We start from the raw sequence: 103199 nt of genomic DNA, 5'->3' as shown, positions 1-103199 counted from the left end.
GCCAGGCTGTTTCTCAATCTCACAGTGATCCATTTGCCTCTGCCTTCCAAATGCTTGGATTAAAGGCATGAGCCATTATACCCTGCTCCAGAGGTATTCCTTACATGACAACTGACTAGCTTCATAACACCAGGTTAGAAATAGCTGTGATTTTACAAGATGAGAAGATTTCACATAAATTTAAAAGAAAGCCAATGTTTTGTTCACGTAAATTATCTTGAATTATAACTTAAAAATATTTAGCAAGTATTATCAGGCCTTCATTTGTATTCTTGCCCTGGTCCTGCAAACACTAGGATGGAGATAAAGGACAGAACCTCCAGACAAAAGCAAGCTGGACACTGTTATGCCGGGAAGTTTGTGAACCCCAAAAGTCCACCAAGGAGCCTTTTCGATATTAGGGTCTCTATTACAAACTCAGGCTTGGGCCCTCTCCTCCAACTCAACCCCGACACAGCAGGACAGGAAGGGAAGGCAGAGAAGCCTTGAACTCTCATCTGGACAAGGCTTTACAAGAAATGGAAGTAAGAGAGGGGGTGTCCATCCTGGAAAGTATCTAACTGAAGGTCTATTGTAAGCCGACTGTAGTCAGTCACAAAGGGTCTGAAAGTGCATCTGAAACAATCAGGCTAGTCTTTGTTTTACTGTTGCTAGGAAGTAGCTACAGAGTAACTCTGGCCAAGGACAAGCCATGGGTTCTTTCCTGGTACGTGGGTGCAACCTGGGTTCTTCTGTAGGTCAAGTTCTCAAAGTTCTCAGGCTTTTTTTTTCTTTCTTTAAGATAGAGGCTGGTCCCAAGATGGAGTAGGTTTGGACTCTCAATACTTTTTTTTTTTTTTTTTTTTTTTTTTGGTTTTTTCGAGACAGGCTTTCTCTGTAGTCCTGGCTGTCCTGGAACTCACTTTGTAGACCAGGCTGGCCTCGAACTCAGAAATCCGCCTGCCTCTGCCTCCCGAGTGCTGGGATTAAAGGCGTGCGCCACCACGCCCGGCTTCAATACTTTAAAGAAAACAATCCAAACCAGAATAGAACAGTCAGCAAACTTTATTTCAAGACTAAGATAGAATATAAACAGAAACAGACCACCACCAAACCTTTGCTGCAGGTCTCTGTGTTAGCATAGGCTAAGCAACTGTGATAGTAGTTCCAAAATGAAATGTCTTAAACACAATTTATTTAACAACCCAGGACTGGTGTTGAGGTTAGGTGCCTAATATTCTCTTGAGTTTAGGGACAAAGGAATAAACACCTAAAGAGTGAGGATATTGTATCTGTCAGGGTTCTCTAAAGGAATAGAACTGATATAATTCACACACACACACACACATTTTCTGGGATGCTTTAAAAACTGCAAATACTGGGCTGGAAAGATGGCTCAGAGATTCAGAGCACTGGCTGCTGTTCCAGAGATCCTGAGTTCAATCCCCAACAACCACATGGCTTGCAGCCATCTGTAATGAGATCTGGGACTCGTGTGTGTGTGTGTGTGTGTGTGTGTGTGTGTGTGTGTCTGTGTGTGTACATATGATTAGAATGGCTTACAGGCTTTGGCCCAGTTAACCCAATAGTGGCTGTCTCCTGAGAGCAAGTTCAAGAATCCAATAGTTCAGTCCACAAGGCTGGAAGGCTCAGCTGGTCTTCAGCGTAATTGGAATCCAGAAGAAGTAGGCTCTAATATCAATGAGGAAATCCTCAGGATCAGACTATAGAAACTGGCCAGTGAGAACGAGGGTGAGCAGGCAGAAAGCAAAGATTTCTTTCTTCTATGCTCTTTATATAAGGTGCATGAGAGATTTTTCTTGGTTGGATCATTTGAGGTAGGAAGACCAGATATGGACTGGCCTTCCTACCTCAAATGATCCAACCAAGAAAAATCCCTCACAGATGTTCCCTGTGATGTAGTCACATTGGCAATTAAGAACAGCCATCACAACTATCAAGGACTTTGGCAAAATTAAAAAATTCTGTTTCAGAGGAGACCATCAAGGTTGAGACACAAGACACAAGCAGGATGAGAGAAACTTTTCTACAAGTCTTACATCTGGTAAAGGACTTGTGTCAAGAACACATAACACGGACTGGTGAGATGGCTCAGTGGGTAAGAGCACCCGACTGCTCTTCCGAAGGTCCAGAGTTCAAATCCCAGCAACCACATGGTGGCTCACAACCATCCGTAATGAGATCTGATGCCCTCTTCTGGTGTGTCTGAAGACAGCTACAGTATACTTACGTATAATAATAAATAAATAAATCTTTAAAAAAAAAGAACACATAACACAACACTCTTGCAATGGAATAGGAAAAGATATCGGAACCACAAAGAGCAAAGGACGAGCATCCATGTCTTCAATAACGAAGTAATTGTTTGAGGGATGTTAGAAGATGCCCAACATCATTAGCCTTTAGGAAATACACATCAAATTCACTTCAAACCTATTAGGTTGACTACAATAAAAAAAAAAATTTTAAGTCAACAGTGAGTGTGGGAAAGCATGTAGAGAAGTTGGAGCCCGGCTGGCGAGATGGCTCAGCAGGTAAGAGCACTGACTGCTCTTCCTAAGATCCTGAGTTCAAATCCCAGCAACCACATGGTGACTCACAACCACCGGTAATGAGATCTGACACCCTCTTCTGGTGTGTCTGAAGTCAACTACAGTGTACTTACTTATAATAATAAATAAATTCTTGGGCTAGAGCAGTCAGGGACTGAGCAAGCAGAGTTGATGGGAGTGAGCGGGGTTGACTGCAGCGAGCAGAGGTCCTAAAAATTCAATTCCCAACAATCACACGAAGGATCACAACCATCTGTACAGCTACAGTGTACATAAAATTAAAAATAAGTAAATTTTTTTTTTTTTAAAAAGAAAAGTTGGAGAGGCAGGCAGATTTTTGAGTTTGAGGCCAGCCTGGTCTACTAAGTGAGTTCCAGGACAGCCAGGGCTATACAGAGAAACCCTGTCTCAAACAAAACAAAACAAAAAAGAAAAGAAAAGAAAAGTTGTTTGGGGGATATTTTTAGATATCAATGAGAGTAGAAAAGATGGATGTCACCTCCAGAGAGCTGGAATCAGGACAGCTCCTGACAGGCTCTGATGCTGAGTCTTGTTTGTATTTTAATTATATATTCCAAAGCCCCAAGGTGGGGTGAGCCAGCAAGATTTTACACAGAAGCCTGTGTGGCCATCAGCAGGTTGTTAAGGGCAATCAATGACTCATTGTTTCAGATAGCAATTGAAGTCATGCTTGCCAAATAGGCAGGACAAGCAGTGCTTTAAGTCACTAAATAAGTCAATAAGTCCGTACCGAACAATTGGTCTTTCCTGCCTTACTCAGTGATGGGAGTACAAATTGGTGTGGCCACTTGGCCTTTGTGAGGTGCGTGTACATGTTCCTGGAGACTGAACTCTGGCCTTACACTACCTTGTCATGGCCTGCCCTTGTCTCGAAAGTTAAAGCAGCAAACCAACGCCCAGGTGCATACGCAAGAGAAATGAAAACATGGCTCCATAGGAGCTCCTAGGTAGACAGCAGCAATAATCACAAGGACCGAAAAAATAGAAACACCCTAAATGCCCATCAGTCATTCTATATTTGTATAACAGACACTGTCTTAGTTAGGGTTTTACTGCTGTGAACAGACACCATGACCAAGGCAACTCTTATAAGGACAACATTTAATTGGAGCTGGCTTACAGGTTCAGAGGTTCAGTCCATCATCATCAAAGTGGGAGCATGGTAGTGTCCAGGCAGATATGGTGTAGGAGGAGCTGAGAGTTCTACATCTTCACCTGAAGGCTGCTAGCAAAATACTGACTTCCAGGCTGCTAGGGTGAGGGTTGCCCATGCCCACAGTGACATACCTACTCCAACAAGGTCACACCTCCTAATAGTGCCACTCTCTGGGCCAAGCATATAAAAACCATTGCAGATGCCTAAGTTTTGTTTTTGATTTTTAAAGATTTATTTAATGTATGTGAGTATACAGTTGCTCTCTTCAGACACACCAGAAGAGGGCATCGAATCCCTTTACAGATGGTTGTGAGCCACCATGTAGGTGCTGGGAATTGAACTCAGGACCTCTGGAAGAGCAGTTAGTGATTTTTAACTGCTGAGCCATCTCTCCAGTCCCCTGCCTTAGATTTTTTTTTTTTTTTTAAGATGGGGTTTTCTATATAACTCATGCTGGCCTGGAATCTGCCCAAGCTTTGCCTCACAAATGCTGTTATTAAAGGCAAGCAGAACCACACCTGGCTACTTAGGTATTAACATATTCAAATAGATACCACTGACTGTGTTAGAATGTGCGGTGGAGACTGAAGGTGTAGCTCAGTGGTAACCTTCTTGCCTAGCATGCAGAAAGCCTTGAAGCCCACCGTAAATACGGCATATACATGATGAAAAGGTGAAGTTATGACACACACTGTATGTGGAAAACCTTGAGAGCGTGCCTCATCCTCTCTAACTCTTTATATGAACCAGCCAGAATAGGGTGATGAGAGGGTTTTGGACTCGGTTGTGGTGATGGCTGTACAACTCTGCCAATATGCTGAAAGCCGCTGGTTTGCTCTCGTTATGTGGGCGAAGTGCATGAAAATTCCATATTGATATGGCTATTAAAAAAAAAAAAAACAAAAACGAGCCGGGCGTTGGTGGCGCATGCCTTTAATCCCAGCACTCGGGAGGCAGAGGCAGGCGGATTTCTGAGTTCGAGGCCAGCCTGGTCTACAAAGTGAGTTCCAGGACAGCCAGGGCTATACAAAGAAACCCTGTCTCGAAAAAAACCAAAAACCAACCAACCAAACAAACAAACAAAAAAAACTGAACAAGCCCAGTTTGGTTTAGTCACCTGGAAGATATTGTCTGTGGTGTCGGACACAGCCCTCCTGCCTTTGGACAAGCATGCCATGGTATTTGCATACTCTCCAGTCATCTGTTTAATGAGCATATGATGACCCCAGCTGCAGGGCAGCCTTTGATTCAGACTGGTGCACTATATGTAGGGGACAAGAAGCACTATTGTCTGTTTGGGGCCAGCCCTGACCCACTGACAGGGTGGCCAAGAGGAGATAAGGAGCTGGCGAGGGAGGAGTGAGTCAGGTGTAGTGGTCAGGGGAATCTTGCAGCTCTGACTCACTAGGAACCACATTGCTGCTTTATTTATACACGTTTCACAGAACAAAGACAGACTAATGATCATCCAAGAGCACAGATTAGATTCGTTTTCTCTGATTTTTTTTTTTTTTCACTACACGTTCAGGGTTACAAGTTCAGTCACAATTAGAAAGTACGCATAGAACAGATTTTATTTTTATTATTAGCCCTAAACTTCAGTTCAAATAATCTACAGAATGTCTCCACTAAAGCAAGCACATTTAATATTTGCAGCCTGCTTTTAGGATGGCAGCACTTGCAGGTTGGTTTGTTTGCTTGGTTGTATTTTTTTTAGATTTATTTATTTATCATGTATACTGTGTTCTGCTTGCACGTATGCCTGCAGGCCGGAAGGACACCAGATCTCTCATTACAGATGGTTGTGAACCACCATATGGTTGCTGGGAATAGAACTCAGGACCTCTGGAAGAGCAGCCAGTGCTCCTAACCTCTGAGCCATCTCTCTAGCCTAATATTTGCAGTTTTTAAAGCATCTCAGACAAACAGAAAACATCTGAAACAGCCTTTTTATGAACAGCAAATACAAACAGCTAACTCCTTTTGTGAACCATTTCACCATCTACACTCGAAAGTAGGAAAAGGTTATTTTAGTCAATCTATCTTATTTACTGACTTCTATTCCTCCTGGGTATACTCTGTACAGCCCCCTTTCTTTAAACTACATTTTCAGAGAGCTCTAAGGATAGCATAAAAAGAAGCAAGGATCTGTTACTAATTCCCTTGGTCAGAATTGTCAGCTATCTCTGTTTACCCTGTGCCAATCATACTGTTTGAATTTGCTTAGCTGCGGATACCCCAAGAAGATTCCTGGAATCATGGCCTCATTACAAATGCCTAGCTTTTGCTTATCTGAGTGTCTTAGTCAGGGTTTCTATTCCTGCACAAAACATTGTGACCAAGAAGCGAGTTGGGGAGGAAAGGGTTTATTCAGCTTACACTTCCACATTGCTGTTCATCACCAAAGTAAGTCAGGACTGGAACTCACACAGGGTGGGAACTTGGAGGCAGGAGTGCATGCAGAAGTCATGGAGGGTGCTGCTTACTGGCTTGCTTATCTTGGCTTGCTTCTCTTGGCTTGCTCAGCTTGCTTCCTTATAGAACCCAAGACTACCAGCCCAGGGATGGCACCACCCACAATGGGCTGGGCCCTCCACCCTTGATCACTGATTGAGAAAATGTCTTACAGCTGGATCCCATGGAGGCGTTTCCTCAAGGGAGGTTCCTTTCTCTGTGATAACTCCAGTTGTGTCGAGTTGACTCACAAACCCAGCCAGTACACTGAGCTTATCAGAATCTTCAAGGCATAAGGAAGACTTTCAAATAGTGGCTAAAGCTAGTTCCATAAAATCAGAAAAAGACATAAAACGAGTCACAATGCAGAAAGTCTCCAAGAACACAACACACAGAAACCAAAACCTAAAACTGGGAGACAGAATGACAGCAAGCTCAGCATTCCACTCAGCGTTGCTGGAACTGTGTCAAGCAGCTGTGCTAGCTTTATGACTTTTGCTATTTCCAGGGGATGTGGCTTGTTTAAACTGTCCCTGCCCTGTACTGCTAGAGGCCCAAGGTGTTACTACCAGTCGCTTTGTTAAAAGTTTCAACTTCAACTTTCCTGTATCCCACAGAAATTAAAATAGGAATTGGTAAATGAACTGTGTACTCACAGTTTGACCGCAGACTCTGCCTTTCCTCTAGCAGGGTCACAATGGTACAGGAAAGGCCAGGCATGGTGGGGTGCATGGCAACCCCATTAGGGCAATGCAGAAAAAGGGATCAGGAGTTCAAAATCAGTCTGGCCTTCATAGCAAGTTTCAGGCCAGCCTGGGATAACGGAGATCCCCATTTTTCATAATTGCGATCCCTCCCAAACATAAAACCAATTATGTAGAAAAGATTAAAGAGAAGCTAGAAAATATACACATTAACTGAGACGGTAACTTATCCAGTCTGTAGGGGAAGGGTACTTGGGTCCCAGGCTGTCCTCTATTAACAGAATTTTAAAGGATCTTTTATTTACCTTGTAACATTTTCATACATATAAATGAGATCTCTTGATGATATTTATTTTTAACTCTCTTTCCCACTCCCCCAATCACCTTCAACATATCCTCTCCCTCTTCATGGCTCCTCCTCCTTTTTGTAATTCACTGAATCTAATTAGTGATGCTTGTTAGGATGTTGATAGATCTTGGCTTGATACTGTGTAGGTCATCATTGCTACAGAATGTTCATCAGTACTATGGCCACCTCATGGCCAGAAGTCAGCATCTCATAACACTCATCTTGATCTTCTGGTTGTTACATTTTTAAAAAACTTTAAAAATATTTATTAGCTTTTAGTTTATGTGTGTACATCATGTATGCATGGTTGCCCATAGAGGCTGGAAGGGGGATTCCTGGAGCTAGAGTGAAGGTGCTTGTGAGCCACCTGATATGAGTGCTCAGCTGGGAACTGAACTCCAGTCCTCTGGAAGAGCATCGTGGGATCTCTCCACTCCATGGATCTTACACTCTTTCCCTTCCCTCTCCTTGATGTTCCCTGAGCGTTGAGGGTGGGGGTGGGGAGGCTGAGACAGATGCTTCATTTAATGTTGTACACTCACGGGTCACTTATTCTCAGCTCGCGGACTAGTTGTGAGTCTCTGCACTAAGTGCTGCTCACTGCAGAAGAAGCACCTGTGGCCAAGGTTGAGAGAAGCATGAATCTGTGGGCAAACCCCAACATTTAAAAGGCAGTCTGATAACATGATCAGTTAGCAAAACAGCAGAAGGTCCCTGACAGTCCTGTAGCACGTGGGAATTGACACAGAGCAATGCCACTGATAACTTTTCTCCTACAGCAGCCTGCATAGCAGCTTTTGACACTATGCAAACTAGCCAGCGGGAGGGAAGTTTTCATGTCAGTTCCAACTTGATTTTCTATGTCTTGTGAAACCAACTTGTTAGAAGTTTTAAAACTGTGTAGAAGAAAATGGTGAGTATTAAAGACTGGCATTTTTAATGAACCAGACCAGGTAGCTCTTTGTCTCCAGATTAGTTTCCTCAATGTAGGGTGGGATGCTTTTGGTATCTTTGCTTGGGAGGGCAGCTTCAACTCCCAACTCCCAAGATCCAGTTAAGCACACTAACTTAGAAAGTGAACAAGAGTGATGTTTTGTAGCTGAGGGGAGGGCATGTGCCTCCTGCCCTTACCATATATCCTCTTCAGATGCGGATTTATGCCCAGTTCCCATCTATGTCAGAGCCATCACCCCCTCCCCATAGCATACAACCAGTGAGTTTTATTTCTCTATACCACAGATAGTAGCTCTGAATGAATGAGGGGATCAAGTACGTTGGTCAAGGACATTTTTGCCCCTCAGCCTGCTGAGTGGTTGGCCAAAACAGTGTTCTTAGCTTACAAGATCCCTGTCTTTGTGCTTTGGGTCAGCATGGGTACAGGGCAGAACTTATCTTCTAAGCGGGTTGTTTCACTGTGTGCCGACAGGCCAGTGGAAAGGAGACTAGAGCTATGGCACACTCTCTGCTCTGATAAGAACCAGGAAGGACGCTTCTGGAAGACTATGCATCTCTATGGGGTTCTAAGCTCACACTGCCTCTTGGTAGCTACAGCCACACCCCTCTTAAGTAGACTATGGGCGGGTCCAAACAGGAGGAGAGCTGCTCAGAGCACTTGGAGCTTGAGCGCTTCTGGGAGCCGCAAGCCTATGTGGACGACGCAGTGAAGGCCAAGGGATATCCATCTCCTCTCCTTCAGTACAGTTCCGAATGTTCACCAAGGCTGTCCGGACCTTGCCTTCCTTCCGTCTTGGCCCTTCCTCTGCTCCCCATAGGCCCCGCCCCTCCTCCCACCTCCAGTCTCACGCACACTCACTCGCTCCTTTCTACACAACCCCGCCTTCTTCCCCGCCTCTGGCCCCGCCCCGCCCGCCTCTGCTAAGGCGCCTAAGGCCAGGTCTCTGGAGGACCCTGAGCTAGCCATGGCGTTCCCTGGCCCGCGGGTGCTGGTGGTGGGCAGCGGCATCGCGGGGCTGGGCGCTGCGCAGAAGCTCTGCAGCCACCGGGCTGCTCCACACCTGCGGGTTCTGGAGGCCACCGCCGGCGCCGGGGGCCGCATCCGTTCGGAACGCTGCTTCGGTAACCGCTCCTTGGTCGACCCCAGACCCCATCCGGTTCCTACTGAGCCAAGAAGCCTTCCTTTTTTGGCTCCCGGAGTAAAGGAACACACCCCCGTTCACTGAGCCTGGAAAGTCAACTGCCTAAAGTTAGGAGAGTACTCTCTAGGGAAGGCAACCTAGGGTCCCGCAGTTGCTTTGCTCAGCTTTGGGGTTCCTCGGGTTTCCCCTTAAGTGAAGGAAGCCTGTACAGGCTGTCTCGCCCCTCCCCATGAGTTCCCGAAATCTGGTCTGACCAAGCCATGCCTTTAGGAACCACTTGACCCTGAGGGACAGGACCCTTGGTCCTGGTATACAAGGGGACCATGTGACTCTCAAGGTGTTCCTAGAGTATGCTTGCGAAAGGGTGGGGCTGCTTTTTCTGGGGAGAGGGCCTCCAGGTAGCATTTCCTGTGCCCTCCTAGGTGGTGTAGTGGAGTTGGGTGCACACTGGATTCATGGGCCCTCCCAGGACAATCCTGTCTTCCGGCTGGCTGCGGAATTCGGGCTCCTGGGGGAGAAAGAATTATCGGAAGAGAACCAGCTTGTGGATACAGGAGGGCACGTGGCCCTGCCCTCCATGATCTGGTCCAGCTCTGGAACAAGTGTGAGCCTGGAGCTGATGACAGAGATGGCCCGTCTGTTCTATGGACTGATAGAGCGGACCCGAGAATTCCTGAATGAATCTGAAACCCCAATGGCCAGTGTTGGAGAGTTCCTGAAGAAGGAGATAAGTCAGCAGGTGGCTAGCTGGACCGAGGATGACGAGGACACCAGAAAGCGCAAGCTGGCTATCCTGAATACCTTCTTCAACATAGAGTGTTGTGTGAGCGGCACCCACAGCATGGACCTGGTGGCTCTTGCACCGTTCGGGGAGTATACAGTGCTGCCTGGGCTGGATTGCATCTTGGCTGGGTATGGGCCATAGCCCTGCCAGCTCTGTCCCTACTGTCCAGGCAGAGGCACTAGACTGGAGAAAGGAGGGAAAAGGGGAGAGAGGAGGAGGCTTGGAGTGGGCAGGTGAGGGCACTGCCCTCCCCATTCAGAGGGATTGGTTTCTCTTTCTCCTAGTTGTGTTTAAGCAAAGAATGGTCTAGGGAATTGAGGAGGAAGTATCTTGTATGCTCATTTCTTCTGATGTCCTAGGGTAGCTCCTGTGCCAGGTGTTACTCAAGGGTCTTCAAGTGCAGAGAAGCCAGGCAGGCTCCTTCCCTATGGCAGGCAGGCTTGTGCTTGCTTCTAGGAACAAAGACATTGATTGGGCGGGGCTGGTCTCCTATACCTCCCACCCACACCCCTAACATCAGGCCCAAGGCTTCTGTCTAGGAGATAGGATTTGTGATGCAGGAAGTGTGCAAACCTGGGGCTGGTGTGGTGGTGGGGAGCTCCGGTTCTCATGGGAACCAGTCAGTGTTGTGTTCACTGACTTATGGGACCCTCATTAGTCGGGAGGCAGATGTTAATGGTTCTGTGTTTTAAGGGGTTGCCTCTCTTTCTGGCTCTGAGCGATGCTCCTCTGGATGCTGGTGGCATCTTGGGTGGCTTATTTCTGCCAGTTCCCCTTCCAGGGCCTGCTTCACGGACACATCAACTTCTGTCTCTCCTAGTGGCTACCAAGGACTTACCGACCGAATACTGGCTTCCTTGCCCAAGGATACGATCGTTTTTGACAAGCCGGTGAAGACCATTCACTGGAATGGGTCCTTCCAGGAAGCTGCTTTTCCAGGGGAAACCTTCCCCGTATTGGTGGAGTGTGAAGATGGTGCCCGCCTGCCTGCACATCATGTCATTGTCACAGTGCCATTAGGTAGAACTCACTTATCCTGATTAAGCTGCCTGTCTATATCCCTATCCCAGGCATCACAGGCCTCTGGTTCTTCTCCTTCTTTGGCTCTGGATATTTACTGAGCTGCTGAGTTCATGTTTTCATGCTAAGGATCATCTCCAGGTGAATGAAAGTACTCCACCATAATTTGTGGCAGTTGTAGCTGTCCTGCCTCAGCTGGAGTCACCGTGCTGCCTTGCCTGGCTGATACTGTCTTGTATAGAGAAGCCATTATTAATAAATGCTGGTGGGAACTCGGTAGTTCTTACTTCCCTGTTTCACATGGTGTTGCATGAAAATTTCAAAGTGCTTATGTGGCTACATTTTCGTAGATTGCAGGAGTGGCTTGTTCTTGAAGATCTAGATAGAATGACTTTTCTTCCCATGCCCTGTGTATGCGGGAACTGTCTCTGTCATGTGCCTGGGTATGGCCCTGCAGGCTTCCTGTTGTACTGATTTTCTTCCTTCCTTTTTTAAACTTTAATTTGTCTTTTGAGACAGAGTCTCACTATGTAGGCCTGAATGGCTTGGAACTCACTGTGTAAACCAAGCTTGTGTCAAACTCAGAGATCCACCTGTTTATGCCTCCTAAGTGCTGGGATTCAAGGCCTTCTTGCTTTCGTACTGGCTTCAAGCAAATGTTCTCTCCTCTGGGTTGTCTTTGTTGTTTGTCTGACTGTGGGCTGTTTTTCTTTTTTCTTTTTTTTCCCTACTTAGACTTATCTAAGTGTATTCAGTGGCAGAGTGTTTGCATGGATGAAGCCCTGGGTTCAATTTCTAGTAAAGAGCAAGACAAGCTTCCTGGTGAAATCTGTGTGGTGGCTACCACAGACTGCCCCTGAGTAGTGTGACTGGCAGTTAGAGATAGAAAGTCAGGAGTGAGCTGTTCCTCAGAGTCCTACTTAACTGTCCCTCTGTGACCAGGGAGTCTGTAGTTTCCCTCCAATATGGTAGCAGTCAACCTTGAGTCCTGATTGCCAGGTCCAGCCTTTGGAATTTGTCTCCAGGTACCCAAATGAATGTATGGGATGTTTAGAAGCACTTTTCTCTATACAATCAGGACAGATTACTGTTGATGTAGATTCTAGTTAAAACTGAATTTATTTATTTACTTATTTCTTCTTCTTCTTCTTCTTCCTCCTCCTCCTCCTCCTCTTCCTCCTCTTCCTCCTCTTCCTCCTCTTCCTCTTCCTTTTATCATGTAGCTCCTGCTGTCCTGGACTCATTATGTAGACCAGGCTGGCTTTGAACTCAGAGAACCATGCCTGTCACTGCCTCCTGTGTGTTGAGATTAAAGACATGCATCACAAGACCTGTCTTAAACTACATCCTGTTCTGAATTGCAGGTTTTCTTAAAGAACATCAAGATACCTTTTTTGAGCCACCACTGCCTGCCAAAAAAGCAGAAGCCATCAAAAAACTAGGCTTTGGTACCAACAACAAAATCTTCTTGGAGTTTGAGGAGCCCTTCTGGGAGCCCGACTGCCAGTTCATCCAGGTGGTGTGGGAAGATACATCACCCTTACAGGACACAGCCCTCTCACTCCAAGACACCTGGTTCAAGAAACTCATTGGATTTTTGGTCCAGCCTCCTTTTGAGTATGTATGCATCCAGGAGCTCTAGGGAAGCACCTGCTGGCTCACTAGTGTAGTCTGTTGGAGGACTCAGCTGTGTATAGTTCATTGCCGGGTATTTCTGAGTGTTTGATTGGAGGAGGGGCATGTGCTCCTGAAGTGTTGGTTTCAGATATCCTGGCTCCCTGAGAGACAAATGGAGGCCCAGAATGTACTTTTGGACTCCAGGGATGTGTGTGTGTGTGTGTGTGTGTGGTATTAAAACTTGGTATTTGAAGTATGGATCTGTCTATACCTGTAGAAATAGTACGTAGATGGGAGCTAAAGCGCCTCCTACATAATGGAAGTAGAGACCCTCAGTTGGCCAGGCATAGTGATCCACTCCTAATAGTAGGTAAGCTGAGGCAGGAAGAACATGTGTTTGAATATGTCAGACTCTATCTAAAATGGACAGACAGACCTACAGATGAAGGTCTCAACTAGTGGCTCAGCCATCCTATAAAGGAGTGTACTTTTTCTAGGTACTAATTCTAGGTATTATGTGTCCCCAGGCATAGCCTAGGACAAGGACTGATGTCTGATAATATCAGAACACACTGAACTGTTGTCATGTGCAGGAAGGGAGTCCACATTCCACTTAGAGATCTGGCAAGAAAGGGCCCTGTTCTTAGCCTAAAAAGACTAGGATGGGTGGCAGCAGGAGCCCACAGCTGCAGAGCAGCCTTCCACCCGGGAGGAAAGGAGAGAGGGAGTTATTTCCACAGGAGCTCAACTGACTTTCAAGATGCAAACAGACCATGCTGCAATTGTCTGTTCTTCAATAGGAACTTAGACTCTGGGTCCCAGTAGCGTTGAAAAACTACATTTTTTGAAAAATTACATCAATTTTATTCTCTTTTCTGTAACTACCTCTCTTTTTCCTCCTCCTTTTTCTTCTTCACAAGGTGTGTTATGTGGCTGCTTTCTCTGTATGTGTGTCTGAGAGCCACATGCCTGCAGAGCTTCAGAAGCGGAGAGCAGGTGTCGGATCCTTTGGAACTCCAGGTCGGGAGGTCTGTTAGCTGCCACGTGGGTGCTGGAAACTGAACCCTGGTCCTCTGGAAGGGAAGTCAGTATTTCTTTACCACGAGCTTTCTCTTCTGCTCCATTATTTTCTTTTCCTAATCCTGTATCTGTGTGGATAAAGATCAATATAAATGAGTGCAGAAGTAGCTAAGACTCCCGTGTATTCTCCTTAGCCAATTATCAATGAGAGTCATGGGCAAGCAAAACCCTGCCACCTTTTAAATTCAGTTTGAGAAAATATGCTTGTCTCTTCCCGTCTTTGTGTATGCATGTGTGTATGTGTGTGTGCTTACTAACTGTGTGGGAGGTCAGAGAAGGGTCTCAGGGATCTTCCTCTATCACTCTGCACCCTAATTTTTGAGGCAGGGTTTCTCACTGAACCAGTAGCTCATTCACTGACTTTCACCTCTCTGTAATTGGGGTCATTCAGAAATGTTGGTTCATGCGGTAATGTCAAAAGTTAAATTTATCAATATCACCTCTGATGTCAGAAAACTCTGTCAGTATCGTGAAGCTGTTACACTGATGGCAACAGATACAATTTTGCTGAAATTCTGCTTTTTGCTCGAGAGCGTAAATTTCATTGTTATTAATACATACTATGCACTTTTTTTTCCTGAGAAAATATCTGCTCAGTACCATGGTTGCCTAGGTGTCCTTGTAGGTAAGGAAGGTGTGTGTGAAGGAAGCAGCTCCAGACTCGAAGACAGCACACCAAAAACCTTTATACCTCTTCCCGTTTCTTCACAGACATGGAAAAATGCACTCGATGGCCAAAATTTAATAAAATCAATAACTTTTTTTTTTTTTAAAGATTTTATGTATGTGAGCACACTGTAACTATCTTCAGACACACCAGAAGAGGACATCAGATCCTATTACAGATGGTTGTGAGCCACCACATGGGTGCTGGGAATTGAACTCAGGACCTCTGGAAGAGCAGTCAATGCTCTTAACCACTGAACCATCTCTCCAGCTCCCCAAATCAGTAACTTTACTATTTCATTAAGGATCTTATCAAGTGAAATCAGCATCCCCGCTGCCCCCCGTGTGCATGGTGGTGAAGAACAGGAAGCCTACTGGTCTGGCTTGTTGGCACCTCCACCCTCTGAGGGACAGTTTCCTGCTCTGCTCTTGCACATTTGGTACTAGTGACAGGGTGGAAACGGCACAGGCTGCTTTAGGGTTGTGAAAATAGCCGGATACTTCGAGAGCTAAGACGCTAGGAGAGCTCTGGGGGCCTGTGGCGGCCCTGGCATAGTGTTTGTGTGGCCAGCAGACCGATTTCCCATCTTATGCTTATATAGGTCTTCACATGTGCTCTGTGGGTTTATTGCTGGGCTGGAGTCGGAGTTTATGGAGACTCTGTCAGATGAAGAAGTGCTTCTGTCTCTAACCCAAGTACTCCGGAGAGTGACAGGTACTCCACTATTTATATGTATATATATATATATATATATGTATATATATATATATATATGTGTGTGTGTATGTATATATATGTATATATATTTTTTCCGTATTCCTCATTTTTTATTTTATTTTTATATACTATTTGTTTATTTTATATATACAAGTACTTATCTGCATGTACACCTCCATGCCAGAAAAGGGCATCTATCATATTATAGATGTTTGTGAGCCACCATGTGGTCGCTGGGAATTGAACTCAGGACCTCTGGAAGAGCAGTCTGTGCTCTTAACCGCTGAGCCATCTCTCCAGCCCCCAGCTATATATCTTATTGGCCAATCTCTAAAAAGGAAGTAAACTTGTAGCAGAGAAGAAGGAATTCCTCTTTGCACATCTCCAAGACAACTTTCTTCCTGGGCACTGGGCAAGCCATGGTTTGCAAATACTTTGTAATTTTATTTTCTAAAATCTTTCTGCCCAAAATAAATGCAGTTGTCGTCCCTAGTCAGGTGCCTTCAGGAGAGGAAACTTACAGGAGGCATCTCACGGTGGCATCTCACGGTGTTGCTTGTTGGCACCAGCTGTCCCTGTGTAGTGCTGGAGAGCAGCTAAGACAGGATGCCTCTTAGGAAAACAAGCACTGGCTTGTTACCATATCTCTGTGTTTCAGGAAACCCACAGTTGCCAGCAGCCAAGAGCATGCGAAGGTCTCAGTGGCACAGTGCCCCATACACCCGGGGTTCCTACAGCTATGTGGCTGTGGGCAGCACTGGCGATGACCTAGATCTGATGGCTCAGCCCCTCCCTGAAGATGGAACTGGCACCCAGGTATAGTGGCCTGTCTTGGTGTGGGGCACCGGGGATCCTGCTGCTCATTAAGGCCTAAAGGTGATGTGGTGTGAGTGATGGGTGGGGCTGGGATCTCACAGACACAGAGCCAGTTTCTTTTGAAAATAGGAGTAACTTCAAGTTGACTGTGCTGGCGTCGCTCACAGTCTCAGCACTCGGGAGGCTGAGGCAGGATGACTGTTTAAGAGTCCACAGACAGCCCGGTCTATTGAACAAGTTGGGGGGGGGGGCAACCAAGGCTAATAAGACTATGTCTCAACAAATTCGGACCCAAACTAAGCACTTAAAATGTGTTATGCCTATCAGAATTACATGGCTTGGCTTAAGGAATTGTATGGTGCTGACTACAGAAATAAAATGAAACAAAAGTAGCCGGCAGGAAGGCCCAAGTTCTCCCAGACTATGTTTCCAGCGGTTCCCTTTTTTTTCTTTTTCTTTTTCTTTTTTTTTTGCATTGGGGCTGCCCTGAGCGAGCACATCAGGCAAGCATGCTACCACCTGATTCTAGTATCAAAAGTCTAGGTGGGCCAGGGGGCTCATGCATCTGTAATCCCAGCTAAAAAGATCACTACAGATTTTAGGCTAGCCTGGTTTATGAAATGAGAGCCAGTCCTGCCAGAACCACATACTGAGACCAGTTTCAAAATGATTTAGTTCTGGAGACCATCAGCTGTAGAGAAGCGGGTAGAGCAGTGGGTGCTGTCCCCTTCCTCTGCCCACTACCTCTACCCTCTACCACAGTGGGCAGAACCCACCCACTCTCCCTTAACTTGCTGAGTAGTTATCCCTGTAGATTGTTCAGTGCGTATCTCCAAGACAGCCACTCAGTATTACCCGGTATTCACTGTTCCGTTGGCCAGGTGGCTCACGGTCCCTGTTAGCTTGCTTTTTGTCTCACCACTTTTAGTTGTAGGCAGGGACTTCCATCTGTGATGTATTAGGTTTAGCTGCAGTCTCCCATGGTAGTTTAGTAACTCTTCTGATTGTGGTTCAGGGACCACCTGGGTGTTTCTTAGTATTCACACCTGCCTGGCACGGGCAGCGATAGCTTCTGCCCATTTGTAGATGCCCATGGATGGGCAGGGGCTCTGTTGTCTGTGTGTATCTCCACAGCTGTCCCACTTGCATCCCTGTTCTAACTGGGCCTTTTCCTGCAGTTCCAGGTACTCTTTGCTGGGGAAGCCACACATCGGACATTTTATTCTACCACACATGGGGCCCTCCTGTCTGGATGGAGAGAAGCTGATCGCCTCATTAGTCTGTGGGACTCACAGGTGGAGCAGTCACGGCCCAGGCTGTGAGTGCCTGCTGCTCTGTTCCACCACTCGGGCTGACCAAGCTCTCAGTTTGGTTTGAGGTTTGGGGATCTTACTAGTAGCTTTAATTTTGGGAAAGTGGTTTTGTTTCTCTTATCTGTTGGAGTCTGGCTTGGTCTGATCATGGATGCCCCATTAAGTGTTGTACACATAAAGCAGTTAACATTGCCCGTGTGTAGAGTACTTCTCATTTTTTAAAAAAGATTTATTTATGTATTATGTGTTAAGTACACTGTAGCTGTCTTCAGACACTCCAGAAGACGGTGTCAGATCTTGTTATGGATGGTTGTGAACCACCATGTGGTTGTTGGGATTTGAACTCAGGACCTTTGGAAGAGCAGTCAGTGCTTTTAACCACTGAGCCATCTCTGCAGCCCTAGAGTACTTCTCATAGTGCATCCAGTTCTCAACCTGTCCCACCCAGTCCAGGTCCTGTCTCTGCCCCTTCTATCCCTAGTCCATGGCTTTTCCTCTCTGGGTTCTTTGGGCCTTAGGGCCCATGGGTGCCCTTTGTCCTGTTATTGGAGGCATTCCCAGGGTTCCCACAGCTGTTGTCCAGGACTATGGCTAATGAATCTTCCTTTGATCATTAAGGGATCGGTGTCAGGTGCCCTAGACTGGTAGGCTAAACTGTCCTGTAGAACTGAGAAGACTGTGTGAGGCAAGGAGATGACACATCCTATCCTGACCTGGCTTGGGGACTTGGGAGAAGGTGAAGAATAAAAAGGCTTAAAGACTATTGGGGGGGGGGGTAGGTTGGCCAAACACAGGGAGGGTGTGGTGAATGAGAGAATATGGAGTAAGGGTGCTGGGGAGCCAGGTGTGTGTGGTAGGTGTGAGGAGTGTGCTAGGTAGGTCAGGCTCTTGGATATTTTTGTAGTCTGGTCTCATTGTCGTCACAGCAGCTACAGAGGACAGGTCTGTTGCTCCTGGTTACAGAGGAGACAGGACATTTAGACTATTAACTTCCTCATGTTGTAGCTGTCACAGGGCTTACACATCTCCTCTGGAGATGGTTGAGGCTGGAGAGGTTGGTACAGCCAGCCTATCTAGTGAGATATTGTCTCAAAAGGGTGGAGCTCCAGAGGGAGCTCAAGGAGTTTGCAGAGTTTGTCCCAGCTTGTCTCATCCTTGCACAGCATGGTACTGTCACAAGCCCCAGGTTTGGCATGGCTGAGGGCAAGCCCTCCTGCTTGTATTTGTTATGTTTACACTTTTGAAACAGCTCTAGGCTTGCTTCTGTACAGTCCAGTCCAGCTCTCTGCTTGGCTACTCATGCTTCAGGTCTTTAAGGCTTGCCCTAGCCCCATCCCAGCAGTTTGTCATGAAGCATGTTATATCATAAGGACACTTCCTGCTTTAATGTCACCAGGCTGCCCTTGCAACACCATGGAAGAAAGCCAGTACAGGTTTTTACTGTAGTCTGCAGCTTGAGGACTGAGAAAGCACAGATCTTTCAAGGGCAAAAGTCTCTGCTGTTGACACTCAGGGACACATTTCAGTTTTCAGAGGAGTGACTTTGCGGGACGGGGGACAGGTTTGCCAGGAGGATCTGAGCTGCTAGGGATGGGTTGGGGCTCTTCCATGATGGAGAATCGGCTTGACAGACCTAGGACTTTAAACTTACAATCTGGGCACATCCCCTCACTGGACTCCCCCATTTTCCTTTTGAGACAACATCTCACTCTGACCCAGGCTGGCTTTGAAATTTCTATTCTGCCTCAGTCTCACAAGGGCTGGGCTTATAGTATGTGCCTGTCTGGAGGCCTGGGGGTGATAGTGGTACTGGGTATCAAACCCAAGGCTTCCTGCATTCAAGGCAACCATTATAACATTGAGTTACATGTCAGCCCTTTTTATTTGAGATAGTGTCTCTCTTAGGGTAGTTTCTAATGCCTGGCTTCTCCTGGCCTCTATCATCCTTAGCTGCTATCACAGGCCTGTTCCACCAGGAGCGGCTGGATTTGCATTTAGTCTTACAACTATGAAGCCCACTTCACTCTCATTGTATTAATGGGAATGTAGTCGGTACTTATAACAGTTATGTTTAAATGTCACACTTGAAAATGGAGGCATTACAGGTGTGTGTGTGTGTGTGTGTGTGTGTGTGTGTGTGTAAAACACTTGAAAGTTCTGAGGCAGGTCCGGGAACTGATAGGGGACAACTCAATTTCCTTACATTGATTTATATGAGTATACGAGGGAGAAAGATGACTTTACTTTTTAGACTGCCTCGTGAAGCTCAGGCTGACCTTGAGTTCCTGACCCTCTTGCCTCAAATCTCTCATATGCTAGGATTACTGGTGTGTGCTGTCACACCTGCCTGAGTTTTGGTAGCGTAGGCTACAAAGTGAGATATTGTCTCAAAAGGAAGAAAAATGTGCTTAGATTTTAAGTTTAAATTTCTAGGCCAATTTCCCACCATGGAGAAGCCACATCTTCACTGCCAGCGGCCCAAATTCTTCTGGCTTCCCTATGAAACCCTAGAATCTTGGGCATGCTAGGCCAGGACAGCTCCATGCTATATATCCTCAAACCTGAAAGATTTGGAATATAGTGAAAAATCTCCAGATTGGGAATGGAGAGATGGCTTGGAGGTTAAGAATGATTGCTGCTATTGCACAGGACTGACGTTCAGTTCTCAGCACCCAGTCAAGCAACTCAAAAGCCCCTGTAATTCCAGGTCCAGAGGATCCACTGGCTTCTGGGTGTATCCGCTAACACATGGCATACACAGACACTTCAGATAAAAATATAAATAAATTGAGTCTTTTTGTTGTTGTTTTTCTCTGTCTTACCATGTAGCACTGGCTCTGGAATCCACCAGGCTGGTCTCAAACACACTGCGAGCCACTTGCTGGCCTCTGCCTCTGGTGCTGGGGCTAAAAAGTGTGCGCAACCACAACATAAGAGCAAATATGTATTATATATATATATATCAATAACGTCTTTCCAAAAGAAGAAAAAGGAAACTATCTTTAAATCCCTGAAAAGAACCTCGCATAAGCTCAGGGATCCTGAGAATGGAGCACTACCCGGCCAACCCCGTGCCCCTGCTTGTCGCTGAGTGCTGGAGTCAGGCGCATGCGCAGTCGCGCACGGAACCCAGGCGCGCCGGAACCCTGTGAGCAGATCCAGGCCCTGGCGGAGGCGGTCCGACTGCGAACTCTTCCGACACCAGGGACATGAGGCTGTGGCCGCAGGCATGGGGTGCCGTCCAGGGCGCTTGGCGCGAGTGCTTCCCTCTGCAAGGTCACGATGTAGCACGCTGGTTCCCCGGCCACATGGCCAAGGGTGAGGCCAGCGTGGGTTGCAGGCGGCACGGGCGCCGGTCCTGGCGGTCCCTTGGTTCGCCTTCCTGGCATCGGGTTGGAGAGCTGTTTTGTGCTTGATACTTTTGAGACGCACTGAGTGGTCCCTTGAAGTCACATGCAAGCTGATGTCTGAGTTTATAGGTCACAACTTGGCCCCAGGCAGCCGTAGACGTAGTGCGGCCCTAGGCTGCTGGTTGCTGTGGTCTTGACTGCCGCAGCCATGCGAGGTTATAGTTTGTGGCAGAAAGGCGCTGGGAGTGTGAGTGGACAGGTGGCAGTTGCGGTGCGGAGCCTCAGTGTTCTGTGCGGTGAGGGTATTAAGTCCGCACAGTATCAGGAACTTCCTGATCAAGACCATCTTGTGTGAAATGTTCCTCCCAGAACCATCCGGGGCACCGTGGAGGCTCAGAATGCTGCCTCCTTTATCCCTGTGTGCACTGATGGTTCTCAGATGTATTCCCCTAGGAGAACTTAAATTTGCCCCCTTTGGCTGTTTCCTTAGTGCCCCTCTATTTTCTAGGACTAAAGAAGATGCAGAGCAGTCTGAAGTCGGTGGATTGTGTTATCGAGGTTCATGACGCCCGGATATCCTTTTACACTGTAGAGGGGAGCACCTCTGCTTGACTGTAAAGGCAGCAGCAGGATGCTTTCCTGGTTCCTCTCCATCTCCTTCAGACAGTTTAGTCTGTTCTGCCTCTGGTCCATCATTATGTCTACAGCTGCGACAGCTTCTTTTGTAATTACTGGGACATAAAACAGTGTTTTTCAATTCTCATTACACATTAGAGTTCCCTGGAGGCTTTTACATCAATAGCTAGGGCCCTTTTAGATCAGAATCTCCCGCGTGGGGTCTAGGCTGGTGTTTTTATTTTTAGGCTCCCATCTGATAATCTTTTTTTTTTTTTTTTTCCCCCGAGACAGGGTTTCTCTGTATAGCCCTGTCTGTCCTGGAACTCACTCTGTAGACCAGGCTGACCTCGAACTCAGAAATCCGCCTGCCTCTGCCTCCCAAATGCTGGGATTAAAGGCGTGCGCCACTACGCCCTGCTCATCTGATATCTTATTTGTCTCAGCCTCTTGTTTACTTTGATATTTTTAGGGGTAAATTACGAAACCCGAGATGAAATGATCCTACTAACCTGTCCTTTCCTCTTGTCCTTAATTGAATAATTGGCAAGTTACAATTATGTCTACTGGCATGTGCTTCTCAGACTGTTTTGTTGCATTTAAGCTGTGTTTGGTTTCTGTTGGCATGTTAGTTCTTCATCCTGCTTACTTAGCCTTAGAAGAGCGTGGGGCTGCCAGACCACCAGGCCCCTGGAACAGCAGCTGGTGGTGGGTGTGGGGACCTGCTGCCACTGGTGGGAGTCTCTGGAAATAGTCATGGAGAATAGGAACTATTTCAGCCTTCAGAGAACTTCAGGAACTTTAGCAATAATACATCTGGTGTATTTGTTTTAGGCTATACATGTCTACTCATCTAATATCACCTGCTGCCAGATGTGACCACCACCACCACCACCACCACCAACAACAACCACCATTGACATAGGGTCCAACACTGTAGTCTTGACTGGCCTGAAGCTCACTATGTAGACCAGGATGACCTGGAACTCACATAGATCTGTGTGCAAGGAGTAAAGTTGTGTCCACCATTCCTCCCAATATTTGATTATTTAAAAAGTAAAACATTGTTATTTTTCAGCATGTATGATGAGAGAACTGTCCTCCTTCAGTCTCTGGAACACTTAACTGAATCTAGGATGTGGCAGAAGGTCTGTGCTAGGTAGCTGTAGCATTTTAGGAGAGGAGCCTGGAGACTTGGGCTTGGGAATGGATTGGTCAGCTGTGAAAGAGGGACTATCTAGATGGAGGTAGCAGCTTAACTGGGTGCCAGATGGGACAGGCAGAGGCCTTAGGACCCTTGTACTAGATCCTACTTGGAGGGCTGAAGGGGCAGAAGCCCCATTCTGCCTATGTCACACGGTGCAGTCCCACATCAGTCTGGGATAGCTGAGGATAGCTGTGGGCAGCAGCATCTCCAGTGAGGATGGGTGGTGCTTGAGGTTATCTGGGTAGGAATTCACAGGAGTCACTTGTTTCTTAAATGTTCGGGCCATTTCACTTTCAATTTAAATTCCTTGGGATCCAAACAGTGGCTTCTCTTTGAACTTTGGTTTTATTCTTTCCACCATCTGCTTGGGAAGTTAGGTGACAGTCTCTTCCCTGAATCACACCCTTCACAAACTGCAACATGAGGAGGGTTGGCCTCCCAAGTCTGGGGGCAGGAAGATGGGTTGCATGGTTGCACTTGCTCTGAGATGGGCTTCTTCTTTCTTTGTAGCTCCTGGTGGACTAACCACTGGTAAAGCTCTGTAGGGATTATGCCTTAACACCATCAGCACATCCCATTTTCAGGTCGAAACCCTCTGTTCCAAGAGCTGCTTGGTCTGAAGCCGCATCTGCTTGTGCTCAACAAAATGGACTTGGCAGATCTTACAGAGCAGCAGGTGAGCTCCTTCTCACAGATGCCAGCAGCAGAATGACAGAGCCACAGACACAGAGGAGTTCTGTTATGCCCCTGGGTAGGCTGCAACTTAAAACAACTTCTGGCTTTGATGGAGACGTCTGGCCTGGCTTTTTAGCAACAGCTGATTCCCTCAGTATGAAAGTATCACCCAAATGCCCAAGATGGGCACACCTCCTGTGGGAAGTGGGTTGGTGTGCTGTGGGAACTCTGGGGACTACTACAGCCACTTTGTAGCCTCAGCCTTTCTGATGGATGCTCTGCCCACCATGTCCCATGTAGGCACATGTGACCACTGAAGCAAAGGGGGCTGATTACCTTTTACTTAGCTCTAACTAATTGGGAGATTCACAAGGCTAATGTATGTAGCCCTGGTCACCGATGGTGTAGCCCGGAGTTCATTTGTGGTAGCTGCAGTGTCCCTAGTTGACTATGTACCCAGCCTGATCTGAGGTTTTCTGCTACTAGTTGCTTTCTGCACACTTGTGTTCCAGAAACTGGAAGGGCTGGGTATGGGACTGGGATGTGAAAAGCCCAAAGTAACCCAACAGTGTCTAGCACAGTGGTTCTCAACTTCCCAATGCTGTGACCCTTTAATACAGTTTTGTTGATATTTCATAACTGTAATTTTGCTACTGTTATGAGTTGTGAATATCTGTGTTTTGTGACCATCTTAGGCAGCACCTGGGAAAGGGTCGTTCGAACCTCAAAGGGGTCGAGATTCACAGGTTGAGAACCAATGCTCTAAATTCAGGCAGAATTGGGTCACAGGGCAGTGTATTTTCTACACGGCCTGCAAGTAAAAAGTGACAGCAGGAAATGGTATTTGAAGTCTTGACTTTACTTTTTATCACTGTGCTGTCAAATTCTTTGGAAAGGGGGATGACAGGGCCTTGAATTCAAGCCAGATTTTAGAAAGTTGTTAGCTTGTTAGAGACACAGAAATTTTTCCTTTACTGGAGAGCTGCAGCTCTTAGGAAAAGGTCAGGAAGCTCTCCAGGGCGGTTGCCAGGGCAACACCTTCCTCCAGGCTTAGATCGACAGCTCCGCTTGTCTGTCGCCCGAGCATCTCGGTGTTGCATCGTCTGTTTGTTTGTTTGCTTTTATCGTTAAGTGCCTTCCCCTGGTTTTTATTAGTTGAGATTCGAGCTGGTCAGGGATTGCTTCATTGTGTCAAAGCACGACTTTACAGACTGGTGTACACTGCCCTCTACTGGGCAGGCAAAGAAGGTGAGAGGAGTACCAGGCTTTTGAAGGCCCTTAGACTCCACCCCCACGGTCTGTACTAGAGGGACGTTTGAGTACATTTTCTCGGAGAACGGAGATCAGTCTCTGTCATGGCTAGTACCGATTCTATTTCCCTCCGAGATTGATTTATTTATTTATTTATTTATTTATTTATTTATTTATTTAGTGTATGAGTGTTTTCCATGTTTATATGTATGTATGTAGGTGCAATATACATGTGTGCCGGGTGCTCGCAGGGGCCAGAAGAGGGTGTTGGATCCCCTGGAACTGGAATTGTGATTTGTATGAGTGCTGGGAACCAAACTTGCAAGAACATGAAAGTGCTCTTAACCTTTCAGCCCCCGACCCTCCCCCACCAGACAAGTATCTTAATTGTATTATATGTGACAAATAACACAAAATATATAAAACTGACAGCATTAATGAATTACTATTTGCTTATTTAAGCATTTAATATGCTTTGTGGTTAGTAATGACCAAACACAATCATGACTTTCAACGCATATTGATAGATGTGAATATAAACTATGTATACTGATTATACTGAATATGCCAGCTCTAATGTTCTCTTGGCACTACTTATTTTCTATAACCAGATTGAGCTCAATACCATCTCAGTCTACAGTAAAGTCCCATGCTGGATGTCATGGTACATGCTTTTTTTTTTTTTTTTTTTTTGCTAAAACGTGGGCAGAGGCAGGCAGATCTCTATGAGATCCAGGACAGCTTGGTCTACATAGTGAATTCCAGGCCAGCCAAGGCTACATAGTGAAAGCCTGTTTCAGTTTCCCCTCCTCTTCCCAAGGGAGTCTTATATGATAGAGCACATGAAAGTGATGGATTCCTCAGAGAAGCCAGCACCTGTGAGCTTGGTGCTGAAGAGGCTGAAGTGACCTGGTTCAGTCCACTTTATCCCCAGAAGCACTGAGGTCCCCATGAGCAGGCCATGCCCCCTGGTGTTCACCCTGGCAGATCCTGAGGCACACATACAGCACAGCTAGGTCTGCCCTAGGGCTCTTCCCTCCTGCTCTGCTCTCTCCTCAGAGCCCTTTCCTCAGCCCTTTCCTTTTGCTTGCTGGCATCCACTTCTTGTTGCTGGGCTCCTAGAGTTTGAGCTCATGCAGAGCAGATGCAGAGCACCTGCAGTGCCCTTTCAAGCTTAGAGCCTTACTTAACTTTTTATCTGTTTTTGAGACAGGGTCTCACTCTGTAAGACTTGCTGGCCTGGAACATGTGTCGGGACAGGGGTGACGTCAACTCATAGAGATCCACCTGTGTCTGCCTTCTGAGTGCTGGGATTAAAGGCAGGTGCCACCTGGCCAATCAGATTACTTTTTAAAAAACATGCTTTTTTTTTTTTTACATTTAGTATTCATTTACTTGTGCGTGCGTGTGTGTGCGCGTGCGTGTGTGTGTGTGTGTGTGTGTGTGTGTGTGTGTGTGTGCCATGAGGTCAGAGGACAACTTGGAGGTGTCAGTTCTTTCCTTCTACTCTCTAGGCCTGGGCATTGAACTCAGGTTGTCAGGCTTAGCATCAAGCGCCTTTACCAGCCATCTCACTGGCCCCAAGCTCAGAACCTCGAGTTTTATATACCACACCATATGTGTATGTGTGTGTAAATAATATATATATGTATATATATATATATATATACACATGTGTATATATATATGTGTATATGTTTGAATGTTTACTTGCTGTTGCTTGTTAATCTTTGTTTTTATTTTTTTGTAAATGGGTTTTTTGCCTGCTTCTGTGTTTATGCACCACACTTATGCAGTGCCTGTGGAGGCCAGAAGAAGGCATTGAATGCCCTGGGACTGGAGTTATAGATTATTGTTAGCTGCCAGGAGGGTACTGGGAATCAAACTGGCCCTCTGGAAGAGTAGCCGGTGCTTTTAACTGCTGAGCCATCTCTCCTGCCCTGATCTCCTGACACCCCCCCCAACTCTCTCTCACACACACACATTTTAATTTTTAATTTATTTTAGACAGGGTCTTTCTGTGTAGTACTGGGATTAAAGGCATATACCACCACATCTGACTGTCATACCATTCATATTTAATTTAGTATTTAAATTTAATTTAGTATTTAAAATAGAAATGTATCTTTCAGAAAATTGTCCAGCGCTTAGAAGAAAAAGGCCTGAACAACGTTCTTTTCACGAACTGTGTGAAAGATGAAAACGTCAAGCAGGTAAGCCTCTGTGCATGTTAGTTGCTAAACAGTCGGGATGAGATCCTGGAATTGGCTTCAGCTGCCCAGGGATGCAGGATCTGCGGGGCAGGATGCTGCCTGTTTCCTCTGTGTGTGCTCACAGTCTGAGTGAGTGTTGAGGGAATCTGCTGGGGTTCTAAGTAATGAGAGCCTCTTGCAGAACCCGGTAGCTTATTTTCCCATTTGCTTTGATGGATCCCCATGAGTTGATGTGTGGAATGTCTGGTAGGTAGTTATAGTTGCTGTAGAAGAGCCCTCCTGAGGTAGCCACACTCCTGTGTTGTGTGTGTGTGTTGGGTTGGGAGTGGGTGGATGGATTCCAATTAGCTGACTGTTGGACAGTTGGATACCCATGATCGGGATGAGTAATGAGGTGTGTGTGAGGTCTCTACCCTCCTAAGCGAGGGGTCAGTATAAGGACAGGCTCTCTGACCCTGTTATTTTTTAAGTGGGTTGATGAGGGATGTATGACCAAAAGATGTGGCCTGTTTGTTGCAGATTGTCCCAAAAGTCATGGAACTGATCAGGTGCAGCTACCGCTACCATCGAGCCGAGGTTGGTTGGGTGCAGAGCTGGGGGTGGGTATGTGGAGTTACCCAGTCCCTTCCTACCTGCCGTTCTGAGCCTTCTTTAATACAGAAGACTGGGCTGTGTCCCAGCCAGGACCCAGCCTTTGTTTTTACTGTTCTTTAGTGGGAAATGCTGGTCTTCGTGTTGATGTCCCTTTCCCCTGGGCTGTGGTTTTATAACCTGGGTTGGATAAAGTTGAAACTCCTCTGCTTCCACAGAACCCAGAATACTGCATCATGGTGGTCGGCGTCCCCAATGTAGGCAAATCCTCCCTCATCAACTCCCTGAGGCGGCAGCACCTCAGGACAGGTAGGCAATCTCTGCTGTGCTGACTTCCACTCCTAGAGAGCACTGTGGAAGAGTGAGGTCAGCCCTATGTTGCTTTGTGGCGTTCCTTCCATATCTCATGGCCTGCTCTGTTTGCTAAAAGGACAGTTTATGGTCTGATGGTGAACAGCCCTTGGCTACACAGTGTGCACTTATGTGCTTTCACATGCTCTTGGTAGTGTATGTATTTTAGACTTTGGGATACATTTATATTGCCTTCATTTTTTTTGTACTAATAGTATAGTCTTTATTAAATTTTTTCTTTTTTCTTTCTTTTTTTTTTTTTTTTTTTTTTTTTAACAAAGCCAGATATGGTAGCACATGCCTTTAACCCAGCTCTTGGGAGGCAGAGACAGAGAGGCAGAGAGGCAGAGACCCTGTCTGCAAAATACAATACAAGGCTACAACAACAAAGCCCATTTATAGTGTAAAGGCCAAGAGCTCTAAATCATGTTGTAGCACTTTAGAAAGGAGCTGTTGGGGAATTAATTGCAGAGCTGTCATGGTCATTTAATTTTTAAGCGTCATTTCCTTTAAGTGCTCGTCTTCTCTGTTTAGAGGCATTAAGTGTGTTTATAGGGTTGTGTCAGCATCCCTACTATCCCCATTTTAAACCACCTGAGACCGGAGCTCTAAGCACAGCATCCTGTTCTCTGCCCCAGTACCTGGCAGCCCTGTTCTATCTCAGTCCAACTGTGTCAATAGAGTGCGGGGCTGGCTTGTCTCAGTAGAATGTTCTGGGTTTGGTTATGTTGGGATTTTATCAGCAGTTCCTTCCTCCTTAGGTCCAAGTTATTCTGCTGTCTACTCTGTCCTTATCCCTCTGGTCATCTATGATGGACACTTTTATCCTTTTATTTCTGTGGTGGTTTGACAGTGAATAGTTAGCTTCCTAGGGGTACACAGGCTAGGTCCACGCCAGGCAACCACAGTGTTGGATCAAGGATGGTGCTGGCCTGCCTGTGTGGGTAGTGCTGTAGAGTAGGGGAGTCCAGGAGAGGCTTTGAGGTGGAGGAGTAGCTCTGGTATGACCTTGGCATTAGGGTGGGAAGTGAGCTGCACTGGGAAGTGAGCTCTGGGCATTTGCCAGTCCTTGGCCACTGTGCCTAGCTCTTGAAAACCCTTGCCATGTGTTCTTTGAGACTGAGGAAGGAACAAATTATAATTTGACAAACTTACGAGGTCTGGGTTTCCAATCTGCTCGTGGGATATGTTAGTGAAATACCTTTCATTCCTTGTTCCATTGCTGTATGCACAGATTTGATGGACATTTTGTGTCTTTTCAGGAAAAGCTGCCAGAGTGGGAGGTGAGCCAGGAATCACAAGAGCTGTGACATCCAGAATCCAGGTGGGGTCCCTGGTAGCTGAGGCCAGAGTTCTGTCCAGAGCTTTTCAGGCTCTGCTGAGTCTGGCTCCAGTGAGCACAGCGTTGGCTGTGCTCTGACTGCCATCCTTTCCCTCCCTTCATGTTCCCACCAGTGCTGCTGCCCCTGTGGAAATCCATCAGAAAGGCAGCCTTCTTCCCAGAGCCACACTTATGCATTCCCTTTTATTCTCATGGACCTTGGACTTGTAGTTCTTCAAATTAAGCAGAAATTATACCCTATGGGGATTCTATACCTCAGTGCAAAAGCCAACCTATGTGGTGGGTTTATCCGGAAGCCTGCCTCAGAGTCTCAGGCAATGATTTGGCTGTTGGGCACAGGCTGCCTGACTTGACCCACCTTCTGCTGCACAGGTATGTGAGCGTCCACTGATGTTCTTGCTGGATACTCCTGGGGTGCTGGCTCCTCGGATTGAAAGTGTGGAGACAGGCCTGAAGCTGGCCCTGTGTGGTAAGCCTCTGCCCCACTGCTGACCTTGACTTTCCCCTCGGTAGAAGGACTTGTTACTCCCTCTACCCTTCCTGATACCAGATGCTTTGCACAGTTTTGAAAGGGCGACTAGCTCCCAGCACGCATTTGCTGGCTGCCATTCTGCCCTGCAGTAGGGATAGACAGAGAGGCCGTGCTGAACAACCAAGCCACATGCCGTAGAGGAAGAGGCAACACTGTGAGCTGACCTGCTGCGAGCCTCCTTGGCTTGAGGCCTTCTGCCTTCAACTGGGAGGCATTCAGGCTTGGTGGGGCATAGATGCCTACTGTACCATGGGCTTCCATTAGCTGCGTGTCTTGCAGGAACTGTGTTGGACCACCTTGTTGGGGAAGAGACCATGGCCGATTATCTCCTTTACACCCTCAACAGGCATGGGCTCTTTGGGTGAGTGGCAGTGTCTATGGGGGGGGGGGCTGTAGCTCCCTGCTTGCTCATGCTGTCTAGGTATGGTTTTAGAAATATGTCATTAAGGTATTATATAATTTATATATTATTACAAGTGTGTGATTTGATAAGTTTTGATATGTGACCACATCATATTGTCACCCAAGGCAGCAGACATTCTGCTGGGTGTGGTGGTCCATGTCCCAGATCCTAGTACGTGTGATACTGAGAGAGGGGGATCATAAGCCTGAGACTGGCTGGGCTGCAAATGTAGCACAGCCCTTGTTCACTTTGTCGCTTCCCTAAGCCCCTGTGGGTGAGTGGAGAAGATGAGAATTCTGTCAGTGACGTTGTACAGGATACCTCCCCACCCCCAACTTCCCCTCCTGGGCAGCACCGGTGTCCCGAGCCTCCCAGGCTCTGCATTCCTTTTGATGGCTCAGCTAGTTGTCTATCACCCAGACATCTATCTGCACTTGGTTTATCTGTTCACCCTGGCGGACGTGGGGTGTGTGTAGTCTTTGGCTGCTATAAACCAAGCTTCTGGAGACGTTCGTGTGGGTTTCTCCTTGTCTTGGGTAGAATGCAGGAGAAGGTCGGAGCCACTGGGTAATGGTGAGCTTTAGCTTCCTACAGGATGCTGAGCTGTTCTCCAGAGCATTGACCCGTGCCATGCACTGCTTAGCAGAGAACAGGGCTCCACACTCTCCCGCATCCTCTTTACACTTGTGGCTCATCTTTTATACTTTTGGGTTTAATTATTTTATTTAATGTTTATGAAGTTTGCTTGCCTGCCTGCATGTTTTTACAGCATATGCATGCAGCGCCTGTAGAGGAGGGCATCACATGTCCTAGACCTGGCATTATAGACCGTTGTGAGCAGTCATGGGGATGCTGAGAGTCTTACCCAGGCAAGAGCCTCCAAGCCATGTCTCAGCCCTGGCCAGTCTTAACTTTAGCCTCACAGTCTGCAGGGTTTGGTGCATATTCCTACTAGTGTGATGCTGGGCATCTTTTCCTGTATCCATGGGGCCATCAATGTATCTTCTCTGGGAAAATGTCTGTTAAATATTTTTCTCATTTAAAAATTTTAAGGCTGGGCGGTGGTGGCGCACGCCTTTAATCCCAGCACTCGGGAGGCAGAGGCAGGCGGATTTCTGAGTTCGAGGCCAGTCTGCTCTACAAAGTGAGTTCCAGGACAGCCAGGGCTATACAGAGAAACCCTGTCTCAAAAAAAAAAAAAAAAAAACCCAAAAATTTTTATTTTGGGGCTGGAGTGATGACTCAGCAGTTAAGAGCATGGACTGCTCTTCCAGAGGTTCTGAGTTCAATTCCCAGTAACCACATGGTGGCTCACAAGTATCTGTAATGGGATCTGATGCCCGCTTCTAGCGTGTCTGCAGAGAGTGACACTGTATTCAGATACATTAAATAAATACATCTTTTTTAAAAAGTGAAATAAAAATTTTATTTTATGTGTATGGGTATTTTACCTGCTGTCCATGGAGGCCAGAAAAGGGTGTCCAGTCCCCTGAAACTGGTATTATAGCCATCATGTGGGCACTGGGAATTGAACCCAATTTCTCTGGAAGCACAGTAAGTACTCTTAACCATTGAGCCATCTCTCCAGACCACCATCCCTTTTTGTTTTTGTTTTTTGAGACAGGGTCTCTCCACATGGCCCAGGCTGTTCACAAAGATCTGTCTGCCTCTGCCTCCTGCATTTGAGATTAAAGGCATGCACCACCATATTCGGCCTCCTCTCTGTCTCTCTGTCTCTGTCTCTGTCTCTTGATGCTGGGGATTGAACCTGGGACAGAAGATAGTAAGTATATGTTCCATTGCTGAGCTGCCTCTCAACCCATTTTCTTATCTTTAAGTTGCACCGTGAGGGATAAGGTCTATACAAAGTTTTTCAGGAGTCTAGGCCTTGCCTTTTCTTCTGTTAACACTATATTCTTAGGTTTGGAAGTCTGACTTAGTAAGAATATACTTCATAATGGCGCTGCTTCATACCTAGAACGATGCCTAGCCTGAGGCCATAGAGGTTTGTTTTCTTCCTGGAGAGTGGCAGCTTAGGCGTCACGTTTAGGTGTATGACCGCCTCTGCCATGTATGAACACATGCATAGTGTATGGCGCAACTATGAAGTTCTTAGTTTTGCACATGGATGACTGGCTATCCAGAAAATTTTGTTGAAGACTTTTCCTCACTAAATTGTCCTTCTGCCTTTGTTGGGAATCTATTTTGTCTGTCAGTCTGTCTGTGGACACTTCTGTCCTGTACTGTCTTGGTAGGGATTGGTCACTTTTGACTGGATGTCAGGCATTTGAATTTTACACTGATAGGTGATTAAGTCCTTATGTTTCTGTAAGAATCTGTGAGCCTTGTTCTAGAGCATTAAATTGCCTGGAAGCAATCTGGTCCTCCCAGGAACCCAGGCTCTGGCTCATCTGAGGTGTGGGTGAGTGTGACTCCTTCTCAGGCTCGGAGCCTCACAAGTCTGACCTGAGCTGTGGGCTTCCAGGTATGTGCAGCACTACGCCCTGGCCAACGCCTGTGACCAAATAGAGTGGGTGCTGAAGAATGTGGCTATCAAGCTGAGGAAGACGCGGAAAGTGAAGGTTCTCACAGGCACAGGTGAGTGAGGCTGCACGGTATGGCATGAGGCCCTTACTCTGTCTTCTGTTGGGGACAGGAGTGAGACACAGAAGGAAACTTGTGGACAGGACACTATGGAAATTTCTAGGGTGGAAGGACCTTGTAGTTTAGGCTTCGGAGGGTGATCCTAGCTCTGGACAGTGCTGGGTGAGTATGATGCTTGTGGTCTTTCTGAACATGTCCTGGTCCCTAGATTTCAGGTGGTGGCCCTAGTGGTCTCTCAGAGCCGGGCTGTCTTAGGGGCCCCTTTCTCATCAGATCCTCTGTCCTCAGGTAATGTCAATGTTATCCAGCCTGATTATGCCATGGCAGCCCGAGACTTCCTCCGGACCTTCCGCAGTGGGCTGTTGGGCCAGGTGATGCTGGACCGTGACATTATACCTGCTTGCTGATGACACTAACCCCTGGACTGGCTGGCTGGAGTATGGTCTCCTGCATAGTCCATGTGACTGCAGCTGGAGTGTGGAATGCTTAGGACTGTTCCTCCAGTTCAGAAGCTGTCTGTGCTGGTACCTGAGACTCAGGCCCCAGCTCCAAAGGGCGCTATGTTCTCTTGTCTATCAGAGCCTGGTCAGTCCTGGTTACTACCATGAGACCCCAGGAGTGCTGTGTATGTGGCTTGGTCAGGAGGTTTTCTCCATCTCAAGTAAGAGATGAATGCTATCTCAGAGGAGTCTAAGTTATAATCTGTAATTTAAAATAAAATGGGTTAAAAGGCCCACTTTAAAAAAAAATCTCTCTCTGGCTTCTCTTATTTTACTTTATTTATTTTTGGTCATTTTCAGACAAAGTTTCATCATGTGGCTTGCGTTGGTCATAAACACATTCCTTCTGCCTGAGCCTCTTGAGTGCTGGAATTATACAGGTGTGTGCCATGACAACCGATTAAAAGACTTATTTTCTGATGGTGTTTTCATTGTGCACTTAGTATGGTGAGCCCATAAGTTAAATCTCCTTCTATCAATGAATGCTGAGGATTGCTAGATTAGGGAGCTGGGGTTCCTAAGTCAGATTCTCAAGTGTCTCAAAGTCCTGCAATGAGGGAAAAGCCTGTTACCAGCAGAGGGCTTTATTTTACAATGAACTCTTCACTAATAAAGTGCACAGACACGGACAGGAGGTTTGCAGCAATGAAGTTCAGGAATGTCATCTCCCCTTGTACTTCAGGGCCTGTACCTCAGGAGGCCTTCTGCTGTAGCTCAACTTTGTACAGGCCAGAGGACCACTTTGTACAGGAGGTTTGCAGCAGTGAAGTCCAGGAATGTCATCTCCCCTTGCACTTCAGGGCCTGTACCTCAGGAGGCCTGCTGTAGCTCAACTTTGTACAGGCCAAGAGGATCACTGGAAGGGGCTCACAGTCTAGCCATTGAAACCATGGTGGCTGCAGGGGCAGTGCAGAGGGCATGTACCAGCATGGTTGACCTCCAAATACCTGTAGGCACCTAGAAGATGTTGCTGCCAGCAGCTTGCTGTTTAAAAAGAAAAGGCAAGGGGTTGGTCGATACAGATAGGAAGTGCTGTTGGGCCAGGGGGCTATCCCTGCTCAGGAGTTCTAGTCTCTTCTGTTCAGTATTGACCTGAGCTTTCCATAGTTGCTTAAACCAGTGCTTGAATGCTCAGCAGGCTCTCTGCTTCTTGTGGATGGCTGATAGCAGGGGTAGCCTTCCACTGTTGCCTCTTGCTGTGGCTGCAGTATAAGTCTCTTCTGAGATTCTCCCTCAGCATCTATAGTTCCTGCTAGTGGAGAAGGTATTTAAAGATGTGTGGCTGTGCCAGATGCTAAACACGCTGGAGAAGTCAGATTGGTGAATGTAAAATAATCATTGAAAGGTGATGTGTTCATAATGCCACAATACCCAGAACTAACACATGGTACTCTGTGGTACACAAAGGTCTGGTCCACATAGTTCATCCTCATGGGTGTTGGACAAATTGAAGGGGCTCTGGTGGTTCTCCCTATACCAGACTTGATGCATCAGCACCTGCCTTTGAGGACCCTAGTGAGCTTGGCCCTTAGCTTGCTGGTCTTGGTGGTTTTGAGCTTGGTCTATTAGGGACATAGGAACATCTGGGCTGACTGTGCCTATGAGCACCGGCAGTGAGAATAGAAGTTGCATCCTGCAACCTGTTGGTCAAGAAAATGCTTGGCTAGGGCCCTGCCAATAGCTTTGAAACCTCTACACTAGCCAGAGGTGTGCTGAGCTAGCATATAGCGACTGAGTCCCAAGACCCAACACTCCATGTGGCATAAGATGTGCTCGTGGGCCCCTGGGACAGCGAGAAGCCAGTCTGCTTAAAGGCCGATTCTTGTGAGGGTTATAGCGAACCTCTCTGAGGCCACTCAGCACACCAGCTCTGTCCTCAGGATGTCTGTGGATGGTCAGAGAGCTAGTAGCATTCACCCACGCGCACAACCTGCTGAGGCTGGTTCTTCTGTGCCTGCTAGCTTTGTTCTGGCACAGTGGGCCTGGAGAACTGCTGCCCCTTCCACTGTTCAGTTTGCCAGCTGTCAGTCGTGCCATGCTCTGTCTCACCTCTCCACCCCGCCCCCGTCCAACCGTTTCCAAGGGAGGGGTCTCCCAACATGAAATGCTGCTATCTACTGGAACTGTGGGAATCTTGCAGTTTGGGTTATATACAAAGAAGCCCCCAGCAGGATTGGTATTATATCCAAGTGACCCTCACTCATGACCCTTAAGTTCAAACAGAATGGAATGTTTTTGAAAGTGTATTCAAAACCCCTACCCTCAGTGGATTTTAGGACCAAGTGGCTTCAAGTGGAAAACCCTTCGGACACAAGGTCTCTTAGGCAGTCTGCTGGGAAGAAACATGCTACTTGGCTTTGGTAGCTTTGGTTGTAGGAGGACCACAGTGGGCGTCCTGGCATGGTTATTTTCCTGCTCTGGATGTTTTCTGAGCTATGACATCATTGGGACCTGCTCTGGGCAGGTGGTTAGCACCTGACATTTCTCACACTGCAGTCCAAGTGAATGCTCTCTTCATCAAATATAAGTCCAGAGGGAAGTGGGTTACTCCCTCTGCTTCCATGGGAGGCTCAAGGTCTTTGGGGGCTTTAGTGGCAGAATCAGACGGACCCACCCAAGGATGGCCTCTTCTTGGTGGTCAGCATTGTTCATGTCCTCGTGTCAGGGTGGGCAAGCAGACAGGCATGCCTGCTTGGGCAGCTCTGGAGAGTCAAGGGCAGCCTGCCTCTCTGGTAGTAGAGCTGTTAGTTCCTGCCAGAGTGGAAGACTGGGAAACTGGGATGGGCAAGAGAGTAAACTACATCCACAAATTGCAAGAGGCTTTGTGGGCCCAGAATGGCCAGACTCTTCTCTGGGCTGGGGAATCATAGTTAGCAAAATGAAGTTACCCCCTGGGCAGGAGGCCATTAGGGTGGGCCCTAGGGGCCTTAAGACAGACTAGGAGCTAGACCTGGGATGGAGCTTAGCCTGGTCTAAGGCCGAAGCAGTTCTAGGGCACCAAGGGTGCCGCCCAGAAGCAGACAAATACGTGGGCTGTGCACGGACCCTGAGCCGGAAGTCCAGGCCCAGTAGCTGTAGACTCCTCGGTCGGTCCCGTTGCCTCCCATTGCCCCATTCTCATCGTCCTCCAGGCCTAGCTCTCCAGGCCCCGAGGTCCTCCTCCAGCCAGAGCCGGTGGCAAGGCCCGCAGCCACACCCGCTGCAGCCCCTGCTGCTGCCCCTGCAGCCGCCACGCGCAGAGAGGAGCCGTAGCGGGGCGCCGGCCTTACGCGTACTCTTGATGTCCCGCGTGCACCTCCGCGCGCCCCCCGGGCACTGCCTCGAGCGCCTCCGCGGCCGCCCTTGGCCGAACAGCTGTCACAGAGGAAGGCGGCGGCCAGCAGCAGAGCCCAGCACGTGGCAGCAGTCCAGTTCATCCTATTGGGCAGAATCTGCGAGAAGAGGGTGGAAGGGGCTTCAGCTTCTGTGCAGGGGTGGAGCGTGGTTTAGGACCAGGGCAAGAGGGTATCAGGGCCTGGGAATAGGCTCATCTGGACCTGGGGACACCTACTTCAGCCTCTGGTTTTGTGATAATCCGATAGAGGGCTCCCAGCATCTTGGAGGACAGTGGGCTCAGGGTTGGGAAGGGGTTCTTTAAACTCCAGCACCAGGACTTTGTTTTTGGGTTCCTGCTGTATAACCAGGTGGAGATGGGGTGGTGGGGAAAGGGTTTAGCCACAGGGCGGCCGTTTTACTATTGTGGTAGGGTGGAGATGGGTCCCAGAATGGGGTTTGCAGAGCTCCAGCAGTGGGGCTCAGGCCTTGGGGTGGGGGTGGGGGGCACAAATTCCCCGCTCTGCACACGAGTCTCTGGAAGGGGATGGATTAGTGGATTAGGATTCTAGTTTGGAATGGAGAGCCTTCAATACACCCAGATTATGGTTAGAATGGACAGCCTTGTGACTTTTGCTCTGGCATCTGGATCTCCTGATGCCTTAAGAGATAGAGTCTTTCAGCCAGTGGCTGCGGCTGAACGCACTGGGTGAGGGTGAGGGTGGGGGGGGGGGTCAGAATCCAGATCAGCGATTCCTTGCAACGCAAACAACTAGCAATGGGTGAACCGCCCAGCAGGCCCAGACCCTAGGTAATTACGTCCTCTTCCCCGCTCCAGCTCCACCCTTTTTGGGTTTGCCCAGGCCAGTAGCCTGGACAGGTAAACCGATCAGGATGGGTTCTGGCTGGCTGTGGACCAACCATCTCGGTGGCGGCGGCTCCATCCTCCTCAGGTCCTCTCTCCCCTCCCCCCTCCCTCCCAGCATCACTGGGTTCATCCACCTCCCCTACTTACTGGTCACAAGCCTAGGTCGGATGAGCGATTTAGGGGCCGTGACCGGCCAAGCGGAAAGGTGCGGCAGCGAGGACCCTTTTCCTTAGGCAGAGCTCACGACTGGATTTTGCTGAAGCCTCCGCCTGAAGATTAGGGGCGGGCAGCCGCGGAGGCTCAGCCCCGGGAGACGTGAAGGGAGGAGATACTGAAAGCTCAGAAAAGCACAGCCACAGCCCTTCTCGTTGCCCGGCCCCCAACCTCGCTGCATTGCATACAGCATCCTCTCATCCCATCCCCCCACATCTTCCCACCCCCGCCACAGCCCTGCCCAATCTCTCTTTCCCCTATGTCCACTAGTCCCAGCCCCCAGGATAGACAGTGTGTTTTTGTTCCAGTAGGTCCAGCGTTTTTGTTCATGGCCTCTTCCTCTCCGTTCTCCCTACCTGCCCACCGCATCAATTCTTACGGTTCTTATGAATTATCTACCTCCTCTCCCATTCTTCTGATGGAACCACAGCTCCACTTACTCCTCTTGGCCAGCCATAAGGACCACTGGACTGACTTTCTAGGCACGTAGTGTAGGGCTTCCAACATCCTGCCAGATGGCTCTCCTGGAAGTTTGATGTACAGCCATGAGGATCCCAATAGCACTAGACCTTTGTTGATCTGACCTTCCTGAACCTTTTGAAAATAGGCCCCTGGAGACCCAGCCCCCCTTTATTTCCAAGCTGACTGGTTGCAGTGCCTCCATGCTTTTGTAGGGTAAGTTAACCTCAGCTCCAGACAGCCACAACGTTTTTCATCTGTGCCAGACTTGCTTTCCAAGGCCCAAGATTACAGTTGGAGTGGTCGGGGAGCTTCCCTGTCCTGGCTGAGGCTTGGTATGGAGCCTCATGGGTTGGGGCAAGACCTGGAGAGGAAGGGGGTGGTTACTGTATGGAGCTCTTCTCATTGAAGCCACTGTGCTTTTGAGCTTTCTTTTATTGTGAAGTTGAAAGCACCTTCCTCCCCAGCCAAAGGCTGGTGGATGCCCCCATTTAGTTTAGGCAGGGAGAGCTCCCAGGTGCTCCTTCACTTCCCTGCTTCATGTTAAAATGTGAAGGGCAAACATGGTGTCTTAGACATTCAAGGCCCACTGCAAAACACAAACATAAGGCAAAGGTATAAAAACCTAACCCAAGAGGTTTGAGAACCCAGAGGGAAACTTAAAATAGTAACAAGGTAGAAAAACCTAACCCAAGAGATTTGAGAATCCAGAGGGAAACTTACAACAGTAACACACACACGCACACGCACACACTCACACACACATATACACATTCACACATACACTCTCACACACACTCACACACACACACTCACACATATACTCATACACACACACATACACACTCACATACACACACTCATACACACACACACACACACACACACACACACACTCAGAATGAACAGAGCAGAGCAGACACTATGTTTATAACTAAAAAGAATACAAACAACTAGAAAGGTGTTTTCTGATCAAAACATTTTTGTTCCTGGAAAAAGGAAGAGATGCATTGAGTTACAAAGCCAAGGCCATATCCTGCAAGAGCCAAAGACTGTGAAGGGAAAGGAGATCAATCCAGGCGTTCTAACACCCGAGGGCTGTTCCAAAGAGAGCAGAGGATCAAACACAGTAGAAAACACAAAGGCAGGGTCATTTTCCACTGGGCCAGGCTGCAAGGAGCCCATGGAGGCAAGAATAGCATTTTAGAACTTGATATTTTAATAGACACAGAAGCTCTTAAAATATTAGCAAAAAAATGCCATTGGGGCATTAGGAAGTGTTATTGCAGAGTCAAAATATGCCAACACATGCTCCTGCTTGATGGACTAAGGAAGAAAAATAGCCATAATTGTCTCAGAAGAAGGAGACAAAACATTTGACCCCCCCAACCCCATTCATAGTGATGGGGGGGGGTGCTAGAAAACTAACCTTGGAAGTGAATTATTTACTTGAGATAGTAGTTAGAAACACTTACTACTCAATCATGAGGACCAAAGTTTAGCCCTCAGGATCCACATCAGGCAGCTCACAATCTCCTGTAACTAGCGCTGAGGGATCTAACACCCTTTTCTGGCCTCTATGGGCATTTGTACACATATGTACACATATACACTTGCATGTACACACACACACACACACACACACACACACACACACACACACACACACACCTTAAAGAAAGGGGAAGGGGAATGTCCTGATTTCTTTTTTTAAAAGAGGACAAGGTTCTCATCCTTTCAGGGGTCAGTCATATGGAGAGCAATGAAAGATGCTGACCTCTGCTGACCAGCTCTTCTGAGGCCACCTGGGCTCATCATCCGGTAAGAGTGGAAGTTGTGTGGGCTGGGTGCTGTATGTCTTAACTGTGGGACCTTGGTTGTGCTTGCTTACTAACTAGAGCTTCTGTCAGCTGCCCTGCATCCCAGGATAGGGCAGACTACAAACTCTGCACCAGATGGCCCTAGTTTCCTGCATTTTCAGATGCCTGGCTGTGGGGTGGGGAAGCCCCATGGGGATACAGCCTTCTGAACATGTCCCACTCTTCAAGGCCTCCAGTTTCCCACAACTCAGCTCCCTATCTGATGACATAAAGTGCCCCTATTCCTCTGGGTGCTCTTTAGTAGCTTCCCTGATTGACAGCTCCAACCCAGAAGCCACTGCCATTTCTCTCTTTAACTTAAAGTAACTCCCCATCTTGTGGGACTCTGCTTGTGATTCAGCTTTTCCTCTGGAGCTAGACCAGCCCTTCAGAGTGGCACTCTATGTCCAAGCCAACCTTTTTTGGAGTTCTTGGAGATGGGATAATAATGCCAAGGACTTTTGACTGTTAAAGTGGCAGACTCAGTCCCACCCCAGATGGCTTCTCACCACTGCATCATGTTGTATATGCTGTTCAGACCCAGCAGTCCCTAATTTGAGTTAGACTGCAGTTCTGCTCAGCACTGATCAGTGTTAATCGTTTTTGGACTCTCTCTCTCTCTCTCTCTCTCTCTCTCTCTCTCTCTCTCTCTCTCTCCACCCTCCCTACTTGTGCTTCTGGGAGTATTCCCTGTTAGGTTATTTATTCCATGCTGGTGAAAGGATCCAATTTAAACTAGATTAAATTGTATTAAAGGCGGGTTTATTGGGAAACTGCTCTTGGGCAAGTTTACTAGCCCTGGCAATTGAGACCAGAGGAGACACCATGGGGAAGGGTGGTTGGGGGGGGGGAAGAGAAAGAGAAAGGGTATGGTTATAGAGAGGAGAGAGGAGAGAGGAGAGAGGAAAGAGAAGAGAGGAGAGGGGAGAGAAAGGAGAGGGGAGAAGGGAGAGGGGAGAGAAAGGAGAGGAGAGAAGGGAGAGGGGAGAGAAAGGAGAGGGGAGAAGGGATAGGGGAGATGGAAGGAAAGGGGAGAGGGGAGAGGGAAGGAGAGGGGAGAGGGGAGAGAGGAGAGAGGGGAGAGGGGGGAGAGGAAAAGAGAGGGGAGAAGGGATAGGGGAGAGGGAAGGAGAGGGGAGAGGGAAGGAGAGGGGAGAGGGAAGGAGAGGGGAGAGGGAAGGAGAGGGGAGAGGGGAGAGAGGAGAGAGGGGAGAGGGGGGAGAGGAAAAGAGAGGGGAGAAGGGATAGGGGAGAGGGAAGGAGAGGGGAGAGGGAAGGAGAGGGGAGAGGGGAGAGAGGAGAGAGGGGAGAGAGGAGAGAGAGGAGAGAGGGGAGAGAGGAGAGAGGGGAGAGAGGAGAGGAAAAGAGAAGGGAGAAGGGGAAAGGGAGAGAGGGGAGAGAGGGGAGAGAGGGAAGAGGGGAGAGAGGAGAGAGGGGAAAGGAGAGGGGAGGGAGAGGGGAAAGGAGAGGGGAAAGGAGAGGGGAGGGAGAGGGGAGAGGAGAGAGAGGGGAGAGGGGAAAGGAGAGGGGAGGGAGAGGGGAAAGGAGAGGGGAAAGGAGAGGGGAGGGAGAGGGGAAAGGAGAGGGGAAAGGAGAGGGGAGGGAGAGGGGAGAGAGAGGGGAGAGGGGAAAGGAGAGGGGAGAGGGGAGAGGGGAAAGGAGAGGGGAGGGAGAGGGGAGAGGAGAGAGAGGGGAGAGGGGAAAGGAGAGGGGAGGGAGAGGGGAAAGGAGAGGGGAAAGGAGAGGGGAGGGAGAGGGGAGAGGGGAGAGGGGAAAGGAGAGGGGAGGGAGAGGGGAAAGGAGAGGGGAGGGAGAGGGGAGAGGGGAGTGAGGGGAGAGGGGAAAGGGGAGAGAGGGGAGAGGAGAGGAGAGGGAGAGGAGAGGGGAGGAGAGGAGAGAAGAAAAAGGGGAGGAGAGAGAGAGAAGAAAGAAAGAAAAAATAATATCATATATATAATATGTCTGGATTATATAGGAAGGAGCCTCTAGGGTAAGGGCAGCCAGCTCCTGGGCTGGAAAGTTCAAGGTTGGGGGCAGGGTATGCCAGTCAGGGACTGAGGGATGCTGGGAGAACCTGGAGGCGAGGTCTGCTTTGGTGTGTAAAATATGCACCTCAGTCCCTTGTTCTGGGTCTGAAACCAAGCATTCCCCATGTGGAGGTGGTCTTTCTCTATGCTTTGGTGCCTAAAGTATTTATTCTTAGAAACTCCAGTGCATGCCTGCCAACCTCTCCTGAGGGTGTCTGTTTTTCAGCTGTCCTGTCCTGTTCTTAGAGGTGCCAGCTATTGGTGCTGTTGGTCCATCTTCTCTGGACACTGCTAAGAACTTCATGCATCTTTGACTCACATGTTCCTGGGAGGTTCCATTTCCTGCATGGAACTCATTGTGTAGATCAGGCTAGCCCTGAGTTTATAGAGATCCACTTGCTGCTGCCTCTCAAGTGCTGGGATTAAAGGTGTGTGGCACCACGCCCAGTTTGTCCTATGGATTTTAATGCCTCAAGAGTAAGATCTGTTCTGTATTCATCAGCCCTTCCCAGGATGTCTTTAGAGGCACTTGGTAGAAGCTGAGTTGTTCCCATTTGTATGCATCCTAATCCCAAACACCTCAGAAGGTGGCTGTATTCCATAACAGCATCCTCATTTAAGGAAGTGACAGGGTCATTAGAACCATGCTCCAAGGAGATGATGTGACAGATTGTACAGAGAGAAGAACTGACATGTGAGAGTATGGTATCCTTAAGGCAAGAAAGGGGACCTTGAAGGACCCCACCTGCCAAATTAAAATGAAATATTAATTTCTGTTGTTTAAGTGACCTCGTTCATGGCATTTTAAAATGGTACTATCAAGCTATTAAAGAATCCAAGAGATTCCGAAGATGACAAGAAAAGGCCTAGAATACCCAAGAAAACTTTCAGAAAGCCAAGGAAGATCTTAAGGCTCAGGCTGGAACAGTGGCTCAGTAGCCAAGAGCATCTGCTGCCCTTGCAGAGGACCCTGCTTCAGTTTCCAGCACCCATGTGGCCAGGTGGCTCCCAACCATTGATAACTCCAGTTCTAGGCACCCTCTTTTGGCTTTTGTGGGCACCAAGCACTCACATGGATATACATATATACAGGCAAAATCCACACACACATACAAGTAAATAAATCTTAAAGATATTAGGGAACTGCAAATGGCAGTAGAAAGGACATAGTCCCGTCTGGGTAAGGGACAGATAGGAGACCCAACACATGACTCACAGACTCCTTGCCCACTACACTTCTTTATCTGCATCTCCTATGATTCTTTTATGCTTTGTGTGCACATGTGTGTGCAAGTGTGTGTGTGAGCATGCGTGCATGCGTGCATGTGTGTGTGAGTGTGTGGAGGTCAGATGCAAACCTCCGGTGTTCTTTGGGAGTCATAGTTTTGTTTTTGAGACAGAGTCTTTCACTGTAGTAGGCTGGGCTGGCTGGTTAGTGAGTCTCCGGCACGTGGCTGTCTCTACCTCCCCAGCACTGAGATTACAGGCGTGTATTACCATGCTTGACTTTTTTTTTAAATGTGGGCTTTGGGGATTAAATTTATGTTTGCAAGGCAAGTACCTTCCTAACTAAGCAGCCTAACCAGTCCCGTTGTGGTTCTAGTAATTAAGCTGGCACATGTAAACATATGTTCCCCGGGGTTTAGCTCCTTTAGCACATTAGCAGAACCTAAGTAACGGGTCATGGAAAGCCTCACTTGTAGTTGTTTCATGAGAAATACAGATAATACAGATAAATACATGAGAACTCCCAGGACTTGGAGCTGGCCTCTGAATTAGGCAGGGCTGTCAGGCATTCAGCTAAGACATGTAAGAATGGAGCTAACTCCAAGCAGTCAGTGTCAGAGTTTAACTGAGTTAGAAGACCCCACCTTGTATTAGCTGCAGAACTGCTTGATTGGTGAATGGGGACACTGCCCTACACATTTGGTCACAAGTGCATTCTGTGATGATCGGCAATTATGAGAAAGAGTTTTTTCTTTTTATTTACTTTCTTTCTTTTTTTTTTTTTTTACCTAGAAAAGGAACAAAATTGTAGAATGAACAAAATAAAACGAAATACACCCCTCACCCCCAAAATCCAGACATAGTTGGAGAGAGACTTGGGAACCTGGAAGACTGGGTGAAAAAGTCCAGAAAAGGGAGTCTCTAGTTCAGAATGTGAGGCAACAGGGGCTGTAGTGAGAAGGTCTGACACACACGTCGTTCTGGAGCAAGCAAAGAGGAGACTGAGGCAGATGCAGAATCTGAGAAAGCCATGGCTGATATATTTCACAAATTGATGACAGTGTGAGCCACGAGTTCTGGAAGCATTGCAGACACCAAAGGCAGCAGATACAAAGAGAAACACACGGAAGACAGTTACAAACCAGGTAGGAAAAGCTCAAAGCTTACCGAAGAGGAGGACACACAGGTTACCTACAAAGTATAAACATGGTTGACTGCCGAGTTCTTAACAGAGCTTCTGGTGTGGCAGAAGTGTGGTGTGTGCAGTCTCTGCCTGGACCACAGTCAGGAGCAGAGAGACCGTGGTTGTGGGATGGTTTTGGGCTCTGTGTATTTGAATGCTGACGTCTGTACCCAGAGACCTGGGTGCAGTCCGGAGTTTTGGTATTGTTATCACTATGAAACATTTCCTGACTCAGCCTTTTGTCAGCCATTATTCTCCATCATCTTCTGATTGGTCAGTAAAGAGGCGATTAGCCTATAGCTAGGCAGGGGAGAAAAAGTCAGGACTTGTGAGCCCAGAGAAAGCCACAGAAAGGGTCTCAGTGAGTAGCCATCAGGGCACAGATGAAGAAGGAGGCCAGGGTAAAACCTAGATGGCCAAGATGGCCATCTGTCTGGGAAGTGGCTGGGAAGTAGCCTAAGGGCAGCAGAGTCAGGTTAGAATAGATCAGAATCTGCCCAGCTATCGTGCCTGAAGCTCATCAATAAATATAAAGTCTCTGTGTCATTATTCAGGAACAAGGGAGGGTGTAAAAAAAAGCCCTATACTTTTACAGTCAGTAGATCAAAAAACAGCACAGGAACAAAGTATGCATCACACAGACACCGAAAGGAAGATGACATGGCTGTATTAAACCAAAACAGAACCCAAGATTTCAGTGTTGAGGCAGACACACCAGTGCCAGAGATGGAGGGTACTTCTTAATGATTAAATTTATGAGTTATTATGTTTATGAGTTATGGTTACATTTATGAGTAACAAGACAATCCTAAATGTGCATGCACCTTGATGGAACTTCACAAGTACAAGGTAAAACATTAAAACACAGGCTGTAAAAACAACACAAAATATTTGCTTCCAAAGACACAAGTGAAACTCACCATTCTAGGTGACTGCCACGAAGAAAAGGACAACCACAAAACCAAGAAAGAACTTGGCCTGGGTAACAGTGACAGCCACCAGGAAGGGAAATGCTTGCACTACTGGTTTCTGCCCTGATACCTCACAAAAGAAAGCAAAAGCAGGCGTGTGCATGTCCCTTACTCGTCGGATCCACCCGGTTTCACAGGAGAGGATGTTATAAGTCATCCTTGCTTTTGTGAGAAGGGGGCATGCTCAGTGGTGCTGCCTGGACTTGCTGGCATCCTTCCACCTGGCTCAAGAGTCCTTGATCTCTCCTCTGAGCTGACTGTCTTAGGGTCTAAGCTCACAAGATGAGATGTCATGGGAAGAAGGCCGACCCCAGAGTCTCAGAAGTGAGGTTTGCAAGACTGGTCAGGAAAAGGGCATAAAGTGCCTATTCTCAGAGCTGAGGGAAGTGGGGGTAGACAGGAAGCTGCCTGGGGATTCAGCTTCAGTAGAGACTGAAAATTTCAGGACAAAGGGCCTGCCTGGACTGCTAACAAAAGCAACTATCCCTGGGGTGGGACTGAGTTTTCTGGTAGAATCTAGAGTCTCTAAGTCTTGGTCACTTCTTCTTGTTTGATACTGGCTAATAGTCACATGTGCCTTTGGGTATTCTAACTTGTGGGGAAAGGAGGGACTTGTCTGCATGGAAGAGGAAGAAGAAGAGCACAGCCTCTGTTGGCTGGTGGAGCATCTCTGTGAGCTGAGCAGAGGGACCCACAGTTCCAGCAACTGGCATTCAGGGGAACCTGAGGGGCTGCAGGAACTTGGTAAATGCCTCTCTGATGTCACGGTTCCGCAGGCAGTAGATTATAGGGTTCAGCAGGGGGGTCACTACCGAGTAAATCACAGATACCAGCTTGTTGAGGTCGAAGGAGCTTATGGCATGAGGCCGGGCATACATGAAAGTGGTGGTGGTGTAGAAGATCAAGACCACCACCAAGTGAGAGGCACAGGTGGAGAAGGCCTTCCTGCGGCCTGCCCCTCCTGGAATCCTCAGGACAGTGGCTATGATGTGGACATAGGAGACTGAGGTCACTATCAGAGAGGTTGCAAGTACTGCTAGAGCTGCCACAAAGTCCAGCATTTCAATGGCAGTGGTGTCTGTGCAGGATAGTTGCAACAGAGGTGAGATATCACAGAAGAAGTGGTTGAGGGCATTGGGGCCACAGAACCTGAGGCGAGAGATGAGAGCTGTGGACACAAAGGAGGCCAAGAAGCCCCCAAGCCAGGCACTAAGAGCTAGATGCAGGCACAGCTTTGAATCCATGATGGCTGGGTAGTGCAGTGGACGGCAGATGGCCAGGTACCGGTCACAGGCCATGGTGGACAGTAAGAAACACTCAGAGGAGCCCAGCGAAAGAAAGAGGAACAGCTGGGTGAGGCACCCTGAGAAGGAAATGGTTTTTGCCCCTGCTAGGAGGCCAGCAAGCAGCTTGGGCACTGTGACTGTGGTGTAGAGGGTCTCGAGCACAGACAGATTGGCCAGGAAGAAGTACATGGGTATGTGTAGCTGCCGGCTAGCGCTGATGGTGCCCACAATGACCAAGTTCTCTAGGACAGTCACCACATAGATGATGAGGAATAACCCAAATAGCAGCCCTTGTAGATGGCACAGCTCTGGGAAACCCAGAAGAATGAACTCTGTCACTAAAGTGTTGTTGCTGCGGTTGCTCATTGCCCTTTCTAGCTGGAGAGGCCACTTCTGAGCACCCTGGAACAAGTGCCCTCAAGTGTCCCGTGTGATGGGCCCAGGTCACTGTTTTATTGGTCAGATCTGTTGGAGGCCCTGTTGGAGTCTCAAAGGCAAGTGCTGCCACACCGTCCCAGGACCAAGGGACGTTTCTCTGCTGGGGCTCCCAGGGCGGGTCAGCCTTGTTTGCAGGGATGGGTCAGAGAGAATTTTCACTGTGCACCTTCAGGATCTGCTACAATTCTCACTCTTCATTTCCATCTTGAAACTCACTTCCACATCTACCAAGGGCTGACACCTGAGCAATGGGGTCTCTGAACATCATTCTGAGCAGGACCACCCCCTCTTATTACACATTTGTGAATATGTGTAACCCTCCTTGACCCAATACACAGGCATATGCTTTCCAGCTGCACACACATTCATACCAGATTTGTGCATACACACACATACATACATGTACACACATGTTCATACCACATGGCATGCTCACATACAGTTCCAGAAAAAACTTGCTTGGCCTCATGTGCTGCTCAGAGCCCATAGAGCCTGGCTGTTGTCTGCTATCCTGTCTGAAGACTCAGGTACCTTGGTGAGTCCATGCTTTTTCCTGTGACCAAGGGATCCCTCATGCCCCAGGAGGGTCAGAGTAAAAGGCCATGCTTCACTAGTCACAAGGCCACCAAATGGAGGAGAGAACAGAGCAGAGGGTTGCAGGGGGGAGATGACTCACTCTATAACGGTGTCTCCTTTGCTTTCTCCTCTTCCTTTCTCTTCTCCCTGAGACAGTGTCTGTAGCCAAGATGGACAACAAACTCAGTATCTTCCGGCATCCGACTCCCGAGTCAGTATTCAGGGCTTCAGGTATGTGATTTCATCTGACTTCACCTCCACATTTGATGTCCTAACATGGCCCAGATACTGGTGAGCCAGAATTCACTCCCTCCCCCCCCCCCCCGTGTTTCCCAAGGAGCAAACTTACTGTTGGAGATTGAGTGGAAAGTGTTGTCACCAATTCTCAAGTGAAATATGCAGTTTGGGAATTTCCCGTAGAGACGTCTTTGTCGCTAGGTGTCTGAGGGCAGACGGGAAGATCCGGAACAGAGCAGTAGACTTCATGGTTTCCCTGGCCCATTATGGAAGGGGCGCAGCCCCAGTCCCTTGATCACATCTAGCACCAGGCTCTCTGTTCCTGGACAGGACATGGCGATTGCTGGATGAGTGTAGTTTTCACAAACTGAGCAGCTCTCGCCTGAGTTGGTTCTTATTTCCTGGGTCGGGCAGTTGGTTCTTCTGGTATGGTGAATTCACTAATAGCAGGCAATGGCCCCTGGTGGGTGCACTGGAGCCTGTGGTCATGCTGATCTAATCTCCACTGCTCAGGGTCCTTGGTAATTCCAGCTGGTGGTTTGAGCTGAGTCGGGGAGGAGCCTGAGGGCTGTCACCACGGAAAGGGAGTGGGTCACCAAAACAAGAAGGGGTCCCACTTGCAAGCTGAGGGTGGAAGCCTTTCAGCCTGATCCCCTGCATGCTGGACTCAGAGTACCGGAGTACCATGAAAGGGAGGCAGCCTAGCACAGGATGGATGCTACCCCTGCCTCGGGGCTGGGACCTTCAGTTCCCAGGTCTGTCGAGGCTTGTGGCATCAGATGAGGGTCCCTGGAAGGTATTGCTTTCCCTGAACCCTTTGTTTCAAGTTCTCAGCAAGCCAGGCAGCATCCCTGCAACATCTCCACCTGTCTCTAGCTGCAGGTCTTGGGGGAAGGTGCTCCGTATCTCTCAGGGCCTGCTGCTCTGGGCCTCCGTTATCCTTATGGGCTCCTTAGTGGCCTAGCTCTCCCCAGGCCTGAGGACCGGAATTGTTCTCAGGACAATTTGTGGAGTTCTGTGGAGGTTCCTGCAGGCCCAAGGGGAGTTGTGCTCAGCTGGGAAGTCTCCTGTCTTCTCCTCAGCCCCAGGCTTCCTCGAGGGTCCTCGGTTCCAGAGCTGGCTGAGAACCAAGAAGCTTTTTCGTCAGACCTCAGAGCCCCTTCCATTTTTCCCCTCAGGACTGACATCTGTCCACGCATTCACTTTATGAAGGGACAGGAAGAGCAATCAACACAAGAGAAGAAAAGTGCAAAACGACCCCATCTCCCTACCTGAGTCCCCTTCCTCTCAGGGGACGCTCACTGGTTACCATGACTGACCTGTCCCCCCACATGGCTGGGTTTTGTGTGCGCTTGAAGGATATGGCAGAGGGTGTTACTTAGTCTTGTCTGTCACTTCTTGCTTTTTGTTACCAAGATCCCCGCTCTCTTTCTGGGCCACTCCCTCCAGTTGACCTTGTGTGCTGTCCCAGGTGTGACCATAGCACACTCACTTGGGCTGTTTCCAGCCTTTGACTGTTGAGGAGAGCACTGAGTGACACTTCAGCACATAGATCTTGGTTGCAGTCTGAAAGTTGCTCTTGGATCCAGACCTGAGAAAGAGGATATCAGAGTTGGACTTGGAAGTTTTGCAAGAAAGTATGAGTCTTTTCTCAGAGTGACCACATCAACTACACATCTGCTATGGGTCCTTGCCCAGATGGCATGGCCAAGGCATGAATCTTTGCCAAGTCAGTCTCATTGTTTTGGGGCCGGAGAGCTGGCTCAATGGTTAAGAGCACTGGTTACTCTTGCAGAGGACCTGGGTTCAGGTCCCAGTGCCCACATAGTGGCTGACAGCTGTAACTCCAGTTCCAGGAAATCAAATGCCCATAATTGACCCACCCTTCTGGGTGGCTAACATGTGGTGCATATACATACGTGCAGAAAATAATCTCTTATATGTGAAATAAAGCAAATAAATCTAAAATATACTGTGGGAACAGACACTGGAAAGCGGGGAAAATGGAGATGGAGCCCACGAAGATGTCAGGGATTTAGACTCTGGAGACCAGCATCAGAGTGCAGATCTAACATTATTGTTTATTTTATAAGCTTTTTAGTCAGTTAGGGTTTCTTTATGCATTCAAAGGCAAATCGGGGTGCAACCAGTGTTGTTTGGCAGACTCTAACTTGCCTGACCATGAGTCTGTCTGTGAGCCTGCAGGGGAGGGTCTAGTCCCCTGGGGAGGGAGATTCCATGATGACAGAGGAAGCAGCCACCATCCTAGCCTTGGGCCCTTTGTGTTGTGTCATCAGTAAGCCGCTGGGAGCCATGTCAGATCACACACTGTGTACAGTGTACTCTTTGAGGAGTCATGGTGTAAAGCATCATGTTTTTGACTTCTGTATGGCTCTCACATTTTGCCATTGTCCCCAGTGCTGTGTGCTGTCATCTGCTCACCAGTGGGTAAGAGTGCGTTTCATGCTTTCCAAGTCCCTCTTTAAAGTGTAATAGTTTCTTTTTCTTTTTCTTTTTCTTTTTCTTTTTCTTTTTCTTTTTCTTTTTCTTTTTCTTTCTTTCTTTCTTTCTTTCTTTCTTTCTTTCTTTCTTTCTTTCTTTCTTTCTTTCTTTCTTCCTTCCTTCCTTCCTTCCTTCCTTCCTTTCTTCCTTCCTTCCTTCCTTCCTTTCTTCCTTTCTTCCTTCCTTCCTTCCTTCCTTCCTTTCTTCCTTTCTTCCTTCCTTCCTTCCTTCCTTCCTTCCTTCCTTCCTTCCTTCCTTCCTTCCTTCCTTCCTTTCTTTCTTTCTCTTGTTTTTTTTTGTTTTTGTTTTTGTTTTTTTTTGTTTTGTTTTTCGAGACAGGGTTTCTCTGTATAGCCTTGGCTGTCCTGGAACTCACTTTGTAGACCAGGCTAGCCTCGAACTCAGAACTCCACTTGCCTCTGCCTCCCAAGTGCTGGGATTAAAGTGTGCCACCACCGCCCAGCTTTTTTTTTTTTTTTTTAATTTATTTTTCTTGTTTCAAGGATCAAATATCTGACAAAACAAAACTTGAGGGAAGAGTCTCTTCTGGCTGTTCACAGGGATGTAGTCCATTATGGAGGGGAGTCACAATGGCAGGAACAGCTTGGACATTGGCACAGGCAAGGAAGCTCACCCGCTTTCTCCTGTTTCCCCTTCGATTTAATTTGTAACCAGAGCCCATGGGATGGGGCCACCTACATTGGGGGTGCGTCTTCTCCTCTCAGTTAAACTTCCTTGGAAAAACACACTTAGAGGCTTGTCTTCTAGGTGGTTCTAAGTGAAGTTGACTATTTAGTCAAGGTTCTCTAGAGGAACAGGACCAAGGAGTGAATATGTATATATTTATATATCATAAGTCAACTTAAAGATAGTAACAATAACTGATCACACTTGAAAGCTGAGAAGTTAGTTTCTGCTGGTAGCCCTCAGCAGTCAGAGCAGTCCTGCAATAGCTGCCTCTCACTGTGTAAGTGTTTGTGTGTGTGTGTGTAAACCAGTAGTTAGTTGTTCTACAAGGCAGGGTGCCTTAGTAGTCCTAATTTGGTGCTGGAAGCTCAAAAGGTTCCTACAGAGCCTCTGATCCTTACTCCATGATGACAGATTGGACATACTGGCTCTTCTCTCAGTCAAGAAACCTGCAGCGACAGGGCAGACAACTTGTGGCAAGAGGGAAGAACGAGCAAGTGACAGGCAAGAAGGTGATCTTTTTCTGCCCCACCCTGTTCATCTGGGCTGCTGCCAGAAGGTGGCACTTACCACTGGAGTGGGCCTTCCTCTGTCAGACAAGGCAAACAGAACAGCTTCTGAAGTGATGCTCTCTACTCAGATGGTTCTAATTTGTGTCAAGCTGACATTGAAAACAGCCATCATGTTTATGACACTGGAGATGAACATTGCCTTGGAACTGAATATTGACAAAGGTATATGATGGAACTGACACCCAACTTCCTTCACTGCAGAGGTGTCCCACACTCCCTTTCTCAGTTAGGCCTTGACTCCTTACTTCCAGGACACTGCTTCTGCCTTGGGCTTCAGTTCTGTTTACTCTGGCAAGTGATGAGAAGAGAACTATCTCTGGCTTCTGTTCATCATGCTTTACTTTATCGTTACTATTACTGTTATTATTGTTGGTGTGTGCACTTTTGGGTGTGTGCATGCATTGGGTGAAGCATAACAAGAGGACAAGGTCATGTGAGCTGAGCTGAGGCCAAAAGGTAAAACTTATTTAGGGCATGAACTGCTGGGTTGTCTCCAAGGGATGGGAGAACAGCCCACCAAAAGAGGGGTTTGATGGCAAACAATGAAGAGACTCATAGTTGATTGTTGTTCAGAGAACAAGAGACTGGAGTGCCTATCTGTAAATGGGATATCTATATCATACCCTTCCTCCAAATTTCAAGGATCATGTAGGAAGAGGAAGCAGAAACCATTACAAGAGCTAGAGGTAGTAGACCTCTGTAGGGGAACAGTATTTGCTAGACATGGCAGTGCAGTTGTATGTCTGATTTTACAGTGTTTTGGTCTATATGCATAAGACCTGCATAAGATCAAGCCAGCCAAAAATCACAGCATAGTTGAGGAAGCATCTGTTGAAACATTCCACACTATAATTAACTTCATTAACACAGGAAGTGAACAATTCAAGTAGCCTCAGGAAGTCCCTGAAACTGACCAGATTTTTCTAGTCCCCTCCTTCTCCAAGATTATATAAACAGAAAAGACTACTGAGAGACTCAGACAAACTAAACTGAAGATTCTTAGACAAAACAGACAGCCTAGAAGTAGAGACCAAGAGAACAATGTGAAAGCAGCAGAGACAAGCTGAACTGCCTAGAAGAAAGAAAAACTAGCTATTCTACCTGGAAGAGGTTCAGACCAAGTGGGCTACTTGAAAAGGATACTCTCCAGCCTATTGAGCTACTTGTAGGCTGTTCAGAGTGGTCCACACTTCTAGTGTTTTTGTGGGCTTTCACTCATGTTGAGATGGGCTTAGGTGATGCAGCTGTCCTTAAGTAGTTTCTGTTCCTGTAACTAACCACTCAGCCATATTCCTATAAGTTATCTCAGTAAAATCCATTGGTTCATCAAGTTGGACTTTGGTCTCTCATGGGTTCACTTTCTCAAGTAAGTAGACATCGGTGTTGTGGGCTTCTCCCTAGGAAAAGTCTGTCACACAATATCTGCAGAAAATCTCTGCACGGATGGGGGAGGGGCTCATGAAAGTCATCCTTGTGACTGCTGCTGGGGAAAGAGAGTCAATTTTCTTCAGTGCTGCAGTCTCGGAGGGACTACCTATGCTCCGGTGACTGTCCTACAGCCAGGTGCACACAGATAGCATTAAATGGACTCAGTGGATATTTAAAAAGCACATAAAGTAGGGAGGGAAAAGTGGGGGGAACAGAAGAGGAAACAGGGTGGGGGAGGGAATGTGGGGTGGATTTCATTCTCCCTGGCAAAGATCACCTAGACTGAATGCAAAAGGATGGAGAATTCTATGCCAGGCAACCAAGATCCCCAAATAAGCAGAAGCAGCTGGGTTCAAGCCTGTAAAAATAGAATTCAGGGAAAACTCAGAGCTAAAGAACACTACTACATATTAATACATGGAGAAATCCTTCAAGAAGATAAAACAAATACTGCTCTCTGAATATTGGAATACCCAGTGCTCATAGTTTTATAAATTGAGTCTTATTGTACCTAAAGGGACAAAATAGTCCATGATACAATAATAGTTAAGTGGCTTCAATATACCACTATCATCAGTTGATAGATCTCTTGGGGAAAAAAAATCAATAAAGAAAGAAAGCACATAATTAAATTGCACCACAGATTGGAAGGCCATAGGAGACATCTGGAGAATATTCCACCCATCATCTATGAATATTCATTCTTGTTAGCAGCATATTGGTCATGGATTGTTTTAGTCTGTGCTTTTATTAGAAAGTTTTTACTTCTGCATTTCTTAAAAGTGGTCACATTACTGGGTGGTGGTGGTGGTGGGGCACACCTTTAATCCCAGCATTTGGGAGGCTGAGGCGAGCAGATATCTGTGAGGTCAAGATTATCCTGGTCTACAGAGTCCCAGGACAGCCAAAGATACAAAATGAGACTCTGTCTCAACAAACAAACAAATGGATTACTTTGCTGAACAGTGTAATTCATGTTAGCAGACACTAACACTCAGGGTTTGAGCGCTATGCATCCATTCTCTCTTAACTTTTAGAATTTCTGCTTCAGTGTCTGATATTTTCCTGATAGGCTTGCCTTTGTGAGTTGGCATTTTCTTGAAGTTTTCCATACTATTTCTTTTGTAGTCTTAGCATTTTAACTATGACATAGAGAGTTCTTATTAGTCGTATCTATTTGGGGTTCAAAATGTCTCCAATATTTGAATGTCTGTGTTGTAACCTAAATTTTGGAAAATTCTATGAGTAAGTTTCTATGCCAAGTATTATTATTATTATTATTAATTTTTATTTTTTCAAGACAGAGTTTCTCTATGTAACTGCCCTGGCTGTCTTGGAACTCACTTTGTAGACCAGGCTAGGCTTGAACTCACAAAGATTCTCCCTCCTCTGCCTTCTGAGTGCTGGGATTGAAGTTGTGCATCACCACCGCCTGGCTGCTGCTGCTGTTGTTGTTTCTTCCTCTTCCTCCTCTTCCTTCTTTTCTTTCTCCTTCTCCCCTGTCCTCCTCTTCCTCCTTCTTCTTGACATGGTCTCATGATTCCAACATGGGTCTTGAACTCTCACAACTTAGGAAAACGACCTTGAACTTTTCCTCCTGCTTCTATCTTCCAAACCGGGGGTTACAGGCAAGGGTCATTATACATTTACGTGGGGTTGGAGGTTGGACCCTGGCTCTATCCATGCTAGGAAAGCACTCTGAGCATTCAGTTGCATTCCTAGTTCATATTTAGCTTGTATTTTACTTCCTCAGCAGCCCAGGGAGTTTTAGGTTTGGTTTCTTGAGCATGTCTTAGAGTTCCTGAAAGCTATGGTTATGCTTATTTATTTCTTAAAAATTTTAGATTACATTTTATTTTTTAGTGTGTGTGTGTGTGTGTGTGTGTGTGTGTGTGTGCGTGCGCGCGCGCGCGCACGTGCATATCACAGCACTTTGGAGGTCAGAGGACAACTTGTGGGCGTTAATTCTCTCCTTCCACCATGTGGTCTCCTGGAATTGAACTCAGGCAATCTGGCTTGGTGACAGGTTCCCTTACCTTCTGAGCCATTTCACTGGTGCTATTATTTTCCTTTGTCATTCATCTGAGTATAGTATTTCTTTAGCTTTCCCCTCAGTCTTCAGTGCTCTTTCTTTTGCTTGATGTGGTCTACTGGCATTGCTTTCCACACTGACTTACTGGGTGGGGCTTTTCATCATTTTAACATTTCTGTTAGATTCCAGAACCCTGCCTGTCTTGGAACTTGTTGTGTAGATCAGACTGGCCTGAAATCACAGAGACCCACTTGCCTCTGCCTCTCAAGTGCTGGGATTCAAGCTTGTAACGCCATGCATGCCCGGCCTGATTTTTGTTGTTGTTGTTGTTGTTTTTCAGATTCTCCTTTTCCTTGTTGTAGTTCTTTTCATCCATGTGACTTTTTCATTCACATCCTGTACCAACTTCTTTCCTTCCTTCATCTGCTTGTTTGAAATCTTCTTATAGGTCACTGAACTAACCATTGCCAGACGTAACCATCAAGCCCAGCTTCCTTTTAGCTCCTTGCATAGTAGTTAAAGGTGTATGTCACGTACTTTGGTTGAGTCAGTTTGACATAGCGAAAGCTGGGAAGCTGACTGATGAAGCAGTGGGTTTCAAAGGGAACTCTCTTCCTGAGGTCTGGCATCTTTCTCCCCTAATTTTTATAAATCATAATATCAATCCTCCACTCACCGCTAGTCTGTTGTATGGATTCACGTGCACTCTATTTAGTATTACCTTATTGTAATGCCTTTTAAGATTGAATTCTAACATAGCTAAAGCCTTTCCCAGTGTTCTAAGATCCCAGATAACAGCAAGGAGCTTAACCTATTCAGTAACTAATTAAGCACTGCTATAAAACAATAAAAAACACTAGCCATTAATCCAGCTATCTGCGTAAAGAAGACTAAAAGTCTCACTGAGATAGAAATCTTTACTACAGGTTACATTCCATGTCAGGAGTGAGTTAATATACTATCCTGATAAGTAAGATAGTCTCCAGACTAGATAAAATTTAACAAGGCCTAGAGAATTTCGGGGTCAGTGACACTACATTACTCTTGAAGCCTGTCAAGAGTTAAACCCCCTGGTGCTATAAACTCTAAAGTGTGAAATTCCTGCCTGGCATTAGGCTTCTCCCAGGCAGGGCTTGTTATCCCTAATGTAAACATTTAACTAGTTCTTGCAAATTCTTTTCTGTTGTATCTGGTAAATTTCAGTGTACCTTGTCTTACTTGTGATTTGTAGCTCCTGATAATTCGCTGTAATATAATAGTTTCATGTTTTACCAGAAAATTACATTCAGATTCAACACCTCTCTTGTGTGCTTGATTCTGTCTGTCGCCATCTGACTCTTTGCCTATCCGCTCGAGAGACTCGTTCTTACGCAGGCACAGGAAAAAGAAGGTCTGTGGCAGGTGTACTTACCAGACCAGTTACAGAGGCCAGTAACCAGTGTCTGTTAAAAAGGACAAAGGATGAAGATCCAGTGCCACTGTGGGTTTTTTTTGTTGTTTTTTGATTTTTTTTTAACCTTGCCATCCCATTTGCCTACAATTTCAGTGGAATTCAAACTATCTGGGTGCTGTCTATACAAACACTCTGCTTGGAGAACTGCCACTCACAAGGGGTAAAAAGCTTTACTTGTCACCTTGACAACCGGGAAGCGAGAACCTCAATAGAAGACTTGCCTAAGTTAGATGGCCTGTGGGAGCATTTTCTTGGTTGATGATTGATGTAGGATGGTCCAGCTCACTGTGGGTCTGGACTGTATCCAAGAACCTTTGAGTAAACAAATTGTAAGCCCTGTGGAGAACCTACTGCTTTATTCTGATAAATGTGCATAGTATTAAACCGACTCCTGATGATTTATCTTTATACCCATACATTAATTCATCTTTCAGCACTCATGAGGAAAGCTTCTTTTTGAAATAGATGACAACACAGAGACCCATCACTGGTTAAGGTTCAGAGAATAATGAGACTGTGGAATGTTCAGCACTGAATGAGACATCTACATCATACCCTGTCTTACTTTTTTGTTGCTGTGAAGAGACATCATGACCAAGGCAACTGAAAGAGTTCATTGGGGATTTGCTGTTCAGAGGATGAGTTCTTGACTATCATGGTTGGCAGCATGGCAGCAGGCAGGCAGGCAGGCATAGTACTGGAGCAGTAGCTGAGAATTTACAGCTTATCTGCAAGTAAGAGGCAGAAAGAGTTAACTGGGAATGGTATGGGCCTTTGAAACATCAAAGTCCAACCTAGTGACTCATCCTCTGTAACAAGGCCACACCTCCTAATCCTTCCCAAACAGTTCCACCTACTGAAGACCAAGGATTCAAACACAGAGGCCTATGAGGCCAGTCTTATTTAAATCACCACCCACTCCCTCCTCCCAAAGTTTAGTGATCATTTCAGAAGAGGAGAAAGAACTATTGTAAGAGTCAGAGGTGGTGAATAGCTACAAGGAAGCAGTGTCTTCCAGACATATCAGGGCAGTTACACATATGAACTCATAGCAGCTGTGACAGGATGTGCAAGACCTGACAAGCTCAAACCAGATAAAACCTCAGCATGGAGAAAGGAGGTGAATATGAAGTCCTGCCCTAGCTAAGAAGCTATTGGCACTTGGCATCTGCTGGAGAGGAGGAATAAGCTTTCTTTAAGGGTGTGGCCTCTGTAAAGTTGACCAGTGGATGGCCAAACACAGAGAGCATATGGGTAGCACCAACTATACATGATGGATTAAAAGGAATAAAAGAGGGCACACAAGTGGGTGGAGAGGAAAGGAAGGATGACTCTGGGAAAAGTGGATGACTCAGGGACAAATATGACTAAAATATAGTGTTTGATATTCTCAAAGGACTAATAAGAAGTGAGAAACGGAAGAAGGAATAGAGGTGGAGGGAATGCATGCTGGGAGAGTGACTTGGGGATGGATATGACCAAGATACATTACACATATACATCATATACAATAGACATATACATCATATATAATATAATACACATACATCATATACAATACACACGCATATACCCATACATATTCATATTTATATAAGATACATATTCACATACATATATATGGAGCTGTCAAAGAACAAATAAAAAAAAGAAAAAAAATGGTAAGCTAGCTGAAGGTGAGCCTGGAAGGAAGCCAGTAAGCAGGATTCCTCCATGGCTTCTGCTTCAGTTCCGGCCTGCTGGTTTCTGCCTTAGCTTCTGTGGATGATGAACTGTGACCTCTGAGCCTAATAAAGCCTTTCTTCCTCAAGTTGCTATGGTCATGTTGTTTACTTTAGGAAGCAAAGTAGGACACAGAGTACAGTGCCAGAGAGAGGCTGGCCAGGCCTTGCCCTTCCTTCCACAGGGCTGACCAGCCTCCCTCTGTGTCCTCCTTTCCTTCAGGAGAGATGTCTGGTTTTAAGTCTTTTGCTCATTTTTAGATGGGTCAATCCTATTTGGGTCGCTTGTTTTTATGTAGTCTGGATGTTAGATCAGAAGAGAGGCTCTTCCTGCAGGGCAGTGGTTCTCAATGTTCCTAATGCTGTGAACTGTTAATACAGTTCCTCCTGTTGTGGTGGCCCCCAACCATAGCATGAAATTATGCAAGCCAGCTGACTCCACTCCTGAGGCTACCACTCAGGAGCCATTTGTAAGCTGGGTGGGAGGCCTACAGCTCACAGACATGGTTCTTAGCTCTAAAATGGACGTATTCCTGCTACCTTATTGTGGAAGTTGGGATGGGTTCAGGACAGGCCTTGTTCTAATGCCTGTGACAGATGTATTTATCCCCTAGCTCCTCCAACCCCCCGACCCCCCACCTCTTTCACCATTAAAGAACATTTATCTATAGTGTTATGTACTGTTCTTTGTAAAAGCCAAGCTAGTACATCATAGACGCACTTGGTGTCCTGTTACTTAGCCCTGGGGCTGAGATTTGGGGAAGATTTCCACCTGTTTTATAGAAAATGGAATTCCAAGAGTAGGGCCTAAGAGTGCCAGGCTCATTGTCTCCCAGCTTCTCCCTGCATGAGAATAGCTATGTTAATGGAGAGCTAGAGACTTAATTCTAAATGCTCCAACCATCTGAGGGAATGTGTAAGAGCACCAATCAGAGCTAGGAAAGTCAGAGTTTCCCACAGCTGAGGTGTCCTTAAGCCACTTTCTGTGAATGCTGGGTGCTTCATGCTAAATGAGAAAGCAACTTAGAGTGTGCATAGAATGCAAATCCTGAAAGTTCACGTGGGAGAAAAACCTAGGCCACGTGGAAGCAACATCCAGACTTCCAAGTACTCTGTGCTGAGAAACCTTCCTTCTTCATCCTTGAGGTATCCGTGTCATCGTAGTGGGAGGCAGCGTGCCCAGCCTAGCAGAAGGCAGCCCCGTGTCTCCTCAGACCAGGCAGCACCTGTAGCAGTTGCCAATTGATGGGGCCTTGGAGAGATTTTGCAACATTTTTAATGAGCTACCTATTAGGGCATCCAGGGTCTTGTGTGGAGGCTACATCCCCAGGGCAGTGTGACTCTTGATTGTGGCCCATTGAGGTCTATGTATTTCCTGAACAGCTGCCAAGCACTCCCTGTCCTGGGATCCCAAAGCTGTAGGGAAGCAATGGACTGAGGGTGGCAGGGGCATTTGTCCTACCTCTGGGGCCCCATTCCATGTTGCTTATTCTCTGCCACTGATGCCTAGGTCCCATGTGACCAGCTCCATACACTCTGTGGCTGTAAGCCTCATGCTGCTTCCTGGTACCCAAGAGAGTTTCAGAGGTATGGGCCGGTGGGTGGGGGCAGTTCTCAGTGTTGATGCTCACAGAGCTCAGAGTTGAGCCATGACCCACACTGCATGGTCATCAGTGGCAGCTCCTTGCCTGGATCACAACTTTTTCCTGTCCACATGAGCAGAGGTAGCCTCCCTCAGAGGAGTAGCCTCAGGATGGACCAGGCAAACCCAGTCTGGATTGGTATGTGTTGCAGCAGCTCTTTCCAGAAGGCTGTAGGAGTGCTAGAATAGCGACAGCTCATAGTTTGTTTCCCAACTTGCCTGGGTATGCAGGATATCAATGTCCTACTTACATAGAGGGAAACTGAGGCACAGGAAATCCTCCAGTGGCACCCAGCATCTGGTGGGTAGATAAACTGCATCCCATATGATGGTGCATATGCCAGGCTGCTGCTCCACAGGTGTGTGGGCACCTGGCCTGGATTTCAGTGCCAGGAGAAAGTCAATAAGGGTGAGAAGTGTGGTGTAGCCCAGGGACAGAAGGTCTACCCTCAGGGATCCTCTAAGTCCCCAGGGCCTGGCTGTTGCCAGCTACATAATTGGCAAAAGTGTCCTCACAGACCCAGAACAGGGAGAGGCATAAATAACCAAGTGCACGAAGCTGTTCCTGCCAGGCCCAGGGCTGGCCTGGCTCTCACAGGCAGGTGGAGACATCTGCCACCTCATCAGATGCTTGTGGGCTAGAGAGGAACACAGCAGCCTCAGGGTGCAAGTGGGTTCTGGTCACTACATGGCTGACTGCAGAAAGAGCTTGGTGGAGACACTGCCTCCAGGCCTCTGCCCTGGAGGACCTCTGTGGCTGCTGTTTGAAACCAGGCTGGATCCCAAGGACCAGAGCAGGCATCCCCTTTCATGATCCTTCAGGTACCAGGTCTGACCTGGGTGGGGCTATTAGTGGTCACTCCCCAGTGACCACAGCCAGGGTAGTTTGATCAGGGTAGTTTTGTGGACCTGGGGCCAGTCTGCTGAAAGGAGATCCTCACATTCCAAGGAGGAAGTGCATGCCCGTATCTTCCTCTGTAGTCCAAATCTGCTGTTGGAATTGAACTGCTCCTTAAATGTCCAGGCTGACTTGTGACTGTAGGACAGGAGCAGCAGGGTTGAGCTCACAGGAAACCCCAGTGCAAGCCAGAGGTCAGCCAGGCTTGTGGCTGCTCTCTGTGCGCTTGGCCTGGGCGTATCCCTGCCCAGAGAGTTTGGTGTTGCTAATGCTGACCTTCTGGCTTCCTGGCTGCTTAGGGGAGCATGTTGAAGACCTGGGAAGGTAGTCTGCATCCCTCGCTTCAACGGGGACTGAGGCTGTCCCTGTGATAACTTGGACAAGGGAGTTCTCATCCTTGTAGGCTTATCCCTGACCTCTGAGAAGCCAGGCCACCTTTGGGCATATGGGTAGTCTATCGCCTCTGGACCCATCAAGTTTCATATGCAGTAGGGTGATAGACCCCGCTCTGGCTGGGGACCACAATCTCCAACTTCAAGCTTGTCTTCTGAGCATCAGGGGACACATGCCAGGTGCAGTTGTGTGGCATGATGACTGAAGTGACTCTGATGTCTGGGTGTCCTTCACACACAGGTAAGCAACCTCCCTCATCCACACATGGCTCTGGGTGGGCAGGAAATGCAACACTGTGTGTAGGGTATAGAAAGAAGCAGGAGGCTGTCCTCAAACGTCACACTTGAGAGTGTAACCTTCCACGTAAAACAGGACTTGGCGGCTTCTTCTTTCTCTTTGCGGCCCTTGCATTGTTTGGCAACCATGAAACTATTTTTCTAAATAAGAAGCTAGCTTGTCTAAGTTTGAGCTGAGGGTAGATGACAGTGCCATGTAGTTAAGACTGCCTCCCTGAGCAGGTCAGATGTCACTGGTATGATGGAGGTAACCATGGACTTGCAGAGGTGATGGCCAGGGAGGCTGCTGGGAACTTCTTCTCTATAGCAAGTATCTGGAACAGGAGGTACATTGTGTTTTGGTTGCAGACTTACTATGCAGATTAAAAGCAGCTATGTAGGGCTGCTGTGGATCTGGGGAAGGGACTACAGCCAACTCCCCCAAGGCACCTTCAGGTCTTCTGGGCGAGGGACTGTTGGTTTTGTGTTCAGGAAGAGGGTAAGTACCGGGATGTGGAGCATGGTGGTCCAGGAGGTGGGGCATGGTGGTTCAGTGGCAGCTCAAGTGCTTGTTGTGTGTAGTATGTGCATTTGTGCATGGCTGGGAAAAGGGAGGCATGGCAGGAAGTGCCAGAGGGTCACCTGACTTCTTCCTGGTCAGCCCAGAGCTGCTGGCTCTGAGAAGGGGTTGGGGGAGTGTGCTGAAACCCTGGGCTTCTTGGGTTGCAGAACCCATTAAACACCCCTCTCACCCACCAACACATTCATGCACCCTGTAGCTTCCAGGCCCCACCCATCGGCCTCTGGTTAGAAGGAGTAAGAGTGACAGCTCAAAATGATTTATTTATCAATATGTATCCATTAAGTGGTGTGTAAGAGTGTGTGATGTGTGTAGTGTGTATGTGGTGTGTGTGTGTATGGTGTATATGTGGTGTGTATATGTGTTGTGTGTGTGTTGTGTGTGTGGTTTGTTTGTGTGTTGTGTGTGCAGTGTGTATGTGTGTGGTATGTGTGTGTTGTGTGTGTGGTATGTTTGTGTGTTGTGTGTGCAGTGTGTGTGTGTTATGTGTGTGTTGTGTGTGTGTTGTGTGTTTATGGTTGTTTGTGGTATGTGCATGTAGTGTGTGTGTATGTGGTATATGTGTGGTGTGTATGTGTGTGTATTTGTGTGTGCGAGTGTGTGCATCTTTTCATGAGTCACTTTTCTCTTTCCACCATGTGAGTCCTGGTGATTCAACTCAGGTCGTCAGGCTTAGCAGCAAGTGCCTCTGCTTAGTGAGCCAATTCACAAGCTCAGATTGACAGCTTTTTAAATACACATTTCAGGAAATCTGCCTCATTTCTTTTTCAACTAGGGTTAGAGCCTGAGTCAAAGAGGAGCTAGAGGAGAAGGAGAAAAAGAAGAGGAGGAGGAGACCTATGGCTGTTACACCTGAATGTATCTCTTTTTGTGTGGGGCATTTCCATGGTGCAATAGGAGTGTTCTACAGGAGCCTCGTCTGGGTGCTGGGCAAAAATGCTGAAGAGCAAGGCACTCATAATTTCACTTGTGGAGATCCGATAGTTCTTGTCTTTTTCTAGGCTCTCTGATTCTGGAATAAGGACCTCTCTCTGCCAGGAGACAAACACTGTAGTTCCCTCCTCCCCTAGGTGACAGGCAGTGGGTAGATGGCATGCTGATGACTTCCTACAAGCACGGGCATGGTTGATGCTGTCTATCCAGGTACTCCCAAGGGGAACTGGGCTTGTGTGGGACCTGGGATGGTAGGACAAGGTGAGTAGACTCCACGAAGAACAGAAAAGGGCCATTCCCCTTACTTGCTGAGCCCCCTTTTTGGCAGCTTGGTAGTCCATGTCCTCAAAATACTTAATGGCTTGGAGTACTGGCCAGAACCTGTCCACACCAGGACCATTCATCTTGCTGGGCTTCCCGGGGCCAAGGAGCATGCGCATCGGGCTCTTCCTGCTTTTCCTGGTCATGTATCTGCTTACAGTAGCTGGAAACCTGGCCATCATCTCCCTGGTGGGTGCCCACAGATGCCTACAGACACCCATGTACTTCTTCCTCTGCAACCTCTCCTTCCTGGAGATCTGGTTCACCACAGCCTGCGTGCCCAAGACCCTGGCCACGTTTGCTCCCCCGGGTGGAGTCATCTCCTTGGCTGGCTGTGCCACACAGATGTACTTTGTCTTTTCTCTGGGCTGTACCGAGTACTTCCTGCTGGCTGTGATGGCTTATGACCGATACCTGGCCATCTGCTTGCCACTGCGCTACGGTGGCATCATGACACCTGGGCTGGCGACACGGTTGGCCCTGGGATCCTGGCTGTGTGGCTTTTCTGCCATCACAGTTCCTGCTGCCCTCATTGCCCGCCTCTCCTTCTGCGGCTCACGTGTCATCAACCACTTCTTCTGTGACATTTCGCCCTGGATAGTGCTTTCCTGCACGGACACGCAGGTGGTAGAGCTAGTGTCTTTTGGTATTGCCTTCTGTGTCATTCTGGGCTCCTGTGGTATCACACTAGTCTCCTATGCCTACATCATCACGACCATCATCAAGATTCCCTCTGCCCAGGGCCGGCACCGCGCCTTCTCTACCTGCTCTTCCCACCTCACTGTGGTGCTTATTTGGTATGGCTCTACTATCTTCTTGCACGTGAGGACCTCAGTAGAGAGCTCCTTGGACCTCACCAAAGCCGTCACAGTGCTCAATACCATTGTCACACCCGTCTTGAACCCTTTCATATATACCCTGAGGAACAAGGATGTGAAGGAGGCTCTGCGCAGGACAATGAAGGGGAAGTGAGCCACGGGCCTGTGTGCATCTCCTGTCAGAGGCTGCTCTGCAGGACTGGCATTGGCTGGCCTGTGGGCCAGTTTGGACCAGTGTCAGTCAGTGATCAGCACCCTTCTCTCTACAGAGCTTAGAGGGACATCTATCCTAGTTTATATGTTTATGGCTTTGTTCAGGAGTGCTTGCTGTTCCAGCCCCCAGTTCCAGGAAGATACTAGAAGGGAAACAGGATTATGAGTCCCTAGGAGGTCCCACCCAACCTCCAATATAAATACCAGAAGCTGTGCACCAGTTCTGGCCAGACTCCTGTGCGTTGGCCTAATAGGCTCTTCATCACCCTATGGATGTCACCAAGCCATACCTGGAATCTCCAGGAAGGACATGCCAGGCCATCAGGAGTCCATGCTCACAGAGGATAATCATGGTGGAAAACAATAAACAAGCAAGCAAGCAAGCAAGCAAACAAGCACAGAAGGCTCAGAGGAAGCTGAGGTCCTGCAAGGGCTTGCTGGGCTTGCACTAGGGTTTCAAGGTGTATCTACTGCATTTCCTACCTTTCTGGGTCTTTGACTGTAGGGAGTGGAGGTACAGGAAGGGATCAGAGGGAGCAGGGGCCCTGGATGCCTGTGTGGCCTCAGATTCTGGTTGGAATTAGGAAGGGCCAGGTTAGTTCTCAGGTAATTCTCCTGGGGGTAAACAGAGCATCACTACACTGAACCTGTTTCTTCATCCATAAACGTAACCATGACAGTACCGTCTCAAGGAAACCTGGGGAGTATTAATGACTTGGTGTGTCCAAAGTGCTTAGGTCTATGTGTCCAAAGTGCCAGAAAAATGCCACTAATATTGTTTTATAATTTAGTAGATAAAGCAGTTCAGATTGGTCCGTCTGTCTGCCTGCCTGCCTGTCTGTCTATTTAGAGACACTGAGTCACGCGTCTCAGGCTGGTTTCAAACTTTGTATGTAACTGAGAGTGACCTTGAGCATGTGATCCTCCTGCCTCTACCTCCCAAATGGCATTGATGCTACGTTTTGTGGTTCTGGGGATGGAAGCCAGGGCTTCGTGAATGCTGAACACGTGCTCAGCTGACTGAGCTACATACCACAGAGCGCAGATTGTTCCCTTAGTGTCCTGTGTCCTGTGTGCCTGTGTCCACCCTGATCTCTCAGTCCCCGGGGCCCCCAGAGAAACTGGACTCCTTAGGTGGCCCATATTGAGAATCAGTGGTTGGCTGTCAGGATTTGGAGAGGCCCCCGTGGCTCTGAGAGAGTTTGCACTTTGGGCTTTTTGAGAATTGTTGCCAGAGTGTCTCTTGTCCAAGTTGAGACATGGCCTCCATATCCTTGCAAATACCACGTCTGGGTCTAACCACGGGCTGACTGTTTTCACACTTTCCTGGCTCCTGTGTCCTAACCTCTGTGGCTTCTCTATTCTGTCCAACCGATGTCTGAGGCCTAGATGATCCACTCTGACTTTTCTCTTTACCGTCTTCCAGAGTGGAATCCCACGTAGGACATAGAAGCTCCTCCCTGCAGTGACCCCTACCTGGGATGGGACACAGGTGAAGATGCCACCCACCTAGAATTCCTCTTCTCCCAAGGTCTGGAGCCAGAGGAAGCACTGACCCTCAGGCTTGCACATCGAACTGAATTTGTACACTCAGCCGTCTCTGCTGCTGGAACTTGCATACTCTGTTTTTGTGGTTACTTTTCAAATGGTGAATTAAAGTGCACTGAGTTCAACCACTCCTGTTTGATGGAGAAGTCAGTAACACACTACACCTATGTGGTTTTGTGGGCCCCAGTACTCCTGGGGGATACAGGTAGCGTCAGGGATGAGGGGTGTTGTATTCAGTATCTGTGCTTTGCTGTGCAACAGCCTCTGTGCTGCTGGCTAGCCAGACTCTCTGAGAGCCCCCACTGATCCATCTGAGGCCATATAGCAGGGACAGCACTCAGGGACCCCCTTAGTCACGCTCTCCTGTCCTTCTGAAATGACACTACTTTCATGGGCTTCTTCACCAATCCTCTCCCTGAAAATTATGGCCATTATTGGGTGGCCCTGAGAAAGAGAGACAGAATAGGTAATTGTGTGTGTGTGTGTGTGTGTGTGTGTGTGTGAGAGAGAGAGAGAGAGAGAGAGAGAGAGAGAGAGAGAGAGAGAGAGAGAGAGAGAGAATGCAATCAATGCCTCCTTGGCCACCTTACTTTGGGTCAAGGTACTTACTTTGGATGTAGCCTTGGGTGGAGGTTCCCATCTTTGGGCTTAGCCCAACAGAGGCCACCTAGTACCCCTCAACCCTGTTAATGTCCCAGAGTTTTGTGAGCCGTGACAGGAGACTATGCAGTGCAGTGCTCAGAGTGTTAAATGGGCCCTGCAGTGTCCTCAGAACGCCAAGTTCTCAGGAGTCCAGAGTCCCTTGGCATCTGTAGGTCTGTTTTTCCTGGACTTCACCTTTTCCAACCAAGAAAGTTAGCTTCTCTGGAAACTCAGCATTTTGAAGCAGAATTTATTTCTTAGGTTTAGAAATTAGATGATTATTGAATGCTAAAAGGGAAAGCCTTGTATTGTTTTCTAGTGACTGATTTTTCTCCATAGGATGAATATATTAGTCAGGGCTGTGTAAAGAAACAGAGCAGATACAATGACTATATTCACACATGAGCACTCATGCACATGCGCACGCGTGCCACGGACCGGGCCTAATCGGCTCCCCTCAACCCGTGGGAATAGGGGTTCGGACAGATGGGCATAGAGTTGGTGGGAATTGACAGACAGACACAGACATGAGAGAGTGTGCTGGATCTGAATGTAATTTGTCAAATTGAGCATCAAGCTTTTTATACAGAAGAAAATAGGGAAGTTGGGTGACATACTGGCAAGGTACAAAGAGGTTACTGTATTCTTACACAAAACAGAGGAAGGCAAACATGGAAGAACTGGCGGGAACCAAAACTGGGGTAAAATTCAATGTTAACAACTGGGATCAAAAACGCTCCATCTAAGGTCCACTTAATCTTAGAAGCCAGGGGCAAGGGCTTCGTGCCCTTGCCATAGTTCCTACTCTAGTCTATTGTATAGTCCCCCTCCCCCCTAGGCCATTGTAAATACTTGTTTGTGTATGGGTGTAACTCAGCTATCTATAGTTCTAAGTATCTACTCTGGTTCCTTCTTAGATCACAAACTTCCTTCTTCCTAGATAGTGGTAAATTCCTGTGTGGGGCAGTGACTTAGCTATCCATGCCCAAGGTTGGATCAAGGACTGCCTAGAATCTAATTTAGCTATATGTCAAAATATCAATCCTTAGGAGCACTTGTAATAAAGCAATATTAAGGGAAAGCACACAGATCCATTTACCAACTAAAGCAAGGACATTGGAGCATTCTTTATACAGGATGCCACGATTCCAGGAGACTAAGTTTTCATGAACTGTTCGCCTCGGGACAGTGCCCAGGTTTTCGGGGCCTGTCACGCTTGTCACGACTAGAGTGGATGTAGCACGTGCACACACACACACACACACACACACACACACACACGCCCCACCCACATCAGATTTATTGGAGTGACTTGAAGTTCCACATCACAGTCAGTCAATCATCAGAGGAGTGCAGGGCAGGAACTCGGTGCAGGGAACTGGAGACAGGAACTGAAGTAGAAGCTACTGAGCAGTGTTGCTTATTGGATTGTCCTTCCACACCAGCTCCATTTGCTTCCTTATTCACCCCAGGACCACTTGTCCATTGGTGACATCACCCATGTGGACTGGGCTCTCCCACATCAATCTTTAATCAATAAAACTTCTTACTGTTTTGCTTGTAGGCAATCTGGATGAAGGTGTTGTCTCGGTTTGAGTTCCTCCTTTTTTTTTTTTTTCTGGGCTAGGTTCTTTATTATTACAGTCAGGAAAAAGAGGTGCAGAGTGGCAATATAACCCTATCTTTGCCAGGTTGAGAAAAAAAATCCAACCAGGACAAAGAAGAAAGCTGATAGCTGTGTTGTTCTAGTCCAGTAGGAGCCACATCTCCATGACAACAGGAAAGCTACATAGTGATGGATGGTTTTCATTGACTGATCTCCACTGGTTGGTCTTCACTCATTCATTCATTCACACCTACATATAGTTTTATGTTTTAATTTTTTCAAGAGAAGGTCTAACTATGTAGCCCTGGCTAGCCCTAAACTTACAGAAATACACCAACTTCTGACTCCCAAGTGCTGGGTTCAAAGGTGTACACACCACCACACCCAGCCACACTATGTACAATTTTTAACCACTTGTTACCACTTAATTTTTATTTCTGATTAATATTAACTGTGAGGACTATTAGACCTCAATATAATATGTCCAGGACATGCTTATGTTTGGAAATGAGCAAAATATGTCAATATTCTGTTAGGAATTTTTGTGTCTGCGCCCATGGGAGATGGTCACCTGTAGTACTCTCTCACAATGTCCTTGCCAGGGTTAAGTGCTAGGGTGATGCTTGCCAAGCACAGTGACTCAGGAAATGCCGCCCACTCTCCTTAGACAGACTGTGGAGAACTGTATGGCTTCAACATGTTTGACAGAATTCACGAAGGAGCCTGATTGGATTCCTTAATTTCAAAAAATTGATCGATACAATGTTTTCAGTGAACATGTGAAATTTGAAAGAATTTGAGAAAGCCTGTTGGTTTGCCTTGTGATTAAAGCATGCATGTCTATGCATGTTAGTGGTTTAGTATATGTTTAGATGGTTTCTAGATATTTCCTTATTCACTCATAAAAATGCAACCACAGATTGCTAGAACGTTGTACCCTCCTAGAAAATACCCATGTTTATTTGCCAGTATTAACACTTCCTAGACTGAGGATCCTGAGAACAGGTCAGCAGTTCTTCCCTGTGTTAACCACCAACACTGTCATCCAACCATCCTCCAGCTCAATAAGCCAGCTGCCCACCCAGCCTCCCATCCATTTACCTATTTCTCTGTTTGTAATCCCACATACCCATCTATCTACTCATTCATCCATCCATTGTCCATCTGTCCACCTATCTATCCATTCACTCACGTATCCATTCATCTGTCTATCCATTTATCATTCATCTATTCACCTGACCCGTCCAGCAGGTCCAGTTATTCAAGGGTCACGAGGGGACCTCCTCCTAAGAACCAAATGGGGGTTAGAGAGAGATGAGGGCCTTGTGCGAATAACGACACGGAAACCGTTCTGGAATGTATCAAAGCCCCGTATTTTGAGAAAGACCCAAGGCTTAAATGCACAAGCAAAAGGGGAAGTACAGATACTTATCAGTGGGAGGGGTAGGATAATACAAGCAAAAGGAGAAGTACTTATGGGAGGGGGGCAATAGAAATTCTTTCTTTTGGCAGCTACACGGGGAAGCAGGAACTTGGTGGTATCAGGGTGTGGTCAGGACATCTGCGATGGCTTAGGGCTGGAACTTTCTCGGAATCGGTAGGGCTGGAACATTCTCGGAATCGGTGTGTCGGTGGCCCTCTTTTGACCCCCTTTTCTTCTTAGGGGGAGAGGCCCAATTCAGAGATTAAGAGTTGTCTTAATAGCTCCCAACATTCACCAACCTATCCATCTTTCTACCAACCAAACAATCTATAAACTCATTCACTCACCCACTTACCCATTTACACACCCATCCATCCACCAGCCTCCTCATCCATTATGCATCCACCTACCCACTCTTCCACCTATCTATCTATCTATCTATCTATCTATCTATCTATCTATCTATCTATCTATCTATCTATCTATCTATCTATCTATCTATCTGTCTGTCTATTATCTATTTATCATATACTTACCTATCTACTTATCTATCATCTATCTATAATCTATCATCTATTATCTATCGTCTACTTATCTACCTATCTTTATCTATCCATCTGTCCTTCATTCATCCACCCATCTACCCACTCACTCATTGAGGGTTAAATCTTTGAGGCTGCAGGTCTACTTTAGTTTTTCCCCAGGGTTCTTCCTGCTGAACCCAGACTCTGAATGCTGTTCATCTACATCTGTTACTCTAGCATCATTTCCTTCAAGTGTGCCATAGTCTTCATCTTGATCTCACATATTTCTTGGCAGTTCTTAGTCTACAAGGGTACTGTTGGTAGGCTACCTGCTCTCCTAAGGTCTATGTACGATTAGCTTGAACAAGCACTAATTATGAGATATAAAAATGCTGTGTGCTCTAGTCCAATTTTATTTATGAGCTGGGGCTCTGTCCTTGCTCTAATTAGTGTTATGGAGGTATTCAGTCAATTACTCAGTCAATAAACACTTCAATAACCCTATGTGTGCCAGGTTAAGGAGGTAGGTGACTATTGCTCCAATTCAGTGGTTCTGGCTCTAGGTTCCTGTCTGTGTGTTGTCATGGATGTGTGGAATGAAAGCTCATGAATCAGTTTGAGAATGTGCTTTTGTTCCCATTGAGATACAGAACACACTCATAGTTAAGAATTCACAGAGTAAGGTGTAGTTCTGTAATCCCTTGGATGGGCTGAAGCAAGAGTATTGTCATGAGTTCCAGGCTAGCCTGGGCTATATATGCAGAACTTGTCTCAAAATAAAACAATGGAACAGATCAGAATTCATATTAAATGTTAAATTTTCCATCTTTGTTCATGTGTTTTCTTTATTTTTGGATATAGGAGTGTTCCATCAGGTTAGTGTCCATCTTTCCTTTGGACACTTTTCTTTCCTGGGATATGGTGCTTTGGGTTGCTTAGTTTTGTGGTTCCTGCTCAGGTCAGTCAGGGTGATCTGCCTGGCTGTGGACATGTAGCATGCAACAATCAATGCTAACCAAAATCTACATACAGCTATGTCTGGAGCAGAATAGTGTTAACTCAAAGGAGGAAGTAGGAAGCCACTGTGTGGGGTCTGGTTGTGTCTCACCTTCTCTGGCCTGCTGGGCACACCTTCAACTCTTAGGGTAAACAGCTTGGATCCTAGATATTTCCTGAAGTCATGAAAGCAGATGTTAACCTCTGCCTTCTGTTCTTTAAAGTTCCACAGTGAGTTGAAGGGGAGAGCCAAGGTTTCAACATTGTATCCGCAGGTTACCTAAGAAGAGAATGACCTACCTTCCAGAGTCTTTTCTTTTCTGGTTTCTTTTCTCCAAGTTACTGTTTTCTGGTATTGTAACAACTTAGACTCCAACTTAGATTCCTGGCCTGGTGCTCTCTGACTTAGACCCCCATGGCTTCAGCTTCTGAAGAACCTCACCATATGGTGAACTGAGTTAGTCCTTTTGACAATGGCCTTACAAGTGACTGTGGAGGATTTTGGAGTTGACCTGCAGGTCAACTCCTTGAACTGTGACTGAGACCATGACTTTCCACACGCACCACTAAGGTACATATTCATCTCCTAAATTGAAATTAAGTCATCTCACAAAGTAATAGGTGCTTTTTATACACACATGCTGTTCTATTTTGTTCTGATTTTCATAGGAGGTCCCTCTCTGCCACCCCTGCTCATATCTTGCTGGTCCATCTTCTCTCTGCAAATTGTTGATGCTCTCATGTGCCATTACTTAAGGTCCCTGAAGATCTTTGTCTTGCGATGTCTCATGGTTCCCAGATCCTTAAGTTCAGTCATTTATTTAAAATGTTATCTTTTTATTTATGCATCTGTGGTTATTCTCCCTGCTCCACTTGTATGTGTGTGTGAATGTCCATGTATGTGTGGGTGCCAGAGGAGGCCAGAAGAATGTTGGGTCTGGATCTGAAGTTAAAGACACTTGTGAGCTGCCTACTGTGGGTGCTGGGAACTAAATTTCATCCCTTTGAAAGAGCAGCAAGCATTTCTAATTACTTATCACGATATCTCTAGCCTTCCTAATTTATTTAAATTATTATTTCGAGGCAAGGATTTCTTCCTTTCTTTCTTTCTTTCTTTCTTTCTTTCTTTCTTTCTTTCTTTCTTTCTTTCTTTCTTTCTCTCTCTCTCTCTCTTTCTTTCTTCCTTTTTTCCCCCTAAGTTGCCCACTCTGGCTTTGAACTTTCTCTGTAATCAAGACAAACATTAAATTTACAACCTTTATGCTTGGTCTGTGGAGTAGCCAGGATTTCAGGTCTGTACCACCACATCTAGCCAGGACACTTACTTTAGCAGAGATTTGAAGGGTGAGTTTGAAGGAACAGAATCAGGGTCAGATGTTACTTGGAAAATAAGCCAGGGTGACAGAGAAAGGCATAGGACCTGCTGACTCCAGGATGCCAGGGGCAAGATCTTATTGACATGGGCCCTGCCGAATATACCCTTCTGGATGCCATTAGTCATAGTGGAGAAAGTGCCATCACAGACCCCTTGAGCCCATGCTTCAGTAAATTGTGAACAATAGATGTGAACACTCCTCCCCTCAGTCTTAAGCAACACTGATAAGTGATAAAGCTTATCTCCACAGGGAGCCCAGAATCAAGGGCATGTGTCGAAAAGATAACAAAATTATTATTACTCCTGAAATAGTTGTGGTCCCTAACCTAAGGCAACACCGTTCTTCATAATTCTGCAGCATTGAGACTGTTCTTCATAATGAAACCTTCTCAATCAGATCAAAGCATAGTCCATGCACAAGAACCTTCATGGCCTTGAGCATCTGGGATGCGTGGTGTATCAGTTAGGACATGGGCAGATGCTGGGGGACCCAGCTGGGAGGCTATGGGTGCTTCACACATTGCAGATGGTAAGGACTCCTGTAGACTCCAGGAGCCTGCTGGCCGTTTCCAGTTTCCCTGTGCAGCTGGAAATGTAAGCTACTGAAGTCCCAGGTGACTGGGCGTTGAGATACACTTGGCCATCTGCTGGCTGCTCCTGCTTCCTGGCCTCTTTTATAGACTTTAGCCCTTACCATTTTCTCTGCTACCCAGTGAGGGTTCTCCTTAGCCCACAAGGCCAGTGATAGGTTGCAGTTTACTCCCCGAGTGGTTTATGGGACAAAAGGCACATTAGAAGAGGTACCTATTGAAGGGACACCTGCTAAGGGACTCCTGCTCAGGGTCACCCCCGCCAAGGGGGTGCTTGTTAAGGGTTCCCTAGCAAAAGACATTAGCTGATCACACACCCAGTGAGGTGACACTTGCTCAGGGTCAATCTTTGAGGAGACACTTTCCGAGTAGACATTTATTGTTATTAGATATTTTCTTTATTTACATTTCAAATGTTATCCCCTTTCCTGTTTTTCCCTCCAAAGATCCCCTCCTCCTATCCCCTACCCCTGCTCCCCAACCCACCCACTCCTGCTTCCTGGCCCTGGCATTCCCCTACACTGGGGCATAGAGCCTTCACAGGACCAAGGGCCTCTCCTCCCATTGATGCCCGACTAGGCCATCCTCTGCTACATATATACAGCTGGAGTCATGATTCCTTCCATGTGTGCTTTTTGGTTGGTGGTTTAGTCCCTGGAAGCTCTGGAGGTACTGGTTAGTTCATATTGTTGTTCCTCCTCTGGGGCTGCAAACCCCTTCAGCTCCCAAGTAGGCATTTGTTGAGGGGACATTTTTCTCATGAGGCTGTCTGAAAAGGCACAAAGGTGCCACTGGTCGAGGGCTCATCTACTCTAAGTGCTTGTTGAGAGCCTTCTGTTGGGGGGCGTATTGCTTGGAGACACCCTCCCCTGGCTCCAGCCACACCTAAATCTACCTGACTTTTCTGCCAGGGAACCTCAGCACTCCTGCTGTTGCAGCTAATAGGCCTGGGTAGGCAGCAGGTGGCAGTAGTTCACCTCGAGGGAGCTGGTGATGGTGGCTCAGTTCCCAGGTACCTGCGTTCATTCACCCACACAGCTCAGTGGGGGAACCTGCACTCTTTCTTAACCAGCTCTACCCAAGGGACTGGCAGTCCTGTGTGAGGAATGCTGTTTTTAATTATTATTATTATTTTACGTTGAGCTTTGTTTCTGATAAAAAGTTCATAGTCTTTAGGCAACTGGGGAATAAGTGAACAAACCTCTTGGTACCCAATCAGATTTGCAGTGTGCAAAGATCCCAGTCAACTTCTGTGAGAAGTTTTAAGAGCCACGGGATTTCCTGTGGCTTTCCCTGGGGCTCCATTAAAAAGAAGGTAGGAGGGGCTGTGGGAGGCTGAGCAGCCATGGGGCCACCTTGCCTGACTCTGGGTCCATCAGGAAATTGGTGGTTCGGGCTTGTTAGGAAAAAAAAAATCCATGGATGGTGAAAACTATCCCAATTAATAATGCTTCAAATTCACCGAGGAATTAATTATTTCAGAGCAGCTAATTAATTTTAAACAAGCAATTATGTATTAGGTGAAAGGCCCTCCTGAAGGGAAAAAGGCAGCTTGAGATGAACTCACTCATGTGGAGATTCCGTCTCTCAAAATGCTGCCCACGAGAGGGGCATTCAGACGACGACGGCGAGCCAGGGCGTCCTGGCTAAGCACCCGCCGTGCATCATGGGACTTGCCTGTTGCATACCTGGAGTTTCCTGTCTGTCACCGAATAAAACATTCCCCGTGTGCCTGGAAGCTGGTCTTTTCTGGACATAGCCAAGCCATGGGAAGGGCTACTCTTTGGGATGTTGGGTATTTTCAGCCATCTCTGCTTTTTTTTTTTTTTTTTTTTTCAGCCTGTATTGCAAAGGAATCGCATGCCTTTTCTAGATGTATAAAATTTTTTATGAAGTGCACCATACACTCAGAAAATTGCCCAACTTGTAAAGGTATGATTTGAGAACTTTTCATAAACCGAGCATGTGCACAGCACCCCATTGAGAACTGGCATGCCAAGCTGCCAGTTCGTCTCCTTGCCTGCCTCTGTATGGTCTGTAGGTTCTCTCCATGATGTCCTGGTGGATGGCTCACCACCTCTCATTGCTGAGTGTATCTGTTGCATAGGCAGCCCACACTAAGCCACTGGACTAGGAGCATTGCTTCCATTATTCAGCTATTATAAATAACACATTGATCATTATTATATGACGTACATGTTAGCTGTGTCTGAGAGCCATTGGGCTGTGTGCATTCAGCTACAGCTGATAATGTAAATAGTTATCCGGAGTGCTATTCTGCGCATGCTTGCTGTGGGGATACTGTGCACCTGATTTATACACAGTCTTTTATATAAAAACATTTTTTTTCTGGCACAAGCTCCCTTTAATCTGTGCTCTCTCATCTGCTGTCGTGATCCCTGTTGCTATGATTCACACCTACATTAACTTTTTTTTTTTTTTTAAATGTTGCTGTGCATGTGAGCCTTTGTGGGGAGCAGGCTGATGAGTCCAGCTCTGGGCTGAGGCTTTCAATATGAAGGGGTCCTGAGTCATAGGTGCCAGAGTACTGGGTCAGACAAGTACCATAGCTCCTCACAGGCAACGAGAGAAGTCCCTACTTACATGTGTTGTGCAGATATCAGCTTATACACTCCACTTTGTGATGGATAGATAAGACTTCCAGTCCTTAGGAGAGCTGGGTGTAAACTAGCTCTACCCCTAGTGGTTGACTTTGGAAATACAGCATGGAAATGTCTCACAGACAAATTTAAACACAAACTTAATGTGACCCAGCAACTCCACAGCCAGGTATTTATTTACTCAGGAAAAATGAAGCTCTTTATTCTTCTATGCAAAGATGCTGAGCTTGTTTTAAGGTTGTATTTTAGATTTATTTATTTATTTTATGTATATGAGTACCTTGTAGCTGTCTTCAGACACACCAGAAGAGGGCATCAGATCCCATTACAGGCTTGTGAGGCACCGTGTGGCTGCTGGGAATTGAACTCAAGACTTGGAAGAGCAGTCAGTGTTCTTAACCATTGAGCTATCTCTCTAGCCCTAAGATTGTATTTTAACTAACAATATTATATATGCGTGTTAATGGAGTGCAGTGTTTATATCATAGAGCAACAGATGGGTTGATTATCATATTAGTCATCAGAGCTGCAAGCCAAATTTAGTCTACAGCCCTCAGCCTGTGAGGGTGTTGTTCACCATATAGGCGAGATGCAAACAGCCTGTTGAATGAAACATGTCAGTCTCTTTGTATGTGAGGAGGAAGATGGCAGGGGGCAGGGGGAAAGCAGGACAGAGCTTGTGGGTAGAGGAAACTGGGTGCCCACCTGGAAGAAGCAGTTAGGACCAAGGGCAATCCTGATCTGACTACAGTGCTAGCACTATTTTACACAGTGGTTAGAGTTCAACACACCATACACCCCATGGAGTAAGTCTTATCACATGTAATAATATATTAATAAGAACTAGGATGGTGTAAAGATGCCATTGCAATCACGTAAGATAAAATCCTCCTGTTTCCCCTCACAGGCCATAGGCCACCACAGGGCCACTTGGCCACATCCTGATAGCTCTGGTCTTACTGGGCACCTATAGGGCAGAATTGGCTGCTATCCACTGGAGTCTTTCTCCTTCCTGCTTTTCAGGTTATTTTGGCCCCTGAATCTAGCCAGCCTGACTGTCTCTTCTCATGGAGAGGTTGGGGTCTACATGAATGGCAAGGGAAGAACTTTGCAAGTGGCAAATGGAAACACTTGATACTCTGAGCCTCTCCTTGAGGCACATCTGTGGACTTCCTGTTGGTCAGGAACATGCTTTAGGGACAGAATCTGGTGGAAGAGGACTCAAAATTTAGAGACTCAAGAAAGCTGGTCTTGGGTCATGTGATGGATCATAGCTGGAGGCTGAACTGTGACACCCCCAGTGCCACTTCAAGGACTGAAGAGCTGGAACCAATTGCCCATAAGTGCTGTGGCCTCTCAGCAATGCCCAGTCTTCAGCTATGCATTTTGAGTGGTGTCAGCCTCATAGCTAAAAGGCCCCTTAGGTGGCAGGATATGAGCCCAAACACCCTGTGTTGGCCACCTCACTCCTTTTTTTTTTTTTTTTTTTGGTTTTTCAAGACAGGGTTTCTCTGTATAGCCCTGGCTGTCCTGGAACTCACTTTGTAGACCAGGCTGGCCTCGAACTCAGAAATCCGCCTGCCTCTGCCTCCCAAGTGCTGGGATTAAAGGCATGTGCCACCACGCCCGGCCACCTCACTCCTTGATCACTCATTTTCTTGTAATAAATACATCTTCTCTCCAAACCTAGCATGCTTTCAAATATCAGAAAAAGACAAGTTGCACATCAGCATCTCGACCCTTCTGCAGACTGCTTTCACACAGAACATACTTGGTGGCTTGATCTATGGTATTTGCCTATTGTATCCCCATGTGTCCTCTGAATTGATGCTAGTATCATCCTTGCTTTACACGTGGAGAGTGGAAACCAGACCATAGTAAGCATTATCTGAGCAATGTGCAACCAAGATTAAGTTGTCAGAGCTGAATGACAACAGCCCAGGCAGGCTGTCTGTCACACGGCTCCTACCTGATGCTTACATGACTGCTTGCCACCCATAGTAACTTTCATGTACATGACATTTACCTTAAGGCCACAGGCGTCACTGTTATTCTGTAGATCAGGAAGAAGAGGCTCCACGCAGCTATGGATGGAATGGTAGTATAGCAACGTGAAGTGCTAATGGCCTTTGCCAAGTGTCTCTTGCCTTAGTTACCCCAAGGCATAGTATTTACTCCTCACAGTGCCCACACCTGCCCTCAGCCCTGGCATTGACACAGTGGGCAGGAGTCCCTGCTGTTGCCAAGACGGCAGAGGCTTCTCCCATGTGAGGCCCAGCATGGATAGTCAGTATAGCTGTTCTGAGGGCAGGGATGGTTTGGTGCTCATGCTGTCTCTGTTCTGTCTCTGTACAGCTGAGCATGGTGCTATACCTCAGGGTGTCTCCTCAGTGGTTGAAAGTGGACTTGCAATCAAAGCATTTTGAGTTCATCAGTAGACATGTTAGGATCCTTCTTTTATAATCATGATTGATTCTCCCATGTGGAGATATCTGGAAGACCTGATGGCAGCCACAAAAATTAATATTCTTGCAAGTCTGGGAACTTAGTGCATTCTAAGGGACAAGAGTACAAGAGAGAGAAGCCCTAGCAGGGAAGCCTAAAACCTGGGGCCACTTTCCCCCTGGAGGTGACTGCTGACCGCCAGAGACAAATGGAAAGGGGGAAACTTGACTCTAGAGCCTGGGTTTACCCAGGAGTTGATCTCGACAATGAGGGATATGCATCTATAGACAGGGTAAACTGGAATTAGATCAGCATTTCCAGAGGGCCAGCACTGGGTCACCTCAGCTGCTGAAGTCCTTGGGGATTTGGTTCTGTCAGTGATCCATCATAGTCACTGTCCAGGAACCAGGAGGAACCTTCTCTAGAGGATGATAATCCATTCAGAGCCTCAAATAATCTCTAAAATTAAAAACGCATATTGTCTGTCATATTAGTGGGAACACGCCAACTGGGGAGAGTAAACTGTGGGACTCCCTCAGTATTAAATTATATGTCTACCTTTAAGCAAGCCGGCCATTGAGGTGTTGATCACAAAGGGTTTGTTGGCGACCAAGAAACATTTTCAGATTTTTGTTAAGATTCACAAGCTTTTATGGACATATTGCTAGCTATATCCATGATGTGTTAATTTAATCAAGAGTATTCTGAAATGAATGCATCACACAATTGAAATGTGATCCCTCGTATTTGGAAGACTTCTGCCTCCTTAAATAAGAATGTTATAAGATGAACAGTATCATGATTTAAAAATTGCATATAATTTTCTGTATGCCCTTCTCAGAAATTAAGCGTTTTGATTATGGTTAAGTTTTAGAAAATTTTGAAGCTGGGGCTTGTCTATGTTATTAAGAACAAAACATATGTATATGTGTATTTCTTTGTGAATGTATTTGTATATTTATGTATATCTGTATGTGCATATATATATGTATGTATACTGTATTTTCAATTTTCAAGTGGAAATTTCCCATACATTTATCAAATAATATTTGTTTTGCTATCTGGTCTATTAAAAGTACATAAGTCATGCTTAACACCATCAAAATAGCCAAAGTGATGAGAAAGGAGACACACCTAAAACTAAGAAAACAGGGGCAGGACCAGGCTCCCACCAGGGGGAATTTGATACATGTAGAACACATGAGGAGGGCTGAACGGGGGAATTGAAAAACTTGGCAGAACATTTGGAAACAAACCCAAATATTAAAAAAGAAAGACTTCAAACTTTTGAAAATCATAGAACTAAAACCCACAGAAGTTGAAATAAAGAGCGAAATGGATAGGTTTGATAGAGAACATAACTGGACATTGGATGGGGAAGAGGATGATGGACGGTAGGAGCACAGAGAGACACAATGATGGGCATATGAAGAGGGTCCCTGAGATGGCTCAGCAGGTAAAGGGGCAGGCCACCAAGACTGATGGCCTGAGTTTGATTCCTGGAACACCATGGTAGAAGGGGAGAACCTATCTCTGCAGGTTGTCTTCCGACTTCAGTGTGTGCACTCTGACACAGGTGTCTTCCCCACTCTCCATAGTGAGAATTTTAGTTTCTTTGTAAACACAAAAATATTATGGGAATATTAATCCCAGGTGTGGGAATATGGGGCTGCTTCAGATTGTCCACAGAGGCTGATTATGATTTGCCTCGTGCTCTAGCAGGAGTGTGATTTTGCCAGCTGCAGATAGTTTCTGTGATTGTGTGACATTTGGAATTCTGGGGACTTTTCAGAGGGACCCGGAGAGGTGAGTGGGTTGTTAGTTGATGGTCGTGGTTGGTTCAGTAGTCATGCACAAAGAAGAAACAACAAGAAGAAATTAGGTATACTGATGGCAAAGATCAAACTGAACTCTAACCAACAGGAAGTAGTTTAATGATAATGTCTTTGCAGCCATCACAGGCCAGCTCCAAAACACATTCTTTTCCTCTTTCATATTTACCATCCATCTGGTTTCTACAGCAGGTTCTGCCCGGTTTTATGCTTTACACCTCTGTATTCTCTCCTGCTGCATGGCAGACCCCCTCCAAGTGTATAGACTCACAGCAAGAGCATCTGTTTATTTCTCTGGATTCTGTGGCGGTGTTTCCTAGGTTACCTGCTCCTAGCTTCCTCTGTAACATGGCCTCTGGGCACAGGTGGGGTAAAGGCAGCTGAGCTGCTCTTTCACCTAAAGGTCTCCCTGGCCTGGAGCCACAGCTCCTAACTGGGGCTACCCAGTGGCCTATCATAGCACATCCAAACCCAGTCCAGAACCCAGTGTGAAGAGCCAGATTTCAGCTCCCGGTGTATGAGTGTGTTCCCCCACAGAGGAGTTATGTGTGAGGGCATCATATCTGGGACTACACAGCACTTCTGTCTAGGCAGCTGTAGCCTTTGTGGTCAGAGCTGCTTGCTCCTAGGTTCTTGTGAGTGAAAGCACATCTGTGCTGTGTAGCTTCTTTCTCTCAGTGCTAGATCTGTGGGATTGAGCTTGACTTCGTGCTAGCTCCCCACTGATATAATGTGTGTACTTACGGACACTTGGACTGTTTCGGGTTTGGCTGCTCAGGTGCTGTAACCGAGTGCTCTGTGTTTGGTGCCTGAGGCTGCTTAGGATAGATGGCCTCCTGCTTGGGAGCCCTTCAGGGCAAGGGTTACGCCTGTCCATGTTTTTCAGACCCCAACCACTTCTGGAAGATCACTGGCTACATCCCTGTGTCTGGGAGGGAATGCCCTTGTCACTCTAGATTTGCCCCCGCTTTGCATTTCTGGTCTTTTAACCTTTGTTGGGCACAGTATCTTTTCACAGTTTCATTCCTAACTCCTCGACTGTCAATGACTCTGAGGACCCTGTGAGTTAGTGACCTTTGGCCATCATCTTCTGTAAATTGCCCTTTCCTAACTGATCGCCTCTGCTGATCTGCAGAGGTAATTGTATCTTCCTAAGCACTAGATTTTTGTCAGTTACATGTTGTGTCCAGCTTTATACCTCTTTGATGGTGTTTGTGGAAATAGAGATGTTTGTGATTCTATTTTCGATAATCTAATTTCCTTTAAGGTGAGTGCAGTTTTTTTTTTTTAAATTCCAATACCAACTTTAAAATAAGATTTATTTGTTTACTTTATATATATGAGTATACTGTTGCTGTGTTCAGACACATCAGAAGAGGACATAGGATCCCATTACAGATGGTTGTGAGCTACCGTGTGGTTGCTGGGAACTGAGCAGCAGTCTCTGGACGAGCAGTCAGTGCTCTTAACTCCTGAGGCATCTCTCTAGCCCCGAGTGCAGTTTTTCCCCTAAGATCTTTTCATGTCTTGCTTATGAAACAAGGCTCACTGTGTCCATGGTGCAGCCAGTGCGTGATGGGGCTAAGCTCTGGTGTTGGAAAAAGCTGAAAATTTCCCTGTGCTCTCAAATGCAATCTCCTCCAAACAAGAGGCTTACAACATCAGGTTTCTGCACCCCAGCAGCTCTACATTCTAAATGAGATTCTGTTTTTTTTTTTTTTTTTTCTGCTGAGGACCAAATGCCTCTAGGAGTCTGTGAACTTGTCTTGCATCCGCTTTGGAATATTTTCATTCACTGTGAAACATTTTTACATTTCAGGACAAACTTTCCTGGTGAAGGTCTGTCAGTATCTATTTTCAACTTTGGGCTTCTCTCCAAGGCGTTCCATTCTACCACAGGACAGACACTAAAATGTTTTCGTCTTCTACTTTTTCATCTGACTGCTTCTCCGTGATTATTTGAGCTTTTAAATAAAAAGTAGAAGTGTAAACGACAGTGCAAACTGCATATAATATGTCTAATCAGTGACACCATCATTAAAATTAAGATGATGAGTGTGTGCCTTGTCTGGAAAGATGGGTCCTCAGCCTTCCTGTCAGCTTCCTCAAACCACCACAGGCAGCTACCGATGTGTCTCCATCTCTGCTGACCGGCTTGTACCTCCTAAGTTTTATATCAATGGTGCCACACACTTCGTGTTCAATCCCATCTTCCTTCAGCAAAGTTATCCTGATTTTGTCTGTGGTGTGTGAACTGAAGATCCATTCTTTTATGGCTGAGTGCTCCACCCATTCTTTAAAGGCTCCACAAGTGGCCCAGGGTACAGACATATTATACTTTGCTTATCCAGTTCCCTTATCGTGGACATCTGAGTTTTCTCTACTTTCATTACTCTACATGAAGTTGCTACAGAAAGACACACATCTTTACAAGGCTATATGTTTTCATGTTTCTTATGAGAAAAATGGCTGTATAATATCATAGGTGTGTGTTAAAGATTTTAAAACTCCCACTCATTTTCCAAGGTGGTTGTTCTGTTTGTGTTCTTCCAGACACCCTGTGAGACCTTGGGTCTTCTAGGTCCTTACTCAGACTTGAGTAGCCAGGCTGTAATCTAAGCCACTGTCCCAGGTGTGCAGTGGTTTCTCATTGTGGTTTTAACTTGTGGTTCCTTAACGACTAGAGATGTTCATCATATAAATCATGGGCGCATATCTCTATTTTCTTTGTAAAATGTTCATTGAAATTGTACATTTAAAAATGCTTGGATTATTTGTGTTACTATTGGGCTTTGCTTAACTGGAGGTAGAATCTTTGTTCATAGGTATTTTCTGTTGAAAGTTTACAGTTTATCTTTAGGTCGATGATTATATTTTTGTAAAAATTTTTAAAAGATTAAAAAAAATATGTGTGCATATATATATGTGTCCACAGGGGCTAGAAGGTAGAGTTAAAGGTGATTGTGAGTCACCTGACATGGCTGCTGGGAACAGAACTTGGGTCCTGTTGAGCCTTTTCTTCAATTTCCTTCTCCTACTCCCCCCCCCCCCCTTTGAAGATAAGGTCTTATGATGTAATCCAGACTGGCCTGAAATTCACTATATAGCCCAAGATGGCCTTAAACTAACAGTATTCCTCCTGCCTCAGCCTTGCAAAGTTCTGGGGTTAAAGGCACGAGACATCATGAGCGGTCATGACTTTAATGTCTGCTGACTCTTTGGGGATGCTTTATGACAAAGTGGAGCTCCCAATCCTGTGATCTATTTTGAATTTACTTCTGTAGATGATGTGAGATGTCAAAGCCCATTAAAAAAACAGATTTATTTATTTTATATGTTTGAGTACGTTGTTACAGTCAGATCCCACGACAGATGGTTGTGAGCCACCATGTGGTTGCTGGGAATTGAACTCAGGACCTCTGGAAGAGCAGTCAGTGCTCTTAACCACTGAGCCATCTCTTCAGCATAAATATACTTATTTTTCTTGTCTGAATATTTTACCTGTAGGCATGCCACCTACTTGCCAACCATGTGGCCAGGGAATATGAAGTTATAGGTGGCTATGAGCTGCCATGAGGGTGCTGAGATTTAATCTTGGGCCTCTGCAAGACTAGGCAGTGCTCTTAACCACTTAGGCCATCTCTCCAGACCTTCAAAGCCCATTTTTTTTTTAAATCTTGGTATTCGTTGATTTTTCTAGCATAATTTGTTGGAAAAAGAAGCTCCTTTGTATACTGAATGCTTTTGAACCTCTGTCCAAGATATTGGCTTTGTTGGTGTGGTCTGTGCATGGTTGAGATTCATTTGTCTTCCTTTAGCTGGCCTCACTACCTTGGACATCGGCTTCCTAATAAGTCTTAGAATGCTCATGAGGGTCGTTGGTCTTTGATGCTGCTTTTTAGGGGTTTTCAACGGCACATGTTCTCTGCTTCCCACGAGAACTTTCAGGGCTTTCTGAGAGAAGCTTGATAGGATTTTGATTGATGTTGTGGTTATGCCAGAAACTAATGTGGCATTGGGATAATATGAGACTTTTGAACATGAACATGACTCATTCTCCATTCCTGCAGCTCTTCTCTCAAAATTAAAGAATCACATGAAATTAAATTTAACAAAGCAGTTAGAAATTATAAACAAATTGATATAGGAAATAGGCTTCATTATAGTTTCTGAATGTCTTTTGCACGATTTATACTTATTTACTTTATGATTTTGATTCTACCTCCAATAGTTAAAAGTTTCCTACTGCTTGTTGGTAGCATGTAGACATATTTGAATTTTGAGCATCTGCCTTGTATTCTGCAAGCTTCCTGACCAGTCTGTTACTTTCCTAGCTCATTTTAGATTCTGTTAGAGTTTCTGCATGGCCCATCACATCAGCTGTGTGACAGCCTTTTCTTGCCTTCCTGGACTGTCAGGAGCTGTCTGTGCAGTGCTGAGGTGGTGGGCCACACAGCATGGCACTGCTCTTGACTTTGGTGAAAGTGTTCTGACTCTTCCCTCAAGTGTGGAGTCAGCCAGGCTTCCTGTGGGAAGAGCATCTTGTGTGATCTTACTTCACATAGAGCTATTTCTTTTCAGATGTGGATGTTACATTTGCTCTGTTTCTATGCACCTAATGAGACAATCAAAGCATTTGTCTCTTAAAAAGTTCTGAGATTTAAACAATTTTAAACCACGTGTCTGTGTGTGGACATGTGTGAGTACAGATACCTATGGAAGCCAAATGAGGATGCTCGCTCTGGAATCCCTGAAGCTGGAGCTACAATAGTGAACCATCTATTTTGGGTGATGGGAGATGAACTGTGGTCCTTTGCAAGGACAGTCAGTGTAAGTGTTCTTAACGAATGAGTCTTCTCTCTAGTCACTAAGCCCTGACTGTGGTGTTTGTTTGTTTGTTTGTTTGTTTTTGACACAGGAAGCCATTCCTGGATGGCCTGGAACCCACGATGTAGAATTTGAACTCACAGAGATTTGCCTGCCTCTTCCTCCCAAGTACTGATTGATTTTTAAATGTTAACCCAACCTTGCATGCCTAGTACAAATTTTACTTGGTACAAATGTATTAGGCTTTGTTTCTACCCATGGGTTTTACAGACTAAAAATTACCTAGAAATCTTGCATCTGTTGTCACGAGAAGTATGACATAGTTTATTTTGCAATGCTTTTGAATGAAAGGAGAACTTCCTCAGGACGACCAGAGAAGCATCTCTTTCAAGTCTCTCCAAGAGGGTGCCTTTGCTTGCAGGAATGTCTGCACCACATGCATGCATTATCCACAGAAGCCGGAAGAGGGGCAATTGGAGTTTGTGAGCTGCCGTGTGTGTGTGTGTGTGCCAGAACTGAACCAGAGTCCTTTGGAAGAGCAGCCAGCTTGTGTGTTATTTTTATCTTGAGTGCTTAGTAGGATTAACCAGCAAAGCTATCTCTCCTGAAGTATTTTTTGAGAAGAAAATGTATTTGCTTACAAATTTAAGAGATTTAAATTTTATATTCGTGTCTTCAAGAAGTTTGCCTACTTAATCTAAGTTGTCAGTTTGTTGGCATTAAACACTTATCATATTTCCTTAGTGTCCCTCTAATGTCCACGAGGTCTCTGATGACATCACGATCCCAGCCTCACCCCCAGTCTTTCATGTGATCTCATATGTTTTCCCCAGTAAGCCTGGCTAGAGATTCCTCAGTGTACCTGACATTATCAAGGATTGTGTTATTGTGTTATTGGTCTGACTGACTTGATATATTCTCATTTCTGTTTTACGTTTAGCTGATTTCTACTTCAACTGTTAGTACTTGATTTTTCTCATTGTTTGCTTGTTATATTTTGTATGGTGTAGGCCGAGCACACGGATTTAAGGTGTCTTTGCTTTCCTAACATAGGTGTATGGCATTAGGAAATTATGTTCTAATTTCTCATTTTATTTCCTCTTTGCTTAAAAGTGTATTGTTTCTGAATATTTGGAAAATTTCTAGGCAGATTTCTCTTTCATTGAGGTTTTTTTTTTTTTTTTTTTTTTTTGTTGTTTTGATGCTGTGATGGTCAGAAAACACACCATGAACTACTTCTAGATTATTTTAGATTTGAAATTTATTTCCCAGACTAGAATATGGCTTTGTTTTGGTAAATATCCCATGTCCACCACAAAAGAATATGTGGTGGCCACCATTAGGATGGAAGGTGAACGACACAGGACCCCGTGGATCTAGGACAGTGGGGGATCAGTAGTCGAAACATCAAGGCACACAATTAGAACATGTAGTCCCATGACTAGACCCTTAGTGTTCTGACTGTGGGATGCCAGATTGTCTCAGAGAAGCATACTCTAGGCTTCTTCCAGAAGCGCTGCCACCCATATCTAGGGATCCAATAAAGGATAGAATCTTGTAGCAGAAAACACTTGAGGTTTGTCTCTCTGCTCTCAGAACTTTGGGTCAGCCAAGTCAGGATCCTGGCTCCTGGTCCACTGTGTTTGGGGTTTACTTGGGTCAGGGTTGGGCTTTGCCAGGTTCTGGCAAAAAGAAGGAACTGATTAGATGTGCCAGGCTGCAGCCCTGCTCCTCCATTCTCTCAGCAGCTTCCATGATAGCCAGCCACCCTTGCCATTCACCAATCTTTTTCCTCTTTTTCCATCATGGGCTCCTACCACTCACATCCTCACAGGGCTTTGCTTTCTGTTGGACATATCCATCCTGGATAGCAGGTGAACAGAACGGGTGCTTCCAGAGATCTCATGGGCTCTGACAGTTTGGGAGACCTGATACTCACTGGAAGTCAGGCTGACTTATGGGATGCATCTTGTCATGATGTTTGGAAACAAGCTGGTGGGAGGGGATCCAGGTGATGGATTTTCAGGTGTGGGTAGCTGGGGATAACAGAAGCAGATGACCCAGACTGATACCCAGTGAGTAGTGTATGGCATGTAGGGAACCCAAGGGGAGGGCTGGGATATGTTAGTCTTGATAGGAATTGCAGGGCTCATTCTATGCACAGCTTGAGGCCTAATGGTACATGGTGGGGTCATGTTATGGGGATGAATAAACTGGTGAGGAGCAGGACTTTCAACCCTGAGGTGGCTTGGGCAGAAGAGGTTGGGGAAGTGGGTGGTAGGAGCCTATGATATTACTCAGATGGGCCCGGAAGTGGGCGGTAGGAGCCTATGATGTTACTCAGAGGGGCCCGGAAGTGGGCGGTAGGAGCCTATGATGTTACTCAGAGGGGCCCGGAAGTGGGCGGTAGGAGCCTATGATGTTACTCAGAGGGGCCCGGAAGTGGGCGGTAGGAGCCTATGATATTACTCAGATGGGCCCAGGGTATCCAGTATTACTAACCGAGGAAGAGCAGAAATTGTGAGTCCAGGGAGGGTTTGAGAGTGCGTGAGATCAGCGGAGGTTGGTGATCATCAACTGAGGTTCTGTAGCTGATGAACTGTAGGATGGGGCAGGGGTAGAGAAGCCCCAGGGTCTGGCTCCAGGGTGGGTCTGAGTTAGGAATGATGTGTTGTTCCCAGGAGTCCCTGTCCTTACATCTTCAGACTCTCTGAGTCACCATGGAATGAGTGAGCACCGCCATCTCCCCACCAGGGCTCCCACACCCCTTACTGAGTCACTTCCCTCATCCTTGGTGTGCATTCATAGAACTTAATTCTTTGTTGTTGTTGAGAAAGGGTCTCATTGTATAACCCTAGCTGGTCTGGAAAGTGCTTTGTCGACTAGCCTGGCCTCAAACTGATAGAGATCCACCTGCCTCTGCCTCCTGGGTGCTGGGATTAAAGTGTGTATCACCATGCCTGGTTCATAGATTTTAAATTTTACTCCCTCTTAATAGTTAACCAGTGGTGCTGCTGGTTTTGTGTCTTCTCTCTGACTGTCTCCCGTTCTGTCTTCCTTCCACACTCTCTCCCTATCTTATCTCTTGCCTTCTCTTCCCTCTCCCCCCTTCTCTTTCCTCCCCTTCTCTCCTCTCCTGTCCCCTTCCCTCCCCTCTCTTCTCTCCTCTCCTTTCCTCATAGAGTTTTATAGAATAAGAACTGGACCACACCCCTGCTCTGCTCAGAGTGATTTGGTGGCTTTATCCAGTGATAGGTTAGATCAGCCTTAGGGAACCCCAAGACTTTGGTCAGCCTGTGCTCTAGGCCTTTTGGCTCTGTGATTGGCCTTGTCCCCTCCATGGACTCGTCGGCCTCTATACTCAGTTGTACTGCTGCACAAACACCTGTCCATCCCCGATAACACACATCCCAACCAGGGTTCCGGCACTTGGCCAGTCCTGCTGAAGGCAGGCACCAGACCCTGGCTTCCAGTGTTGGAGCCAAGCTCTGGGTTGCCTGATTCTCAGGTCTCTGTGAGGTTGGGCAGCACACAGACAGGGCTGATATTTCATATACTTTACTAAAGGAATGATGAGTCAGCAAGCTGGTTTCTGTTCTGCATGTTTAGAGCACTAATTTACAAGTGTTTGGAGAGGGCATGCTTGTGAATTTTGATCTAGAGGCACCTATCCTTGCATGCCTGATCTTTTATCAGTTGGTAGGGCAAGCTGCCTGTGCCTGGATAAGTAGAGGCAGGGCTCTGGGTTCTCTATTGCAAATACAGAGATGGGTATTTCACCAGTCATTTCGTGAGAAGCAGAGCACTTTGGGTCAATGTTTGCTTAGAGCTCCTAATTTGCCTGGCTTTGTTCCTCTCTCCTCTTGTTCAAATCTCCTTTGTAGACAAACAGGACCCAGACCCCCAGGCCATGTACCCCTTCCAGGGCAGTTGAGACCACCTCCCTATGTGGTCTAGGAAGACTGAAAGACTCTGTCCTCACATGCTCACACCCATGCTCCAGGACAAGGACCATGCTTGCAAGCTTCGTGTTGGTTGCTACTCAGCACGATGCCTACTCTATACAGTAAAGCACAGTACCTACATGTCAACTGAGGCTTTGATATGTCTTGTGTGCCTTATGATAGTCTTGAGGGTGACACAGAGGGCTTCCAAGTGTCTATAGTTCAGGCGGACCCCTTCCTGTCCTGGCCTCACGTTTACTCCGTAGGCTCCTGGCAGAGCTGGAAGCTGGCTGGTGCCTATCAGGGGGCTGAGAGGCTGCCTCTGTTTAGCAGTATCTGAAGTCTCTTCAGCTCTACCTACCTCATCCATTTGTCCTTTCTCTTACTAGCCTCTGCAACTGCAAGGCTCCTTTTGCTGGACGACAAACCTCTTAGAAGAAGCCACTAGAATTGGGTTGGGAGGGATGTCAAGGTTGTCGCTGGTCATTGCAGCTCCAGTGTGGCATGCAGAGCTAGAAGATCTGTGTGCGCAGACATCTCGGTATGCTATGGTCTTTTCTGCTCCCCTCAGGGGAGAAGAGCTGCAGCTATAGGTTGACCATGATTGGTTGGAAAGAACTCTTCCATGAGCACAGCCTTTGCATGGGTCCAGGGAAGGGCTCCTGGCCTCGGACCTGGGAGCCATGCTGCTGCAGCTGTCTTGTAGCCATAAGCAGAATTCAGGGACTGTCAGGAGGGCATGCCAATCTGTCTGTTCATCCTGATGAAGTGGTGAGCAGGTTCAGCTGGGTAGGTTCACCTGGGCTGGTTCCCTGGGCAGGGGAAGCATGGTTCCTCCTAGGAGGAGGCGCCTAGAACCTGGGCTGCTCGCTGCAGTACCTTATGCAGTGCCTGCTTGACTTCCTGGTTCCGAAGGCAGTAGATGATGGGGTTAATTAGGGGTGTGAGCACTGTGTAGACAACGGACACAAGCTTGTTGTAGTCAAAGGAGTAGAGGGCACGGGGCCGGGCATAGATGAAGAGAGAAGCTGAATAGAAGATGACCACCACGGCCAGGTGCGAGGCACAGGTGGAGAAGGCCTTCTGCCTGCCACCGGTGGAGGGCATGCGTAGCACGGTGCTGAGGATGGCCGTGTAGGAGAAGACAGTCAACAGCAGTGGCCCCAACAAGATGAGCAGTGCCAGGAGGAAGTCTACAAGCTCTGCAACTGACATGTCAGAGCAGGCGAGGTTGAGTAGCGGGGACACATCGCAGAAGAAGTGGTTCATGATGTTGGGACCACAGTAGCCTAGACGAGAAATGAAGAAGACCTTCCCCAGGGAAATGGTGAAGCCAGACAACCAGGAGCCTCCAGCCAGGAGGCTGCAGAGACCAGGGCTCATGATGACTGGGTAGCGAAGTGGGTTGCAGACTGCCACATAGCGGTCGTAGGCCATGACACCCAAGAGCGCACACTCGGTACAGGCCAGTGCCAAGAAGAAGTACAGTTGGGCCATGCAGCCTGTGAAGGAGATGTGCTGGAACTTGGGAGAGACCAGGCTGAGCAGCATCTTGGGCACCGTGACAGAGATGTACCAGATCTCTAGGAAGGACAGGTTGCTGAGGAAGAGGTACATAGGCTTGTGCAGTGAGGGGCTGGCGCGAATGACTGTGATGATGACCAGGTTCTCTGTGACAGTCAGCATGTAAGCCAGCAAGAACAGCCCTAGAAGGCTTAGGTGGAGCCCCAGGGAGCCTGAGAATCCTACAAGGATGAACTCAGTCACATCTGAGCTGTTCCTCCTGGCAAACATGGTGGCTCAGACTCCACCTGAGGGAGCAAAGGGAGAAGAATTAGGTATGGGGGAGTCCCCAGGACTCAGGTAAAGATGGACATAGCAATATGAACCTGTAACCTCAGCATTCTTGTGGAGAGGTGGGAGGCAGAGGTAGGAGAATCCCTGGAAGCTCACGGATCAGCTAGTCTGGTGTGTGTCGTAGTGAACAGGAAACCCTGCCTCAAACAAGGAGACTGACATGTGAGCCTGTCCTCTGATGTTTGCATACGTGCCACAGCATGTATGAGTCTGCACTCACACACAAGAACATGTACACACTGGGGTTAAAATACAAATACATAAATAAACCTATTCACTTGGAGTGACTGGAATACTTTCTACTCGTTTCCATCTTGGCTGTCTTTAATGCATCCCCACATGACTGCAAAGGGAAGCCCAGCTAGTTTGCTGGACATACTGGCTTATTTCACAGAGAACATATCTGACCAGGTGGAGGATCAACCTCCAGACGTGTCTCCATTTTCATTCTGTGTCCAGAGTGCTGTTAATAAACATAACTGGTGACCAGCACAGGACCCAGCCTCCACCCACTCTGCAGTCCAGACTAGGGCCCAAGCTAAGCCTCAGGATGGAGCCTGGAGTAGAAAGGATGATGCTGGAGGGGCCTCGGACATTAGTCAACAAATAGAATCTTCCAGGGCGCTACTCTGTTGTCCATCTCATAGTGGCCCCTGGAGTAAGAATGCAAGATGAGCTCCTGGGCAGGTGGCCTTTCAGCCATGCCTAGGCTTACCAGGTACTCTCTTTTCTGCCTCAAGAATTTTGTGCCCCAGGAACTGAGCTCACACCGCCCCCCTTTTCTTGAGCTATAACTTTGAACAGGACACCTCCTACCCACAAGCCCCGGACTCTCCTGTCAACCAGGTTTATGGCAGGACTCCCACTGGCTACCCGGACAAGCCATAGCAGACCCAGTCCCTGCCTCACCTCCTCACAGGATGGGTGGAAAGCATGCTCTAAGAACAGGGAACCTGACAGGTTACCTGCCCTAATGGCTCCAGGGAGCAGAGATGGTTTATGGCTCTGTAGGTGCCCAGTCTTGAGCTGGCTGGAAAGGACAAGCTTATCTGCCAGCAGCAGGACAGAGGGTGCCATGCAACAGAAGGGTCTGGGAAGGTCTAAGCAAGGCTTGGCCTGGTTATCTGGAAAGACCTTGGAAGATCAGGTATGGTGGTCTGGGCAGGTCTTATTAGACTGGGGCTATGGTACAGAGACCCTTCTTTTGCATAGCTGGATCATTGATACTGCTGTCTCTAAGTGACCTATCTAGGAACTGAGCTAGGTAAATCCAGGTCTTTCCCTGATGCAGCTCCTGTGACCCACAACTGCCTTCTGCTTAGGTCTGTTGCCCATTAGCTGTGTGCATGAGCAAATATCCTTTCTTCCAGCTGTTTCTTTCTCTGAAAGGAGTAGCTGTTGCATGGTCTAAGCACCTGACTCAGACAAGTGGGGACAAAATGGGTGGTGCTGGGGACCCAGGGCTGCTGAACCTGGAGCACTAGAGCCTGGACTAGAGTCCTGTTCTCGATTTGGAGACACCATGGGAAGTACTCAGAAAGTTCACACGTAGCACACAGGCTCCTCCAAAACCTAACACCTAATCTCAACTCTCCTATTTAAAATTAGGTTCACTTCCAGGGCATCTGAGCTTACCTCCATGCCACATGTACACATATAGAGCATAGGCCCTCACAAGGAGAGCAGATTCTTGACACATAGACAGATATGCCCCCAAGCAAATCCACCTCTGGCACACACAGATAGCCAGGGGACAAACACCAACCTCCCAGCCTCAATAGCCTCCATCCCATTCTCACACCCTGTGGACATACACAGCCTCAAACAGCAATGATCTTGAAAACACAAACATGTTGCCCCTTCATGTGAACATCTGCCCAGGAGGAACATGGTCACCAGAAATCAGTTTCAGGCTTATTGCTGAGCTAGGCTTCAGCTCAGGTTCATACAGACGTGTGAAGGCACACCTGGACACACACACACACACACACACACACACACACACACACACACACACAACCAGGATGAAGCATGTGCAAATGCATGAGGCTTTTGTACAGGCTCATGAAGATGCACACACAGACACAAGCAGGTGCACACGCAGATGTAACATAGATATACATAGGCACACACACAGATGCTCACAGACACATGCAGGCACATACAGGTACACACCCAGGTACATATATACAAGTGTAGATACATACACACAGCAATATGCAGGCATACATAGACTGAGAGACACACTCATGTGCATACACAGGGATGCACATAGACACACTCATGAACACATGCACTTACACCCCCTCCCCCAAGCTCTCACCTGAGTGGGTGCTAATGAGGATTTTAGGTGGTGGATCTGGGGGTTTGAGTCTTTCCTGACTGCCAGCCCACTAAGAAGACACCAAGGGCTTCATGGCTTCGTTCAGGATTTCCTGGAGTCAGTGCTGCTTCTGGGACCTTAACCTTGAAGATGCAGAGGAGTTCTGTGTGAGAAACAATGGCTCATGGTTCTGGAAGGAGTAGACGACCAAGACTGGGGTAGAGATGACTGAGCACCTGACTGTAGGCTCCCGGGATTCCCTAAATCTCTGCTGAAACTAGCCGAGGCACTGCACTCCTGGATAGGGAGGTGGGTTTTGCCCTTGGATGGTGTTCATATTCTTGGTGACTGTTGCAACAAGATCAGGACATGGAGGATACAAACTCAGAGTTTGGCTGCATTAGTGACTCCACTCAATAAAAGGGACTCCCTCACAGCAGAGACAAATATCAAAGGCCAGAGATGGAACAGGAGTTCCTTAGGCATCCTGTTCACATGGGTGGGACTTGGGATTCTGTGTTCTCAGGTCCCACCTCACCCTCCACCTCAGCACGGGGAAGTCAGCTGTGAGCTGGGAAGCTGCAGGCCTTGTCCCATCTTGCCTCAGCCCAGAGTGTTTCTATGGGGGAGACTGGGCATGTGTGTGGGAAGCTCTTCTGGCTCCTGGCAGAGCAGCCAACAGAAAAGGTTTTGCCTAGCTGGAGCTTTGCAAAAGGTTGGGGCCAGGAGGAAGGAGTAGAGGCCACTCCCTGCATCTGTCCCTGGGTGATTTCTGGTAGGTTGCTTTCACCTTATCCTCATGTGGTCCCCTGAGACTGTGCTTGTCAACCAGACTGGCTGTACCAGGAAACAATGGACATTTGCCCAGCCAAAGACCTCAGGGGGCAGGGCAGGCATAGGAGGCATGATATGAGCAAACAGACCCCTGAACACCTACCAGGGGCTTAAGGACCAAGTCACCTGGGGTCCTCAGCTCCTTCCTGCTTTGCTGCACTTCAGGCTCAGGGCCTGCTCAGAGCTGTTCTGTTTCATCACAACTTTCCTGACTCCTGTGCAGCCTATTTTTAGGATTACAGGGTGGGATGAGCTATTAAACGAGACACAAGACCCTCTGCCTTGGCACTGTGACCCTGGAAAGACCACACTCATGGCTCTGTCCTTGCTGGGGGCTGTGGTGTACTATCTCTGTCCCATGACCATGGCAGATATGGCAGGTATCTTCCCAAGTGTACCCCATGGCTAGCTTTGACCTGAAGGTCTTTAGTGATATTGCATATGACCTAAGGGACCAGAGGGCAGTGGGTAGTGAGAGGGTGCAGTGTCAGGACCTGACCAGGAGGCTTCAGCTCTGGCATGTACAGGCAGATGAGAGGCCATTTCAATCATAGAAGACAGTGGACCAGCTTTCTATGGCTAGGGGACCCACAGCTTACCATATGGTCTTGGATCTAATTGACAGTACCCTTGGGGACTGCCTGGGACCAGCATCTTTGACTCCATAATGCCCGTATCAAAATCATTTTTACAAATGTTGGTTACTCATTTGCTTTTCAGCTATATCTATATCCCAGATCCAGGACAATCGTTGTTTCTGTGGGAGTCTCAGATGTGAGGATGAGATGTCATAAGTATTGATGCTGGGTAGCCTTGTGGTGGTGGTGGGAGCGCTTTGGAATGAGACTGGAATGTGCAGAGACTATGCATGGTCCTTTCCAATCCTCAGCCACTGCTCCACAATAGTGCTCCCTCACCCCTGAGAACCCAAGAGTATGGGTACAGCTTCCAACGCTCTGTTGCCCTTTCCCCACTGTTGTCTCTGCCTCTAGGCCTCTGCCTCCCTCTACCAGCATGCTCTTTCACTCTTAACCAACCCCATTTCTCAGAAAGAAGCCACAAGGTGGGGAACAACTTCCTGCTTCCAGTGACCTTATCTGTGCCCACAGGCATCCTGAGGCCCTGCATCTTTGCATGGTGTCCTGGTCCTTCCCAGATCTCTCTAGTGTGCAAAGTCTCACTCCGCTCTTCTTGCCCATCATTCTCTCCTGGCTTCTAACATCAGCACCGAAGCAGATCTACCCTTCTATCTGAGGAACAGACACGCTGAAGCCCCAGCTCTAAGATTTGCCTTCTTTCTCTCTTTGTCCCTCTTTAGTGCACACCTGCATATCCTTCATCATGCCCATGCTAGAGGGACTCCTAGGAAGGAAAAAAGAGGCCCACCCTCTCTGCTCCCTGACCTCTCTACTTCTGGGAAGACCCCAGTGAACACATTAAATCTCAACACATGTTTCCACACAATTTAGGCAGGGAAGGTGTTCCTACACATTTAAAATTTCAAGTATATTCTAGATCAGTTTGTGGAGTTCTGTGCTCCCATAATTCCACATCTTTGTAGACTGAGGCTTCCAGCCCATCAGCTTGATGTATTTCCAGTTATTTACATTCCCTTTAGTGTCTCTCAGCTTTCTGGATAGAGGTGGCCTCATACCTTTCATGGGGCCAGTTCTCACATAGTGGATATTTTTGCTGCTTCTACAAATGGACCTGTCTAGCACTCATGTTCTAATCCAATGTGTGGGGCACGTGAAGATGCATAGCTGGCTCCTGTAGTTTGGTCTTCAGTAAGCCGGACTCTGCTGTGACATCTAGCTTTTATGTACATTCTCCTGGCATTTCTACCTCAATGACATTATCTGGTTATGGCTCACTGTCTAACGCTCTGGTGTGTGTTTTGTTCATCTTCCTGTGCATGTTTCCAGCTCTTTGTGCAGAGATCGCATCTGGTCATATCTGTAAGAGCAAAAAGCAAGATGTTCAATGTGGGTGGGTATTCCCTCTGTAAAGCCTCTGGTTTGCAAACACTTGGCTGTGATTATTCATGATCATAAATGGCCAATGGATTTTATTCATTTTTGCACCTCTTATGATAGCATGATGATTTTCCTGTGTTGGTTTTTCTAACGTGGCAAATTAACAGAGACTGGTTACTAGTGTCAGCTCTTCTCAGATGCTGGTCAGAGGAAGCTGCAGGAACGTGGCTGCGTTGTGGTTCTGGGTCTGGAGTTTCCTTTGGGTGGGACGTTCTGTTTCTTTAGAAGAGCTTTGAGGAGGTTTGGTTGATGTTTGATAACCACAAACAGTTACACAGTTTGTGATTTTGACTCAGGAACACACCCATGAAACCCTCCCTGCAAACAAGATAGCAAGCATCCCAGGGCCGCACACCTCCCTCCTTTTGTCCCCAGAGGCCACTGGTGCTTCCTGATTCCAAAGCCGACTTTTCACTTCCTGGAACTGTAGAACATGCACCATGAGGAAAGTCACCCAGTCTGAAGCTTTGATTATCCATGTTGCACATACCTGTGGCACATTGGAAAAGTTTGCCACCATTTTCCATGGTCACCTATAGCTGATTAGAATACAGTGGAGATGTTTCAGTTTTTGGCAGTTAGGAGCAATTTTTATCACGAACACTGGTATGGTCTCATTATTATACCTCTAATGTTTTAATTTCTTTTACTTTCCTATCCCAATGTTTTAATTTATTTTATGCAAACACAAAGGAGAAAAAGACATTGGCCCTTGGTAGGTATATGTTTAGCATATGAGACTCTCATGCTATCCTCCCTCAAAGTACTCAGTCTGGGGATGCAGCTGGCGCAGTGCCTAAACAGAAAGTCATAGCTTTGGGGTGGTCTTTTGAATGGAAAAAAAAGAGATAAAAGCCAGAGGTTTTGTTTTAAGAAACAGAAAGAAAAGAACAGATCAAATCCAACCCACAGGAAGAAAGAAATAACAACAATTAACAATATTTCAGTGTAAGGAAAATATGGATTATCAACAAGCCTGGAGGTCAAGTGGATAAAATGTTAATAAAATGAATTCCATCCTATTAAGACTAGTTAAGATAAAAGAGAAACCCCACAAATTATTAGTAGGGCTTGAGAGATTGAAGAGGGGTGTATGTCACTAATGGCTAAAAGTAATATAAGAAGTTTACAAATAGCTTCATCACAATAAATTTATCAATGAAGATTAAATTTACACATTCAGAAGCACTGATTCAATTATGGAGAGATTATTTGAATATCCCTGTGTTTATCAGAGAAATTAAATTTATAATAAAAAATTTCCACTATGGAGGCTCCTCAAAAAAAAAACCCTAAAACCAAAACAAAGCAAAACAACAACAACAACAACAACAAAACAAAAACAAAAAAGAACATTCGCATGACTCAACTACACAGTTCCTGTTCATGTGACCCAGCTACCCCACTCCTGGGCATCTGTGTGACCCAGCTACCCCACTCCTGGGCATCTGTGTAACTCAGCTACACCACTCCTGGGCATCTGTGTGACACAGCTACACCACTCCTGGGCATCTGTGTGACCCAGCTACCCCACTCCTGGGCATCTGTGTGACCCAGCTACACCACTCCTGGGCATCTGTGTGACCCAGCTACACCACTCCTGGGCATCTGTGTGACCCAGCTACCCCACTCCTGGGCATCTGTGTGACCCAGCTACCCCACTCCTGGGCATCTGTGTGACCCAGCTACACCACTCCTGGGCATCTGTGTGACCCAGCTACCTCACTCCTGGGCATCTGTGTGACCCAGCTACCCCACTCCTGGGCATCTGTGTGACCCAGCTACACCACTCCTGGGCATCTGTGTGACCCAGCTACCTCACTCCTGGGCATCTGTGTGACCCAGCTATACCACTCCTGGGCATCTTGTGACCCAGCTACACAACTTCTGAGCATCTTGTGACCCAGTTATACCACTCCTGGGCACTCACACAGAAGCCTCCAGGTCAACATTTCGCAGAAATACTTGCACATCAGTTTTCTGAAGCGGTACTCACAGTGGCCAAGCTATGGAATCAGCCTAGGGACAAAGGCACAAAACATACACAAAATGGAGCTTTATCCAGCTATAAAGAAAAAAATTAATTTCTGTGAGGAAAATGGATGCGGCTAGAGACTGTCATATTACATGAAAGCCAGACTCAGACAAACATACAAAGAGAAAAGTGTTTTCTTTCACTTGTGGATTCTAGATTGTACATAGACAAATTATTCATACATATAAGACATGGAGGAAGATATGAGGCTGGGGAATGATGGTGACTAGCAAGGAGAGGATGGAGAAAATGAGGTGAGTGAAGGTGAATATGGCCAAAGTATATGGTTTAGTTATATGAAAGCATCATCATTAAACCTAGTACCATGTACAACGAATATGTCAATAGAATATTTAAAAAACTTTCCACATTTATCTCACAGTAGAAAACATTGAGGGAGGTTACTGGAGATAGAAGAGTCTAAACAGGGAGAGGGTGAAAGGATAGAGAAGAACAGCAGCAGCAGCAGCGGGAAGAGGAGGAGGAGGAGGAGGAGGAGGAGGAGGAGGAGGAGGAGGAGGAGGAGGAAGGGGCAATCGGAACTAAGGGTGCTGGGATGGAGAGACGTCTCCACTTTTAAGAGCAGTTGCTGCTGCTTTTTCAGAGAACCTGAATTTGGTTCTCAGCACCCATACTGGGAGGTTCGCAATCGAGTGTAACTAGTTCCAGAGGATCTGATATCTTCTGGCCTTTGTAGGCACCTGCACACAGGTAATGTTAGGATTTCTTCTAGGTTCTGCCTCCCAGTTACCTGACAGCAGCCAGGTATGCCTGACTCACTATAAAAGGGGCTGCTTGCCCCCTCCTCAGTCAATTTCCCTCTTACTCTTTTACCCTCTTCCCTTTCTGCTCCATGTGTTCATGGCAGCCTCTTCTCTCCTTCTCCCCTCCCTCTCCCCCTCCCCTCCCTCTCCTTCTCCCCCTTTCTCCCTCTCCTTCTCCCCCTTCTCTCTCCTTCTCCCTCTCCCCTTCTCGCTCTGCCTTTCTCTGTCTCTACTCCCTCAACTCTCCTCCCCATGCCCTAAGTAAACTCTATTCTATACTATACCATCATGTGGCTGGTCCCTCAGGAGGAAGGGATGCCTTAGCATGGGCATGCAGAAGGGCCCCCTTCCACCTCACCACTCCACACCTCTACCAAACATATTCCTGGCTTCCTTTTCTTGTTTTTATAAAACACAGCAGATAACACCCCCTCCTATACAATTAAAATTAAAAGAAATCTTAAAAGAAACTATAAGGCCGTATTAAGAGTAGCATTTTCAACAAATGGTGCTGGCACAACTGGTTGTTAACATGTAGAAGAATGCGAATCGATCCATTCCTATCTCCTTGTACTAAGGTGAAGTCTAAGTGGATTAAGGAACTTCACATAAAACCAGAGACACTGTAACTTATAGAGGAGAAAGTGGGGAAAAGCCTTGAAGATATGGGCACAGGGGAAAAATTCCTGAATAGAACAGTAATGGCTTGTGCTGTAAGATCGAGAATTGACAAGTGGGACCTCATGAAACTACAAAGCTTCTGCAAGGCTAAAGACACCATCAATAAGACAAAAAAACCACCAACAGATTGGGAAAGGATCTTCACCTATCCTAAATCAGATAAGGGACTAATATCCAATATATATAAAGAACTCAAGAAGGTGGACTCCAGAAAGTCAAATAACCCCATTAAAAAATGGGGCTCAGAACTGAACAAAGAATTCTCACCTGAGGAATACCGAATGGCAGAGAAACACCTGAAAAAATGTTCAACATCCTTAATCATCAGGGAAATGCAAATCAAAACAACCCTGAGATTCCACCTCACACCAGTCAGAATGGCTAAGATCAAAAATTCAGGTGACAGCAGATGCTGGCGAGGATGTGGAGAAAGAGGAACACTCCTCCATTGTTGGTGGGATTGCAAGCTTGTACAACCACTCTGGAAATCAGTCTGGCGGTTCCTCAGAAAATTGGACATAGTACTACCGGAGGATCCAGCAATACCTCTCCTGGGCATATATCCAGAAGATGTCCCAACTGGTAAAAAGGACACATGCTCCACTATGTTCATAGCAGCCCTATTTATAATAGCCAGAAGCTGGAAAGAACCCAGATGTCCCTCAACAGAGGAATGGATACAGAAATTATGGTACATTTACACAATGGAGTACTACTCAGCTATTAAAAAGAATGAATTTATGAAATTCCTAGCCAAATGGATGGACCTGGAGGGCATCATCTTGAGTGAAGTAACACAATCACAAAAGAACTCACACAATATGTATTCACTGATAAGTGGATATTAGCCCAAAACTTAGGATACCCAAGATATAAGATACAATTTGCTAAACGCATGAAACTCAAGAAGAAGGAAGACCAAAGTGTGGACACTGTGCACCTTCTTAGAATTGGGAACAAAACACCCAGGGAAGGAGTTACAGAGACAAAGTTCGTAGCTGTGATGAAAGGATGGACCATTTAGAGACTGCCGTATCCAGGGATCCATCCCATAATCAGCTTCTAAACGCTGACACCATTGCATACACTAGCAAGATTTTGCTGAAAGGACCCAAATATAGCTGTCTCTGGTGAGACGATGCCGGGGCCTAGCAAACACAGGAGTGGATGTTCACAGTCAGCTATTGGATGTATCACAGGGCTCCCAATGGAGAAGCTAGAGAAAGTACCCAAGGAGCTAAAGGGATCTGCAACCCTATTGTTGGAACAACATGATGTACCAACCAGAACCCCGGAGCTCTTGTCTCTAGCTGCATATGTATCGAAAGATGGCCTAGTCGGCCATCAATGGAAAGAGAGGCCCATTGGACTTGCAAACTTTATATGCCCCAATATAGGGGAATGCCAGGGCCAAAAGAATGGGAATGGGTGGGTAGGGAAGTGGGGGGCGCTATGGGGGACTTTTGGGATAGCATTGGAAATGTAATTGAGGAAAATATGTAATAAAAATATTAAAAATAAAAAAAAAAGAGTGGCTATAGTCATAAGGAACTAACACAGTCTGATTCGAAATGTCACTTTTATGAAGTAGGAAAGACTCAAATGTTCATGTGATGAAATAGCTCATATCTCAAGGTATAGCTTGACTCAACTATATATGTCATAATCAAATGATGATGCACTTTGGTGTTAATGTTTCTCACCCTTTTGACAAATTTTATTGTATCATCTTTATTTAAAAAGTTGCAGACCTTAAAAATCATAATCATAAGCTCTATCTTTCTCTGAACTATCCGGGTGCAACCTCTCCTGATGTAATATGAACCTAATTGGGTCACAATGACTTGAATACCTATACTTTATTTTCAGTTTCTTCAATGCTTTTACCCACTGTCTTGAATTCTCTGCCATTAAAATTCTATCCAGGGAGAAGACAGAAAGTAAGACATTGGGTAGCAGATGGTGCACAGAAAGACCTAGTGACAATTGGGAAGCCCAAACATGAGAAGGCAGAAGTGGGCACTTGTTTCTCTGACCCCAGAGAAGACCTTGTGTCCTTTCAGGGTCCAAAAACATTAAAGGGGTGGCAACTATGATTGCTTATTGTATATTGTAGACCATTTGCTTCTTAAATCTTGGTTGTGTAGAGGCTATACTAGCTACTACATTAAACAAAAGCTTACAAAAATCAATATGTAGTAGAGAAAGTGCTGGAATGAATGGTTAGAGCAGTAGCATTATCACAGCTTTTATAACTCAATAAAGGCTTATAATAAAAAAAAAAAAGAGTAAGTGAGGTAGCTTGGCTAAGAACTCCTGTTGCTCTTGCAGAAGACCAGAGTTTGGTTCCCATGTCAGGTGGCACAACTGCTTGTTACTCTAGCCCCAGGGGATCCAAATGCCCTCTTCTGGTCTCCATGGGCAGTACCCACACCCTGCATGGCACAAATGTGTAAGTGTGTGTGCACACACAAGTGAAAATAAATCTTGAAAAACTAAGGATGTGTGAAAAGGTCACATGGAAACCCTTGATTTTTTTCTTTTTTCTATTTCTTAATTAGATATTTTTTATTTAATTTCAAATGTTGTCCCCTTTCCTCGTTTCCCCTCCGAAAATTCCCTATCCCCTCCCCCCTCCCCCTGCTCACCAACCCACCCACTCCCCCTTCCCTATCCTGGCATTCCTCTACACTGGGGCATCAAACCTTCACAGGACCAAGGGCCTCTCCTCTCATTGATGCCTGACAAGGCCATCCTCTGCTACATATGTGGCTGGAGCCATGGGTCCCTCCATGTGTACTCTTTGCTTGGTGAGTACAGGGTCCCCAATGGAGGAGCTAGAGAAAGGATCCAAGGGTCTGAAGGGGTTTGCAGCCCCATAGGAGGAACAATATGAACTAACCAGTACCCCAAGAGGTCCCAGGGAAGAAACCCATGATTTTATAAGCTTGTTAAAAATTATAATCTTCAAAAAAGAGTTTGAATGGAGACACTCCCTATGGATAGATATTGCTCTTCCCAGAAGCCATAGACTTTTAAATGAAAAACCCAGTACCGTGAAGGAGAACCAAGAGAAGCCCCCAAACAATACAAGCTATTGTCATTACACTTGGTTGTCCATTAGAACTTGGTGATAAGATCCTATAGTTGAAGATACCGCATGCTCATAGACAGACTCTATCTTCATAGATAAATCAAGCTGAAGCCGAGCTGGAAGCTTCTTTCTCAGTGGCTAGCTTTCATGCTTTCACATTGCCAGAAGGTGTTTTGCAGGCACCTAGGGGAGAGAAGACATCAATGTGTGTCATTTTCTTCTGTGTGGCCACTGGTGCTCCAGTAGATAACCTCCCACTCACGAAACTAGTTAAATTCTGTGGCTACAACACAGAAAGGAGACATGAATGTGTGAGGGGGATTTGCTGAGGAGTGCTCCAGACAGGAGGAGGGGGAGAAGGAAAGAGAGGGGATGCGGAGTGCTGTGTGAACAGGACTAGAATTCATTATATAAAAGTTTAAAACTGTCAAACAACAGAAATGAGAAAACTTGCACCAAGGAATGTCTGAGTCCAAAGAACTTGACTGGTGAAATGTATCAAAAAACATGTCCCAGAACTTTCATGACCAGCACAATCCTGATATCAAAAACTGTTGAAAAAATAGATTTACAGAACAATACACGCCCCCACCGTGAACAGAGAATTTCTAATAAAATTTTAGCAACCTATAAAAGGATACCATATTAGAAATACCATTTCTCCCAAGAATGAGATAAGCTTGGGATAATTTAAAACATTACCTTGGCTGATAACAACATTCAGCCTGATATTCTTCTGGGTTAGGTTCTTGGAACCTATGGTGTAAGGGAAAACAAATTCCTGAAGTTTATCCTCTGACCACTACATACTCCATGGTGTGTGTGTGTGTGTGTGTGTGTGTGTGTGTGTGTGTGTGTGTGTGTGTGTGTGAGAGAGAGAGAGAGAGAGAGAGAGAGAGAGAGAGAGAGAGAGAGAGAGAGAGTGACTATTTTCAATAAATTAAATAAAATTTAAAACCCCATGAACGTACGTCATCATTCCTTGACGGACACACATTTCTGAAGCTGATGTAGAAGGTCACTGATGGGAATGATGGACACACATTTCTGAAGCTGATGTAGAAGGTCACACTGATGGGAATGTGCTTTAGGGCCATT

At 46.7% G+C, this 103199-nt stretch overlaps 6 protein-coding genes and 1 long non-coding RNA gene across 9 annotated transcripts; 4 read left to right on the top strand and 3 right to left on the bottom strand.

The window, feature by feature from the left end:
- Positions 1-9099: 9099 nt before the first annotated feature.
- Positions 9100-17538, top strand: Paox (polyamine oxidase). The gene is made up of 7 exons (XM_021167504.3): positions 9100-9312; positions 9755-10244; positions 10937-11136; positions 12501-12753; positions 15102-15214; positions 15876-16033; positions 17212-17538. Exons 1-7 carry the CDS (start codon positions 9156-9158, stop codon positions 17353-17355), a joined length of 1515 nt encoding a protein of 504 aa, XP_021023163.1. The 5' UTR covers positions 9100-9155; the 3' UTR covers positions 17356-17538.
- A 2936-nt stretch (positions 17539-20474) lies between these two features.
- Mtg1 (mitochondrial ribosome associated GTPase 1) lies at positions 20475-33229 on the top strand. Of its 2 annotated transcripts, none has more exons than XM_085841176.1 (11): positions 20475-20664; positions 21205-21271; positions 23092-23194; positions 26577-26657; positions 27177-27233; positions 27467-27557; positions 28862-28923; positions 29314-29410; positions 29753-29834; positions 32362-32474; positions 32769-33229. In XM_085841176.1, the coding sequence occupies exons 1-11, from the start codon at positions 20556-20558 to the stop codon at positions 32885-32887; spliced, it is 981 nt and encodes a 326-aa protein (XP_085697302.1). In that variant the 5' UTR covers positions 20475-20555; the 3' UTR covers positions 32888-33229. The 2 variants fall into 2 exon arrangements, with proteins under 2 accessions (XP_085697302.1, XP_085697303.1); XM_085841177.1 differs by lacking the exon at positions 20475-20664 and adding an exon at positions 20696-20943.
- A 44-nt stretch (positions 33230-33273) lies between these two features.
- Sprn (shadow of prion protein) lies at positions 33274-37544 on the bottom strand. The gene is made up of 2 exons (XM_021165998.3): positions 37308-37544; positions 33274-36411 (listed from the first exon to the last, which is right to left on the bottom strand). Exon 2 carries the CDS (start codon positions 36394-36396, stop codon positions 35953-35955), a length of 444 nt encoding a protein of 147 aa, XP_021021657.1. The 5' UTR covers positions 36397-36411; positions 37308-37544; the 3' UTR covers positions 33274-35952.
- A 1846-nt stretch (positions 37545-39390) lies between these two features.
- Positions 39391-65625, top strand: LOC147002833 (uncharacterized). Of its 2 annotated transcripts, none has more exons than XR_015048054.1 (3): positions 39391-39653; positions 47556-47630; positions 65531-65625. It is a non-coding gene; the product is annotated as an uncharacterized LOC147002833 (long non-coding RNA). The 2 variants fall into 2 exon arrangements; XR_015048055.1 differs by lacking the exon at positions 65531-65625 and adding an exon at positions 48815-48894.
- LOC110297199 (olfactory receptor 226-like) lies at positions 45813-46751 on the bottom strand. The gene has a single exon (XM_021165939.2). The coding sequence runs from the start codon at positions 46749-46751 to the stop codon at positions 45813-45815; it is 939 nt and encodes a 312-aa protein (XP_021021598.1).
- On the top strand, positions 63092-64045 carry LOC110299497 (olfactory receptor 287). The gene has a single exon (XM_021169209.3). The coding sequence runs from the start codon at positions 63092-63094 to the stop codon at positions 64043-64045; it is 954 nt and encodes a 317-aa protein (XP_021024868.1).
- Positions 65626-89314: 23689 nt separating the features above from the next.
- LOC110299044 (olfactory receptor 226-like) lies at positions 89315-90271 on the bottom strand. Its single transcript, XM_021168633.1, has one exon. It carries the CDS (start codon positions 90269-90271, stop codon positions 89315-89317), a length of 957 nt encoding a protein of 318 aa, XP_021024292.1.
- Positions 90272-103199: the final 12928 nt, after the last annotated feature.

The sequence above is a fragment of the Mus caroli genome, unplaced genomic scaffold (assembly GCF_978045245.1).
Source record: "Mus caroli unplaced genomic scaffold, Mus_caroli_1 scaffold_8, whole genome shotgun sequence".
NCBI classification, from domain to species: Eukaryota; Metazoa; Chordata; class Mammalia; order Rodentia; family Muridae; genus Mus; species Mus caroli.
Note: the sequence above shows the minus strand (reverse complement) of the source record. Positions and strands in the feature narration are given on the sequence as shown.

Bases quoted from the DNA above. Each gene is read 5' to 3' on its own strand.
- Paox (XM_021167504.3), top strand. From the start codon at position 9,156: ATGGCGTTCCCTGGCCCGCGGGTGCTGGTGGTGGGCAGCGGCATCGCG. The intron at 12,754-15,101 runs GTATGTATGCAT...ATGCTTATATAG, and splicing joins TTGGTCCAGCCTCCTTTTGA to GTCTTCACATGTGCTCTGTG. The intron at 15,215-15,875 runs GTACTCCACTAT...TCTGTGTTTCAG, and splicing joins AGTACTCCGGAGAGTGACAG to GAAACCCACAGTTGCCAGCA.
- Mtg1 (XM_085841176.1), top strand. From the start codon at position 20,556: ATGAGGCTGTGGCCGCAGGCATGGGGTGCCGTCCAGGGCGCTTGGCGC. The intron at 26,658-27,176 runs GTAAGCCTCTGT...TGTTTGTTGCAG, and splicing joins AAGATGAAAACGTCAAGCAG to ATTGTCCCAAAAGTCATGGA. The intron at 29,835-32,361 runs GTGAGTGGCAGT...GTGGGCTTCCAG, and splicing joins AACAGGCATGGGCTCTTTGG to GTATGTGCAGCACTACGCCC.
- Sprn (XM_021165998.3), bottom strand. From the start codon at position 36,396: ATGAACTGGACTGCTGCCACGTGCTGGGCTCTGCTGCTGGCCGCCGCC.
- LOC110297199 (XM_021165939.2), bottom strand. From the start codon at position 46,751: ATGAGCAACCGCAGCAACAACACTTTAGTGACAGAGTTCATTCTTCTG.
- LOC110299497 (XM_021169209.3), top strand. From the start codon at position 63,092: ATGTCCTCAAAATACTTAATGGCTTGGAGTACTGGCCAGAACCTGTCC.
- LOC110299044 (XM_021168633.1), bottom strand. From the start codon at position 90,271: ATGTTTGCCAGGAGGAACAGCTCAGATGTGACTGAGTTCATCCTTGTA.